The 144,179-nt window shown below is 37.6% G+C and overlaps 6 protein-coding genes across 15 annotated transcripts in view; 2 read left to right on the forward strand and 4 right to left on the reverse strand.

Moving 5' to 3' along the window:
• sm (heterogeneous nuclear ribonucleoprotein L) overlaps positions 1 to 5,212 on the reverse strand; it is a 99,585-nt gene extending 94,373 nt beyond the window's left edge. For all 4 annotated transcript variants that reach the window (XM_028311024.1, XM_028311027.1, XM_028311025.1 and 1 more), the window contains exon 1: positions 5,129 to 5,212. In XM_028311024.1, the coding sequence (XP_028166825.1) occupies positions 5,129 to 5,136 (8 nt within the window). In that variant the 5' untranslated portion in view covers positions 5,137 to 5,212. The remainder of the gene's footprint in view (positions 1 to 5,128) is intronic.
• A 34,927-nt stretch (positions 5,213 to 40,139) lies between these two features.
• On the reverse strand, positions 40,140 to 41,818 carry LOC114357421 (enkurin). Its single transcript, XM_028311023.1, has 4 exons — positions 41,397 to 41,818; positions 40,955 to 41,245; positions 40,558 to 40,774; positions 40,140 to 40,328 (listed from the first exon to the last, which is right to left on the reverse strand). Exons 1-4 carry the CDS (start codon positions 41,480 to 41,482, stop codon positions 40,158 to 40,160), a joined length of 765 nt encoding a protein of 254 aa, XP_028166824.1. The 5' UTR covers positions 41,483 to 41,818; the 3' UTR covers positions 40,140 to 40,157.
• Positions 41,819 to 41,951: 133 nt separating this feature from the next.
• On the forward strand, positions 41,952 to 78,581 carry LOC114357420 (pyruvate dehydrogenase phosphatase regulatory subunit, mitochondrial). Of its 7 annotated transcripts, XM_028311015.1 has the most exons (18): positions 41,953 to 42,328; positions 44,669 to 44,881; positions 47,490 to 47,653; positions 47,963 to 48,096; positions 49,061 to 49,163; positions 53,121 to 53,222; positions 56,634 to 56,806; positions 61,218 to 61,359; positions 61,724 to 61,774; positions 68,309 to 68,458; positions 70,476 to 70,636; positions 71,259 to 71,407; positions 72,618 to 72,915; positions 74,899 to 75,018; positions 75,203 to 75,262; positions 75,845 to 76,045; positions 77,699 to 77,805; positions 78,137 to 78,581. In XM_028311015.1, exons 1-18 carry the CDS (start codon positions 42,078 to 42,080, stop codon positions 78,267 to 78,269), a joined length of 2,712 nt encoding a protein of 903 aa, XP_028166816.1. In that variant the 5' UTR covers positions 41,953 to 42,077; the 3' UTR covers positions 78,270 to 78,581. The 7 variants fall into 7 exon arrangements, with proteins under 7 accessions (XP_028166821.1, XP_028166816.1, XP_028166818.1 ...); XM_028311017.1 differs by lacking the exon at positions 61,724 to 61,774 and having other exon boundaries at positions 61,218 to 61,410; XM_028311016.1 differs by lacking the exon at positions 75,203 to 75,262 and having other exon boundaries at positions 74,899 to 75,078.
• Positions 78,582 to 85,869: 7,288 nt separating this feature from the next.
• Positions 85,870 to 87,767, reverse strand: LOC114357438 (uncharacterized). Its single transcript, XM_028311049.1, has one exon. The coding sequence runs from the start codon at positions 87,509 to 87,511 to the stop codon at positions 86,678 to 86,680; it is 834 nt and encodes a 277-aa protein (XP_028166850.1). The 5' UTR covers positions 87,512 to 87,767; the 3' UTR covers positions 85,870 to 86,677.
• Positions 87,768 to 89,699: 1,932 nt separating this feature from the next.
• LOC114357423 (solute carrier family 35 member C2) lies at positions 89,700 to 112,295 on the forward strand. The gene is made up of 6 exons (XM_028311028.1): positions 89,700 to 90,126; positions 93,468 to 93,755; positions 106,508 to 106,760; positions 109,696 to 109,871; positions 110,608 to 110,721; positions 111,900 to 112,295. The coding sequence occupies exons 1-6, from the start codon at positions 89,941 to 89,943 to the stop codon at positions 112,107 to 112,109; spliced, it is 1,227 nt and encodes a 408-aa protein (XP_028166829.1). The 5' UTR covers positions 89,700 to 89,940; the 3' UTR covers positions 112,110 to 112,295.
• A 9,248-nt stretch (positions 112,296 to 121,543) lies between these two features.
• LOC114357434 (protein KBP homolog) lies at positions 121,544 to 123,365 on the reverse strand. The gene has a single exon (XM_028311044.1). The coding sequence runs from the start codon at positions 123,303 to 123,305 to the stop codon at positions 121,638 to 121,640; it is 1,668 nt and encodes a 555-aa protein (XP_028166845.1). The 5' UTR covers positions 123,306 to 123,365; the 3' UTR covers positions 121,544 to 121,637.
• Between the last annotated feature and the right edge of the window lie 20,814 nt (positions 123,366 to 144,179).

The raw sequence follows: 144,179 nt of genomic DNA on the forward strand, positions 1-144,179 counted from the left end.
ATGAGAAAGACCATAGTTCCATAGGGGCTGGATCCCGCACTCATTAGATTCACTTGATTTTGGAAATTGACAAACGCTTATGTGGTTGCCGAATTAAAGAACACACCGCTGTTGCGCACGGGCGTCCTTCCGAACTCAAAACTCTTGCGTCACTGGGGGGCGTCGCAATCGCAATCGCGAGCCTAGCTCCATAGGATTGGAAAGAATGTTGCCAGTTTGTGATTAAAAAATGCAATTAAGAAAAGGAGCAAATTCCTTCCAGTTTTTGTTGTTTTATCCTAAACTAAAATTAAGAAACTAATAAATATATTTCGGTACGAAACAATCTACAATAGTTTTTCGCAGGCAACCCTACCTTGCGCGAAACGCGTTTCAGCCGGTACGCTAACGGTCAATGATCTACTGACCTTGGGAGTTTCAGACGTTTCAATGGCACGCACTCACACCGTCGCGTAACCGACTAACAATAACCTCATTTGTTGTATTCAGAAGTCTGTATTTATGTTGAAACAAAGTAGTATGTAAAGAAACCATTTATAGAGTTCGTTATTTATTGATTTGTTAATATTTACTTTTTAATTGAATAGAGCGTTCACATGTAGCCTATTCTATCACACATTTCATTTGGAGTTAAGTATAAGGGCAACTGTATATCAAATTTTGGTATCAAGTAGTCGTATAAAGGTAACTTTTGACAACTTTATACATCAGTAAAAAAAATGTTTTGGACCACGTTTTAAAATTCTTAATATAAGTAGCCGTGTAATGCCGGTAGAGTATAATAATAAATAAATAAAAAATGTATTTATTGCCTTCGAACCATTAATAGTAATAGGACCACTCCCTTTCCCACTTTTCCCGTAGATGTCGTAAGAGGCAGTACGGGAAAATTTTTAAAAAAATTTAAATTTTTAAAATTTTTAATATGTAAACATATCCTTAAAAAAAAACCTCCCCAACCAGTCTAGCCAGCGTGGGGAGTGTAGGTCAAATCCTCTATTTTCCTCTGGTAAAGTAGAAAAGGCCTTTGTCCAACAGTGGACGTCTTTCGGCAGAAACGAACTAACTAACGAAAGTAAAAAAGGCCCTGCTCCCACAGTGGAGAATAAAAAAATCTCTTACATGCCGGTGAAAACATCTAACAAATAACCACGTGCCTACAATAGCCACATATTTTCTTTATCTAAAACAGACATAAATCTTCGCAGTTTTCTAATTGAAATATTATTTATTTGTACCACTCGCTTCGATAGTGTTGTAACAATTTAAAAAATATTTTCGGGACAGATTTAACAACTCGAACTGTCCCACTATTTGGCACATGCTTAAGTTAAGTATATAACGTATATTTCGATTATTGTTATGTGACTGTGCAAATAATTAGGTATAGATCAAGTAAGTGTGTCACTGACTTTTAAATTTTGCACATTTTACACCGAACTATCGAGCAGCTAAATCAATGTCAAATAATTAAATAAGCATTATTTCAAGTTGTAATTTGAGATTTTTGTATCGGAATCATATTTATATTGGGACACTTAAAAGACTGGATACTAGGATTACATTACATGACATTGACATGCCGTGGCATCCTATAATTTAGGCAGCACTTAAATTGCGTTCAAAAACATTGTGAATATTGTTTTAGTCTTGTTGGTTGTCCTATTAAATAATGCTTCAACCACACCAATGCGTGCAGATCGCCATCGGCGCCGGCGCGATCAAAGGCCAATGACAGGTCGCGCGACCCATGACAGTTCACGCGATTTGTCATTTCCCTATGATCGCGCCGCGATAGTATCTGCACGCGTTGGTGTGGTTGAATTGAAGCATAAGAGACTTGGTCAATGTCTTTTTCATCTTATCGGGACGTCCCAAGCATATCGGGACACCTCACACCCACATCACTACAGCCGATACGTTTCACATTCATCGCCTACATTCATCCCGATCGCGTTACGGGCTTGTGCAAACAAATGCGTTTTATTTTTAATGGCGGATCGAGAAATTGAGATAATTCGATTCGGTAAACGATTCTATTTCATTTTTGATGTTTTGATGTTGAAATCCGATTTTACGGTTTTGGATGGTAAATGTGTGCGATTTATTGTATTTGGATGTTTAAATATGAAAAAAGAGAGAGATTTAGGTTCTTTCACATCTTAAACCTTTCATCATCATCATCTCAGCCATATGACGTCCACTGCTGAACATAGGCCTCCCCCAATGCTTTCCATGTTGCCCGGTTGGTAGCGGCCTGCGTCCAGCGCCCTTCTGCTACCTTAAACTTTTCGCATTAGGTAATTCATGATTTTAGGTCTGCCCACGCTACGTCTTCCAGCTCGTGGTCGCCACTCAAGAACTTTCCTGCCCCAGCGGCCATCAGCTCAACGAGCTATGTGCCCCGCCCACTGCCACTTGATTTTAGCGATTCTGCGGGCTATGTCAGTCACATCTGGTTCTCCTACGGATCTCCTCATTTCTGATTCGATCACGCATGGAAACTCCGAGCATAGCACGCTCTTTGGGTGACCTTGAGGCAAACGGATGATTACTGATAATTAACTCCCTTATACTCTAGAAGGTTTTCAGTAAAAAAACATAACTCTCGCGCAGTCGGGTAAAAAATTTACTCGTTTCTCATAAAAGACGTCGTATTAAAATCGTAGTAGGTACGCGACTTTTTACGACCCCGTTTAAGCCGTGGGTGCGATCGTTAAATGTTTTATAGCTTGTTTTTTGTAATCAAAACTAATTACCGAAAACCAAAATAAATGAGGTTTTAATTAACAATCGTAAAAGTAAGTGCGGCGGTAAAAAACTTGCTGATGAAAGTTAGTACGTACCAAGTTCAATTTAGTGTTAGATAACTTTCTATAAATGATTGTCTTTTTGAAAATAATTGTTTAAAAAATTAGCTGAGTTTCATAGTAGTTAGAAGATTTTTAAACTCTACAATTTAAATAATATACTCGTAGTTTTATGTATACTGTAAAGTGCATTAGTGTTGTTTTCTCTACGTCAATTTTATCAGAAAATTTCTTAGGCTAACCTTATCTTTAACCGTAACTAATAAATAAATAATCTTTGGACAATTTCACACAGCGCCAGCTAGCCCCAAAGTAAGCAACTTAATGCTTGTGTTATGGGTGCTAGCTTAACGGATATACTACTTATATACTTTTTTTTTTAAATACATAAATATTATACATAGTCACACCCAGACCCGTCATAGAAATTAAAATTCATCATTTCAATTTCTGCCCGGCCGGGAATCGAACCCGGGACCTCTCGACATAGTAGTCTGTTCTGAACCACTACACCAAACGGCCGACTATAACCATAATCGGAGTTTTTGAATGGGGTTTGATTGACTTTTGACGTTTGTTATTAGTAAATGTACGAGGGAGCAACTCAGCCTTAATTTATTTATTTGTCAAATAGATATGAAAGTTTATGTGATTAGGCATTTACTTGATTGCTGCGACACCGGCCCCGCCCCCTTGTCACATCTCCCTTTAGTTTCTGCGATCTGTGTTATAGGTATAGTCTGGTCCGGGAGCACGTAGAATTTTGTCCAATGACCCCAAGCTACCCATCCTTATCGCTCGCGCGGAATTATATTGCTGTCGCGCTCGCACACTCATTGCGGGCGTCGCACAGTCTATAGGCTATAGGCACTTACTTATTTCTACCGCCACGCATATCTACTTAGAAACAAAAATAACTCTTTTACGCAACTCTGTCAACGGCAAATCATTAATAACTGTGAAATATAAAGTAATAAAACCCGACCATACCACCGTTGTCTAAGCCCGGGTGTGGCCCCAGAGTGCGTGTTTATTTACGGGCGTTTTTATTTAATGGCCAGTGAACTGGAGCGGGTGCGGCCACGAAATTAGCGGAGAAAAAAATAAAAAAATTGTCGAATATACTTCTAGAGTAAGAGCTAGTGAACGCCAGACCTACGTCATTTTATAAAAGCTGAAAGTTGGTCAGCGTATGCTCCCAATATAGGATATAATGTTGGTGAATTATGAAGTTTGGGTCATCGTGGCTTTGGGAGCTACCCTAAAAGAACTGTCTGGCAAGGAGTTGGAACTGTCAAAACTGTCTGGTTGTTGGGGAAAATACTTCTAATTATTGCCCAAATATTATACATAAATTATAAATTATCAGATTTAATGGTATAACGTTAGTCTATTGAATATACAGAAAAAGCCACCGTAAAAGTTAGACTTACGTTATACCATAAAATCTGGCAATTTTTTCAACTTCGGACGCGGTTTTAAACCGCTATTTGTGTGGCCCAACCTTCTGACGACGTGAAAAAACACACAACTTCATTTTTATGGCCCGCTCTATTTTCTTTAAGGGGTTTTCATAAATATTGCTCTATTTTTCATTGCTACTGAATTAGTATTAGCACTCTACTGGCAACGACATAAGGTTCATTTTAGATGTTTTTCTAAGCGTACGCTGGTGACAAGTAATTGGGCTACTTGTTCTTGAGTGCTACTTTATTTAGGAGAAACAAAATGTACTGTACAGTCATCACTTTTGTGGAAAAATAGCACATATTGCAAGTGAATAAGAAGTTTCAGTGATAGTTTCATGTACCGTCGTTTGTACATGATAAAGAAAAATGGAATAAAAAACAGTACTTTTCACTTTGTAAAGAACTTTGCGAAAATATTAATATTTACAGGCGTAATATCAGGCCAATTTGCTTTTATATTTTGTGCAAATCGTATTATGTAAACAAGTGTTTAAGGCAGGCGATTTATCAGCGTCACAAAAAGGTTTTGATGAATTTTAATAACGGTCCTATTTGAGTAATTTAAAACTATATTTTAGAAAATCATATTACTGCTAATGTACCAGACGGCGAACGAAATAAATAAAATATGTACGTTCTTATATTATTAAAATAAAACCTAATTCTTCTTACTACAAATACCCAGAACGAATTATATTATCTGAACAAATCATTAGCTTCACCTCTTACCATAGAAAAGAAACATTATTGAAAAAATTATAGCCCTAAAATTTAGTACCTAAATAGTACCCTCAAATAAAGTATTTAATTCTTAAATAACTGTTATTATAGCACCATTAAAAAGGATATTCAACCATCGCCTGGACGCCATTTTTCTTGAATACCACGATCCTCTGTACTTGCCCGTGGGGTGTGCTAATTGTGTGTATGACGTCCTGTAACAAGGAAAAACATTACCTATTAGTAAATAGTAAAAATAAAAAAGTTAGCCTGAAAACATAACATGGGACAATTCAGAGGTAGGTAACCCTTAAAACCTTTGGTTTTAAACCTTTGTTTGTCACCTGTCATCCGCTTTGCAATGGAGGGAAGTCGAACCTTAATTTCGAACTCCTCCTATGTTCTTCTGATTAATTTCGTTGCGGGTCCAATGACAGTTTAACTTTGACCAACTTGACCTTCATTGGTTGGGTTTTTGTGGCGGTCAAGCTGTAGATCCTGGCTACACAGGAGTTGCAGTGGTGGGAACGAGAGGTGGGAATAGTCTTTGTAGGTAACCCTTAAGTTTTGGCAAAAACAAATGTTTTAGAATGTAGTATAATTTAAAAAGTTTGCCTGAAGACCTATAGGGCAATTCTCAATTACCACTAAAGCTTTGGGATTATATAATGTTTTAATTTAATCTTAATCTTAATCTTACATAACATAATTATGTATGTGTATAAAGTTAATAAAATAATTCTTAAAGATAGTGAAAGACTTGTGCCTGAACTAGCGAAAAATAGCTTGTATTTCAGTGCACTTATTCTATGGGCAATATGGGCATTAAGCCATAAATTTATTTAAATTGACATAGACAATATCGTTCGTTTTCAGACAAATACTATAGACAATATACAATATACAGACATACATATAGACAATATATAGACAATATGTAGACAATATACAGGTACTTATACCTAAACATTAATAAGAGATATAGCTTTAAAAATAGCAGAACACAATAAGCTGTCCATTAAAAAGAAACTAATAACATTTTATTATAGAGCCATTCGGACCAATAAGGCTGTGCCGTTTGTTTAATACAATTCCAGCAAAAAATTCTTTGTCAAAGAAGGCAATAATTGTAATAAGCGACTCGTCTTCGAGATTGTAGTATAAAGGAGGTTGATTCAGAAAGTCCAATTATACAGGACGATGTCATTAAGACTGGTCTTCTACGCCGTAGGCCGCGTCACAATGCTTACTATAAAAATGTACTGATATGGTTTTCTTCAGGCGTTGTCGTCAATAGAATGCTTCTGATGCTGACGTCAGCATCTGACGATCCTATCGAGAGCGTATAGCGCTTAGGAGACTGTAGCCCAAGTTAGTAAAAAACTTAAAATTGAATACGTATAAAATTAGGTTCCGCAAATTTGACTGGTCCCGCCGGCAGAGTAAAAAGGGACCACTCCCTCATTCCGTGGAAGTCGTTAGAGACATACCCTCTATTTTGACCTTTGGTAGATCGAGGGCGCATCCTTCTGCAGTGGAGACTAGGTAAATGACCTGTTTAATGTGATCGTTAGTATTTACAGTTTTGTACCGGAAAGCTCAGCGTGTGACGTCCACCCACAAGGTGGACAGACTACCTCAATGAGGTAACCTCATAAAGTAGCAGGAAGGCGCTGGATGAAGGACGCTACCAACCGGTCAATAAGGAAATCACTGGACAGCATTGGGCGTTCTGTGGCTGAAATGATGATGATGTTTAACTCTCTACTTTCGAGCAAGCCTACTCTTCGCATTTTTATTGTGATTGTAATAAATGAAATGCGTCTGTTTGTATTCCAGCCCCGGTGCAGAATGACGACACTTTTGCTAAACAGAAAGTAGAGAAGTCATTTAGTGAGGGAAGAAATGAAATGACATTATTTATCATGGAAACTGGAGTATTGGCTAGATATAAGAATGCCTAAAATATTCAGTTAAATCAGTTATTAAATTTTCTAGCATTAAGAGTTGGATCTCAAACTAAATCTAAACTAATATTCTATTCTAATATTGTAAATGCGAAAGTAACTCTGTCTGTCTGTCTCACTTTCACGCCTAAACCACTGAACCGATTTTGATGAAATTTGGCATAGAGATAGTTGGAGTCCGGGGAAAGGACATAGGATAGTTTTTATCCCGGTTTTTGAAACAGGGACGCGCGCGATAAAGTTTTTCTGTGACAGACAAAATTCCACGCGGGCGAAGCCGCGGGCGGAAAGCTAGTTATAAATAACTTGAAAAATCGAACTGCCCAAGGCGGGAATCGAACCCACGACTGTCGTAGTCGTGTGAATCGAGAGGTCGTTGCGATGGTGCGTGCGTACATTTTGTATTGATGTGATCTGACAATCTGACAGTGACAGAACTCAAACTGACAGTTGCGGGCTGCGTTCACTTTGACCTGACTGTAGACCGCAGAACGCAAAGTGTGACAGTGTGACAAATGCTTTAAGCAGATAGAAGTATTTGGAAGTAACTTTGATTCCTCAAAACAGTTAAAATCTTATTAGTCCCTAAAGCTAAAAGTAGTCTCTTACAATTGTCCCATCTTACTTTTCTAAATGGAGACTCCTTCCAGCCTTACTTATTACGTGGAGAGCGCACTTTTCTTACTTAATACCGGTTTATGGCAGCACTAATTGCTATATAGTGCCGCCAGGCGGCGCCTGTGTGCCTGGATTGCCTTTTATATACTTTATGAAGTTAAGAAAAGGATATTTTAAGATAATTACCCGGTAAAGAAAGGAGCTTTGTGCATAGTTTATGCTTTTCAGTAAAAAGAGTTTCTCTTGGTTTATTAAAAGTGACTTTAGATGAAGTAACTGCTTGCTTCTGAAATATATTGTGGTGACGACGGACAACTACGAAACCACGACAAGCACTTGGTAAACTGGTTGTAAATTATAAGTAGGTAGTAATTTTTATACCAATCTATACTACCTATATATTATAAGGCTGAAGAGTTTCTTCGTTTGATTCAAAGCGCTTATTTCAGGAACTACTAATCCGAATTAATTTTGTGTTGGATATCGAGTAAGGCTATACTTATGCCTATGCATTGTGGTAAAAAAAAAAGAAAAGAACAGAAAAATTTTCGATTGGCGACCACGGGCTGGAAGACGTAGCGTGGGCAGGCCTCCTAATATGTGGACCGACGATTTGGTAAATGTCGCGGGAAGAGCCTGGATGCGTGCGGCGCAGGACCGTGCATTGTGGAAAATCTTGGTGGAGGCCTTTGTCCAGCAGTGGACGTCATTTGGCTGAAATGAACGAACGAACGAATACATATAGGTATAACAATTTCAAGAGCATATTCACTCTCGCCTTTAAAATACCCGGATTATAGTCTTCGGGAAAGACAGCAGCAGGTAGCGAATTTCAGCCCAAATACCTGTATTATAATATCCCTTATAAGGATGTTCACTCTTTGCAATTCACCCTGTATAGGTGATAGAGTGATAAAAGTAGTATCTACATCTCATTAAAGACTAAACAGATAAACTAAAACTTGCCTTTTAGCTAGTTTTGAGCCATCCAAAACAAACTTGCACCGCTTGAAACTGCATCTGTCTGGAGTTAGAGATTTAACTGCTGCAGTTAGTTCGAGCTTAAGATCGGCTTTTGGACAGGACAGTACAAACTGGGAACTACCAAACTAGTGGGTAGTAATCCAGGCCACAGTAGCGCAATGGTTTTGGTGCCATTCGAGAGTCGAAAGATCGCTGGTTCGATTCTTTTTGACCGCTGGAGTGTTGTGGTGTCCAAAAAATCTTCAGCAAAAAAAGAAAAAAAGCTTATAATAAAAATCCAATACCTACATACTCTACATAGGCTGTACCTAAGGGACTTCACACAAACGATGCTTGCTTAAGTGAAGCAGTAAATCGAACGCACAGCGTTGAATAGAGCTTTGTGATTGGTTCGTGTGCCACCCTGTGCGTCGACGCGCACTGTGAGACCTCATAGTAATGTTTGTGAACACGGGCGTTAAGGTTCAAAGTTAAATTGTTTGAGATTTTAGAGTCTAGCTAGAACTAGACACTATAAAATTCAGTTTTGCTAATTGTATTTAATTTCCATTGGAATAATATACTTCCACTTATAATATTAGTACGGATTAAACTATTAATCATTCCAATGATAAACAAATAACCAAGAAATTCTACATAGTACCAATGACATTTAATAAAATGGCACAAAAGAGAATGGCGACCAGGCGCTTACATGTGTAGGATGTGGATAATATGCATTTATATCGACAGTGGAATAAACCGTACACTTGCGGACAAATTTTTTGGACAGATATAGAAAAAAACATCAAATACATAGTATACCTAAAATAAAGTCGCTTGCCGCTGTCTGTCCCTATGTATGATTAGATCTTTAGAACTACACAACGGATTTTTATGCGGTTAATAGATAGAGTAATTCAAAAGGAAGGTTTTAAGTATACTTAGCTCCCGGGTGAAACCGGGGGAATTTTAAGGATACTATTGAAATTAAAATTAAATATTACGCAACGTTGTCTTATTAAAGAGACATTAAATTTGAGTACGTAATACGAACAAATAATCTTATTCCTAGTGAACAAATAAGGAAAGCTTTAGAACAATTTTATTAAAAGAGTTTAACCAATACCTAGAATTGTAATTACCTTAGTTTTATTGGATAAGTATACGAATACAAGCTTTATGATTAATTAAAAGCTATTCAAAACATTCCCAGAATACCTAACCCCTTCTTATCATAAGTAAATAATTAAACAATATCAAATAAAGGAGTTGTTTCCAAGATTCAAACTGTCACAAGCAAAATACACTTGAGCGAGCATTAAAATCAACATTTATTTACAAAGCAAACTTCGAAAACCCCCAACATTAGTCAATCAAGAATTTACATCAGAAAATTCCAAAAGCAATTTGACATTCGCAATTGAATCACCCCGGTCCAGTCGGGAACAACAATGTCGTTTAATTAAACAATTTTCAAGGGATCTCGTAAAAACATTTGAGAGCAAATTAAAATTTGCAAAACTTGAGCGCGCACTTGCCAGTGAACTACATTGTAAAGTTTTGAGATGTAGTAGCGGCGTAATTGCTATGGAACTATTATTTGAAAAAGTATTTGAGAGAGAAATATTGTTTTTAAATGTAGATGACTTTTCAGTCCATAAAGTAAATGAACAATAATTCCAAATCAATATACTTAACAATAAAACCCCATTAGTTATTTCTTTAGTTCTGAACTTAGTATTGACATCCTATAAAAAAATACGTCACTTTATTGGTCATGTCAACGCCACCCTTATAACCTCGTAAGTACATACTAAGCATAGTAGTTCAGACCTGACATTTAAACTACATAGCAGTTACTATAACTGCCTTTATATCTATTTTAGGTACACAAACAATTTTTTAAATCCTTTTTATTTATTATTTTACATAGGATATAATATAAAAAAAAAAATGTAAAACACTTTCCTTGCACGGCACTGTAAGTCAGTACACGTGCGTTCGCAATATCGGTACAAGCCACTTGTTGGAATTGGAATCGTTCGCAGCCGTAATATCTGAGCAGACTTTACATCCCAACTAATATTATAAATGCGAAAGTAACTCTGTCTGTCTGTCTGTCTGTCTGTCTGTCTGTCTGTCTGTCTGTCTGTCTGTTACGCTTTCCCGCTTAAACCTCGCAACCGATTTTGATAAAATTTGGCATAGAGATAGTTTGAGTCCCGGGAAAGAACATAGGATAGTTTTTATCCCGGTTTTTGAAACAGGGACGCGCGCGATAAAGTTTTTCTGTGACAGACAAAATTCCACGCGGGCGAAGCCGCGGGCGGAAAGCTAGTTTTATTAATAATTCGAGAACCTTCCAAGTGTTATGAAGGACAAGGAAAGAGCACCTTGATATATATGTACGTGATCAGGTGAAAAAACTTTAATGTAACTATGAAATTCTGAAATTCTAATATTGTAATGTTTGTTACCTTTTCACACTGAACCGATTTTGACGAATTTTGATACAGATATAGTTAAACGGGAAAAACATAGGATAGTTTTGTACTTTTTATCCCGGTTTTTGAAAAAAGGGACACGCGCGCTTGAGTCTTCGTCAGTCCCTAGGTGAAGCCAGGGGCAGAAGCTAGTACCTATGTATGATTGAAATGATTAAAATCCTTGCTGTGGCATCTCTTCACATATAAACGTTGTGGTTAATAAAAAATTCAATAAATATGTAGTAATAAATCAGTTTATTGAATTCATACATTACACTGTTCGGCCCCTACAAACCATAGGTACCTACGCGTTATTCTATTACCTTATCCTAGTTCCCACTAAACCATTTTCTGGTCGTAAACCTTAAACAGCGTCCCAAAACTTAAGTTATTAAGATTGGCACTCCAATTTAACCCTTATCGTACATACCCCTAGGCACGTGACCCCAAGGGTACGTACAGTCAGCGTCAAATAGTTCGTGACACCCAAAGTGGCCGAAAAGTTGAAAACACAACCATATTCCAATGAAGAATGTTCACTAATTTTGTTTTTTAGCTTTCTGTATTCTCTGTTAAAAATAAAAAATACACGTGAAAGAATTATTTCGATACGTCAATTAGTTTCCAAGATATTGAATTTTAAAAGTGCGGGCGGCGGCCAGCCCGCCATTTTATGCGCGTGACGTCATATTACAGTGACTGGCTCATATTTGTATGGGTGGAATCTTGCAAGCTAAATTAAGACCCACTTCCAGGCAACCGATTAAGCTGAAATTTCGCAAACACATGTGATTTGGATGACCATGCAATATTATGATGACATGGAGCTGATCTGATGATGGAGCTGGAAGGTGGCCATAGGAACTCTATAATAAAACGACTTAAATCCATCGAGTTTGGGCTCGTTCGTTTTGTATTGATGAGTACTTTAATTCTATATAGTAATCAGGGTCTAATGATGGAGCTGGAAGGTAATTCGCAATAAAACGACACAATCGCATCAAGTTTGGGTTTGGTTCAATTTTAATTTCTGTGATGGGTCTGGGTGGTAATATGTATAATAAGTTTGTATTTACAAAAAAAATGTATTTAAGTATGTTTATATCCGTTTTCTAGTGAGCGGACACTGTGAATGTACGTCACGCGGGGTCACGTGACCGTCGGCGGGAGTCAATATTTGAGCGAACTTTGAATGCCTATAAAATCATAACTACTGGGTATTTTTGAATGAAATAAAAACTAATGTATTTGTAAATGTAAAAGCCTAACTGTAACATAGGTTTCAAGTGATTTTGCATACCTAATAACATTCTCAATTGTGACAAAGACGTGTTGCGAACTTTTTGGCTACTTTGGGTGTCACGAACTATTTGACGCTGACTGTACGTACTAGGCACGTGACCCCAAGAGATATCAAGTTATTCATTTTTGTAGCAAGCTGAAGTGGCAATGGGCAGGGCACATAGTACGCAGAACTGACGGCCGATGGGGCAGCGAGGTTCTGGAGTGGAGGTCACGTACCGGAAAACGCAGCGTGAGACGTCCACCAACAAGGTGGACGACGACATCATAAAGGTAGCAGGAAAGCGCAGGACGCAGGCCGCTACCAACCGGGCAGCATGGAAAGCATTGGGGGAGGCCCATGTTCAGCAGTGGACGTCCTATGGCTGAAATGATGATGATGATCATGACATTTTTGTTGCAAAAACACTCTTATTCCAACTACATAAAGTGCTGTGTGCACTGTAATATGCAGTCGTGGAGTTCACTTAAAAACTTAAACGAAATCCAGATGAGATGGAAGCAAGATGAGTTCACACCAACTCGGTCATGGTATGACGAGAGCAGCCAGACCATTTCAAAGTGAAATTATTGATTTATTGACTACCAGCTTTCCGCCCGCGGCTTCGCCCGCGTGGAATTTTGTCTGTCACAGAAAAACTTTATCGCGCGCGTCCCTGTTTCAAAAACCGGGATAAAAACTATCCTATGTTCTTTCCCGGGACTCAAACTTCATCAAAATCGGTTGCGAGGTTTAAGCGGGAAAGCGTAACAGACAGACAGACAGACAGAGTTACTTTCGCATTTATAATATTAGTTGGGATTAAGACTAGGCGCAGACCACCGATTTTTAGTTGGCCGATAGTTGTGCCCGATTTTAATTTGTATGAACAATCGGCCAAATCAAATCGGTGTAATGTGCGCACTTCCATACATGTCCATACTGATCAACAGCCCGACTAAACGACACTGGTTATGAGTGACGTTACACAGAGACAGGCATATAGCGTTGTCTATATTACGCAATAATTAATAAAAATTGGCGAGTGTGCATCTCTGTTCAAAAATTACTTATGGACCCGCCCGCTACGAGTCATTGCGTCAAGTATAGTACCTCAACATCCAAGCAATTCTACCGTATAAATTTAAATGCAAATAGACCAATATGGATATATTCCCAAGCGTTCTGAACTAGAATCGAGTGTAATTTTCCATCGATATGCTAATCGAGAATCGAGCGGAGCACCCGCGGGACGAAGTTAGTTTAGCATAGTTAAGTTCGCGACGTTAACTGAATGGTTAGACGCAACTGCAGTTACGCTGGGGAGGTATTTGTCAATGGGTGTGATAGAGCTTTAAACTATCAAGTTGGTTAAAATTCTCACAAGTAATTTGGTTTGGTACTGAACACCAATAAACAATTTCAATTATGCGAGCCCTGAAAAACGATGTTCGTTCGTTCGTTCGTTTCAGCCGAAAGACGTCCACTGCTGGACAAAGGCCTCCCCCAAGGATTTCCACGAAGACCGATCCTGCGCCACTCGCATCCAGGCACCTCCCGCGACCTTCACCAGATCGTCGGTCCACCTAGTGGAAGGCCTGCCCACGCTACGCTGCTTACTATGGGCCTCATAAGAAGGCTCAATGTCACCCAAAGGGCGATGGAGCGTGCTATGCTCGGAGTTTCCCTACGTGATCGAATCAGAAATGAGGAGATCCACAGGAGAAAAACGATGTAGTTTTAATTTAATTACACTGGACATTGGACATTTTACACTGAGCTGCGCCATCTAGTCCCAAACTAAGCACAGTTTGTACTATGGGTACAATACAACGGATATGAACACACTTAAATACTTTTTTGTTAATACTTATGATAGAAAACACGTGATATTGTGTGTAATATCCAAAAATCGTACAAATTGGTCTCGAACACACACACTTCACACATTTGTAAGTAAAGTTTTTTCGCTGTGTAAGAATTGAAATAATAGTGTTTTTCGTTTAATCAGTTTTCGGGTACCCATTATAAGTTTTGATTTGATAAGGACTAGATGATAACAAGTAAAATATCAAATAAAATATATATACCCAAGGATATTTAATATTACATTTATTTAGGTATCATTTCTTCCTCTACAATGATAACATAAAAAGATAATAAACAAACGAACCACGGACATGGCCTTAACCATTTTTCAGCGAGACACAGTCGCCGGCTTCTTTTGAGTTCGCTCACAAAAAGGCTTAAAAAAACAAATAAAAAAATATTTCGCCAAAAACATGGCGCAGATCAAAGGGAAGCGACAGTCGGCTAATGTTGTACAGTACTGGCGACAAAAAAAGTGCTGCGAAAAAAAGAAACGACATTTTTGTGCGGAAAATTTTTTGGTATTGCACTTTGGTGTGCCCTCGATGTAACACAGCCTAACAAAGTTACCCTTTTTCTTTTAACAAAGGTATGAGACCTTTTGCCTATGGTACCGGTATTTTTGTTTATATTAAATAAATTGTAATAAATAAATTGTGAATGTTATACTCATAGTTGGTTTTCGGAAAAACATCTAAACTACAATGTGAAGGAGTTTCCTATTAGAATGTTAAACTCTAGCTTATTGCCCACGGCTTTACACGCGTGAATTTTGAACTGAATTAGCCTGTCAGGGATAAGTAACGTAGTATTTTACAGTGAAAGATTTTTTAAAAATCGGTAAAGTAAAGTTTGAGTTAATTCGATACAAACATTACAATTAATTTAATACAATACAATAAAATTTAATACAATTCTTTATTTATGTTAGTGTAAATTGTAATATTTTTAATCTATAACTGTTTTGTCAACCATACAAAACGAATCCACAGGTTACCGTTCACCGATGCCAAATTGAATCAATTGAGAAATGTTTTTACATTCCCAGCAAAAGCTATTTAAAACGACAACATTTGAATTTGTTAAGATAACAAGTGATTAGGCAAATTAAATAAAAATACATTAATTTTAATTGGGCTGATTTGTATCGTGCGGCTTTTTCTGTTCTGCCGGAAAAACACAGTAGAGCAGGGTTTCCCAAACCATGGGTCGCGACCCAGTGGTGGGTGGCGAGCGAACATTGAGTGGGCCCTGCCTGTAGAACGACACACCACCCTACCGATCCAACCGCTGGGCAGCGGGCGAAATTTCCTGTAGTGTCCGAGTTTGGGCACTTGTATTAGATGAGTCGTAGCCCAGACAACTTTGGAAACCACTGCAATAGACATGATCAGCCCCCCTAGACAAAACGCACTTTTTGATCGAATCGAAAATCGAATCCGTCAAATTCCATACAAAAAAGGGGCTTTTCGACCACTTTTCGACTGGTTTGCGATTATAATGGCACTTTGTCTAGACCCACAGGCCCCTCTTTCCCACTGGGCACTTTGGGCACGTGCCCAGGGCCCCCATCTGCTAATAAGACCTTTTTCCAGATGATAAGCCGGACATGTTTGGCTTTTTACGGTCGTGTCTAACCTAAAATTGTCTTGTCCGGCCTGTCCGGCTTTTGTTACGCTTTTTATGTGTACGCTTTTGTTGCCGCGTCAGGCAAAAGTCGAGCTACAGAATAATATCAAGCGCACGCATCAGTGCCTTTTCACACGTTCCGGTTGCCGGCTATCCGGCGCCGGGTACCCGGTGGTGAAGTGTATGGGCATGGTACGTAGCTTTCACATGTTCCGGCGTAATTAATCCGGCATGCCCATACATTTGACGCCGGGTAGCCGGCGCCGGTTAGCCGGCAACCGTGACGTGTGAAAAGGGCCTCAGGATGTTGGGCAACCGATGATGATAGAATTCACTCGTAAGCTATGACACTAATTTCCCCCCCCCCCCCCGTGACATAACACAGAGTCTGGCTTTTGTGTTTAAGGACCTGGCAACCCTATAAGGGCCCCCCTTAATCCTTAAATGCCCAGGGCCCCTAGTAGGTTAAAGACGGCCCTGGACAGGAGTCAGAATTCTCGGTTTGTGCCTCTTATAAATTAGAGAGACTCGCGCTCCTGCAGTGGAGACTAAATGACCTGACGATAGTATATCATACGGTGTATTTTGTTTCAATATCGAATACGTGAATGTCCCATGGTCAAAGGATAAAATTAAATGTAATGGATGTAATGTTCAATACATACATAATGCTAGATATTACAATTTATATCGTAGGTTCTATAATTACAACGTGTCCCAAAATTCAAGGATAAGCCGGCGCCGCAGGATGGACATAGTCATGACTACTTTAGAAAAAATAAGGAAAAAGATCTATCTCAATTATTTTTAAAGTTACACAATAAATTACGAAATTCTTCGAAAATTGACACCCCTTATGATATTTTACATTACCACGACCACCATTTTTCAAATATTTCTGTTTTTTTGTTTGTATCGGCAACTTAAGTAGTGCTGCTGTCCACCCCAACTCTTAAAACCCCCAGAATCCTAGCAGTTTTTACACAAAAATTATTCAAAATATGTTATTTCCTTAAAATTTTGAACGATTTTTACTTTCACTCGACTTTGACTCATCATTTTGTAAAAAAAAAGTAAGAACGCTACTGCGGCAAGTTTTTTATAAAGTTGACGCATCTATCCAAGATTCCAAAATGGTATAATACTCTAAGAAAGCTAGTCGCAAAAAAGATATGCGTACCATTTTTACAAGCACTTCGCTTGTTAGTTAGTATGGGATAAATCTTAATCTGAATTTAAAACCAGTTCTCCTCAACCGATTGGGCTGAAATTTGGTATACTTATGTAAGTACGATGAAAATGCAATATTATGGTACCATTGAGCTGAATGGAGACTGGAGGTGGCCATAGGAACTTCTAAACGAAACGGCGGAATTGCATCTAGTTTGGGTTCGTTGGATTTGTCTTTTCGAGCACTTTAGTGCTAGATGATGTCCAGGGTCCTGATTTATTGTGTAAGTTAAAAAATAATTGAGATAGATTTTTTTCCTTATTTTTCCTAAAGTAGTCATGACTATGTCCATCCTGTGGCGTCGGCTTATCCTTGAATTTTGGGACACGTTGTATATGGTGATCTTGTGGTTGAATTGAAATACCTCAAAATCCGGAGATAACTAGGTATGATTCTGGCATGAAACCTTGGATAGAAAAATCATTAAAAAGCTTTAAGCTCGCTCGATAGAAACGAAAGCTGTTCTAGCATAAAGCCTAGTGTGTTTTTTGCACTTCCAATTATTTTGCATGGAATCGAATCTAAAACCGGGTCGGACGAATGTCAAAATCATATTCAGGGGTACCTAGCTAGAAAGGTGATGATTATTATAATTTCAAATGCCAGCAATTTCTATTCCGACCCTCATATTCCGACCCGGGAATTGACCCCTCTATTACCGGGTCGCGAGCCAACATAATTAAAGTACAAATTTAATATAATAATAAACTCCCAAATATGTTCAAATCTTGAAGTTCAAAACTCCATTACACCTGCTGACGTTAACCCTCACTTGTTACAGGTAAATATCACCGGGGGTTTCCGGGTATTTGGGGCCCGGGCGTGTGTGGGATCTCGCGGATTATGCGCTAGTGCTGGGACATTTATCGATGTTTTTATGTCGATGAAATTTGGGCGTCTAATGGCCTGCTACTTCTGCTTAAATGATTTATACTTCAATGCCAAAATTTTAACATTAGGCGAACATAATGTCATAAGGCATTCTCATCCAGTTTACCTTCGGGTTATGCAGAAAAATTAGTTTGCTTAAATGATTAGCATGATGAAGATGATGAAGATTATATCTTAGCATTAAATAGAGATAAGACAAAAAATTTGCAAATAGCCTAGAAAAATCGAAATAATGCAGCATATTTTATCGAGACCGCCACAGGCATACTTGAAACTGATTAGGTAGATTTGATATTTTAATGGATTACAATTTACAATTAATTACATTGCATGGCTGATCCGTCTGCTCGTTTGCTTCTGTCACATAAAAAAAATGACATGTCATGTTATGAATTTTGCATTCCCCAAATGTTGAATCGTTTAACTGTTACTACAACGATCTCGACTAAGGAAAAAGTTTTTTTAAATTATCGATATACTAACCACAAAGGTTCAGGCACATCACTAACCAACATTACAACCGTTGTCGGGGTAAATGACGAGCGGATAATCTTGCTTCTAATGAGATATGTATTTGGGAGTTAGTTTACTAATACTATGTGTTACTCGAAATCATGTTAGAATATTAATGCTTGAGGGTTCAGACAAATTGACTCGTTTGGTTTAATTAAGAAGGTCACAGTTTTATTGATGACTTTAAATGAGACTTTAAATCGGATATCTACACTTGTACAGGGTGTTGATTTCAATAATCGCCATATTTATTTAGGTGATCTATTAATACGTTTAAATTATTATTATTTGTTAGAACAAAGTACTGCCAGCGGTAATTTTAATCAATACTTAATTATGCTTTTTAGAAACAATTACTAAAGGTATTACCATACAAATGTTCCCGAAAACGGAAGCACACGAGCCTGGGGTGGAACCTCTCACGCTTGACCTAATTTCGTGAAAATAATTATAAGTAGGTACAGTCAGATCAATACAGTGACTTAAAATAATTTAATTTAAAAGAGGCCAACGAAAAATAGTATAGTCCAACCAATAACATAAACTTTTAAGGATGATGTTTCTTACTCGTTAACGCAATAACTCCGTAGTTTTTGCGTTAACGAATATAAATACGAGTATATTAATACTAGTTAAAATATATTACTGTAATATGTTTTAGCGATATTTCCAAGACGTGGGAAAAAGCTACTCGAAATAATTTGCATGAAAGTTTCGAAGATTTGTTACTTGTTTGTAAATAAAACAAACAATGAATAAATTAATTATTCTATTTGTTACTGTTAATTTAAGTAAGTACACTTTCCGCACAAATTAAGAATTTAATTATACAACAAACAAAGAGAGAGAAAGAGACAAAGAATATTCACCTGTACAGTTGAATATTTACCTGTACGCATTTTTCAACACAACTGTACGTGTTATAGCATTCATTTTATTAACTTTTCAGCTGCCATCCCTACCGCTAGGGCTCGCACTCCGGGCGAATCAGCGTTAATAATTAAGAGGAGCGTGTCTTGGGCGGTGCCACCCCTCGAGATAGGGTTGCCTCGAGGGAAATAATGTCAGATGTTTTTATTATTGACATTAGTTATGCATAAGTAATGTGACAAGTTATTAAAATCTTGAGAAAGGGAACTCAGTTTGTTCGAAAAGTCTTGTATTATGATCATCTATTAAATTAAGAGGTAAGTGTAGTTATAAAATATTTATTGTTAATCTTTAAGTTTTTAAACATTACTCAACAGGTGATATAAATTGTGTCAGTATAAATTATAACTTTTGGTAAATTCCAATCTGCATTATCTCTAACGCCCAGGAAGTGCAATAAATATTTTTTAACTAACTTTAAAATAACTTTTTCTGGCGTTTAATCAAATACAAGACAAGATAATATTATCCTTAATACACCCCACATTTCAATTCAATCAAAATTCACCCCGAACAAGTTTGTACAACCCTAGCGACAATAAACGAGGGGTGAATGGACATTAAATTTCAAACACACCCCATCACCTTTGTATTGTATGGCGATTTGTATGGACCTTTACTGGTGCAGGAAAAGAACTTTGTATGGGATTGTTTACATAAAAAAACAGAGAACCTCCTCCTTTTGTGGAAGTCGGTTAAAAATTGTAGCTGAGAAAATAGGCATTTTTTTATGCAAGACAAGGCAGGTATTTGACCGCAATCGCACCTGGTGTTAAGAGCGTTGNTATTGTAGATACTTATACAAATGAACGTATGAAATGAGTTTATTTTTAAAAGTGAAACGATAAGTGATTTCACTTGATTTTTAATTATACAAGATATCGAGATACTGTTTACTGTTCCTGCTGCTTCATGAGCTCTTTAAAACAATAACAATAAATAGGTCAAAGAATAAACTGGATCTATGCGAAAATTAAATGTTTCCGAATTTCATACTAAATGTATGCCGCCAGCCATATTATAAGTGTTAATTTTTTAAATTTAAAATTTTAATTGAGTAATATATAATAATCAAACAACAAACTCGTAAATTGCATTCTTATTTAAATTATTTACGGAAAACATGATTTTAGGTTTAACTTGCTACAATATCATCAAGAGATACTAATTAATAAATACTAAATAAACAGATAAAGGGGACGGCAATAAGGCACTCAGAATTCTCAGAAACCATTGATTTCGTGTTTGCTTGTAACTGTATTAAATGTATGAAAGCTGGAAATATAGGTTTTTTGAATAGATTCAGTTCGTTCTTAAACATGTTATTGATGCCGTTTGCTAGGTCTCATGAAGCACTTTTTCAGTAAGTAACCATTTGTTCGACATCTTGTATACCTACTATAAGAAATATTCGAGTGAGATCGATCACTTATCGATTATTTTCGTCATCCTTATTTGTATTAAATTTAATTAAAATACACTAAGTTTGAGATGCACCACCTAACTTTGACCCTAACTGACAATATGTGCAGGGTTAAATCCCGGTGTTTTATGTTAGACAGATTTTTGACATCCAAAATTTTGATGTCAATGTTAAAGTAAGACGGTGCAACACGGCCTAACAAATGTATCGTAGACGTACTGTCTATCTTTTCATTTTCTTCATAAATCTTTCTTTTCTTTGTAAAGCTTTTATTTACAAGCTTTTATTTTCTTTGACATCTGAAGTTGTAAAATCTTGCAACTTAAAATTTACTTACTTCCCGTTTTCCCATTGAGCTGAAATTTTGCATGTCTACACAGGCATGCAAAATTTCGTTTCATTTCGCACTAAATAATTTAATTTACACGTGTTTTCATGCGATGGCCAAGTCAATATATTTATGTAAAACGTTAATGATTTCCTGGACTGGACTTGGTATTACATGGATCTCACAACTTTTTACCGTAGAACAACTGAGTAGTGAGACTTGGTTTTTTGACAAGTATTGTTTTTGATGGGTTTGTATTACAGAACGCATGTGTACCTAATGGGATAACTGTTTAAAAACACGATTAGATAAATTTTGCTCTATGGATAAAAATCTTAAAGTTACCTCTGATTTTTTAGCATTATACGACCGTGGTTTATAATAATAAATTCTATAAAATCACAATGATATCAGTATTTACCTCTTTGATTTCCTGACGGTTTACGGTTTAAGAACTTTATTTCTCATCGTTTCCTCCAAATGACGTCCACTGCTGGACAAAGGCCTCCCCCAAGGTTTTCCACAATGAACGGTCCTGCGCTGCCCGCATCCAGGCTCTTCCCGCGACCTTTACCAGATCGTCGGTCCACCTAGTAGGAGGCCTGCCCACGCTACGTCTTCCAGCCCGTGGTCGCCACTCGAGAACTTTCCTGCCCCAACGGCCATCGTCTCTACGAGCTATGTGCCCCGCCCACTGCCACTTGATTTTAGCAATTCTGCGAGCTATGTCGGTTACTTTGGTTCTCCTGCGGATCTCCTCATTTCTGATTCGATCACGCAGGGAGACTCCTTCTTATTTCTCATAAGAATTAACAATAATTCACTTCCTGAGAAACATTTCAATTTAAATTATTTAAACATAATGAGTGTTTAAACTTGTTCCTGACTTGTTTAGATTTACAAAAACTAAATATTTATTATTAACTTTTAGATAATAATGTGAATGGCGCTTACGATGTTTAGTTACGAGCTCTTTGATGGACACAGATATTATAGATAACGTTTAAAAAATGGCACGCTCGTTTTCTTACATTTCATTCTATTTATTTAACCTATCCATATTTATGTGCGGAAACGTCACAAAATCAGAATAAATTGCAATTTTTTTACAAAGTAAAATTTAAATAGTAAATATTTTTCATAAACAAGCTTTTGGTGCTGTAAAAAGAATAAAATAAAACATAAATTCTTTCAAACCCATCAACTTATTACTTTACTCAATTTAAAGATTAAAAACTTGTCGCGGGATTTACTTGTGTAAAGAATACATTAATTACGTAACTTGATTTTGCTAAGTCTGATCTGAGAAAAAATCAAATAGGTAAATTATACATTATTTCTTTATTATTATGTATGATGTACTGTCTTAGGTACGATACAACTACGGATTAAGATCGTTTAGTCGACGCAGCGTTGAAATTGTACAGATAAATGCAGTTTGCGCACTCACTACGCGACGTCAAGCAATAAAAACCTAAAATTCGAACGCCAACTTTTTGCTACAACGCTCTTAAGTGAAATACAGTCAAGGATGGTACATATCCGTCCTGTAAGTGCCTAGGTATTCACTCTCGCCTTGAAAAGGCCCGGATTATAGTGTTCAGGAAATACAGCAGCAGACAGATGTGTTGAAATGTTTAGAAAGTCGATCTGTCACGTAAAAATATATTCTGAAATAAATAAGGCATTCTACTGGTGAAAGAATTTTCAAAATGCTTCAGTGACATACAAACTCATTTTGCACTACGAGTACCTGAGTATATTATCATTATAAGTACTATTAATTACACAAAAAAATAAGTATTGAGCGGGAATTAAACCTGCGACCTAAGCACTATACTAAGCGTAAGGTAACCACAAATCCATCGCTATTTAAACAACATTACTCAAGACTATAAAAAAAAATTCAACAAATGACAAACTAAATCCCCCAAAATCCCAAACTACAAATTACTACCAATGTCGTTGGTAACCAGTTGATTGTGACGTCAAAACATACTAATATCCATCATGTTCCGCATTCGTAGAAGTGTGAAACCATAGACGGAGAATCCTATAGACTTGACATCAGTACCTGTTAGTAAAATGTTTGGCGGCTGTTGTTATGTGACAAAATTGGAGAAAAAAGGAATTAAAACACGACAATATACATAAACAGGTTTTCTTTACTTACACCCATGCTATCGCCGTATTTACTCATGCATAAGTTAATAATTCAAATTGCTCTTCTTATGTTGATTTTTTCGACTTCAAGGATTTTTATTTACGGATAAAAAAGTGATTATGTAAATAAGTTTATCTTAAATTCTACTTCGTAAGTAGTCTATTTTTTTTTCTTCAAAAAATCACGTACAACATCTTTTACTCATACGGAGACAGAGGGTTAAATCATTTATTTATTTTTTGCGCCACAACTCGCAAGCAGGCCGTGTCCAGATGGCGCGTTTTTACTCGTTGAGATTTGAGATTCTTAGACGAAACGCGCGATTGCATGTGGACAGAATGTATGAACGCGTCATCTGGACAGGCGCTGTGTAAGTCTATTAATTCTTCAGTCTACGTGTTTGACAAACACGTGCACACCGATGTCACAATATGTCAGACCCACGAAACATCTGGTTACACCGGGCTAATATGTTTAATGTTTATTGTAAAAGCATGTAGAAATTTGTAGGAATTCGTTTTTGTTATAAATCGGGCTTCTGCAAAGGTATACCTATTATTTTTTGTAATAATTAATTTACTACAAGACGCTCTTTCAGAGAGAAATATTGGCAAAACCACTCACAGCCACGAATGTCTTTCCAATTTGTTTTATTAAAAATTTATTGGAAAGATTCTACTAATATTATAAATGCGAAAGTTTGGATGTCTGGATGGATGTATGCTACTCTTTCACGCAAAACCTACTGAACGGATTTTGATGAAACTTTACAGTAGGTATTATTCTTTATAACCCAGAATAACATATAGGCTATAACTTATGACGATCTGTGACAAACTAAATTTTACGCGAGTGAAGCCGCGGGAAAAAGCTAGTAATGAATAAAAATAATATATTCTTTACAAAATAATGGCAGTGTAGAAATTACCAAGCCATGACATAACAATATTCTAGATTTATTTAAGTCTATGAATAACATAATTTATTGTTAACTTAAAATGACTAAAATTTAAAAATTAAGTCTATTGTGTTGTATTTTACTATTCCACCTAAGTACACTTTCAGCTCCTAAATGTTTATTTTTAGAAACTTAAAGTCCTCCGAAACTTAAACTGGGAAGGGATTTTTAAATGTTGCAACTTTGTAAGGATATTTCGAGAAGTACTTATTACACGAGTTGTTTTCTAAGAACTTAAGAAGTCTTTTAAGTTTAAATACACGGGACAGTATACTGAGAATTTTCATAAAACGAAAGTTTCATGGTTGGTTATGTGAGTAAGGCCCAGAACACACGTTGAAACGCAATTGCAACGAAACTGCAACTTCTAGTTACTTTTGAGTTGCATCTAAGTTTCTGCAATAGATTCCGTTGAGAGACCACACATGACGCGACCATTTCAAACCGGTTTCAAACTGGTGGTGGGCCTAAGGGAGCTTCGTACTTCTACGAGGTTTCCACCAAGATTATTAAATAACCAATAAGATTCCATTATTTGCACATCTGCACTCCGCTCCGCCTCGGTGGAAATGGATTGAGCGGAGAAGTGTCGGGGCACTTATTTTTCTATAGAATTAACAGAAGAGCGGAGCGTTGCGGAGATGTGCGGAGCGGTGCGGTGTTTCATAGACAGCAATAGGCGATTATCACACTGCACCGCGCTCCGCCGCGGTCCGCGTGGCGACATATAACGAATCCCGCGCGCAAACGCGTTGTCAGTGTGTTGTGCCGCGCGTGTTTTCTATACAAACTGAGGTACTTGCATATAATGATTAAATCTGACGTCCCGCGTACCTCATCGCCATAGACTGACACCCGTATTCACAAACGATGCTTGCTTAATTGAAGCAGCAAATCGAACGCACAGCGTTGAATACAGCTCTGTGATTGGTTCGGGTGTCACTCTGTGCGGCCACGCGCACTGTGAGACCTCATAGTAATGTTTGTAAATACGGACGTGACAGCTGACAGCTTCACACAGCTCACACATCTTTTCTCATCTCCACACCTCTCCGCTCTTCTCCGCTCCGCTTTGGAGAAAATAGCCAGACAGCTTCGCCGCACATGTCCTCTCGTGTCCGCACCGCTCCGCCTTGGTGGAAATTGGCCCTTAGTACAGATTCAAAGAAGCGGTACGAATTACATTGTTGTTCGCAGATTTTTCCCTTTAATAACATAATGTGACGTAATGAGAGTTCTAATTAGGGAATGTTTCAGAATATCCTTTTTTCTGCGCATTTTGATATACGATCTTACACGAGCTTACTTACACGCGCGTTACGGTTCGCGCTTGGATGAACAGATCGCGCGTACTCATTCCGGTGTGTTCTTGTGAAGCATAGCGTCTAAGACGTGTGTGTATGTGTTTATTAAAGACGCCTTTTTTATATCTTTTATATCTGTTTATCCACCAACCTCCTCAATCTGCCTGGCCACGTGAGTATAGGTAAATTATAGAGGGCCGTGACATACAGTGACCCAGCAGACGAGGCGAAGAAATCGGCAAGACTTGGAGCGAGGTCAAACGCGAAGCTCAAGACCGACCGCAATGGAGGACTCTTGTAGACGCCTGCCCCATCTAGGGGACATAGAACATTCATGCCCGTTTTCACCATCAATCCCTATTTTTTAAGTGACCCCTATGGTAACACATAACAGTAATAATTTTTATAAGGGTCACTTAAAATTAGGGATTGATGGTGAAAACGGGCATAAGTCAAATAAGTCAGTGACACCCAGTGACCAAAAAATTTTACAACACAACCGTAATCCAATAGTAACAAAGACGTGTTGCGAACTTTTTGGCTACTTTGGGTGACACGAACTAATATACATATTTGACGCTGACTGTACTACAAAAATACCTAGGCACAGAAAGTCTAGCCAGCTCGCATAACCCATTGAGAGCCGACCGGAAGTGAGCCCTGACCGGGGCGAACTTCCGGTGTTCACATTAGTTCTATAGATGGCGCTGTAGGCGGATGGAGAAAGTTTACAGGGCTACTGCATAGGTTAAAGGTTAAAAGTATAACCAATAAAATTGCCTTTTGACAACCAACTATGGTATTTCAGGACTTTTTTTATTTAAGAGTACAACAAGGAAGCTGAGGGTCGGAAGACATAGTGTGGGCAGGCCCCCCACTAGGTGAACCGACGGTCTGGTGAAGGCGCCTGCAAGAACCTGGATGCGGGCAGCGCACGACCGGTCGTTATGGAAGTCCTTGGGGGAGGCCTTTGTCCAGCAGTGGACGTCATTTGGCTGAAACGAACGAACGAATGAACATGATAGTCGATTAGCTAAGTATTATTATTACTGTGTCAGTTTAATTATGTTTTAAACCAACCAAGTTCTTTGTTTTGGCGTATGAGAGCTTAAGCACATTTCAGGAAGCTTCCTCAAAAGCTATTGGGAGCTTTTGTCCGTAACGGCGAAGTTCCGGCTGGCACTTAAGTTAGACAAAAGATGTTACGTACGGAAGGTTTTGAATTCGATTTGGTCGTTATTAGAACAATGGCATGTAAACTTTATAATAGGGTGTTTTGTACAAAGTTTTTGTAAAATTATTGTTGAAAATTATCTTATAGCATGGTAGCCTATGAACCTTTATTTGTCAGTTTCTATACGCATAAAATAGAAGAAAACTGGTGCTTTCGTAAGTTTATTTTCACTGGAGACGTTAAATTGAAGCAGCTAGAATGTTTAAACTATTTCAATTACATACTAATTAGTGAGACATCTGTCGTCTACAAAGTTTAGCTTTCAGAAGTGATGTTGCAAATATAGAATTACTAAAACAAGTTTAACTCTAATTGCTTCACGTACGTTTAGAAGTGTTTCAAACAAGTTTTTTTTTTATGTGATAGGCAAACGAGCAGACGGATCACCTGATGGTAAGTGATTACTGTCGCCCATAGACACCCGCAGACCCAGTGGCGTTACAGGTGCGTTGCCGGCCTTTAAGGTGAAGATAGATATACAGTGTGTCCGGGCATGTAGTGATCAAACTTTAAGGGCGTAATTTATGGACAATTTTATCGGTGAAAATACTTTAAATTTGGGGCTTGACCCATTTCTCGCATATTTACAAGAATTTAAGTTTTTAATTTTAAGTTTTCACCTCTTCCTTCAAAAACAAGTGATAGCGTGGGTAACTTAACATTAATAAGCAAATATTTTATATCATGCGATAGCCAATAAAATTATCTATTAGTAGAAGAAGAAAACAGACACAAGTTTCATACATTTTAAGGGAGTAAGAATGTATTTAATTAGAAAAAAACACGACTTTTTTCACTTCATTTTCAGTTATTTTCCAACACAAGAAAAACCAGGTCGTTAAGGTATGTTTTATTTGCATTGTATTATTAGTATTTGAGCCATTCTACAAAACGAATGTAAATTTATTAGTCTACGTCTATTAGTTTCGACGTAATTGTTGAACAGAGATACCTATTCCCAGCGGTTTCCATAGTAATCAGAATAGGTTGTGTGATTCTTTCAGGCAGTGCATTTTCGCATGTCGCGTGCGCTATGGAAACCGCTGGGAAGGGGTATCTTTGTTCAACAATTACGTCGAAACTAATAGACGTAGACTAATAAATTTACATTCGTTTTGTAGAATAGCTCAAATACTAATAATAAAATGCAAATAAAACATACCTTAACGACCTGGTTTTTCTTGTGTTGGGAAATAACTGAAAAAGATGTGAAAAAAATCATGTTTATTTCTAATTAAATCCATTCTTACACCCTTAAAATGTATGAAACTTGTATCTGTTTTCTACTTCTACTAATAGATAATTTTATTGGCTATCGCATGATATAAAATTTTTGCTTATTAATGTTAAACTACCCACGCTATCACTTGTTTTTGAAGGAAGAGGTGAAAACTTAAAATAAAAAACTTAAATTCTTGTAAATATGCGAGAAATGGGTCAAGCCCCAAATTTAAAGTATTTTCACCGATAAAATTGTCCATAAATTACGCCCTTAAAGTTTGATCACTACATGCCCGGACACACTGTAGAAGTATAATTTTGTTACCTATTTTGAGACAAGAAATACATTCAATTATATTTCCTATTTATTTACATGTTATTATAGCTGCCATTTAATAATACAACATCAGGATAGACCTTGGCTTGCATCTCACCTGATGGAAAGTGATGATCAGGCCGAAGGTGGAAGCGAGCTACACCCGGAATCCTCAACCATAGAGGAACGGGCTTACATCAAACTTCCGGAACACAACATTATTAAAGTCTAAATGTAATGGAATGTTAAAATTTAAAATCTTGCACATCACTGCCGTCGGTAAATCTTAAATTTCGACATCATCATTTCAGCCACAGGATGCAGGCCGCTGCCAATCTGGACATCATTGGGGGAGGCTAATGTTCAGCAGTGGACGTCCTGTGGTGAAGTCTTAAATTGTCTTAAATCCTTAGGTCGCCTTTTGCGACACCCACGAGAAGAATAGGAGTGGTTCTCTTGGTCCGTGGACCAAGCTAAAAGTGGGCCAAGTCACCGGAAAACTCGATTCTACTCTGCCGGATCGTGATCTCTGAGGATCCCTGCGTGATCGAATCAGAAATGAGGAGATCCGCAGGAGAACTAAAGTAACCGACATAGCTCGCAGAATTGCTAAAATCAAGTGGCAGTGGGCGGGGCACATAGCTCGTAGAGACGATGGCCGTTGGGGCAGGAAAGTTCTCGAGTGGCGACCACGGGCTGGAAGACGTAGCGTGGGCAGGCCTCCTACTAGGTGGACCGACGATCTGGTAAAGGTCGCGGGAAGAGCCTGGATGCGGGCAGCGCAGGACCGTTCATTGTGGAAAACCTTGGGGGAGGCCTTTGTCCAGCAGTGGACGTCATTTGGCTGAAACGAACGAACGAACTCTGCCGGAAAGAAATATACGGCTTATTTAAAACATTCAAAACAATCCAAAAGAAACCAAAATGAGTTTCTGTGCCCAACCGATCTGTCGCAACGAACAAAGAGTTTTTTGTACGGACACCAAGAAATGTAAATGCGTGCCAAGTTCTACAAAGTTTCGGAAAATATTAATATTGTTACTGCTCACTGAAAAATGAATTCACTTAGCCAAGTGTCGTCACTAAGTAAAGTTTAACTTGGCACGATCGGGGAGTATCCATTGTACTCGTAGATTTTTAAATGAACTGCCTTGCAAAGTTATTGAGGATCGAATTTAAATCTAGTAAGTACTATGTTTTTATAAAAGTTTTAAGGAAAATAATATTGTGAGAGACGAGTGTGTGAGATTTTACAGTCTGTATAAAAATATGAGTAATAGTGATGGCAACAGAATATCGATAATGTTTGGTGGGATGAAGTAGAATGATTGGTTAATAAATAGGTGTTTATTTAGAAAAATATCAAAATAATTGAAGCAAATCATTGGGGTTGGGGACACTAAACTCACGATTCAATGTCCAATATCCTATTGATATTTACATAATATAAACCCAAAATAATGGCATAACAAACTTGAAGGTTTGGTTTAAAAAATCAAGTTATGTGAGACCTAGCCTTTTTTTTAGCTTAAGCCCTATTCAAGCAAAGTAGCAAAAGCCCCATTGTTGTTTCGTTATCAAAAGTACATACCGCCGACTATCATACGGCGAGGACACGTGACTCAGCCCACCGCAAACTATTTGTGTCTTGTCGTCCATTTATAGCGATGGGACGCGTCATTTTGTATGGGAAAAACTTAATCAGTGAGAAGTTTTCGAATTTAATTGCACTGTTTTTTGTGCATAACTAATAATTTGTCAAGTAAGTCGATCAAAAACATTTAATTGGGGTAATTTATATGAATAATAGTATAAAATAATAAGTTGGTTTAAATCTACGGTTAGCGGTACTTAAGTATTGTTTACATTTTACGCATAGGTACTACAACTGTTTGGCAGATGTTTAATAAGATATTATTCCTATAGCTGAATAGCAATTTCCTAGACACCTAGGCTAGACAAATTTACAAAGGTAACTCAGAAATTGCTTCATTACGACCATTTTTATTCCGTAAAGCGACTCAGAAATTAAATCTGCCATAAATATTACCTTTGTCAAAGTGCAGCTTCAATCTTTTATCGACATCGACACGCCACAAAACATCGACGTGTCCCCTCACTACGACATTCCCGCGTGACTCAGTCAACCGCCGACTATTCCCGTCTCGTCGTCTATTTGCGGCGACAGACGGACACACGTATTTGTAGCCAATAATTTATCGCTGTAGATGCGGAGTATGGAGAACAATGTTTGGGTTGTATAGCCTGACCAGGAACATAAAAACCCTGGCATAGAGGCGCGTCAGTTGCATTTGATAGTGCAACACTGAGTACAGTCGTACCTGTGTTAAATTAATAGGCTAACTTTATGTATCAGGATTCAGGATTACGGGCTAATTTGATATTTGCATAAATTAACGAAAATATATTATTATAGGTAACCTGGTTTAAATGAAACCATCAATCGAGCTAGTAGGATTTATTTTATTATTCATCAATAATCAAATTCAGAACTTGAATATTCAACTGCAATGTCTGCTCATGAACGCTTCAAACTCGGTACTTCTTTCCCAATTCCATAAAATTCAACACTTAGAAAGTGACAAAAAACTTTAAAATAGGTAGTTGAAACAAACCACAGCTAATTTTCATAGTGGACTGTACTATACGATAAACATGTCAGTCAATTTGACAACCTTTGTCGGAAACATTATTCAATGAAAATATTGTCCGAACCCTTAGTATTTCTCTTCGACAAATACTTTAACACATTGTGAACCACTTTTCTTTCACCACTATAAAAAGATTTTAACAATTTAATTCACAAAATCAATTGCGCACATTTAAAATAAAGTTTGTTTACACTTTGACAGCAATAGACTGACATGCAAGGTGACATGTCAATGAAGTTTTCAGTTACTGTTGCCATTAAAAGAAATTAGTACCATTAGTTTTCCGCAACATGGCGAGGGTTTTTATGTTCCTGGTCGGGCTATAATAGGTTTGTAAAGTTACACAGGTGTTATTCTGTTTAACTATTTACTAAAAGAGGTTAAAATCTTGGTGTGTTGGGATCAGTACTATCATCCTCAGGTAAATTACGCCCGTATTCACAAATGATGCTTGCTAAAGAAGCAGCAAATCTAACGCTGTGCGTTCGATTGTTCGTTGAATAGAGCTCTGTGATTGGTTGGTATATGACCCTGTGCGTCCACGCGCAATGTTAGGCCTCATAGTAATGTTTATTAATACGGGCGTTAGTCTCACTGCACGATAATCTCTAATTTACCAGAGGCAAATGGAGGATTTGGCCAATACCAATTACCTGAGTCTTTCGCCATAACAACAATGTTAACAGTATTGTTGTGTCCCGGCAGTTGGAGGTAAGATAGCCAGTTCCTCCACTATATTGGAGGGTCTATTCTACTTTGATCACCTGGGTGATCAAAGTGGACTTCCAGCGACAATTTAGTGTCCTCTGATCACCCACGGATAATATGACCTGGGTGATCAAAGTGGACTCCAGTTTTGACAGACTAGACAGACACTATTGGAGGAGGCTCATAGTCCAGCAGTGAACTGTAAAGGGCTGTTGATGATGATGATGAAATTAGTAATCGTGCTCCTACAGTGGAGACTATGGACCTGATGATGATATACATTGAAAAATCAGCTATCACCAGAAGGAATCTCTCACGTCTGACGCCGGGAATGTGAAACATTTCAAACATTCACAGCTTCGGGAATCGCTTTAACCAGGCTTGTTAGGGTGCGGACAGTGTAACTTCGATTAAGCGATTTTAAACGTGCAAATCATTTAAGTTGATAGGATAGGGATTAGGGCTTATGTAACTCATCTTAAAGGTGCATTTACGTATTTAATTTTGCTATTGATATCACCTGTAACTACTTCTTTAATCTCTGCCTGACTGACTAGTGAAGGTCGCGGAAAGCACCTCTGTATTCAGCAAGGCAGGACCAGGCATTGTGGACATCCCTTAAGTGAGGCTTTTGTTCATCAGTGGACATAGGTACTTTGGTTGACACAAAGTAGAATACACGCTACAGCTTATAAACCCGCTATTTCACCCTCACTATGACCGCACCGTCAAAGCGGTGACATAATATCTTTTATCCAGCAGTGGACGCCCTCTAATTAAAATGCGAGTACCCCGCTGTTGCCTATGGGCTCGCTATATTACCAACACCATGTCCGCACCGTCACAGCGGTGACATTATACCTTTTGTCCAGCAGTGGACGTCCTTTATTAAAATAAGAGTATCCGCTACCGTCTATGGACCCGCTAAATCACCCACACTAAGACCGCACCATCACAGCGGTGACGTTCCATTTTAACCGCGTCACATCTGAGTGGTGTATTTTTAATGTACATTTTTGCTATTCGCGACGCGATGCACTCCTGGCGCTCGAGTGTATTCGGCGGGGTATTACGTGAGGTGAAGGCGACTGGTCGCTTTAAAATGGCCGCTTAATATTTAAGTCAATTGATACAGAGCGGGCACTTTTTTGGTAAGTCACTAGAGAAGAGCAAACACAGTAACCTGGCTCCCAAAACATTTCCTGGGATTGCGCAAAAGATTGATACACGCATTTAGGACCAAATGAAGAACTTTTTCCAGGATGGAATTATAATAAGCCGGACAATTTAATTCTTCGGAAATTTTTTAATTGCACCTACGAAAAAATTTCAGCAGTTCAAAAATCTTACTGTAATGTACCAAAAGATTTAAAGCAACCCTTGGAAAAATACCAAAAAACTTAATACTTGATAGCGACTACTCTCAGTTCCCATCACACAGTCCTGTATTCCCCAGTCCAGATTTTTCAGATTCCTTAATCGAATGGCAATACTGCGATCTCACGGTGAAGTGTCCAGATGAAATTGAATATATTGCTGCTGGGAATAAGGTTGAAAGGGGAATAAATAATATTAAGTACAAAATAGATATTTTAAGAGATGAAAGTGTTTTATAACAAAAGAAAGTTGAATTCTATTGGAAACTGATACTTCTGTCAAAATGTTTAATTTGGTAATGATTAGCGGGACTATTCCCACCTCTCGTTCCCACGGCTGCATCTCCTGTGTAGCCAGGATCTACAGCTTGACCGCCAATAGAAACCCAACCAGTGAAGGTCAAGTTTGTCCCGGGGCAAAGTTAAACTGTCATTCGACCCGCAACAAAATTAATCAGAAGAACATAGGAGGAGTTCGAAGTTAAGGTTCGACTTCCCTCCATTGCCAAGGGGATGACAGGTGACAATCAATGGTTTAGTAACCTTAAGAAAACATATCTTTTGGTAATGATTATTATGTCATGTACGCCATGCGGTCGCAGATTCAAAACTCACCAGGGCAAAATTAAATCAAAAGATACTTAACATCTCTTCCGGGTGACCTTTAATATAATAACTCTTATTCTGGCTCAGTCGTGTAAAATCACCCTCAAACATCAAATAAAATACCCATTTTCAATCGAGGCTTCCGGCGACTGGGACCGCAATTAACTGGGACCGCGGTCCCAGTCGCCGGATAGGTAAAAAATAAATAATTTTCTTCCGGCAACTGGGACCACTCATAGATAACTTAGAAAAATATATTATTCAGGCCAAAATTGGTACAGTCATACGAAAAAAAACTAAATTATTTATATGAATATCATTGACTCGTTCTAGACATGATTTTAAACTATGCGCTTAGTAATAAGTAGATTAAGCTAGGCCATTTTTACATAATTCACACGTGCAGGTAAACACAAAGGGAATTATTATGATTGTATAATACTATCGCTTTCTAACTCAAGTTCGCTTTGCCTGTCGATTTGAGGCTTTGGTCATCTCATACCCCTTGATCTTATACCGCGGTATCAGTTGACCTAATGCAATTTTTGAATTGGACATTTCATCCCGTTGATGTATTTTACGTCTTGTACAGACATGAAACAAATACTAATATTGGACTGAATACTTTAAAGCATTTTCTACCAGTAAATTATTATTTACTGAATTTCATAAAATATGTAGTACAACATATTTTAATGCTTATTATTTTTCCCCTTAGAAGCTACTATAAATTAACTAAAAATCTACTATAAATACTATAAATCAAACGACTGATTTTTTTATTAAATCAGTATAACCAAGCTATGGTGAATATTAATTATTGATGTTTCAAAATTAAAAAGGATTTTTCTTCAATTATTAAAATTAAAAATTTTCGTTTGACTGTACATTTTTTGACTTCAGTTATCATTTACGAGTGGTCCCAGTTGCCGGAAGAATATTATTTATATTTTACGGATCCGGCGACTGGGACCGCGGTCCCAGTTAATTGCGGTCCCAGTCGCCGGAAGCCTCTTTCAATCATTGAAGTCCGTCCAAGTAAACTAACATAGCAAAAACTATCAATCCACTGAAATGGAAATAATTTAACCCTTCACTCGCCAGTTCAAAGAGCGATATCCTATCGGTCGGGTATCACTGCGGAGATCTATCTCGTGGCCTTTTACAGGTTAATCCTGTGTGGGGTGCAGTCCACCCTTATGAGCCACTGGTTCTCAAACTGTCAGGCAGACTGAAAACCCCAGGTTTCCTGAAGAACTGAAGTTCTTTGCTAGATAATGTATGAGAGGCGGATACGACACAAATGGTTATATGAAAAAAAATTGAGAGCTGATATTTATAACAAGTCCCAATCGATAAACAAGTTCAATTTGTCAAAAAAGTCGGTTTTCATGTTAACATATTTTCTTGTTGTTTACATTAAAAAATATTGTTGAAAGTTACTAGCCGACCCAGCGAACTTGGTACCGCCTATGTTCATCGGAAAAATGTAGGATTCTAATCTGAAATATTTTTTCAAATCAAACAACATTTATTCAATACAAACAAAAAATCTAACATCTTTATAATATTAGTGTAGACTACAATACATGTTTTTTTATGCACATCAAGGCAGATATTTAACCACAATCGCACCTGATGTTAAGTGGGATGCAGTTTAGTCAGTCTGTGCTCAATGTTGTTTAAAAAACAGTGTAATGTTTTACAAAAGTTGTCTCAAATGTCTACAATAATAATGTGGGGATCACCAACTCTTTGAGAAGTTCTGGCCATATAAATCGCCAGCGATTATCGACTGTGAGGCGATCACCGCTTTTTTCGCGTTCCCCTGGATTTATCCCCGTTTAGCCGGGATAAATAAGTGGGACTGGACCGGGATTAAAAACTATGCAGCGAGCTAGGATTGAAATTTTTAACTACCCGGGACAAAGGGTTAGCTCGTTCTTTCTGGGTTAATCCCATTAACGTCGAGTCTTTTAAATCTAAAGGTCTTATATTGGCTACTAGCACAGTAGATAAATCAAACTAGCGTCCGCCCGCGACTTCGTACCCCGTTTTACCTCTTCTTAAATCTGCATCTTATAATTATTCAGTGAGTGGTAGTTGTTTAGCAAATTCCAATAAGTAGACGGCTTTTCATCATCATCATCATTTCAGCCACAGGACGTCCACTGCTGAACATAGGCCTCCCCCAATGATTTGACCGGTTGGTAGCGGCCTGCATCCAGCGCCTTCCTGCTACCTTTATGAGGTCGTCTGTCCTTTGTGGCTTGTGAATATTGCAAAATTATTAAGTTGTTGCATACTACGTCTTATAATTTGAAGTTATAAAAAGTCCTTTTTTCAAAAAAGGGCGGACAAGGACGAATGCCATGTTTGCTTGCCTAAAGAAGTTGCCCGATCGTCTTTGTCGACAATGTTGCCTGAAATTAAGCTTTTCATAGAAAAAGAAGGAGGGAGAAAAAGAGAGAAACCTACCTGACCTGTCATTCTAAGTACAGAATCTCAATAAAAAAACTGGGTAATATACACAAAATGATTTTACTTATCCGGAATCGAACACAATCACCAGGGATCAATTTCTGATCATGATTTGGAATTACCTTAATAGAAAGTTCTTTTCTCCTGTCCCAGTCAACTTTTCATGGCAGGAACACACTCAGTTCCCGAATCCAGGATAATCTTTGTTTGACGAACTGTGATTTCAATCAAGATGATATTACGAAAGTTGGGTATACTGACAAACTACTGACGCGGAATACTAATGTAGAGACTTCGTAAGTCAGTGGGTAGGGATAGGCTTTTGAGTGTCAGAGGTTTCGGGTTCGATTCCTAGATGGGGAAAACTTACGAGTAAAATGTCGTATGTTTTGTTTTCAGTTTGGAAGGACTTTGCAGACTTGAATAAAGCTGTATGTCTGAAAAGAAATATGATTCAGTGTCGGGTTTACATAGTACGACACCAAGGTTCTCAATTAGGTACTACATAATAAAAAAGTTCAGATTAACATAATTAACATAACTACGTAAGGTAGAAACATCATAGTGCAGTAGTGAAAATGTTTTGGCTTGTGATAGTGATAAAAACAATAGTAAGTAATATAGATGGAATAGATACGAGTTTAATCTTCAAAAGATGCAGTTTTCTCTCCTTTTGACTACGCTACAGTAAATTCAACAGACAGACAAAAGAAACTGTATCAAAGACCGGCCGAATCCCACTCTCCTAAGCTAGGGTTTTAAAATAAAAAACAAAAAATGACCACGTGACGTGAAACCAAGCGGAGCGAAAAAAGCGAGCGAGCTTAATGGTTTGAAGCTAGGGTTGCCATTGTGATATTTTAGAACGTTCCGTCCAAAATGCTTATAACAAAAACACCTGAAAAAAGTTACGCTTGTTTTTAAAAGGAGGCTCTACTCGGTCGTATGTGCCGGTAAATGTAGTGTATACTACCTAACCTTGGCACTTGGCACACTGTCATCAACTCTGAAAATATCAAACAATGTAAGTATTTCAAATAATTTATTGCATGTCACAATTTTTTGTTTGTTCAAATAAATATTTTTTCTACACTTTGGAGTAAGTAATTTTTAAATTGACTTATGTCCGTTTTTACCATCAATCCCTAATTTTTAAGTGACCCCTATGGTAACACATAACAGGAATTTTGTTTTCATAGGGGTCACCTAAAATTAGGGATTGATGGTGCAAACGGGAATGATTTATCTATTTAACGAAAGATCCGGTTAACAATTTAAGAGCCACATAACCGGATCGCCAAAACCGGAGTGGCGACCCGGACGAATGGTAACCCTACCAGACAGGGACCGCTTCAGACGTGTTCAGTGGTTTTTTATTGTCTTGGACTAAAACAGGAGTAAATGGCGCGTGTAAACGAGATAGTATTTATTGAACGTCGCTGTAAACTGAGCCACTGTAGCCTGTGGCGGTCAAAAGAAAGCCACTGTGCAGGGACTTCCGATGTAAAGTTGGTTATAAAATGTATCATCATCATCAGATCATTAAGTGTCTACACGAGTACGTCTAAACGCTTATTGACCTGCTGATGATTTGAGGTCAGGGCATGATGATGACTAAAGGAGGACCCGTGTATAACACGCGCACCGTTAGCGAAGAACAGGGAAGGTGGTACTACTCCCCTGAAGCCAGTCATCGCTTGCTCAAACAGAGCGAGCCACAGTCTGGGGCGGAGCCGCGAAAAAATGTCTAGGCCGTCCAGCTCGGATAATAACTCGCAGTTCCATCCCAGACTTTGGGAGGACACCGTCAGGTTTTAGTGAGTAGGCCCTTCCCATCCGGCAGGGAGAGCCTCACATAACCCACTGGTTCCCCCGGGCCAGTGGGTATGCAATTTCATGCATTTACTGACGAAAAAAAAGGGCAAGATGAACACTTAGTAAAACGTGTATTCATCATTATACGCCTGCTTGCAGCTTACATACAAAATAGTGTAGCTCTGTAGGTAGATGGAGCGGCAAAGTGAATGACATAGTCCGCAGAATCGCTAAAATCAAGTGGCAGTGCGCGGGACACATATCTCGCAGAGCCGATGGCTGCTGGGGCAGAAAAGTTCTCGAGTGGCGACCACGAGCCGGAAGACATAGTGTGGGAAGGCCTTCCACTAGGTGGACCGACGATCTGGTGAAGGTCGCTTGAGGTGTCTGGATGAGAACGGCGTAGGACCGGTCTTTGTGGAAATCCTTGGGGGAGGCCTTTGTCCAGCAGTGGACATCATTCGGCTGAAACGAACGAACGAACAAATGAATCAACAGAGACAAATAGTGGATTTAGTCTTACCAAGTGGAGTTGAGGAGGCCTGAAGATCACATATTTCTCCACAAATGTATTTAGGTAAAATGAAAAAGTAATTTCGATCCCAATCTAAAATAAACAAACGAATCTCAGGCAAAATGAAGCACAGCTTCATTCTAACGCACAGGAGCCGCTCCTCCGCAGGCCTGCATTATTAGCAGGCGGATCCAAATGAACGGCATATATTATTCACGGGCAATTCACGCGCACGGCTGGCGTTTACACGGCACGACTGACGAAGCTGTACTTTTTTAGTAAGCTTCGCGATATACTCACGTCCGAAATACCATAGCGTCTCAAGACAAAAGTCTTTGATCAGTGTGTGTTGCCAGTGATGGTAATATGGATCTGAAACGTGGTCGCTCACTAAGTATGGGCCTCTTAAGAAGGCTCGAGGTCTCCCAAAGGACGATGGAGCGGGCTATGCTCGGAGTTTCCCTGCGTGATTGTGAATCAGAAATGAGGACCGACATAGCTCGCAGAATTGCTAAAATCAAGTGGCAGTGGGCGGGACACATAGCTCGTAGAAAAGATGGCCGTTGGTGCAGAAAGGTTCTCGAGTGGCGACTACGGGCCGGAAGAAGTAGCATGGGCAGCCCCCTCACTAGATGTACCGACGATCTAGTGGGGGTCGCTGGAAGAACCTGGATGCGGGTAGCGCAGGCCCGGTCGTTTGGAAATCAGAGATTCGTTTCCCGGTCGTTATGAGATTGTCCAACAGAGGACGTAAGACGACGCTCTATCACGAAATCACGATATTACTTTCATTATTTTATGTGTACCATCTGACAACCGAGTTCATGATCTCCCCGGTGAGTCTTTACAACCACAAAAAAATAAATATTTAAGAGTAAATTTTGATAATCTGATCGTTAACAAGTCGTCCCGTGTAAACGCACCTCCCCTTTGTAAGAACAAATCGGCAATAAATAAATTAGGGTCATATTTCACTAGCGGACGCCTCCGCGGGTCTTCGTGAATAAGTAAGTCGGCGGTGCGCGGCCGGCCTATGTAGAGGTACCTATAAAATAAAAAATAAAAAATAAAAAAGCCTTTTATTTCCTACAAATTAACTTTACAATGACTTTAGGTTTCTTAACTAAGTAGGTATATTTAGATACTANACCTTGCGTAGCTACTAACGAAAGCTCTGGATATTAATAACTGTATTCTTCTTGTAGCCCAGATCAGATCGCATGAAAAGAGAGATATGCATGTGGATTGAGTGATCCTAGAACCTCGGGCAATGGAAAATCTCAAATTCACGTTTGAATTGGGATGGCTAAACGAATCAAGTGTATCCAACCCCGCGGACCCAAAATGCTTCCTTGCGGAGCCAATTTCAGTTTTGAAGACTACCATAATGGAAATGCTAAAGTCGACGAACAGAGGCGGATTTCATCACATTTTTTAAATAAATTAAATCCCAACTAGTTAATATTATAAATGCGAAAGTATTGAGTCCCGGGAAAGAACATAGGATAGTTTTTATCCCGGTTTTTGAAACAGGGACGCGCGCGATAAAGTTTTTCTGTGACAGACAAATTCCACGCGGGCGAAGCCGCTGGCGGAAAGCTAGTATTTTAAATAAATGAATAAAAAACAATGTTGGAGTATTTAACTGAGATTTATTTACTCATAAATATAAATGTAAGGGTTGCCTTCTACTAATGCTATGTCCTTTTCCAGTTGGCGCAGCTCTTGTTCCATCTTCGTCTTCTTGAGGATCTTTGGGATGGTGTCTGTCAGCATGGGCAGTTGAAGGAATGCTTTCTGCATCAACTGCCAATTGTATTTCAGATCCTGGAAATAATGTAAATAGCTAGTTTAGAGACAAAAATATAATTTAGATTTCTATGTGAACAAGTAGTAACATACAATAGGAATAGGATAGGAAACGTTGGTGCATGCATAACCACTAAATGGAGACTTTTTATGCACGATACCACCGTGTAACCGTGAGCGAGCACCATGTTTTATCATAGAGATTTATTAATATGACTGCCCCTATTTTTTATCGCGGATGACTTACTTCCAATAATTTCTGCCTCTCTTGCTCGGAAATCAATTTGCAAAGACTCTCTTTGTGATCTTCCGCGTATTTAATCTTATCGATCTCCCTTTGGATTCTCCTATTGCGTTTCACCAGGTACGATGGCATCTGGCCGAAGTCGGGTCGAAGGCAATATTCTGGCACTTCGCCTGAGCCTTTTATCTTCTTTGTATGACCATCTCTGGTATCTACTAGTCTGAAAGATTAAAATTTTCAATACAATGCGATGATTTGCTAATGAACAGAAAAAGAAGAAAGATATTCCCCTTTTTGTGCCGAAAAGACAAAAGACAGGAATTGAAGCTAAAGCTAATAATATTCTATTATAGAAAGCTTGAGATTATGTTGAGAAAAGACTTAAATGGGTAAGAAGTACCTTGGCTCGACAGGCTTTGGCTTTGTTTTTATCGCCTTCTTTATGTTCACCACGCGGAAGTTTACTTTCGGCTTTTCTGGTTTCTTCCCTGGAGGTGGGCGCTTCGGCACCGGGGGAAGGTTTCCTGTGACGTAGCACTTGTGATCGGACTCCTTGATCGGCTGGCCTATACCCTCACCTTTCTTCAGGAATTTATCGGGAGTTTTTAAAGGTGTTTCAGCATATCCAAACGTTCGCCGTAGTTGGGGTATCTTTCTCGCTTTAAGTTCCTTCTCCAACTGAGATTCATACCTAAAAGTTTCCGCAAGTTTATACAAGGATTTGGATTCCTTGTTGGGAGAGATTTTACAAAACTGTACCTACTGAAACGGGGAGCGGAAATACTAGGTTTAAGTAATCAAAAAAATAGGTAAGTAGTAGCAAATCAATAAACAGGCAATACCTTGGAGTTTTAGGTGGATCTGGAGGTGGTTTATCAAGGATCCTATAAATATCTTCATTATGATGGACTATTTCGACTACAGACATTTTCAAAAATAACGGGCCTCTGGTTAATTATGTGGATATTTGTATAAGATTATCCAATACAAATTACACCAGTGTCTATTTGAATTAAATATACAAAACAAGGGATGAAGCACGAGGACCAAAACGAGGACGCCATGGAAAAATCTAGGTTTTTGTAGCCATAGCAACGACGAATAAGTTTTTACTTCGTGCATGCTTCGTGCCAACTGCCAACAATGTGCCAACCTCAAATATTTCATCCAACAACAAAATCTCTTGCATATTATGTCATATCACGGTAATACTATCTATAGTATTACCGTGGTCATATGGTCCTATAGCTGCTATAGCCAATTAGCAAATAACATTATTTTCTTGTTAATAATTCTTCCATTTCGGTATTGTCGACTTTTTTATCTAACATACCATAGAGCTATAGATCATAGTTTAAACTCTATGGTACATAGTGACCATACTACATAATCTGTGGCGCGCCAAAAACTCAAAACAAAAAATGTCACTTTGTGCAAGTGCATTTTATTTTTAGATTTTTATTGTTTTAGTATTGTGTAAGCTATAAGTTTTTGAGTTTTTATGTGCGTAATAAAGTGAAACGATGTTGGTAAGGCGTCTCCGTGGTGGTTCTCGGGTGTTAAAAGTACAAAATGGCATCTGCGTAGCTGCGCGAAATTATTCAAATCGTCTCGATTCCTTGGACAACGAAGAAAGATTGGAAGGATGTCTCTCTGCTTTGCCATCGAAGGCGAAGGTGGTGATATGCGGCGGAGGAGTCATGGGAGCTGCAGTGGCGTATCATTTAGCGAAACGAGGGTGGGGTGACCAGACTCTTCTGATAGAAAAAGAGCTGTAAGTACTTTTGTGTATTGTATCGACCCAGGTGTGTTATACAATTTTGTTGGCGCATATACGCTGTGCGTCTAGGGTGTAGGTACTAGCTAGTGTATCTGTGTAGCCGGCGTCTGGCTGGTCTATTGAATTAGGTGTAGTTCAATACAAGTGCTGCTGTATGTGTGTAGTACAGATAAATCAATAGGGGTGCCGGGATAGCCGGCTTGGTAGCGAGAGGGAGAGAGTGCAATGTGCACTATGATGTGACTCTTCACTTCCATTGTGCACTTGCTTGCAGCCAGTTGTGTGTAAATAGCCTTAATAGTGCTACTAAAATGAGAAACACCTTTAGTTTGGAAGGTAGAACTATCACTGTATTCAAAAGTAAGTAGTTTTTGTATAAAAAATCAGTTGCTAGTTCCAAAGGTTTTAGTTTGTTGACTACAATTGCAATATTTTATTTATTATCTACTTTAAATTGTTGATAATTAAAGATAAATAAAAAAAAAAAAAAAAAATANGTCTTGTAAGCAACGTCTCGAAATTAAACGCGAATAATTTACTTGGATATTTTCTTATATTTTTCACTCCTTTACCTCTGATCCCTCACTGTCCTCAACAACGGGCTTAGGATAAAACTTTCAAAGAGCGAAATAGGTAAGTAAGTAATTATATAATAACCATCCTTCTGGCACACTCAGGAAAAATATAGTATTTTTTACTTTGTCTAGTGAATATTCCTTCTAACTTTTGGAATCAACCATTTCTCAGGGGTAATAAATTACTTCGTAATTGTACTAATTTTTAAAAGGGGATCTCAATTTATTTTAGTGTCCAAAGCCACGTGCAGATGCTAGTTCACTATAACTGATACAGTTCATCATCAACAGCCCTTTACAGTCCACTGCTGGACTATGAGCCTCCTCCACTATAGTGGAGGGTTTTGCCATAATCTCCACGCTAGGCAGGCGGGTTGGAGATTGCAGTTTAAAAGATTGATGTTTTTCAGAGAGCGCTGCTGCCCATTCTCTGTTTAATGTGTAGTCCCTAAGTCGCCTCTTACGACACCCGCGGGAAGAGTAGGGGTTGGTGACAAATGTATTCTGCTCTGCCGTCACCACACGGCTTGATACAGTTACTGTGAGATTAACTTAAACCATTGGACAATTCCAAAAAAGTTTTTAGTCCTTACTCAGAATTCACGTGTGAATTTTCAGTTGTATGCAAAATATCCTGAGGCGCTGAAAGTTGAAATATCTAGGGTTGCTCGCATGACTTCACTCGACATGCTTAGGATTTTTAGACGGATTTCTAAACAAATATGGAACATTATACTTTTGTACAGACAACGGCATATCAAGCAACATACTGTGGCGTCTTATCTTATCGTGGTCCTATAAAAAATAAACAGTGTGTCCGAGGAAGTAGTAATCAATCTTTAAGAGCTATAAAGTTTTATCGATGAAAATACTCTAAATAGCAAATACGAAAAATACTTTACAGTTGATTTTATGTATAAAGATAGGTAGTTACTTTATTGATAGGTATGGATGTTTTGTTTATATCAGAGGATGTAAATTCATCAGAAATTCCATTTATTTAAACGCAAATAATTTATAATTGAACAGAGCAGAAGCTCAGAAAATTTTAAGTGAGTCACGTTATAAATAAATAAATAAAATAAAATAAAAAGCCTTTTATTTCCTACAAATTAACTTTACAATGACTTAGGTTTCTTAACTAAGTATATTTAGATACTACTAATTTTATTTAATTTAATAAATAAGTATTAATTAACCGTTGGTTTAGCTAGCATTAATTGGTTATGAATAGCTATTCAAATACCTGTCACAGTTTGTAGGAACCCCATTATTGGGTGAAGGCCTCCTCCAAAGATGCCCAGTTATCTCTGTCTTGTGCTATCTGTTTCCAGTTTGGGCCGGCTGTCTTTTTGATCTCGTCGTCCCAGCGTGTCAGTGGTCTTCCCCTGTTCCTTTTACCTGGAGGTCCTTTCCAGAAGGTCGCTTTTATGGTCCATCTCTGGTCTTTAAGCCTTGCGACATGACCCGCCCATTTCCACTTANAAGAAACTTAAGTGGAAATGGGCGGGTCATGTCGCAAGGCTTAAAGATAATGATGATTAAACTTTTAAGTTTATTATTAGAATATCCCAATGTACCATAAAATGTATTTCATATAAATGGCATAATATTAAGTTTGCTGGTTCGGTAATTCCTTTTAAAAGTTCTGTAAAAGTATGTCTGTATGAAATTAATTGTAACCTAACAACTTTTAATCATCAACAACACGACTTACACAACGAACTGATAACAATTAATATTACGTTTTTCTCCTTAGCGCAGGAGGTGGCAGCCGATGGCACTCTTCGGGTCTGGTGGGCATGTTCAAGCCGTCACTCGCTCAAGTTCGTCTTGCCCAATCTTCTATACGGCTTCTCCAAGAACTGGAATCACGTGGGCGGTCTACTGGCTGGAAACAGTGCGGGTCGCTGCTGCTTGCTAGAACAAGAGATCGGATGACCGTGTATAGACGAATGAAGAGCCAGTCTGTGTATGTACAACCTTTACTATTTCTTATTAGACTTTTTATTATCAATATTTTCACCCGTATTAACAAACGATGCTCGCTTAAGTAAAGCAGAAAATCGAACGCAGAGCATTGAATAGAGCTCTGTGATTGGTTCATGTGTCACCCTGTGCAGTGTGCGTCCACGCGCGCTGTGAAACCTCATAGTAATGTTTGTGAATTACGGGCATTACTGTAGTGACATTCTGGGTAAATGGGTAGAAAAAGAATAGTCAACTCAAAAAGCATTTTTTGCTATGAATCCTAATAATGAGTAGGTCATAAAAAATATCTATTCATAAATTAGTTTAATATTGCGATTTGTAATGCCTAGCAGTAGATGTTGATTGGCTAAAACAAACAAATGAATGTTTGATTGCATTGCTGAAAATGAGGCACTAAGAGTAGGCGCACACCGTTGATTTTTTGTTGGCCGATAGTTGTGCCTGATTTCAAATTGTATGAAGAATCGGCCAAATCGAATTGGAGTAGTGTGCGCACTCCCATACATGCCCATACTGATCAACTGCCCGACTAAACTATCGGCCGACGAAAAATCAACGGTGTGCGCCTATTCTAATGAAGACAACCCATAGATGATTTGATTTTCCTTTTATTTTCGAACATGAACATTTCACATTATCTACATCTTTTTTTATGCACATTACCTACACCGGTTTGTATTCCTCATACAAATTGAGATTCTTATGCCCGCTTTCACCATCAATCCCTAATTTTTAAGTGACCCCTAATGGTAACAAATAACAGGAAACCTTTAAATCTTCCTGATCTACCACTTTCCGTCAATGCAACATTTTTGAGGATAATCAAAATATGATACTCTAAAATTCGCCTTAAATTCAGTTCATCATTTTTCTCTTTCACTCTCATTCTCAGCACTTTTCGCCATTTCTTTTTATTTACAGGGTGTGGTGTGAAATGTGAATACTTAGGCTTGGTTGCACCATCTTACTTTAACTTTGACAAACGTCAAAAATCTGTCAAACTCCATACAAAAAGCACCCGTTATTGTCACTGTCAAAGTAAGATGGTGCAACCCACCCTTAGTGGTCCAAAGATGAGTAAAAACACTGTATTCCACTATCACATAATTCACAATAAGTTTTTCTAGCCTTGGGCCTTTTATAGTTTATTTGGAGAATACCACTACTCAAATACAACTACTTTTCCAACATTATTAATATAAACTATCAAATTAAAAAACCATTATGTCTCCATACTAACTAAATTACTGATAGCTGATGATGATTTGTGTGGAAAGGCTTTTTTAATATTTGAAATAAGAATAAGAATACTTTATTCAGCATAAAAAAAATACAGTACATAACATTAACCTACAAGATGTGCTACAAGCTATGCTGAAGAGGCGTCCGCTCAGCAATATTCGCGACATAACAAGCGCCATGTCGAGAAGCTGGTTTTCAGCGCGAACCAACACGCGATGAGGATTGCGGATTGCGCGCCCTCTTGACCGATACCATATCGAGGCGGTTGGATGTTCATCTATGCAAGATAGACAAATTAAAATACTCAAGTAGGCGCGCAACAGGTGCAACTGAAATATGAAATATTTTTGTTTGATGAAGTATAAAATTATCACCCTGTATTTTACACCTTTGCGCGGGAATTATTCCCCGGGCAATTGGGATCCGATTCTCAGTACGCATGGAAATCGATCCATATGCCAATCCCAAGAATTTGTCTAGACAAATGACCTCAGACGAAAGCTAAGGGTATCTCACAAAGCCACCTTCGGGCGTCGAGCTTAGGTGAGCTTCAGTTTCGTATTAAACTAGGCAAACTAGCTCTGCCCGCGAGTTCGTACGCATGAAAATAATTTGAATAATATTTCCCGTATTGCAACATTTTTACTCCGCTACCTATTGGGTGTAGGCTGATAAAATAACCAAAAGCTTTCCTCGATAAATGAGCTATCCAACACAAAAACAATTTTTCAAATCGGACCACTAGTTCCTGAGATTAGCGCGTTCAAGCAAACCAACTCTTCAGTAAAGATTAGTATAGATGTTATTATGTATATACAAAGAAAGACCAAGACATAGTTCACAAGATTCATTATTTTAGCTTGGAACTGTTTTGTTCCAAAGAACGAAACATGCAACATCATCATCATTCATTTGCTACTTACAAGTCTAGCACTAGAACTCCCTAGCAGTCTACATCTAATGGCATTAGAAAGTTGAGTTTGCCCGCGCGCGGTTTTCGCGGTCTTTCTATTTGAGTTACGGAAGTGCTTATTTTTTAAACGTCTTGTTGTAAGCCGTGCGCATGCGCGACGCCCTCGAGAGGGAATCCAACGACCCCTGATTCCACACAGAATTCACGTAGTAGTTGCGTAGGTCGGCGGCTTCAGACAGACTTTTACGTGATGCGTGTCTTACATTGTAAAGTCATAGAAAGTCCATATCTGGACAAAAAACTCTCTCAATGCATTAAGCCCGATCTTTCGTTGTCTAACGGTCTCCAACTTCGCGTATTTCGATCAGCCATACCATTCGAAGAATCGTTCAAACCTATCAAAAATCAACCAATCGTAATTTCTCTCAGATAGCTCATGGGGCATTCCATGTGAGTTGGTCACGCCGAAACGCTGCCAGGAGATATGGCCCATGCTGAACGTAGACGACATCTTAGGCGGCCTATGGATACCAAACGATGGGGTGGGAGATCCTCACCTCTTCTGCATGTCTCTGCTGAAAGAAGCGGTGGAAAATGGTACGTAATACTTTTGAGATACAGGATATTTCGATTGGCCAGTCCGGCCTGCCAAATAGTTTAATTTCCAGACTAGATCTAACGAAGCATAAAATTTGGATGTGGTACAGTCAGCGAAAAATACTTTGTAACATTCAAAATATCCCAAAAGTTCGCAACACGTCTTTGTTACGGTTGTCTTATCAACTTTTTGGGCGCTTTGCATGTGACGAACTATTTGACGCTGACTACGTAGATACTATTTTTGTTGGTCGTTGAATATTGCAAGTATTGTTGAACAACGATTAACTCTTTTGTTTTTTGTAACAGGAGTGGGAGTGATGGAAAACTGCTCAATCACCAAAGTATTGTCAAAAGACGATCGCGTTTGCGGCGTGGAGACGACGGCAGGGGCCATCGAGTGCGAATACTTCGTTAACTGCGCAGGCTTTTGGGCCAGACAGGTAAGTCTATATTTAGAGGTGTAATTTAAGGTATCCGATTTAATTAGCGGCCTCCGCGCTCGATAGAAAATCTGTTACATCTATAGAAGCTATAAACATCGTCAGATCTATCTCGTGACTTGCAGGTAACAGAAGTTTGATTGTTTTGTTTATTCTGTAAGATAAGATTAGGTATTGTCACTTTACTACGCTCGACGGAGTTATAGAAATCTCGCCCTTATGAAGCTGCATCGTCGGATCTTGTCTAGGCGCCTTTTTCCGTTCGGAAAGACGATGTAGTGCGTTTCAAAAGGAAAATGGTCGCTGCAATTATGCATCTTATTCGCTTTCAAAAAGTTAACCGCCCATCACCGATGCTACATGTACGACCAATAATAATATTTTATATGTGGACTGCCATGGTATGGTGCTTAGTTAGCATATAGGTTCATAATTTTAACTCGGTAAATAGAATGTCTACGTACATTTATATTTATCTTCTTATAATAATTTTCACTTGGTGAGATAGCACCTGTATCACATCTCCAAAGCAATGACATTCAATCACAAATATTTCATTTTTATATTTCAAATTGGTATTACAAGGTTTTAAACTTTACTTCATTCACTCTATTTCCGATTGGATTTTTATATAGCCGCATATCGAAAGGTATGTTTTTCACTTTTTCATCTCCCCCGTTTATTACTGACTAGCAGCCCGCCCGGCTTCGCACGGTTGCAATGACATTTTTAGGCTTTTCTCCTCTATAATGTATGTTTTATAAACCTTCCTCTTGGGAAGAAAACTGCTTCAAAATTTGTTGCGTAGTTTTTTAAAGATCTAAGCATAAATAGGGACAGACAGACAGGAAAGCGGCTTTGTTTTATAATATGTAGTGATAGTGAGGTACGCTTAACATAATCGATCACTCAAATGCAAAGAGACATACAAAAACATTATTATTTATCACATTTCTTTTTGTAGGTGGGTCAACTCAGCAATCCACAAGTAAAAGTACCACTCTTGCCATGTGAACATTATTACCTGCACACAAAGCCGATAGAGAACTTAGATCCTATGACACCAGGTAAGTTGATCAAAATATCAAAACTTGAAGTGTTTTAAGCCGCGTTTTCACTAGGAGACATTTGTCCCGCGACTCTGTCGCCCGACACGAAATTCACGTGTCCCGCGCGATGTCGCCCGACGTCGCTTGCGACATCTACGGGTCGCGAGATTTGTCGCGGAGTGACATACTGTTCACTACTGGCTAGTGTAAACAAGTCATATGTCGAGGGACAAAGTTGCAGAGACAAACTACGTTAATGTCGGACGACTTATCTCCGCGACATGTCCCGTAGTGAAAACGTGGCTTTAAGGCTTGGTATTTCTGCTAAAGTAGGTATTTCGCGCTGTCAAAATCTGCGCGCGCAATTCTTCGCCGAAGACAGCGCGCCAAAGAGCTCCCGCCACAATTTCCAGCTACACAGTATAGAAAAATACGCAGTTGGTTAGGTTAGGTTGACTTCCTTCCCTTCAAGCGTCACACTCACAACACTTTGTAATACAAATCCCATCAAAAACAATACTTGTCAAAAAAAACCAAGTCTCGCAACTCAGTTGTTCTACGGTANTCCTTATTTTTGTGATTCACGTTAAACACGAATAAATAAAGCTTAATTAATTCTCATTTACTTCCGTAAACGATTTTGGGAATAACAAATATAATTTTAATTTTAAGATAATTATCATTTACTTATGCAGACTACTCATTACGACTCAGTAAAGTGAGCGTTCATATCATTTTCAGTAAAAACGAATCATGATTGTGAAAACTATAATTTCAGATTTCGTGTAAATACAATTAGGTACACCATTTTCTATATACAGTGTGAGTCACGTTAAAGTGTACATATGAAAATAGATGAAACTAGACCTATTTTTATCGACAAAAAAGAGGTAAAAAAAATTTTGAGATTTTTTTTTAATTTTTTATAGAATTTTTTTTCTTCAAATTACTTATTGTAAAGAAAACGTAATAACTTTTAAACTAAGCGGTATATCCTGATAAAATAAAAACAGTAATAATGCTAAATAACAGGCGATACTAAAAAAATACATAGAATACACAAAAAATGCCAACAAACAATAAAAAATGATACTTTTTGAAAAAAATCTGCTTAAAAATTCGTGTTTTTTTGGTTATTTTATAAATTTCTCCAAAAAATGCCGCTATAACCGGTGGTTTTTATTACTTTGTATCAATTTCTATCGTATTATNTCGAATAAAATATAAAATATAACTGCAGAACTAAACACGGTTCAAAGTGGCCGTGGCGTCGCCCGATCTTCTAAAAGTTCTGCGCTGGCTTAAAGAATTTTAAGATTACGTCATCCAACCTATCGGTAGGCCCTTGGGAGCTTGAGCGATTGGAAAAACATTTTATGATAATTTATTCTTAGTAGCGATTATTTAGAGCTTGGATAATAAATTATAGTTGTTGCAATTCACGAAGCTTTGCATGTGGTTAATAACATTAATCAGTAAACGCATTAATTTTGTTCAGTCTCTTTGTTTATTAATAAATAAAAATATCATACTAAAATTGCAGAAACATTTTGAAAATTATAAATAACTTGAAAAAATCGAACTGCCTAAGGCGGGAATTGAACCCACGACCTTCCGCTTGCCGGGCGACTGCTCTTCCAACTGAGCTACTTAGACACTGGATGAACCTGTCGAAATTTTCAAGTTTGAGATGCGACTCTTAACGCTAAAAATTAAATAACTTTGCAGAAACATATTTGTTTGTATTGGTCTGGGTGTTTTCTATCTATAATATGTATGACGTATGTACGAGGTTCTGTATCGAAAATTACTATGAGCATCACACTCGGTTACCTGCATACCTCTGTGCACTCATGGGAGTTCAAGCAGAGGTCCCTAGAGTTTGAATTTGAGCTTTGTTTATAGTCAATACGAAGCAGACTGATGGGAAACTGCACTGTCTTGAATTCGAAAGGGAAATTTGACGGTGTTAGGGGAATTCTAGGAATAAATACAGTCTCCTCATTGAGATTGAGACATTTCAATTTGAGATTTCACTTGACATTGAACACAATCTGACATGGAGTTTTCAAACACTTGTAAAAATAAAAAGTAATTAAATCAAAGGCACTAAGTAGTATTGATATCAACTTCGAAGAAAAATGACTGCCAAAATTACTTTCTACCCGTTCCACACGTCTTTCATGAATTATATTAAGGAATTGTTAAGCTAAATTTCAAGTAGATTGAACCAAGGAATCACTTTGCCCCCTTTTAAGCGGAGGAAAGCCCAGCTTTCGGCTTTTTGTTGGCAAAACTATAGAAGAACTTAGATGACACACGTAACTCCACTACTCACTAGGTTCTCTCTAGTGTTTTGGCCGCAAACAAGGAGCTTTATTTTTCTTCCTAAAGATATGATATCGTACTCTTAACGCTAAAAATTAAATAATGAAACAAAGTTAAAAGTCAAAGTATTCGTATGTTTTCATATTTTAGTTTTTCCTTGATTCATACACCAAACACTACTTATATTCCAAATTTGAAGCTTCTAGGTCTGCTAGAAGTACCTTAGAATTTTGATGATCGGTGAGTCAGTCAGTCAGTGAGTGACAAAATTAAGAAACTTTGACCCGTTATAATTCTTAAACTACTGTATGACGTGCGTAAATATTCATTCGGGGGAAGCCGTGAAACGCCATCTATCAACATGATATCTAACGGGGGTAAAACGAGGTCGCAGTCGAAGTCGCGGGCGGCCGCTACTTTATAATAGGTAGCTTTCCCTCCGCAACCTTATTGGTATTCCATGTATGTGTCTTTTAACTGATTTCTGTTAAACATTTCATGTAAAATTTGTCCAGTTATAACTCAATTTACATGTGCATCTGTAAACAAGGGTTCATGTTCTCCAGCCCAGATGCCGAGTAAACAGAATCGTCTTTCAGTGACGTACAGCTGCCCCTATATTAGACCCACTGATCTAATTTTTTATTGTTTATTTGTATCAGTGTGCTCTTCTAAAGAGTGTAAGACGATTGTATGTGGGTACTATTAAAATGTAATTTTAACTCATTGGTTTTGTCTCATATTTTGAGGAATGTACTATGTATCATGAGTAGAGTCTTCGTTTAAAAGGATGCAAACGATTTAAATTTCAATAGGTAGACAAAATTGATAATTCTTAATTATCAAAAATTTTAGCTTTCTCCAGTAACACTGATATTTTTATACTGTGACTCATCAAAGTCATCATTGTCAAAAATATTGACAAATCGCGAACTGTCACGGCCAAAAAACTGACACGCGTCCGTCCTCCGTAAGCGCCACCGCGCGACTGATTGAGATTGTCCAAGCCGTCATGGACGATTTTTTCCACATTTTTTAACATAGTAACTAAATAAGACGCAATATAAAAATTTCATCCGTTAAAAGCCCTCAAGTTATTTCTGAACTTTAGTTTAGTAAAAGATTTAGAATCTCAAATCGCTTATTTTAAAAATAAAACCATAAATAGAAAACGAATAGAGGTAACTTTGGGAATTTATTTTATCGAGTCAACTTCATCAAATCGTGTTTCCATCCGTTAATAGCCCTAGAAAATATCCTCAACTATGCCCAATAAAAATCTTAGCCTTTAATTTTAATGTTTAGTACCTCAAAAATGAAAAATGAAAACCTCATTTTCGCCATTTTCTCTGCTACCCGGCCTTAAGCTCGGTTACCACCAATGCGGAGCGGAGGAGAAGTGTCGGGCGGGGCCGTCAATTTTTTCTATAGAATTCGAGCTGTGCGGAGACAAGAAGTGGAAATAATGAAATCTGATTGGTTATTCCACACACTTCTCTGCTCATCTCCGCTTTGGTGGAAACCCAGCCTTAAGTCAGGGCTACATTTAAAGTTTCGGCCATACCAACGCGTTCAGCCTGTATTTTGAATTTACTGTTTAATGATGTCAAATACCCAATTTATAAGTAAAACTTTACTTTGTCGTAGTGGTCCGCGATCCAGACGGATACATTTACCTGCGGGAAAGAGATGGCTGTATATTGGCTGGAGGTTTCGAGCCGGTGGCCAAGCCGGTGTACGAAGAAGAAAGTAAGTATGCCAGATATAAATTGATTTATTTATTTTGTCCTTGTAATCGCCATAATCATTTCAGCCACAGGACGTCCACTGTCTGAACTTCGGCCTCCCCTAATGATTTGCCTTTTGGTAGCGGCCTGCGTCCAGCGCCTTGTCCTTGTAAAACAAATATAAACTACACAGATACAGATATTGACAGACAGGTTGAAAGAATATTAATTTTTAAGATATTTTATGAATGTTTAAGTTTCAAGCTAAAGCAGCTAGCGCGAACCGAGATAACCAATGTTGGCGTACTTACCTAAAGTGTATCTTTCATATTTTCAAATAACAAAATAGGTACATAATACTACTAGAAACTCTAAGAAGTATTCAAATGTATTTCACGGAATAGGAAATATGGTTGAGAGTAAAAACATAATATAACGCAAAATGCGAGTTACTAAAGTTATAATAATTGACCTGAGGAGTAATAAACTACGTCACTTTAGCCATGATGTAAGATTAATAAGATTATCAATTATTATTTCTCCCCTTACTACTTCCATAATTAAGCAAAATTATTGTTATTTTTATTTTGAGATTAAGCAAAAGCCTTGCTCTGCGATTTTGCTCTTTTATTTTACTTATTCTTTTGTTTTATTTGGCAAAGGCATTTGTTCTGTTTGTTCAATATTATTTGACTTTTGTTTTGTTATTTCCTTTGTTGTTTTTATTTATTCAATGTTTTTTTTATAATTTGCGTTGTTCCATTTGTTTTTATTTCTGATTGCGTTGTTGTTTTTACTGTGCATTGCAATATTGACTTTATTTTAATCCCTCCTTTGTTCTTCTTTTATTTGCGAATTTCGTGCTTATTATCTACCCAGTAAAATTACATGTCGTCTTTTGCGCCCACTTAGAAACGGTTTTTACAACCTTTTAACTTGTTATGAACGGTGACCATAGAAGCTGTGACGAAAATGTAACTTTCGAATTTGGGCTTTTTAGATTTGTCTCGAGATCCTATCCTACTAATATTATAAAGGCGAAAGTTTGGATGCTAGATGTTTGTTGCTCTCACGAAAAAATTTAAATGGATTTTGTTGAAACTTGACAGTATTATCTATCTACACTAATATTATAAAGAGGAAAACTTTGTTTGTTTGTTTGTTTGTTTGTTTGTTTGTTTGTTTGTTTGTTTAGTTGTAATGGATAGGCTCAAAAACTACTGGACCGATTTTAAAAATTCTTTCACCATTCGAAAGCTACATAACTCACGAGTAACATAGGCTAAATTTTATTTTGGAAAAAAGTAGGGTCCCGTAAAATATTTGGGATTTTCATAAGACGTGGAAAAGCGCCATCTATCGTCATTGGTTAAAATCTTCTTGCGCCTGACAAAAATTTTTGAGGTACCTAAATATTCATGAAGGCAAAGCTGTCAAACGCCATCTATCGACATCATTAGTAAATTAGTAACTAAATATTACATGTACTATGAATAACGCTGTTCGTAAATAATATTGAAAATTTAATAAATAAAAATATTTTATGTATTTGAACCATTCTCTGTATGTACCTATTTGAATCATTCACTGTGTTTGAACGAGCAAATCAAAGTGTTAATTAGTGACTTTTTACAAACTTCCTTGCAAATTCTTATTAAGTGCCGCCATCTACCGAGATGAATATTAGGGTACGGTTCAGCGGCGGACAAATGGGATGGGCGCGTGGGCGATTGTAGTTAAATAGGATAAGAATTACTTCGTTTTTGTTTTCTGTATGTAATTTGTTAATTTTTTGGTAGGGTCTTTATTTTAATTACTTAGGTTGGTAGGTACTTACTTATTTGATTTTAATGATAATTACTATAGGTACGTATAATTTTAGTAGAAAGAAAGGTCATTGAATGACTAAGTGACTCACTCACTCATCACGAAGTCTCAGAAACTACAAGTCTCAAAAGAGTTCTCATAGGGGTTAATGGTCTATTCCACCTGGCTTTGATCACCAAGATGATCAAAGTGGACTCCAGTTAAATAATTTTTTTTTAGTGTTCATTGATCACCTATAAATAAATCATGGTAGCAGGGAAGCGCTGGATGCAGGCCGCTTCCAATCGATCAACATGGAAAGCATTGGGGGAGGCCTATGTTCAGCAGTGGACGTCCTATGGCTGAAATGGTGGTGGTGGTGGTGGTATATATACTGAAAATGTATCATTAGAAATCAACTACGGGGGCTAAGGAGATAACAGGAGGGTAGGAAGTTTATATTATGAAAGTCCTATGTGTTTAAAGTAAGAGAGTTGAAATTTAAAATGTATGCGCTATAGATGCTAAGAGCGGATTTTACGAAACTCCACCCCTAATGGAGTAAAACGAGGTCCACGCGTACGAAGTCGCGGGCGGCCGCTAGTCTATATATATAAAAGAAAGTCGTGTTAGTTACTTCGCTTATAACTCAAGAACGGCTGAACCGATTTAGCTGAAAATTGTCAGGGAGGTAGTTTAGAGCCAGGAGAAGGACATAGGATACTTTTTATCCCGTTCGAAATTAAAAAAAAAGTCTGCTTATTTATTGCCATTAAGGCGGAACAAAGTTCGCCGGGTCAGCTAGTTGTTTATAACCCAGATTAACATAGGCTATAATTTATGACGATATGTGACAAATAAATTTAAATAAATAAATAAGACGTGTCTAAAAAGCGCCATCTATCGTCATTGGTTAAAGTCTACAGCGCTGGACAAACTACTGTTTTTGACGTTCGTAAATATTCATACGGGGGAAGCCGTGAAACGCCATCTATCAACATGAATCTAACGGGGGTATAATGAGGTCCACGCGTACGAAGTCGCGGGCGGCCGCTAGTCTGATGATAAAGCCGGATAGAAGCTTGCTTTTAAAAATACACGGGTCATCACAAAAATCGACCCTCCCGCGACAAGCACTTTCAAACGTATGCATCCCCACTTCCCACTAATATTCATTTGATTAAAGGAAAGGTTTTTACCCCAAAAATGTGTCTGTAGAAGAATCCAGAGTCACTTCTTTAAAAAATAGATAGTTACGCTTGAGCCAACTTTTATGGCTATAAAACTGTTAACTTAAGTTGGGATTAATCGCTATCAGTCTGTTAAAGAGGACACGTGAGATCATTATTTGGTTTTATAACCATAAAAATTGGTCTAATTGATCCCAGAGGTGAGCCCAAAGTGAGGTCTTTTTTCAAGTCACATTTATTGTATTATGTTAATCGTTTAAGCGTTTATTAAGCAATTAAATGTGTTTTTCTTTAAGGATATTTATTGGGCTTTCAAATAACACCAATATTGTTGGGGCACCATGGATTGTGTCAGTAGAAACGAGTTTTCCTGTAAAACGTAGGTGGGCCGAGTTTTGTGATGACCAGTATATTTTAATTTAATTTCTGTTTTGTAGTAACATCTGCGTCTCAGCGCTGCGTGCCGGAAGACTGGGATCACTTCCACGTGTTACTGCAGCAGCTGTTGAAGCGAGTGCCGGGGATGAGTCAGGCCGTGCTGCACCGCCTTTGCAACGGACTCGAGGCATTCTCTCCAGACTGCAAGTGGATCGTCGGGGAAGCGCCAGAGGTAATCATCTTGATAAGTCATAGAATAGGAGTTATACAGGGTGTGGTTTTGTAAAACAACTTTAGAAAGTAATTACAAGAAAAATGTATATAAATTTTTAATGATTACTTTATTAGTAAAAACCTTGTTCAAATGTCTCCTAAAATTTACGAGACGGCGCTTGTTACCACCCGCACCACCCCCGCGTACCCCGCTACACTACCGACTGTAGCTGGTGACCGATAGCTCGCCAAAATACCATTCTCCTGATTTCATGGAATTTTCAATGAAAATTCAAGATACTTTTTTTAATTCTTTTTGCCATCAGTGTCGTGTATACCACCCCTGAAACAAAACCACAACCTGTAGATAGATAAATAAATAAATATCCTTGGACATTTTACACTGCGCTTCTAGTCCCAAACTAAGCAAAGCTTGTACTATGGGCACTAGACAACGTTAGATATAGATGAGATAGATATTTCCACCCACGAAGACGCGCCCCACCATTCTTCCGCTCATGTTTGAGTGTTATCGGTACGCGCTAAATTATCAATGGGTGTACACGCACACTACAATAATGACGCTCGGATTGCTCGGATCAAACTCCCTGCTCCCCGCGCTTCCCTCGAAAAAAAATTGGTGGGGCGCGTCTTCCTGGATGAAACGATCTATACAGAGTAAGACCGTCATACATGAAGAAGCTAGTGTCGACAGCTTCAAGCTCTAACTGCATAACACACTTAGTCCAGTCATTTAAGCTTAAATTAGGTAAGAATCTCGGAATTAGAGATACCCAGCTGTAAGTCTGTAAATACTTGTATATTGACACCCTAAAAGTTGTCTCAAAACCTACATATGGTAGGGTGTAAGCAACTATTAAATTTTAAGGTCAAAGGTCACAAAAGTCGGTTTTTTGCGCTTTTTTTGGAAATATCTCATTTCCTATGGGTTTTTTGCTATTTGTATTTATTATCAATATTGTAGAATACTAAATTCTCTACAAATTTTGTTTAAAAACTTTTTTTATACGGTGAACCGTTTTCGAGATAGAGGGCGGAGAGCGCGCGGTCACTGCATCACTTCAGGTCTACTTAAGCGGTTTAGATTTTTCATACAAAAGGATTTTCCCGCTAATTCCTGTGGGAATTTCGGGAATTCCTTGTTGTAACTAAGCTTTGAGTTTACTAAGGTACCTACATGCCAAATTTCAAGCGTCTAACTTCCGTTAAGCGTTTAGATTTTTCATACAAAAGGATTTTCCCGCTAATTCCTGTTCCCGTGGGAATTCCTAAGTATACTATAACCTGCCCAGGTGTATGAAGAATAATTGTACCAAGTTTCGTTAAAATCCGTCGAGTAGTTTTTGTTTCTATAAGGAACATACAGACGGACAGAATTCTATACATGAAATATATTTTCAAAATAACTATCAGGGGGTGATTAGTGATCGATACTGATGCCAAAAATGCAATCAGTAAAATTTTTGTCTGTCTGTCTGTCCGTCTGTATGTTCCTTATAGAAACAAAAACTACTCGACGGATTTTAACGAAACTTGGTACAATTATTCTTCATACACCTGGGCAGGTTATAGTTTACTTAGGAATTCCCACGGGAACAGGAATTAGCGGGAAAATCCTTTTGTATGAAAAATCTAAACGCTTAACGGAAGTTAGACGCTTGAAATTTGGCATGTAGGTACCTTAGTAAACTCAAAGCTTAGTTACAACAAGGAATTCCCGAAATTCCCACAGGAATTAGCGGGAAAATCCTTTTGTATGAAAAATCTAAACCGCTTAAGTAGACCTGAAGTGATGCAGTGACCGCGCGCTCTCCGCCCTCTATCTCGAAAACGGTTCACCGTATAAAAAAAGTTTTTAAACAAAATTTGTAGAGAATTTAGTATTCTACAATATTGATAATAAATACAAATAGCAAAAAACCCACAGGAAATGAGATATTTCTAAAAAAAGCGCAAAAAACCGATTTTTGTGACCGTTGACCTTGAAATTTAATAGTTGCTTACACCCTACCATATGTAGGTTTTGAGACAACTTTTAGGGTGTCAATATACACGTATTTACAGACTTACAGCTGGGTATCTCGAATTCCGAGGTGAACTTACTATAATGACTGGACTAACTATAGAGTATAGACCTTCATTATGTACACACTTAATACTTTGATTACTCGAGCGAGAAAATATCAGAGGTTTGGTACTTTGATCTTTAAAAAAAACTGCCAATAAAATAGTCATAGATTAGGTAGTGACAGAGTAGTTAGCTAACTTTATTACTGGAGCCTTAGAATATTTTTTGACACAGGTAAACGCCACTTTGATCTTTATAAAAACTGCCAAAACATACCTCTCAAGCACCACCTAGTTAGAATAGCGAGCCTAAACTGCCAGTTTGATAACCAATAAAGTTATAATGAATGTGTAATAATAATTGAACTGTATTTTAAGATGTTCAATAAGTTATTTATTAGCCATAGAATAGATTATACAAACAGAATCTTGATGAACAGTTCTGTTAATTGCCTAAAATTTGTATGACGTGTTAAATTGCGGGTTATCACCACGCTTATTAGAATGCTTTTAGGTTTTAAGCATAGTAAAATAAAATTGCATTACTGGTTTCTGTGTTATTATTAATACGTATGGTACAATTTGATAATTTTCGTTGTTGTATGTTGAGGATTTAACCCTTGAGATGTCCTGCAGCTTTACTGATCGCCGTTTACCGGAGTCCCTGTGCTACTTGTCAGGCAGTTGCAAATAGACAATTACTGCCCTAGTTCTCATGTGAGCGAATCCGAGATTGAACATCCGACGGGATGAATCTATCTTACGTACTAGTCTTTAGGTCCATTCTCGTATAATGATTAGTCGTAGATTATGATTGACTTGGTCGTGGCTCAATTTGGTTCGGAAACACCTCGTTTGCTGGATCATTGATATTCCTACCAAGTTACTTTATTTGTTCTGGTGCATCCAAGACGCAGTTGCTTTTTGTGGAGCATCGTGTCCAGACGTTAGTGGACGTCATCCAGAAAAAGTTATTTGTAGTTTGTACAGTCAGCGTCAAACGGTTCGTGACACCCAAAGTAGCCAAAAAGATCGCAACACGTCTTTGTTACAATTGGAATAAGGTTGTGCTGTCACGAATTATTTGACGCTGACTGTATAATACTGCCATCTGGGTTTATTCTGTCGTGGTAGAGTCGAGAAGAAGTCGAAAATTAACGCAGCTACAAATCTTATAGTTATCATATTGCAAAATTTTGCTTCACAAAAAGTATCTGCGGTGTGGAAGACTTGACGAATTGAAACTGTGAGTTAAGTCTTTGGCACGGGTAGGCGAAATATGTATATTCACATTGCATGTGCTAGTTGTTAGCTGTGTGCCCCGTGATCCGCCTGCACACAGGGCCCACGGCTAACGGGTTGTCAAATCCACGAATTTGAAGGAAAATTATATCGAAGAAACCGACGAGCAGATATTAATTTCTGATGGAAGTCAAAAAGAAGATAATAGAAAAGAATACACAATACGCAATAGAACTCGACGGGCAGAAGGAAATTCATGGAAGAATATGTTCACTGTTGGAAGAAGAATTAAGAAGACTCAAGATCTTGGGCCACAATATCCTCGCAGCGTTTGATTTCACGGATTTGGCGTCAATATTGGCTAAATTCGTGTCATCGGACGTTGTGCGGATACTTGCCGCCGAAGAAAGAAGATTAATGAGGCCGCAGCATCACTATGTAATAAGGGTAAGGGCCGGTTTCACCATTTGCTGATAAAGACCCTGATATTACTGATTACCTATTACGAACTTATCTGTTAGATAAATTACAATTTTTCGTTTCATGAAGGCACTGATCAGCAAAACTTATTTGCTACACAGCAGCAAACTTTTACAATCTGTCATTTTATATAACTGGTAAAACTGGCCCGAGTAGCTTACAAAAAACTGTTAACGGTTTTGATGATGTTAATTGTAGATCAAGCTGGCAGTCATTGCTTGTACTTGCTAAGTAAATAAATCATCAATTCACTGTTTTGGATAAGATATATTTAATTAATAAGTGTGTTTATTAATGTACATAAATATTTTTAATATAAGTAAGGCGTACACTTAGCGCTTCATTTCTGGCAGTTTCTGTGTACATGGTTTATTTCTACTTAAAAATCTTTATGGTAGCGAAATCACAGCCGTGTATTTATTCAGTACTATGTCTATTACTCTCTCATTTTGAAATTATGTGACTGGTTGAACACATTAAAAACGTAATTTGTACTTTGTGTAGTACCTTTGCTGGCCGAAAATATTCCTGAAGGGGCATTCACTGATTCACATCTGTAGAATGTAATTTAGGTTTAGTTGCCCTAGTCGATATTACGAAGGTGTTTGTTCTTCACTCAGATGTTCAACTACCACATCGCCGCCGGAATGAAGACGGTCGGCATTTCAGCCGCCGGCGGCGTGGCGGAAGCGACCGTGGACGAGATAGTCGACGGCTACACGAAGTACGACATGTACGAGTTAGACATCAACCGGTTCCTGGGTCTCCACAACAACAAGCGATTCCTCAGAGACCGGGTTAAGGAGGTGCCAGGTAAGTTTTGCTTCTAGACTAAGTAACACTTTTGACAGACCGTGAAGTGCTTTATGAAGTACATGTCGCTTTTGATAGAACGGGCTACATGAAGTATGATATACACGAGCTGGACATCAACCGGTTCCTGGGTCTCCACAACAACAAGCGATTCCTCAGAGACCGGGTTAAGGAGGTGCCAGGTAAGTTTTGCTTCTGGACTAAGTAACACTTTTGACAGACCGTGAAGTGCTTTATGAAGTACATGTCGCTCTTGATAGAAAGGGCTACACGAAGTACGACATGTACGAGTTAGACGTCAACCGGTTCCTGGGCCTTCACAACAACAAGCGATTCCTCAGAGACCGGGTTAAGGAGGTGCCAGGTAATTTATAAAAGATTTTAAACTTTCGCGTTCCATTTCAATTGCATTTCCATTTTCGTTTAGCCGTGAGTACATAATGTAACTCAGTCTTAAATGTCGTTTTAAGACACGTATTTCTATTTTAGTCTCCCAGGTCTGTTTCAGGAGGAGGAAGTGAATGATTGTTAATTCTTTTGAGAAATAAAGTTCTTAAACCGTTAAGTGCTGTGCATATAGCGTCCTTAGTCTAAGTAACACTCCTAACAGAAAATAAAGGGTTACACGAATTACGACATGTGCGAGCCTGGTAATCAACAAGTTCTTGAGGCTACATAACAAGCGGTTCATCAGAGACCGAGTCAAGGAGGTGCCAGGTAAGTGCTGCGGATATAGCTGCCCCTATACCAACAATAAGTAACATTCCAGGAAAATCGTGAAGGGCTACACAGTTGGACCTAGTGCCTCTTCTCTTAGACTACAGCAGCAGTATTTTTATTGCAGGACCATGTTTTTGTGTACTTATTTCAGTGCTAGAATTCTCACGAGCATCCTGATTGCAGAAAGAGAAAATAATTTGTATAAGTTTTTCATTTCCGTGTTATATTCAAGCAGTTTCCTGATATCTAGGAAAAAGCAGAAAAAAACATGTTTCAAATTTAAATCGACCGTGGATACAAGGTGACAAGTTTTGTTACAACATCGCACTATTTTGAAGTTACTATCCACATTGAGGAAATAAGAACGCTTCCTTACAGCGGAAAATCTGGCCAAAAATTTACAACAGGTTAACCAACGTTTCCGCAGTTCAGTGCCTTAGAGCAGCAGCCCAGAAAGCGAAATATCGTAGGTTCAAAACCACCCAGGAAAGTAGATTTTTTAAAATTTATTATTATAAATGATAAAATCCTAAAAGCACACACATTCCTCTACATTTCATCAAAAATAAAAAATACTTCGGCTAAAACGAACGAACGAACGAACGAAAAAATACGGAGAGTTGTTATTACCCTTTTTATGAGTGTTGAACACCATGTTTATCTTGTAAAAGTGTTGTAATATTTGGAAAAAATAAAGTGACATGCTCAATTCAATCCCGCTTACATCTATTTCTAATGATCTAGATCGCTATCTTTTCACAATAAAGACAGTTCGTTACTCTCGGGACTAACAAAGCCAAGCGTTTTGTGTTCAGTGAAGTGGTAGAACCCACGAAACCTATATCTATAAAAGCGAAAGGTCACTGATAGTCTGACTCACACATCACGAAATCTCAGAAACTACAAGTGCTAGAAGTCTCAAATTTGGCATGGGGGTTCCTTTTAGATTTAGAACGTAGGCGCTCACTAAGACGGGATTATACAAAATTCAACCCTTAAGGGGGTAAAACGGAATCCACGCGTACGAAGTCGCGGGCGGCCGCTAGTGTGGTAATATGTGTAATATAAGAGGCATAGAAGCATTATAAAGATGTTTTACTAAGATCATGTCCGGTTTCAGCTTTTAAAAATAATGAAGTTTTTATCAAAATCTAACCAAGATGGCTGACGATGTTGTCGAGCAGTTTTCGCTACTCCTGTACCTAGTTATGGATTCGGCCAATGAGGATCAGTACTGTTGTAGAAAATTCAATAAAACTAGTATCTACGTTAATCTTTAAGACATAAGAAAGATATATCTTTTTGAATTATCCAAATCGGACTATTACTTACGAAGATATTAAGTAATAAACATAGGCCGTTTTTGCCGCTAAAAGTCAACGTACGCAAGGCCGCGTGACGTCATTATATCCGAATCGAGCGCAGCCGGCGTACTAATGGGATGGAAAATATTTTTTTCCGGCTAAACTATCAGTTTTAGAAAAAAACTTTTAATAACATTTATTCTTCAAAATAACTATTCTACATTCTACCTATCGGCCATTAATTTTTAAAAATAAAAATTGTGAAAAATAAGTATTGCTATGTCCAAAAACCACATTTTCATAGGATTCGATGCAATGCGGAGACGCGGTTGGGGTGAGTGTAACTTAATGATTGTTTGTATTGAACATAATAATACTTAATTAATCATAATTAAAAAATAAATAAATTAAAAAATAATAAATCATACCCAACTTCTGGCCGAGGGGGAAGTCATGCCCAGATAGCTTACTTTATTCTGATGAATAAATGTCATTACAAGTTTTTCTCTAAAACTGATAATTTGGCTAGAAAAAAATATTTTCTATCCACGCAGTACGCCGGCAGCGTTCGGATCGGATATAATGACGTCATCGTCCCCGCGCCGGGCGGTCAGTGAACTTTTTTAGTAATTTGGCCATAACTTCGTCAATTTTTGTCGTAGAACAAAAATTTTTGCACTGTGTATTAAGGATTTCTTAGCCCTATAAATCTGCATTCACAGCTAAAAATCGAAATGATCCTCATTGCGCACACTCGATAACCTAGATTTATGCATGTGTTTATTACAACGATCGGGACCTCAGATCATAGAAGGGAATAGATGTGAAACGGGGGCGTGGCGCGTGTCTCCGCGATATGCCCAGAAACGAACATCGCCCGCGACGCCAGGTTAGTCGCGATTCAGTCGTACTGAGGAAATGTTCTCCGATATTGTTGGATAATGCGTCGTAACGTGCAATAACATAATTTTTTTTTCTATGTTTGTTACGCGATAACTCCGCCAATTATGAACCGATTTGAACAAATCTTTTTTCGGCGTATAGGTAATATCTCAAGGGTGGTCCCATTTAAATTTTATAATAAAAAAAAACAACCCCCAAGGGTGGAAAATTGGGGATGAACTTTTTTATACGCAATATCTCCGCCGATTATAAACCAATTTGAACGATTATTTTTTTGTTGAATAGGTATTATCAAAAGGGTGGTTTCATGCGAATTTGAACAAAATATTTCACCCCCAAGGGTGGAAAATTGGGGATGAACTTTTTTATACGCAATATCTCCTTACACAGTTGAATGTGTGTGTGGGAGCTGTGGTGGGGGAAATGTGGGGACACTGGTTCTCGTTGTAGTTACGCGCGACTTCATATCTATTCTCTTTCTATGATCTGAGATCGGGACGTTGCGATTGCGTAAAGTGCATCCTGCAATAATTGGAAGTAGGGTTGCCAGGTCCAAAAACACAGAAGCCGGACTCGGTGCTTAATTTGGCCGGACATTATACCCTAAAAGCCGGACACGACTTTTTTTGCCATGTCACGTGCAATTAGTATCATGGCTCATGAGTACTAGCAACTATCAGTTTCGAATCGGTAGCCCAACATCATGATACGCGCATGTGTGGTTCGACTGGCGCGGCACCCACATAAAAAGCCTAACAAAATCCGGACAGGCCGGACAAGAGAATTGTTGGCCGGACAAGTCCCTAAAAAGCCAAACATGTCCGGGTAAGCCGGACACCTGGCAACCCTAATTGGAAGGGATGCGTATTGATTTTCCCCGCACCTGTCCTTTGTGTTGTGTCTGGGAGAGGATCTCGGCCATTTCGAGCTGCGGACCGGCGGCGATCGCTCGCAAGTAGTTTATTTTATAGAGCACAATATGTCTATACGGAGCAACAAGTTGAAGAAACGGCAGAGGTAAGTTCCTATAGCTACGTCTACTTTTCTAAAGTATACATTTTGAGCCGTATTCATATGTACAGATACGTTCAGTATGGCCCCTTTGTTCAACCAGATCCAGGGGTGACCTTAGTACTTTTTTGTAACGCGCTAAATTATCCTTTTTAAATATCACACTAATTAAAGATAGGGTGATTGATTTTGTACGTAACGGACTGATCGCTGTATTTATAGAATGCTACTAAGACCTTTTGTCTTTAAAATGTTAAAACGAGTTCTTTCTCATCGTGGCGCATCCTTTTGAAAATTTAGTTATTTAGTACCTAGTTTAGGTTAGTTACTTTGTGTAATATCAAACCAAATAAGTGTATAAATACGAAGCTTTATGAAACTTGTGAACCCATCAACAAGATGTCGGCGGTTTTCAGTATCGATAGTCAGTTAGTGTTGCCATGTTGTAAGCGGCAGGGTGTCAAAACATAACCCTCCTTCTCGCGCAGTCGGGTAAAAAATGATGCGCAGTCATGTTGGGAATTCAGAGAGTGATTTTAAAGAGTGACGCAATTCAAGATGGAACCTGAGCCATATCGACCAATTTGTTGCGAGTATGAAATTCTTGAAAGTTTAGTTGTTTCTTTCTAGTAATGTGGCAACATTGAACCGGGTTACAACAATGTACCAGGCTCGTGCATGTGAAGTGAAGTGAAGTAGTGTGAAGTTGGACATAACAGCGATATGTGATGTCTGTCATCGATCGCATCCATAGGGGGTGGGATAAGCGACTGCCTTCGCACTGGATTTCGTTCGTTTTGCGTCGTCACTCACTTTGTGCTACAATTACTTACGTTAAAAGATGGGAGCTTTACGAAACTTTTTGGACCATCCATAAACAAGATGGCGGCGGTTTTCGGCGGACTTTGGTATAATCGGTTAGTGTTGCCAGATTTTAAACGGCGTATAAAATGGAAAGCGTAATTGCTGCGCAGTCATGTTGGGATTTCAGGAGTGATTTTAAAGTGTGACAGTTCGGTATCCAAGATGGCTTCTGAGCCATGTCGGTCAATTTATTGCGAGTATGAAATTCCCAAAAGTTTGGTAGTTTCTTTCTGGTAGTATGGCAACATTTGAGCGGGTTACTATGTACGAGGCTGTTCTAGGCCATTATCTTGTGTTAGCGCCATCTGTCGTGCGTTGGGCGAAATATAAGCAACTAGTGTGAAGTTGCAGATAACTGCGAAATGTGCGTCATCGCTGGCATCCATGGAGGGTGGGGTTAAGCGACTGCCTTCGCACTGGACTTCGTTCGTTTTTGCGTCGTCACTCATTATTTAACCATTAGTACTAACCAAACTTAAGTACTAGTTTAGTGTTAATGTTTTCGAATAGGAATAGAAAAATTCATTGTTCTTATTACAGGGTCAACTTAACTTTAACTATAGTCTATCCAATATAGCTTGATTAGAATGACAGCTATCAAACGAATGTGACTAGTGCTGGGTATGTTTCGTACGGTTCACATAGATGTATCGATAAGTTTTCGAAAAAATGATATAAAAAATGCACCCAATTTTTCTTCATATCTTTATTCATAAAAATGACAATTATAATTTAAATTTAAAGTCAGTAAAATTTAAAATTCATGTCAAGGGTGTACAACCTAAGTCGTAGTCGTTATCATCAGTGTTCTTCAGTGGTTTTTTCCTCTCGCTAGAGGGCGGTGGGCATCTCTTCTAGAGCAACGGTGCTATGAATACCCAAAAAAATACCGGTGATTGATTTCCAATGTTTGATTATTTAAGAATGAAATGTTGTTTGGTTTTTAATAGTGAACATTTTGAAAAACGTATAACTTGACTTAAATATGTTAAAAAATTAGTTAGAAAAAAATTTAGTTAAATATGTTAAAAAATTAGTTTTAATTTAATATGACATTTGTCGATATGTCCCATCACTAACATTTTTGTAACTCGAGATAACCTTGTAGAGACGTCGTTAATACTCTAGCTTGATTTTTATAATTTCGAATTACTACTTATTGGTGTAATTTAACGCTGCATTTACACGAAATTAACATTTTTATTGGAAGCACTGTCGTCGAAAATATTGTTTGTAGGTCAGACGTGAATTATTTCTTGTCCGCCAATATTTAGCTCTCATTGATCGCTACTACAAAGTTATGTCGTTATTTTTGATGGCAGCTGTCATTCTAATCAAGCTATATTGGATAGACTATAGTATTGTTTACTATTTTTCCATAATTAACAAAGTGTGGCAAGAGAACATTGTTTATTAAGAGGTGCTTCACATCTCAAGTTCGTTTAGTCAAGTTGTTCTTCTCGTTTGCTTTTCCATTATGTACCGGTCAAGAAAACGCCCCTTTGTTATTTTATCAAAGGAACTTTGAGTGATGTTAATTAATTGTATACACACATTAAGCTCGTTTTGAGTTTCCTTTGAGAGGCATCAGACTTGTTACTTTATGTTCTCAAAGAGCACCCCTTTCCTGATTTATATTTGCCCTTTGGTGCTTTTGACTAGTTGAGTACTACGTAGCTTCTGTAAGGTGTACTCACCATGTTGTTTACAGAGTTTAAAATTGAAAGTAAATGTGAGCTTATTTAAGGCTAGGCGCAGACCACCGATTTTTTGATAGTTTAGTCGGGCAGTTAATCAGTATGGGCAATGGGCATGTATGGGATTGATTCTTCATACAAATTAGAATCAGGTCCAATTTTCGGCCGACTAAAAATCGGTGGTTTGCGCCTAGGCTCATAGAGATTTCATAGATCAATACATTCACTTAACATGTTTCACAGTTTGTGTTTATGACGACGGCTGTTATTTAAATGATGTCCATGCTATATTATTATGACCTTAATGATCAAAAAAGAAATACTGATAAACTTTTTGAATATAAACCTCAACACTGCCAAGATAGATCTTATAGTCCAGTGTACTGTATTGTTATGCAGGTGTCCACTATGGCCTGCCGTACCCTTTCCCCGAGTTCGAGACCGGTCGCAACCTACGTTTGTCCCCGATCTACCCGACGCTCAGGGACAATGGCGCTGTCTTCGGCCAAGTGATGGGGTATGAAAGACCCACTTGGTTCGAAACTGTAGGTGAGTAGACCAGGGTTTCCCAATTTTTTTTTGCCAAGAAACCCTAATTGATTATTCTTTTCCTATCGGAACCCCCGTACTACTCCGCCCGCACGTCCTGCCCCTCCCTTGTGCGTAAACAAGTCGGTGCGAGCGAACAACGTCGGTCACGAAACGTGGGATAAATTTTTTTACGGAACCCTTGCGGCCTTTCCACGGAACCCCAGGGTTCCACGGACCACCATTCGGGAACCGCTGGAGTAGACAGACGTATAAAACTTTGGTATGTTTCAACCTATAGCTCCTGGGTCGACCCTGCGCTGCCTGCATCCATTTTAATTAAGTAAGTCAAAAATATGGTGGAGACCATCAGGTAAAAGACTTCCGCTACTGGAAAAGGCCTCACCTAAGGATTTCCACACGGATCCGGATTGGCGCATCCATCCTAATGAATTTCAAATAATGGCGGATAATATCAGGTAAAAAACTTCCACTGTTGGACAAAAGTCTCCCTTGCATTTCCACAATGGCCCTTCTCGCATTTGTGTTTAGTTCAAAATATGGTAGCGACCATCAGGTAAAAGACGTCCACTACTGGAAAAGGCCTCACCTAAGGATTTCCACATTGATCCGGCATGGCGGATCCATCCTAATTAATTTAAAAAAATGGTGGAAAATATCAGTTAAAAGATGTCTACTGTTGGACAAAGGTCTCCCATGCATTTCCGCAATGGCCCGGCCTTCTCGCATTTGTGTTAAGTTCAAAATATGGTGGCGACCATCAGGTAAAAAGGCCTCACCTAAGGATTTCCATATGGATCCAGATTGGCGCATCCATCCTAATTAATTTCAAAATAATGGCAGAGAATGTCAGGTAAAAGACGTCCACTGCTGGACAAAGGTAGACCTTCCCGCATTCGTTTTAATTGAGTTAAACACATTGTTTACACGACGGTCTAAGCTTCTATTGCTGAACAAAATCCTTCGCTAAGGATTTCCACAAAAAGCAATACTGCAGGCATTAATATTATTTCAGTTAAAATGTGGTGGAGACTATAAGGTAAAAGACGCCCATTGCCAGACAAAGGCCTCCATTAAGGATTTCTACAATAAGCAATCCAAATATGGTGGACACCATCAGGTAAAAGACGTCTACTGCTGGACAAAGGTAATTTGCTAAGGATTTCCACAAAGACCAATCCAAATATGGTGGACACCATCAGGTAAAAGATGCTTACTGCTGGATCAAAACCTTTTCTTAGGATTTCCACAATGAGCAATCATTAATTAGCTTTCTGTATTCGTCTTAATTAAAAATATGGTGGAGACCATCAGGTTAAAGCCCTCCACTAAGGATTTTCACAATAAGCAATCCTGCGCTGCCCTCATCCAAACCATCAGGCAAAAAATTTCCATTGCTGGACAAAAGCCTTCGCTAAGGATTTCGACAATGCTGCGCTTCCCGCATTCGTTTTATTTCATTTAAAAATATAGCGGAGACCAGATAAAAGACGTCAGCAAAGGCAAAGGCCTCCACTATGGATTCCTGCAATGCCAATGACCAATCCTGAGCTCTGAGCACTCGTCTTATTTAAGTGGTATGCTAAAAACACGTTGGTCAAATCTTGTACCCCACATGTTAACGCTTTCATTTCCGAAACATGACAGTCCTCTGTTGAAAAAGATACTTATACCTGTCCTCTTTTTTTTACGTGGAAAAAATGCATTAAACTGCATACCGCCGCTGTGGTCATGGCGACGAGTTGTGTGGGGCTCTCCCCGCCAGAAGGGCGGGGCCTACCCACTAAAATAACCACGAATGTCCATCTCTTTGAGCATAGAGGAAGTACCGGTGTAGCGAGGCCTTGACCCGATTTCCGCCTATGCCCAGTTTGTTCACGATTGCAGACCCATCTTTTGACCACGAGGACATCTTTTATGTGGAGCTATTGTGTTCTCCACCATCTTGTATATACATACATCCAAGTGAAGTGTATCAAGCGGTAATTAGAAACTAAAAGCAATTATCTTATACCAGACACGACGAGCGAGCCCCAATCCCCGCGCCCGTTCAAGATAGCGTACACCAAGACGTTCGGCAAGCCGCACTGGTTCGACACTGTTCAGAGGGAGTACTGGGCGTGTAGGGAGGCTGTGGGACTGGCGGACTACTCGTCCTTCACCAAGATCGACTTACAGGTTAGTCAGTATCATAGAGATCTAGACTTAGAGAGATGCCAACCAATGCGCCGAGTTTGAAACCCAGTGTCGCGTTAGAAATTCACACACACAAAGTTATCAAAATAAAAACAATAAGCGACGAGTGTGATGCACGCACACATTCCACTCAGTACGATTATTTGTTCCCATATTAATTAATGTACGTACAGCACCACTACATACGCAGGCCAGTCACGTGCGATTGATTGTATTTTGTTAGTTTGAAATGTGCTCATTATCCACTACGGTATCAGTACTCAACGTGCGAATAATCTTTAGTACTACGCAAGCATGTAAACTATTTATACTTATAACGTCAACTGCATGGCACTTTTCTGTCGCGAGTAATGTAATTCAAAACAAAACTCTTTCTTTCTCTTAACTCCTGGGATAGATTTCAGTGCGCTTCGGTTGACACGTTAGTATGGGCCTGAGGAACAAAATACACTATGGGTTGATTCTCGCCGGACCTATGTCCGATGCATGTAAACACCGTTCATTATAAACCATATTACCACTGCTAAATCAGGTGAAAAAATCGGGCCGTTGTTCGGTCAAAAAATGGATGTTTACAAGCGGCCTTACACACCTAACCTTTCAGTCCAAAGGGCGCGAAGTGGTGGACCTTCTCCAATACCTGTGCTCCAACGACGTGGATGTAGCTCCAGGCAGCATCATCCACACCGGGATGCAGAACGAACGCGGCGGGTACGAGAACGACTGCAGTCTGGCCAGGATATCGGAGAACCAGTAAGTACCACCAGGCCTGTTCATCTCCGCGAGTTTACATCGAAAACAAAACAAGCACGATGGCACCCTACAGGATTACTATTCGACAAGGCCTCACATACGATCGAGCATTGACTTACGCAAGCGTATTCTTGTGTATGACGGAAAAAAATAAAGAAAACTCACCTCACTCATCATTTTACCGAAGTCAGCCCTATGACTTTGGTGTAGTACCGATCACTGACGTTTGTCAACAAAATGGAGCTTGACTCTTGAGACAAGCTAAATTACACCATATTGTTAGTGACATTGAGCATACATTTTTTTAAATACCTTCGCGAAGTAAAGCTTCTGTACGTAGTACTTATTATTATTCTGTGGTACCACTATGAAGTTTACAACACCGGAACTATTCTCATCTCTCGTTCCCACCGCCGCAACTCCTTTGTAGCCAGGATCTACAGCTTGACCGCCAGTAAAAACCCAACCAGTGAAGGTCAAGTTTGCCCCGGGGAAAAGTTAAACTGTCATTGGACCCGCAACGAAATTAATCAGAAGAACATAGGAGGAGTTCGAAGTTAAGGTTCGACATTCCTCCAATGCAAAGCATCATTATTGGGTCATTTCGTTTTCGATGCAGGAGGACGACCTTTTCTAATTTACAAATTGCAAACGGAGAATTTATTCTGCCTGCACTTCTCACATTGGACAGACGAGTTAGGGAAGCCTCATGTTTGCATACCTATCTATCATATATCTCTTACGCTGGTTTTCACCATCGATCCCTAATTTTTAAGTGACCCCTATGGTAACACATAACTGAAATTTTGTTTTCATAGGGGTCACTTAAAAATTAGGGATTGATGGTGAAAACGGGCATTAGTCGCCTCTTACGTGGGGGTGGTCCTATTCCACACTGCCAGAACTAAACGGCTAAAACAATGGCAACGAATGCGTGTTAACACGTGTACTAGCCAAGCAATCCTTCGATTGTAGACATAAAAGAACAATATATCTCAGTAATGATGCAGCGAGTAGTTCCGACTCCTTTAGCTCAATTACCCTGAGATCCTGCCGTGAGAAGCATGCCCGTTTTCACCATCAATCCCTAATTTTAAGTGACACCTAGTTAAACAAAATTTCTGATATACCTAGTCACTTTAGAATTTGGGATTGATGGTGAAAACGGGCATCAGACACCCTAACTCTCTACATTCTCTCTCCATTCCAGCTACATGATGATCGCGCCGACCATCCAGCAGACACGCTGCAAAGTGTGGCTGAAACGTCACCTGCCACGCGACGGCTCGGTGACGCTCTCTGACGTCACATCCATGTACACAGCCATCTGCGTCATGGGTCCGTTCACCAGGACACTGCTCTCGGAGTTGACTGACGTTGACTTGTCCCCGTCGAACTTCCCATTCTTCACGTTCAAGGAACTAGACGTCGGGCTCGCTAACGGAATACGTGCGATGAATCTGACGCACACTGGCGAACTTGGATACGTGCTGTATATTCCAAATGAGGTAAGTTAATTTGCAGTGTCGGTATCACCGATAGAATAGGGATGTTTCCTGGGTAAAAAAGCAAGAGTTTTAATTAGTCCGTCAGTTAGCTTATCATAAAATACTCAACACGTATTTTTAACTTTTTCAAACTAATGAAAATGTAAAGAGATAAAGCGTGCCAAAGTTCTAAAGAAAAGGCCCGTGATGTCAATGAGTGCTTAAAAGCGCAGCACTTTGTGACGTCGCGCGGAACTTCAACACACTATTACTTTGTAATTATTTGTTTGATTGACAATTAAAAATGTATGTGCCCAATATTTATTGTAATTAAAATTGAAGGACTAAAAAATTTTTTTAGGAAACTAGCCTATTACTTGTATGTTTGCAAATGCTCAGATTTTTTCTCTCAACTCAACCAACGAAGGACAGGATTGCATCCTATAATTGATATTTACATTTTTAAGCTGTCATCTTGCCAATATCCAATTCCAGAAATGGAATGGAACGAACGAGCACTGTGTTGTTCAAAAGGTTATTAAGTTACTAGCTTTCCACCCGCGGCTTCGCCCGCGTGGAATTTTGTCTGTCACAGAAAAACTTTATCGCGCGCGTCCCTGTTTCAAAAACCGGGATAAAAACTATACTGTGTCCTTTCAAGGGACTCAAACTATCTCTATGCCAAATTTCATCAAAATCAGTTCAGTGGTTTAGGTGTGAAAGAGACAGACAGAGTTACTTTCGCATTTATAATATTAGTATAGATTTCCGTAATTAGTACGATTCTAAAATGCTCGAGATTTCAGTTGAACGAGAATATTCAGCCGTTTGCAATTAAAACTTAAAATATATCTGTCTGGTAAATTTTGCTAATTGTATTAAAATAACCTGATTTCTTTGTATCCGACGACCCCGGTTTTAGTATCAATGTTGCCAGTTCTGCAGTGGCAGGGGTACTTTTGAACAAATAAAATGTTTGCTCCCAGCACGGTAAATCTTTATCCAAAGCGATTCAATATTCATAAACCATGTTCTTTTCACTTCCCATGGTGTTTCCATACAATCTCAATATGACACAAGTAAGTTTATTTTATACTTTTCTTGTATTTAGTGAACATTATTAGTAATGGATTAATATTATTTAATTTCGAGTTTTTAAAAATGTTTTTTCAGAATTAAATGGCGGAGAAGGGAAACTAAACTGATATGAATTTTGCGAGGAAGAAGTCATCGATGATTGAGTCAGAACCAGAGCTAAAATAGTAAGACACGGGTCTTAACGCGACGTTTGTTAATGAGTTACATTATGTACTCACGGCTTGACGTTTCGGCTGCGATGCTGCAGCCGTGGTCACAAGCAGACTGACTAGTTGAAATGGAACGCGAAAGTTTAAAATCTTATAGAACCAGAGCTGTTATGAGGACAACGAGTGAGACGAGTTAGAAATAAACTGAGAAGAGGTATTTATTATTGGTTTTGGGCCTTCATTTGCGCCAGCTCGACCAGGTTTGATCTATTGAGAAGAGGTAGACGGGGCGGCGTTTCTTTTGTTTATGAATGAGACATAGACTTAAAATGACACGAGAATACAGTAAAAACTTAAATATTTTTTATGTTTTACGTTAAAACACGTTGTTGTGTATTATTATGATTAGCCCTGGAGGTTGCTGGTGTTTTATAATACTGTATACTGTTAAATAAATGGCCAAAAACGATAAGTAAATGGTTTTATTTCAATTAAAATTATATTTTGATTATGTTTCGTTTCCCTTTCCCATAATGTATAAGGACTCTTACATACAAACACGATACGACATCGCGTTGTGCGTCGTGGCACGTTGCGATGTCGTGTCGCATCGTGAAACAATGCCGCGTTCCTTGTTTTAGTATTTGAATTTAAAGTAAAGTAATTCATTGTTTTTTTATTTATTTATTTATCATAGGTAGGTTAGTATTTCAATTATGTGGTTTATGGGTATTGAAATAGAGCTTCTATTGCACAGTTCGCCCTTCACGTATACAACCGCCTGATGACGGTAGGCGAGAAATACGGCATCAGTCACGTGGGATACTATGCGTCGCGCGCGCTGCGGGTGGAGAAGTTCTTCGCGTTCTGGGGCCAGGACCTGGACACCATGACCACACCGCTGGAGTGCGGGCGCACCTGGCGCGTCAAGTTCAACGTGAGCACTATGACACATACCAACAGCAGGCGGCAGTCACGTGGGTACTAAACGTAAGCGCTGCTGGTGGAGTACACGTGGGCACTAAACGTAAGCGCTGCTGGTGGAGTAGTTCTGGGGCCAGGACCTGGACACCATGACCACGCCGCTGGAGTGCGGGCGCACCTGGCGCGTCAAGTTCAACGTGAGCACTATGACACATACCAACATGGTGAAGTTTTGTCTAGAACTAGTCTAACGTGAGTACTATTGGGTATTTGACACCATTAACCAATAATATTTCAAGACTAAAAATACTTTGTTTCGAGCTCAGGCTTTCGAATATATGAAGGAATAAGGGTCTCTTCAATGACTAATTATTATTGAAATTACGGTTTTAACGTTTATTTAAAGTGACAGGTTTACAGACTGTATGCAACGAGATCAAATTATCGAGTGTTTGAAACGTTCGATTTTAAGTTGACAGGAGGGCGGCGCGACGCGAAGTTAGCTGCGATCTTCACTCTGGTTCCGCGCCTTTGACGTCATGAGTTGTTTTCTTGCGCCCATAGATGGCGCTAACAACTTCAATTTAGCTCTAAAAATTGAGTTTGTTTTTAATGTACTTTTATTATGATAAATTAATAGTAAGTTGAGTTGAAATGTGATGTCAGAACTGTGTGTCAACTACCCAATACATTTCAATTTTTTTTTCCTCAAACTCAAAACAAATAGTGCCTAGCTAGTATGAGCTGATCTTCACCTTTATTTAAACACGGCTCCACAGAAAGACATCCCGTTCATCGGGCGAGAGGCCCTGCTGAAGCAGCGTTCGGAAGGCGTCCGCCGGCAGTACGTCCAGCTGTTGCTGACCGACCACGACCACGAGCTGGACCTGTGGTCCTGGGGCGGCGAGCCCATCTACCGCGACGGGAACTACTGCGGACAAACCACCACCACCAGCTACGGATTCACGTTCAAAAAACAGGTGAGCCACACAACTCGGGTGGGGAGCCGCTACACGACCACGACCACCGTGCGAACGTTTCGGTCGCTGATATCCCCCCACTAACTTTTTCTTTCAGCTTTATCATAAACTAATCCACTTTTCAGATTTGTTTTTAAATTAATTTTATATAGCAGCACAGTCTTTAACGTAATGCATGTTATATTTTGGAAAATATATTAATATGAAAAGTAAATTGCTATTCCATTTTTAACGTAATGCATGCCTATTTTCAAGTAAGTTGAACTTAGTTGTTAGTAACTTTAGTGAATCGTTTGACATGTTAAAGATGTCTAGGGCGACTCAATTCTAAAATCTAAAATAATGCATGCCATGAAAGATGAATAAAGTAATTTTAACAAATATTTGTCTCACTTGTAATTTGCTGAAATACCTATATGAATTAAAGTAAAATAAAGTAAAATTAATGCATGCTAAGATCGAATTTATTGAGACACTTTAATAAATAAAGTAAATTAATTGAGCCATCTTAGACGTCTAATAAATTGAATAAAAAAAGACGCATCTAAGAGCGGCTTACAGATTTGTATGGAATACATTGAATTAATTGATTGAGTCTTTAATATGAGTATTAACTTATATTAAATATTTTATCTTGAATAAATTAAACAATTAATGAGTAAAATTCTTAATGTGCTGGCTATAATCTAGGTTTCATAGGTTGATTCTGGGTTCAATTCCCAGGTCGGCCCTGCGGACATGTGAAGCCATCGCGGAAATCGGAAGACACAGCTGTGACCTCATTGTTGCAGCAGTTTCAACCAAATGATTTCCACAACAAAAAAGATTCCCACAACAAAAAAGATTTCCACAAAACAAAAGATTTCCACAAAAGAAAAGATTTCCACAAAAGAAAAGATTTCCACAAAAGAAAAGATTTCCACAGCAAAAAAGATTTCCTTAACGCCAGAATCGCCGAAATGCGCCACCCGCATACAGCATAAATACACATAATTTTGAAAAAAATATGTGGAATTACAATATTGATGTCTCTCTGCCCATCTCGACCGAGGTGGGTCGTACGGTCAGCGAAGCCGTGTAGTTACTCCCCGCCCATCACTAGCTTGTTGATTAGGAAAATTGTTATTAGCACCACTTGGTGCTTTGTTTAATTAATATTGAATCGCACGCCATCGTTATTGGAGGGTGAGTATCACTGCAAAGCGAATTACTTAACTTATCGCAGTGAACTGAAAAAAATAGGCCACGCGGCGCGTAGTCGCACAGTTCACATGGAAATAGCGATTTTTTTTATTGTGGAGCGGCGATTTCATTCTATTGCGGCAAGCAGCGGAGTGGCGCTGTAATATTATTAATTTGTTATGCTATGCGTAGTCAAAGGTGCACTAGATGGTTTATTCCCGTTGTCCCCACTAGGCTTGTCCCCACCAATGATTAATTAAATAATATATAAATTTTATTTTTTGTTTCCCGCTGACCGCACTCGTCCGGCCGGCGAGGCGGATTCACCGGAAAAAACTAATAAATTTTAATTATTTAATAAAAATAAACTGGGGAATAGCATAGTGGGGAATTCGGGAATGAACCCGCTAGATCACCTCCAGGCCGACAGCACTTAGACAAGGATACTTGCCATATCTTCCTGTTCCCTAGGTTTGCCTCGGGTTCGTTCAAAACATCGACAAAGACGGCGTCGCTCAGAAGGTGACGAATGACTACGTGCTTGGTGGACATTACGAGATCGATATAGCTGGTATAAGGTGAGTTCCAACTTCAAATTAAATCATTTATTCAGTACTTAGGCCCTTTGAGTAATATTTGATAGTTGCAATAGGCTAGATGACAAAATTTCAATTATTTGTCCGTCAATATAACAGTGCTACATCGAGTTGAAATGGCGCGTTACGTCACGCTTGAGTAGACTTTTTACTCAAAAGTGACTTCACGCGTCATTTCAACTCAATATAATACTGTAATTATTCGATTATGAAAAAAATAAAAAATATGTGTCCAATTTTTTTTTATTCTATCTGACGGCCTAAATAGAATTTCGATTTCATTACCCAGTCATCATCCCTGTTGTCCCCACAGATACGCCGCCAAGGTGAACCTGCACTCGCCGAACTTGCCGACAAAGTACCCCGATAAGGAGCGCGACGTGTACCAAGCCACGAGGAAGCTTCACGAGCCGCACCAGTTTCTCGGCCGCCATTACCAGCCCTAGAACTACGATACGAAAATACGCTCGATTTCTTGGATTAACTCAGCTTCAGCAAGACAGCTTATATTCACTTCAAAACTTCAATATTGCATCAGTTTCCAAATGAATCGCCACCACGACCCGGCCGTAGCATCGCTTCGAAGCAGCAGAAGATTCTTGAACGCTGTTTTCGTATTTTCAATTCTGTCTGTCCTCGCTCATGCGAATTGTTCGTTATGAACGTGAGTGAGATTGAAAATACTGAAACTACGTTAACTAAACTATTGTTAAATCTTTTTAATAAGTCAATTAGAAAAATATCGGTAACAAACTTGACTTGGTCATGAAGTGTTTTCTATTGATTTGTTAACCAATGGGGTAGTATTGTTAATGTTAATCTTAAGCAATATTTAGCAGCTAAGACCATATTTTATATTTAGAATACTTACAGATGAAAGTTCACTTCCCAAAGTACTTCCTAACGCAACTTCAAGCAACTCGTGTAGCAGAACACCAGAGTTGTAGCGTCAGTCTCTCACTTTGTCACTCCTCGCTTGATAGGTTTATTACCATAACTAGCGGCCGCCCGCGACTTCGCACGCGTGGTTCCCGTTTTACCCCCTTAGGGGTGGAGTTTCGTAAAATCCTTTCTTACTGGATGCCTACGTCATAACATCTACCTGCATGCCAAATTTCAGCCCGATCCGTCCAGTGGTTTGGGCTGTGCGTTGATAGATCATTATGTCAGTCAGTCTCCTTTGAGTTATATCTATGGTATGGTATGGTTTAGATATAGCTATGGTATGGTGTAACACTCGTAGGTACTAGTAAAGAGTCGCCACATATCTATACTAATATTATAAAGCTGAAGAGTTTGTTTGTTTGTTTACTTGAACGCGCTAATCTCCGGAACTACTGGTCCGATTTGAAAAATTATTTCAGTGTTAGATAGCCCATTTAACGAGGAAGGCTATAGGCTATACAACATCACGCTACGATTAATAGGAGCAGAGTAACAATGAAAAATGTTGCGAAAACGGGTTTTCACGCGTACGAAGTCGCGGGCACAGCTAGTTTATCTATAAACGTTGTGACATTTGTAACCTATTTCCATCAGTGTGATCATCATAGTCAGGATCAACAGGTAATCAGGTCAACAAATGGAGGATTTAGCCTACAAAGTGAGGTCATGTTTTTATTCTTGCCTATTGTTATTTTATTGTTATAAATGCCTGCTTTTGCCAACATTAGGGCTTCTCAAAATTTAAGACTGAGAATAATAGAAAGTCTAAAAGTTTGATGGACTTAACAGCCTGAAATGATATTGTTATAATATTAATGTTAAAGTTACTATTGTAAGTAGATTTGAACTTAGTACTCATTTGACCCAGTAGCAATATTATATGATATTGATATTGAAATGACAATAATAAACTCTTCCAACTATGACACAATACACCCGGCCTCAAATAATTAAGTATACCTAATTTACTGAAGATCCTTTCAGTAATATGAAATTATACTTAACATAAAATGAAGATATATTATATTATACCATAATATATTATAATATACCTACATAAAACTACATGACTCCAAGCATACATTTTTGTTCTTATTACACTAATTGTCCTGTAGATTTGAAACCCAAAATCGCTGGCATTAAAATTTGTCACGCGACCCCTAAAGCTAAAGCGTTCAAATGTATTTTTGAGTAAAATTATGGCCCAAAGGCGAGCGGAGAGCGGATTGTGTTATGAGATTTGGTTGTATTTAATTCGAAATTGTAACTTTAGCTAGATTATAGTATAATATTTATTTGATACAGCACAAAATGTAAAAAAAATGTTAAGCTTTTGCAAGCAATATTAATCGATTATCATGAATGATATTATTACGTTAGAATTGAAAACTGGTATACTATACGTTGTTGTATTTATTTCATGTGGTATATTTATATAATATGTTGCTTCTTTATTACTGTTCTAACATGGACTGTTGAAAATGTAGGTATAGCCTGACCAGGAACATAAAAACCCTGGCATAGAGGCGCGTCAATTGCATTTGATAGTGCAACACTGAGTACAGTCGTACATGTGTTAAATTAATAGGCTAAATGTATGTATCAGGATTCAGGATTACGGGCTAATTTGATATTTTCATAAATTAACGAAAAAATATGATTAAAGGTAACCTGGTTTAAATAAATTAAATGAAACCATCAATCGAGCTAGTAGGATTTATTTTATTATTCATCAATAATCAAATTCAGAACTTGAATATTCAACTGCAATGTCTGCTCATGAACGCTTCAAACTCGGTACTTCTTTCCCAATTCCATAAAATTCAAAACTTAGAAAGTGACAAAAAACTTTAAAATAGGTAGTTGAAACAGACTACAGCTAATTTTCATAGTGGACTGTACTATACGATAAACATGTCAGTCAATTTGACAACCTTTGTCGGAAACATTATTCAATGAAAATATTGTCCGAACCCTTCATAATTTAAGAAATATCAGGCTTAGATGATTCCTAAAGGAAAATGTTGATTAGGGTACATATGATTTTTTATTTTGTGAGACTTAACAATTTTTCAATACTATAAAAAGAAGTAGAAAGGCTTTATTTTCTGAAATAAACATGTTGACGTTTTCTTAAAGCGTGCGGTATGAGTGCTCCTATTTATTGGCCATAACATTTTTATCTTAGGTTTAACAAATTTTTAAACTTCATCGCAATGTTTTAACATATTTTAAGTAAAACTTCCTCGATTTTTGTTAAGATTGAAGCAAGGATCACTCAATCCACATGCACATCGTTCAACAGCGTACGTCAGCTGTTTTGACCAATCGTATCGCAGAATCAGAAACGCGTCTGGATTGTAGACGTTAAAAGTTACCGTAATCGGGGCTCTGATCTATGACGAATGGAGGATTTGGCATATTCGATGATTTCTGAACACGAAATTCACGCGAGCAAATGCAAGTTTAACCTACTCAGCGCCACGGTCGTATAAAAAATAATGTCAACCAAATTAAAAACACATTACACAAAACTGTCTTTATTATATTGTGCGTATTTTTACGATTGCCTGCAACCCTAAACTTACATTTATATTATAAGGGCTCTTGTTTATTCTCAAAACAGAAAATAACTTTTCCTACCGTTTCAGATGAGACCATTACCATAGAATGGAGCCTGGGAGACAGCTCTGGTTGTTATTTTGGATATTCTTGGCCGTCATATTTATGTAATTAGAAACTACTGTCGTGATTTTGATGTTTTATGAATTATAGACAAAATATAAAATACATTGTAAAACTATGTAACGATTTCGATGTGTCATTTATCCTTATTGTCATGGATTAAAATACATTTATGTAAGTCAATTATTGCAGGATTTCTATACAATTCCAATCCGTCCGTCAACTGTTAAATTTGAATATGTTTTTGGTCAAAATATCTGCGGTTTTCGATGTTTTTATTGTCACATTGTTTTGTTTATTGTCACATTGTTTTTATAAGTCTAAATTGACTATATTAAAGTGTAAACGCATCGAACATCGACAGTTGAAATTCGGATTTGGACAAGGTTTGTCATAGGATGTTTTTTTTTTCTAGACGAAGTTGAAATAATTATACCATTTTGACCCTTAACTTCTATAGCATTAGTCATTAGGTACTAGTATTATAATATTGTCTGTGGTAGGTACTTATCATCTAAAACGTTTATTCGAATACATCTTGTATGACTATTCAATCGTTTCATTGATCTTTATTGATATTGTCATTGTTTTTTATTATCTAATGACAGATTGAATATATTGAAAAATTGTGTGACAATTCCATTGTTTTGTTTCTTTTGTACAATATCTCCAATTAAACCTTTAAATAAATATTGTAATTACCAGTATTGTCATTGTTTTTTTATTGTCTAATGACAAAGTTTGAATATATTGGAAAATTGTGTGATGATTCCATTGTTTTGTGTTTCTTTTCTACATCTACTAAACCCACAGACTAAACCTTTAAATAAATATTGTTATTATTACCCTTACTAGTATTGTCATTGTTTTTTTTATTGTTTAACTAGCTTTTGCCCGCGGCTGAACTCGCGTGAAATTTATTTTGTCACAGATCGTCATAAATTATACATATCATGGCATGTTAATCTGGGTTATAAACAATAATACTGTAAAGTTTCATCAAAATCCGTTCAGTAGTTTTTGCGTGAAAGAGTAACAAACAACCAGACATCCATACAAACTTTCGCATTTATAATATTAGTGGGAAGTAGGATGACAGTTTGAATATATTGAAAAATTGTGTAAAGATTCCATTGTTTCTTTTGTGAAACATCATCTACTAAACCCATTAATAAATATTGTCATATCCAGTATTGTCATCGTTTTTTATTGTTGTCTAATGACAAAGTTTGAATATATTGAAAAATTGTGTAACGATTCCATTGTTTCTTTTGTGCAACATCATCTCCTACTAAACTTTTGAATAAATATTGTTATTACAAGTATTGTCATTGTTTTTTATTGTCTAATGACAAAGTTTGAATATATTGAAAAATTGTGTAACGATTTCATTGTTTGTTTCTTCTGAACCTTTCAATAAATATTGTTATTACCAGTATCCAATTGTTTTATTATAACTCTATTACCAGTATCCAATTGTTTTATTATAACTCCTTATAGTCTTTTTCACGTAAGATGATCCGTATGACACTTCAAGGTTATCCATATTACGCATACTACATATGCAGAATATTTTTGAAAAAATATTTGTATTTTATTAGCAATATAATAAAAAAAAAACTGCCTTGTCTTGAAATATATAGTAAAATCTGAGTCTATTGATTATATTATAATTAAATACGATGTAAAAATATCATTTATTTCATGTACGCAATGTGTGAAACGGAATAGATTTAGTGCTGGGGTATTTCTTGTATAATAAAATCGATTATTTCCGCGGTTCATTAATCGATTGCAGTGAATACTTAGTTATTAAAAACATCACAAAAATCAACTATATTTTTCGATTATTGACTTTTAATAAACGCATTAAAAATAAATTAATGGTTTTTAATTTAAAGAAACAGAACCAGTACTTTTTAATAATCGTTTTTTGAACATGAACCATGAAATTTGAATATTATCAATAAAAAATTGTTACAATAATAATATTAAAAAACATGTTTTTTACAATTACAAATATTATTTGTAATTGTAAAAAACATGTTTTTTGTTAAATAACACCTATACAAAATATTTCTCTAAAAGTAGGTTTTTATTAACTCTTGGAAAAAAATCGATAGATTAATCGCTATGGTTTAGTTATGTGACATCTCTAAATCTTTCAAACTCGAAACGTCATACGGATCATCTTAGGTGAAAAAGACTATAGTCTAAGTTAACTCCTGAAACTAAGGCTTTTGGCCACGGTTTCGCACGCATGAATCAGTGTTTGTCACAGATCATTATGAATAATAGCCCTATATGTTATTTTAATTTATAAACAAATCTGTAGTTTAATCAAAAAATACCGAATTAATCTATTATAAATTAATTATTTAAAGTATTACTCTCGATTTCACCTTTTCATTATAATTTCCCCTTCTCATGTCCTATTGGAAAAAAATAAGTTTGAGCCGATTTTTATTAAACTTTTTTACTTTGCTCTGACAAACTGAATTTCATGCAGGGGAAGCCGTGTGCAAGTGTTAGTAAAGTATAATATTTCTGGGAAACATTCCACGCGACTGATCTCTTCAACAGCTCTCTATCGAATGAAGACAATAAATCGGCCCAACTTTATAAATCGGCGGTCTGCGCACCCACGCCCGATCTGGGGGCACGGCAGTGCCCCCACCAAGTCGAGCAAAAAAGCGGCACGGCCGGCCGTACCATCCTTTTCTCGAAGCAATTCAGGCCATTTTCGACCGCCTGTAACTTCGTTGTGGATAAAACTAGAAGGCTGAATTTTCATTAGCTATGCAGGCATTGTAAAAACACGGTATATTTAAAATTTCATTCAATTTGAACCAGTAGTTTAAGAATTATAACGGGTCAAAGTTACTTAATTTTGTCACTCACTGACTGACTTACATATTAAAGCGCAAAATTATAAAATCAGTGCGTGGCGAGGGAATGACGCTAAAAACTGTAGACTCTTTTTCAACTAAAGAAAATCAAATTATTGTTTATTGAAACCGCAAAATATTAATAGAATTTGGTGTAATATACATTTAAATAGATTATTCGTTAATTAAAACAAAGGATAAAGTTGATGTTTTTATAAATGTGGGTCCCAAAACACAAACTTTTGGAGTACGGACATGCCTAGGGAATGACGTTTTGGGTCATTCAAAAGGAATTTAAGATGTTTTAAAAATAGTTTCAAAAAATATAAATGGGTGATGAATAAAGCACATTGTGAGCTGTTATTTAACAATTTTGGAATAAAATATTAACAAATATTTCATGTGAAATGTGGCGCGGACTAAGAGTTGACATATTTTTGTGGAATGACCCATATATTGACTTGGCCATCGCATGAAAACACGTGTAAATTAAATTATTTAGTGCGATGGCCAAGTCAATAATTTACGTAAAACGTTAAAGATTTCCTGGCCTGGACTTGGTATTACATGGATCTCACAACTTTTTACCGTAGAACAACTGAGTTGCGAGACTTGGTTTTTTTGACAAGTATTGTTTTTGATGGGATACAACTGTTTAGTTGGATCAGTGTGCGCACTGAGAACTCAACCCGACTAAACTATCGGCCGACGAAAAATCGATGGTCTGCGCCTAGGCTAAAAACGATTTTTTTTTTCAATTCCAAACACGCACATGTTTGTTTTGCTTAGGCCTTGTCCAGGAGGGCGAATTGGCCGCGAATGTCTTCGCGCGTACCAACACATAGCGTCCACAAAACACGCGCGAGTTGAAAATTCGTACTTGTACGCGCGAAGACATTCGCGGCGAATTCGCCCTCCTGGACAAGGCCTTAACCGATTGAGTCCCAGACGGCATTAATTAATGTCATAACAATTGATTATCTAATGTGTCTAGCTAGATTCGCGGAGCTTGAAGGATTAATCGTGAACGTAAACTAGGATAAAGAAATCAAATCAAAATATTATTATTGAGCCATTAGTCCAGTCAATAAAGCATTATAGAGGGAAATGAATGAATAAAAATTCGCATTGCAAAACATACAGAGCAAGCTACATAGTATGAATTATCGGGGTTGTTATCGCAGTTATTAAATTAATTTATAAACAATAAAGAGCACAGCAATGTTAATAGTAGTACGGCGGCTGACACGATGCGACTCCCACAGTAGTTATTGGTGTCACATACGCCTGTATTCAGAAACGAAAGCGGCAAATCGAACGCACAGCGTTGAATACAGCTCTGTGATTGGTTCGTGTCACCCTGTGTGTCCACGCGCACTATGAGACATCATAGTAAAATGTTTGTGAATATGAAGTATCGTGATTTCAGTCTTTACTGGGCTGGGCTGGGAGAGAATGCCTCCATGTATTAAATCCGCCAATGGCAACTTGATGCCTTAAAAATAAGTATTAAATAATATTACAAACATGATTTTGAATCCCATTTAATAATAATATATTAATTATCAAATAATATAATTTTATTATTGTACATCATATGTCTTTAAGTCCTTGAATAAGGCTGAATTGCACCAACATACTTTGACGGTAACTATGATAATAACCGGTGTTTTTTTTATGAGGTTTGACAGATTTTTTACGTTTGTTAAAGTAAGATGGTGCAACTCAGCCTAACTGTAACTGTGCAGTGCGGTTAGTCACCATGGTTGATATGTTTACAAGAAAATAAAATAAAAATGAGATCAATATTATTAGGGAGTCACAACGCTAACAAAAATTTTGTCTATTCACAAGACTTTACTGAAAACTGAATTTAAATAAAAACTGAAAGTAAGTCAGAAATAAGTACAACCACTACAGTTGTATGTGAAGCAGTGACCAATAGATTAATTACAATATTAATATTAGTATAACATACTAACACCACGGTAATACTAATAATATTACCGTGCTAACACCCTAGTCTATAAACTTACAAATTTTATTTACCTAACTAATTACTAAATATAGTAAAGACAATTTATTTTTGTGCAACATCATTCCTGATTCTATAGCTAGTTATATTTCATTGTGAGTATTGTATACTACAATAATAATCATTATTATTATCCTAATTTACAGCCAATTAAACTAATGAGTTAAACTAAATACATCCAAGAACTGACTGTCTAAAATCTTAAGTTTAAATTCATTGTATACTGATAGTTTTTTTGGATATACATCAGTGCAACTGATCTTAAATGTCCAGCCTTCATTCATCATAAATATTTACAATTTTACTTCGAAAATTCTTCCTCCAAGTCTGGGAATATGCTCAATAAGTCAAATGTACGCGATGGATACGGCCGGGGTTGTCGTAGTTTCTCTTTTATCAGATCACATGGAGATTTTGTTGAGAAATCAAACCTTACAACCTTTGAATGTATTGTCTCTCTTAAGTACGGTGCAGCTACAGGTTTCAGTCTTGACGTGAGCACTTTTCCAAATGCTGAGCATTTGCCTCGTCTTATTTTCTGCGTCAAGATGTATGACATATCGGTCTTGCATGGTAATAAAGGTTCCGGAGTTTTCACCTTTACCGGATTAATTTCACTGTCAATAAATCTTGGTTCAAACAATGTTTCGATAGAGCTATTGCCGCTAAGTGATACTTTTCTCTTCCGAGGGGCTGGTTGGTCTGGTTTCTTAAATGTCATCGATTCCTTTACAGCTTTGACTAAATCAATGATATGTTCATCATTTTTATCATCTTCCATCTTCAGTTTCCTCATTTCTTCGGCTAATTTTTCGCGCTCGCGTGCAAGTCGTGCTGCCTCTTCTTCTTGTTGCTTTTTCTTTTCTTTAGCTTTGAGCATGTTGCTGACTTGCATGGCCAGGACTTCTTGAATCGGGCTATCAGTCAAGCTTAACGTGGGCAGTGGCAGACGCTGCGTTGAAGGAAGCGTCAGGCGAGTTTCCGACAAGGTCGCATTTGGGCCTTTCAATCTTGGCAGTTGCAATCTAGGAAACGGACTATCATTGCCCTCTGATCCACTTGCCTGCACACTGGTCTTGGACAGGTGGCTGTCCACAAGCGCCATCAAAGATGAGTACGAACTTGAATCAGTCATCTTTTGGGAGTTCCTTGGACGTGTCGATAACAAAGAACAGACTCACTTCATATTAGATAACAAATCACAATTTTTGAAATTAGAAATGTACTTTCATTTCTACGATTAATTTATCACGAGATTTTCTGTTAAATGTCCCCAGTGCCAAATTGAAATCGTGATGTAAAGGATAGACAAGGTGTATTGATAATAAATATTGATTTTATTTCTCCTCACCCACACAAACTCACGCACACACTTTTTCTCATGTCACGTTTGACAAATAAAATGACAACAATGACAAGTGACTGAAGTGAAGTGACACAAGATGTCTGTAGGGAGATAGGGACGTGAACGAAAAAAAAACATCTTTGTCTATTAACCAATTGATTCTTTAGTCGTCTAGTCGATTTGCAACGCTGAGCTCTGATTACGCTAATTTGTAATGTCGCACGCTCCATTTTCATATCAGCTGATGTGCAATTCAGTATCACGGTAAAGTTCATGCTGTAACAAGCACGAAACAATCGATTTATTCACTTCCATTAAAAGTCCGAATAAATTAGTTATTGTATTGTTTGATTCTGGCAATAAATACTTTTCATTTTCATTTTCATTTTCATTTTTCAAATTATTTTTGAAAATAAAATTACTAAAACACAGCAATTATAATACATTTAGATAGCTTTAAAAACCACCAGGGTTTGATGTAAAGCCAACGAGTTTGGAGTGGGTACAGTCGCGGAATGAAAAGGTTCGTCACCTTAGTGTCGGTTTTCGCTTGCACTAGGTACTGTAAGTAAGAGTCAAACCTGCCAACATAACCGTGCAAGAAACAATGCTGCTAACATTTAAATAAATATGACGTTTGCTAACGAATGAGGTTTTGCTTGTTTATTTTTCTATCCCATCAGTGCAATATTGTTACAAAATGTAGTTTTTTTTTCAATAGATAATGGCAGGTTGAACCAACAAGAAGGTTTTAGTTTATCAATCATAATGATCTTCTTAACAAGTTAAATCGTCAAACAACTTGGATCTGAATAATTTTGAACTTTATTGACGAACAGTTACATAGTTTCAAAAGGTAATATGTGCTCGCGATTCGTTGAAGGAATCAATTTGAAAACTGACGAACCTTTTCATTCCGTGACTGTACATTCACAATTTCACATGCAATTATACAGCATAAAATTATTTTGATATTTTTACATTAGCTTTAGGAAATAGTCCTTCAGCTTAAAGGCACTGGGTCTCTATCAGAAGGAACTCTAGGGGTGGAATCTCCATAGGCGTGGGTTAACGGGCAAGGAGATAATATCTTGGATGGTTGACAATCACTTTTCCTACAATTTAACGTTCCACCAAACTCAACACGCTTTCAAAGATATGGATGACCCACGCTGAACTGTCCCGCCAAACTCAATGACAGGGGGGCGCTACCATCGTTCAACTATATGGTTTCCAACATGGCAAAAATCTGAACCAGCGATCCGGTATTGACGGTGGCGCCCCACTGTCAATGTCATCGACAGGACAGTCCAGTATTTTGGAACCATAACCTCGTAGCCGCTTGCTCACACTTGACATGACACAACTGATTGACAGTTATCTTTTTCTGCGCATCAATGACCCACGCTGAACTGTCCCGCCAAACTCAATGACAGGGGGGCGCTACCATCGTTCAACTATATGGTTTCCAACATGGCAAAAATCTGAACCAGCGATCCGGTATTGACGGTGGCGCCCCACTGTCAATGTCATCGACAGGACAGTCCAGTATTTTGGAACTATACGTTTAGGAATCACAAACCTTCCGCTCTACAGATTTATACAGATAACATAATATTAAGATTGGTACTATTAATCATCAATAATAATTGCAGCATCTGTGTCCGGCGCCGACAAGCTTATATTCAATATTTTTAACAGTGATTTCTTTCACAAATTCGGGTGGCATGCTATTTATAATCCGAGGCAGTAGGTAGTTGAAAATTTTTATCGGAGCCTGATTATGACATTGAACAGAGGGCCTTACTATTAATTCCAATTTTTCCCTATAGATAATTCAGAATCATTTGAAATTAGTCGATGTTAGTTTAGTTGATTTAAATCTATTTGAATAGTCAATGTGATTGTGTAATTATCAGCCCTAGCAAAAAATAAAACCCTTTACTATGGTATTATTTATTCACCGTTCGGTTATCGTCCGACTCGGACGCCAACCAGCGAATCGGAACGTAAATTGCACTTGACACTGACATTAAGTGACTGACGTTGTTGACAGTTCTTGTTCGGACCTTTACTGAATTGCACGTCTGGCAACAAAATAATTCAGTAAAATTTATTGAATTAACAATCGAGCATATATTTGGGGGTTTAGTGCTTTAATTTATTTCTGCTATGCAGCTGAGTGTCGCCATTCGTGGTTTTGACGGCCTGCCCTCGCTATGCCCAGTACTAAGTACCAACAGCTGTCGCTAAAAGCTGACACGGAAGACGACGTATTTACTACTAAACCGAAAGGAAAATGGTCGGATATCTGTGTCCAAAAGAGCCTCCTATCGCTGGGGCTCATCCTAATATACTTCTCACTGTCCATCGGCTTGACTTTCTATCAGAGATGGCTGTTAAAGGTAAGGCTGCTGATAACAATGTTCTTAGTTTTTTTATTTTAAAAACTTAAATTGAGTGTTGATACCGTATCTACGTGTGGTACAAACTTGTAGCCTTGATAAATGCTGGTTTAACTTATTCACAAGTTTAAATGTTAAGAGAGTTAATTAATTTGTTTTGGATCTGAATACCTATTGTCCTTGCTAGTGACTCAGTCATTTGTTCCATGGTGATTATCCCCATGGCCGAATCGCTTCGCATGCATAAATCCCCAGACCAGAGAAGACTGAGGGGATTGTAATATTAATTTCCACATCAGTTGATGATGCTTAAAAATTTCAAATTGTTACATTTAGTCATTGATAAATTAATTTAAATACTGATTGGGCCCTAACCTAGTTACTTCATGTCAGTCTACACCCTTTATAACACACCTCTGAGAGCAGAATATGCATATTTTTTTTACTTTTACTTGTAGATAGCATTAGTTAAATTTGAACAGTAAAAAATACCATTTTTTTAATGTTCAGGTTAATAATTGAATTCAACACTGAGTTTTGAGATTAGTGTGTGATTAGTGATAGCATTATCTCTGTTGTAAATGTATTAGTATTGATATTGAAGTTACTTTAAATTTGTTTGTAGCCCTTAGTGAAAATATCTTAAGTGGAAGTGGACCTTTCTTATTAAAAACCAATCTTTATGAATTTGAAGAACATTGTTAGCATAGGTGTTAAGACATTTCGTACATAGTAAAAAAGATGGATTATATTAAATTGTCTGTTGTTAGTTAGACATTTAGCAGATAGTACCTACTTGGTGACTGATTTTTTTATTAAATTCAATTCATTCATATTATTTATCAAATTTTTCATTAATGTTACCAATATGACAGGATGGAAATGACAAGTGATCTCACTCGATTATTTCTAAAATATACAAGATTTTGAAAAACTGTGGGTCTAGACAAAGTGCAAATTATAATCGCAAACCAGTCGAAAAGTGGTCGAAAAGCCCCTTTTTTGTATGGAGTTTTGACGGATTCGATTTTCGATTCGATCAAAAAGTGCGTTTTGTCTAAGGGGGCTGGTTACTGATCCTGAAAGTGCTTCACTAGCTCTTTCAAACGGTACCAATAAAAGGTTACAGAATAAACTGAATCTATCAGAAAATTCATAAAAAAAAAGAAATGAATTTAAAAAAAATAATTTACTTTTAATAAAAGATTGATTTAAATTTTTTGCCAGATGTTGGTAAAGTTATTAAGCTGTTGATAAAAAATACTAGTTACCTATGTATTGTCTATTTGTCTAGGTACTATTAGATTCCAAAATGACCTAGGATAGTATATTTACAAATAAAGGGCCTAGGTACAGTTTTAGTAGATCTATACAGTTAGTGCAACTTAACTGTTAGTCAATCAACTTTGAACTATATTTTTATTTGACATAGGGTTAAGGTACAGTTTATATTTGTGTAGATGCTCTTTAATAAAAAAAAAACTTTAAGTCCGTCAATTACACTATATCAAAAAATATTTTACACATATATTTTTATTTGTCAATCAAACAAGTAATTACGAAGTTATACGTTGAAATTGCCACATTTTTAAAAGCACGCCTTGACGTCACGGGCCTCTTCGTCGGAACCTTGGCGTGCTTTCTCTTTTAATTTTAATTAGTTTGAAAAGTGAAAAATACGTGTTGAGTATTTTTTGCTAAGTTAACCGACGGATTAATTCAGGGTTCGAGGATATACAGGATGTTACTTTGCATTCTTGCCATATTTACAGAGGTTATTATATTACTGATACTGAACACAAATCCCTAAAAAAATAATACCCGAAAATTTTTTTTTTTAATCTTGAGTATTTTATTTTATCGATAATCTGTTAAACACATCACTAATTATCGTAACGCATGCACATCACTTGTTGGCGATGGCGATGAAGACTTTTTTACTTTTTATTGTATTTTTAAATATCTATTGCAATCTATTGTCTTTAAAATGTCTTTTTGACACTTGGAAAAAACTGAGAAATCCATCAATCACAAATCACGTTATAAATAATACAAAAATGTCTGAAGTGTATTCAAACAACGAATAATTTAATCAAAATGGTGCTTGGAGTGTCTGCAAGACGTCTTAGACGAAATGCTTGATGACGTACCCTTAGCGTTACACCAAATGCTCTACTACCAGCAGGATGGTGCTCCCCCACAATAAGGACGTCAAGTGCGCGAATAATACGTTTGGTGAACAGTGGATTGGACAAGTGGTCCAGTAGCTTGGCCACCACGATCCTCGGACCTGACACCAATGGATTTTTGGAGTGACTTGAAACGACTGGTATGCGCAGAAGAGATAAACAGTGTAAACGCGTTACATGAAAGGATTGTTTTAGTGAAACTGTGAGACAAAACGTTTATGTGTTGCGNCACAACTCATTGACAGTTATCTTTTTCTGCGCATCAGTCGGGTGTTATAGATGACCCACGCTGAACTGTCCCGCTAAACTCAATGACAGGGGGGCGCTACCATCGTTCAACTATATGGTTTCCAACATGGCAAAAATCTGAACCAGCGATCCGGTATTGACGGTGGCGCCCCACTGTCAATGTCATCGACAGGACAGTCCAGTATTTTGGAACTATACGTTTAGGAATCACAAACCTTCTGCTCTACNCTAGGCCACGCCCACTAGGTTTATTTCACTTGCACCTGTAGAACGTATGAGACAAAATGGGTTTATTCCAATTTGTACTGAAAAACCAAATTTACTAAAATCTTAGTGTACTTTCTTTATGGGGGTCTCTTGTTTATCTTAAATAATAGGTATTGTTCCCTACTTTTATCTCTGTGAATATGGCAAGAATGCAAAGTAACACGGTGTATATCAAGCCGGTTTTAATGATGTATATCAACTTTTAAAATTTGTTACTGTATTTGTACTTTTTGACATAAGATTTTTATTTTTTTAGTTGATTTTGCCGTATTTAAAAGAAATTTTATGTTTTTGCTTTATTTGTCTGATTTTAAGTTTTAAAAACATTAAAAACATGTTTATGTAACACATATGCAATAGTATTAATGAATAATACAATAAAATAATAGTATAGCTTTCATACAAAATTGATATACATATATCAAAGTTGATATATATCTGATATATATCATAAATATCCGATATTTTGATATTTATAATAAATATCGGATATTTTCGAACCCTGGATTAATTCAAACTCTTGTTTTTTATCCAGGAAACATCCCTATTGTTACGATTAATTTCATCGAAGACTGCCATCCTGACGTTCATAAATCGTAGCGTGCCAAAACTGCAACATTGCATAATTTGTTCCAGGGATTCAATTTCCCGCTCACCGTGGTTATGTACCACCTAATCGTCAAATGGATCCTATCCGTGGTCGTCCGTCTGATCCGGTACCTCATCACCAGAACGCCGCAGTTGCTGCTCCCTTTCATGACCTGTCTGCGTTCCGTCGGGCCAACTGGCCTCGCTAGTGGCATCGATGTCGGCTTCTCCAACTGGGGACTGGAGCTGGTCACCATATCCCTGTACACGATGACCAAGTCCACCACCATCATATTCATCCTTGGCTTCGCTATCATGCTGGGCCTGGAGAAGAAGGTAAGCACTTTTTTTAGTTCATAGGTACATCGAATGGTAATAGTGGGCAGCTGTCATCATGGAAATTGTACTACCTAAATTCCTACCTTGTAACTTTATATTTTCATTTTTATTTGTAAAACAGGCTGAAATGAAGAATGATATAGAATTGGTTTTCCACATGACGTCACTTGATACATTATTGTATTTTAATTGTTACGTTTTATACTTAAGTGATGTTTAGTCCTTAAATAGTAGTCTACTTCTGATTAAATAGTGCCCAAGGAACGCCATAAAGCAAAAAGAAAACTCCCGGTTATTTTTTACCTCTACTCTACTCTGAAAGGGACGCTTACGAAATGTTACAAAGTAATGAAAAGGCACGGAAGACGAGTAAACGCAAGCAAGAACTCGGCCGTGCCATAACTTTGACGGAACGGTCCAGGGAAACCCTTGTAACTTTTCTTGAGTTATGAATAACTCTTGAATTTTATTTCTCTTTAAAACTAAACTGCAGAAACTATTTTTTTTATGTTACTGACGACGAAGAAAAATATTTTAAAGTGTACTTAAATACTTACATGCCAATCACTGTGTTTATGTCGCAGTCGGATTGTATGATCCGCCGTTTTACATTACAGCCAACCATTTTCGAAAACAGCGCTATTTTGTAATATGCTGCTGTTTTGGAATATGGCTAGCCGTAATGTAAAACGGCGGATTATACAATTTGACTGCGATACATATTTACATTAGTTCTTCAGAAAGGATTCCTTCTCAAACTTCTCATTACATATTAGTCATCATGTTTATTGTATGTAGGTACAGCGCTCGGTTGTGCCAGGGTACTGGCGTATTAAATTTTTTTTTGGATGTTGCTCTCAATAATTTATTTTTATAAGACTAGTTTTGTTCGTTACTTTTGCGCAATGTTTTTTGCACGTTATTCCAAGCGAGCAAGAAAATATTTCAGTTTTTTATTAATTGGATTGTTCTGGACGCGAATCATAGAGTCTGCGCAAGAAATAATCGATATAATCCTCGCTTTTAGTGTTTCCCCCTCTCAACATTTAAAATTAAATATAATTATTGGCATCGTAGTTAAAGGCCCGGTTTCCATCAGGGCGGAGCGGTGCGGAGACGAGAGATGTGTGAGCTGTGCGTAGCTGTCAGCTGGCAGTCTATTGCTATCTATGAAACACCGCACCACTCCGCACATCTCCGCACTGCTCCGCTCTTTTCCGCACTTCTTTGCTCTTCTCCGCACCGCCACAGAATAAGATAGCGGCACCACGCCGCCACCGCTGTCAAATTCAATATAAAAACAATTGCGTCCAACACTTCTCCGCTCTTCTCCACACGATCCATTTCCACCGGAGATGTGCAAATAAGGGAATCTAATTGGTTTCCGGGTTTATGACTGCAAAGAATGTTCGCTGTTTCTTTAAAGTCTAATCAATCTATCATTGCCTCGTCAGTCGTCACGAGCCACAAAATCTACAAAAACATCAACATCGGTTCAGTGGCTCTGTTCACGGTTAATTGCAAAAAAATATCGTGACCGCAATCGTTGCTTTCGCCCGCTTCGATTGATGCCACGTGAAATTAAATGATTTAGTTGTAGGTTGTAGCTGAACTGGGATTAATATATAACAATTATTTTATCTGCTTTAAACTAGTTTCATCGGTTCTTCCACACTTTCTAGTTACATCTTGCGTTACCTACTTTTTTATATTTTTAAACCGGCGGACAGTGGTGACTGAGTTTGTTGCGGCGCTTCTTCTCAGCACTTGCCAAATGTTTGTCTCGAAGCGCTGGTAGGGCAAAAAAACAATGAGACATTTACATTTGTAAGTAGGTACTAATTTAATTAGTCTACACAAATAAAGATAATTTTGTTTCGATTATACCAGTGAGTTCATCTTTCCGATATTTGTATCTAAGATTATCTTCACCTGTTAGATATTCCTATTTCAGAAATGAGCAACCAAAAGTTGACATTTATTACTACTACTGCTACTAATGGTTATCACGGGCTTGATAAGCAAGTGTTGATAAAACACGCCCTTAGATTTTTGTCTGTTCACTCATAAAACAGGGAAAATGTTATAATCAATATGATATTCCGTTTCGTTTCATTACGTAGGAAACTTTGCTTGAAAAGATGATTGCGACACAAAAGAAGTAGTCAAATAAAAAGCCATATTTTGACCAAATTACTTACTGCCGATAAATAACAGCTGTTCGGGCATTGTAAACTGATTTACATTAGAAAAACTTAGCTCATTGTTGAAGTTAGTACGGGGACAATGAAATTAATTTCTGCGCTGTTTTCCTTAAAGCGAACAAACTTAGAGAATTAGATGACTGGTATTTTAGTAAGCCGTATTTATATTCAGTCTACTATTGATTTCATGTATTTAATTCTTCGCGTTGGCTCAGACGATATTGCAGCCATGATATTGTCGCTTAGAAACTCGTAGCGTCAAAGGCAGACTGTTCCATATTCTTTTGGGACTTTGCATATTTATAGTGAAAAGTAATCATGATTCAGGATAGTGCAGCTTTATTGGCGAAAGAATTTCCTTTGTAGAAATCTCTCTTTGTGCAAGAGTAGATTGAAATTGAAGTTTGACGCACGGCAGCCAAGCTGAACAAAGAAAATGATTACGTGCTTTCATAAGATGTCTCTAGGATGTAATAGTAACGTACTTTTCAATAACATTATGTTAGCTATCATTAATACAGCTAGCTACACGGAAAATTAAATAATCTTACGTCGAGTACAGTACGAGGATATCGCTTGTGCATCAACGCCATCTACACGGGCCTTCTAGAACCACCATGCTCGATCGATCAACGCATAATAAAAGTGTGTTTTATTTATCGATCTAAGCCGAGATGGCGCTGTGGCACAGATAGAAGCCGGAGGCGCGAGCGCAGGCTTTTGATGCTTGATTATAACTTTTTTTTCAATAATCAGTCTTCTAAGTGGCCCATACTTAATATGATTTTCTTAGTTTTAACAAAAATTTTTGAGATCTCTTATGATAAAACGTCGATATCTGACGAAAAACATGTCTCATCGACTCGAGAACTAAAATATTTTACGCCTTTTTTCATGAGTACAAAAGGTACATTTGGTTAGCATGTGTTTTACAATAAATAAATTCTATCTAGCGATGTTTGCGAATATGACGCACGTAGACGTCCCGATCAGATAATAGTGTCCTCCTACAGATTATGCCCAGTGAAACGATTAACCGAAGCAGCGGTTTGGAATTAAAGCAAAATCCGAAAATAGCGGCCAATATACCTACCTACGTCAGATTCTTAGACGTTAGTCGACTGAAAATGAAGGCATATCAACAACAACTATTCCGCCCACGGTTTTAGCTCTTTAGGTTTGATACTGAAAGTATTGTCTAAAACAGGTATTTCAGAATTATATTCTACGAGAATCAAATCTATTCTGAAACATAACATGTATAACTTATTGCATAATGAAAATGAATTTAAAGCCTACTTTAGTTTACAGATTGGTTCTTTGGTACAAACCATAGAGATATAGACACTTAGACAGATGCCAACTAAATCAACTAATGCGTTGAGTTCGAAACTCAGTGTCGCATTAGAAATTCACACACACAAAGTGATCACAATATGTGCTCAATATCCACTGCGGTATCAGTACTCAATGTTCGAATAATCTTCAGTATGTGGTACTACGCAAGCAATGTAAACTGTTTACATTAAGACATCGCTGCTGTCAGTCATCATTGCTGTTACGAGCAATGTGTTCGGTTTTGGGCAACGGCACCGGCACCGCTCCCATGTCACATCTCCCTTTAGTTTCTGTGGTCTATGGTACAAACATTCCATACCTACTTTCTAAATATTAAGATGTTTTTGTAATTCCAAATTCGCGTAAACCCAATGGCATAGGGTGAAAATGCAACGAATGTACAGACAGTTGCTGTGGTATTTATTAGTTTGGGTTATATTGTTATAACTTGAACGAAGTAGACGACTCAAGATGGGCTTAAATGTTGTACAAACTTTGAAGGAATACTTGAGTACTCCCTACTTAACAAGTACTACTCAAGTATTTAGTAATAATTTATTATTAATAAAACATAGTTTGGTTGCACGCGGTAATCTCAGGAACTACGTAAGTACCTACTTGGTGTTGTGAACGAGAAATGTGGATTGTATTTGTGCGTTATAAAAGATAGAGAGATGCGAGATCGAACAGAAAAATATTAAACGAGCTTAAAAACAACCAGTCAAAAGTACAAACATTACAATGACACAGAGAATTTGGTTTTTACAAATCAGGCCGAAAGAGTATTTAAAAAGGTGGAAGGAGGACAGTGGCCGTGACAGTGGTATAGACTAAGAGCTAGTGAGCGCAAGACCTACGTCATTTTATAAAAGCTGAAAGTTTGTTAGCGTATGCTTCCAATACTTATAGGTTAGAAAGATGGTGCATCACAAGTTTGGGTCATCGTGGCTTTGGCAGCTAGGTGTCCTAAAAAAACTATCTGGCAAGGAGTTGGAACCGTCAAAACTATCTGGCTGATGAGGAAACTACATCTAATTATTGCCCAAATAATGATTTATAAAAATCAGCTTTTATAGTATAAAAGCTGATTTGGGAGCATACGCGGACAAACTTTCAGCTTTTATAAAATGACGTAGGTCTGGCGTTCACTAGCTCTTAGCCTAGTACCTATTTTTACCATCTTATCTTGTTACAGAGTCAGTGGAAAATTAAATCTTTGTTGAATTTGACACTTCATTATTGAATTTCTTACATTCGATTAAGCTGAAATTTATATTTAGATAAGATGGGGAACAATGGCGTAGATATTATTGTGATATCAGGTCTAAGGTAGGCTAGGCTTGTGTAACATCATAGACGATTGTTTTGTACAAAGTACTTAGGCACGGCATACGTATCAGAACATACTAACAAAAATAACTGACAGATTAAACAGTGGTTAAAAAGTTATTAAGTGTAGTAACTTGTTGTTCGCAATACGTCTTTGTTACAATTGGAATAAGGGTGTGTTGTTGTGACTTTTTGGCCAATTTGGATGTCATAAACTATTCGATGCTGATGGTCGATGGCCCATTTGCGCCGAGCCTTGTAAGTACTAGTTGTGAATATTGATGTTTTAATTAGCCCTACACTGCTACTAAATGTTTAAAGTATTGATAATATTAAAACAGGTAGGCACGTCAAGTTATACACAATACAGTGCTTATGTAGTGGTAATAGAGGCGATTTGTAATTAACAGTATTTTTTATATCGATTTAGTGCATTAAGGAAAAACAATGTTTTTATAAAAACGGTATTTTGTAAAGCGAACAATAGATAACGTTCTGGCGATACCATGTATACTCCGCGGCATTTGTTTATGGCGATTTTGCAAACAATTTATCCCAACTTCACTTGTGTAGACGAACGACGCCGGTACCTATATGAAGTTTATACTGGCATTTTACATACTTGCAATAATAGTATTTTGCAATAAAAGTGTACCTACCTATAAATGTGTATTGTCGAGTACTACTAATAAGAACAAACTGAGCTGAACGTGGCTGAACCGAGATATTGTACGCAAAGCTCGCTTTAACTTCATGGCTTCTTTACTACTTGTTTAGTTTCAAACGTACAGAAGTCTTTGAAACCATCGTCTACTTTTAGGGTTCCGTAGCCAAATGGCAAAAAACGGAACCCTTATTACTACATTCACAGTCTGACCTAAGCCTAAGTATCGATTCACAATTTTTCTATAGTTAGATTAAATGCAATTCGCTCGATCGAGACCGTCATTAGTTCATCTGATATGTACGGATAAAGCGGCCATCATCATTTAAGTACCCCATTACAGATTCAAAGTGTCCACAAATAAATGCATTGTGTTCTTACACGTGTTTTCTATTACTGGAGGTGCGGATAATATGTAAAGCAGTGTCCACTGTCCAGCCACGCACGTTTATAGCTCGCAGGCAGGACATACTGAGTGGGTGTCGTTCGTTTCAGCCGAATGACGTCCACTGCTGGACAAAGGCCTCCTCCAAGGTTTTCCACAATGAACGGTCCTGCGCTGCCCGCACAGATATGGATTAGAGTAGATACAGCAAGTTGATCGTCAAAGCGTGCCATTCCGATATGTCCAAATGGACATACATGGTCGAGTGATGTTCATGTAATCCGATTACAACAATCGGTTACGATAATTTTACGAGGACAGTAGTACGAACACGGTAGAAAGAAGAAATTATTTACGGATTGAGAAATTGTAATTAACAGCACAAGTAACAAATAATTAATTAGAATAAAGGTTTTGGTTTTGTATTTAACAAATTATCAGTTTTATCAGAATTAATTAATTGTCGAATCGAGTCACACGATATCTTTCGATGACTTTGCAAATGCAGTACGATGATACGATTATTTTTACGTTGCGGCAATCACTAAAATTCGCTAAAATGACACTAATGACGTTTAAAAAGTGACACGCTCGGCTTCATACAATTTTTTTCACATGCTGCATCTATCCATATCTGTGGCTGCCCGCATGCCCGCCTCTCCTATAGGGCTTCCATTTCCATCCTGGGAGACGAGACATTGGATTTTCGAGACCGAAAAAAAATGTTTCTATTTTAAAATAATGTAAACTGTGTTTATGATGATGGTGTGTGATGGATGAGATTCTTGAGAAAAACACTGATAGTAGCAGTAGTAGTTGCTTAAACTAAATAAATTTTAAAGTGCACTCTCTACTGGACGGAGGTCGGAGAAGTAGAAAGCCTCGGTGGTGACCTCTATAATGTTATGAAGAATTTAGTTACAATTACTCAATGCATGTTTCTGCAACTGACTGTACCTATCATTTAAACTTGAAACCTTACAAACATAACCTAAAATTGGAAAATGCTATTAATTAATAACTGAAAGTATAAGCTCATGAATCTGTATGATTTAGGCAATTTGTATAATCTTGCCTTTGAAGTGGAGTAAATAAATGAATTATAAGGAAAAAACCCACGATTCTTTTATAAGTCAATTGCGTAGTACTAATTTAATGATCTCAAGTAAAAATAGGGATGGCGAATTATTTACTAAAATGTTTTATCGATGAAGGAAAAAATCGATGTCTAAAAGTTTATAAACATGAGTGGTCAGCTCGATCTATTCTCATTGATAAGTATAAAAATATTACTTCAATCCATTGTCTAATTTTAAATCCATATTTATTTTAAACAAATTAGTATTCTTGCTGACTGAAATCGATTTTCTTGTTAATCGATATCAGATGGCCATCCCTAATGTAAAATATTTAGGTAAATGTTCTTATTCACACTGTTTGTTGACTGATAAGATGCATTCCACATGTTATCTTAAACAATACTCAGTCTGTTTTCTGTTCATCTTTGCGGTTTTTAAATAAGAATAATGTATAATCAAGTCATTCTTATTCGCATTTGTGTATGTCAACGTGAAATTGTGAACTCTGTCAGTTTATAATATAACGCGTTAGATTGTAAACTAATTTTGGCTCACTAATTTGTCTTTAAATATTTTTTTCTTTCTTTTCTTATCCTTATTGTTAAGTATTTACTTTACCGATTTCTGTGTGCCAAATAAAAAAATCTACATATTTTACAAGTTTACATGGACTAAAGCAGAGCTACCTACGCGAATTCATATATCGCCCCAGGCAGATCGATTGGCCCTATGCAAACTGAATATTAATGTAATCTAGGGTGCATTCATAGCCCACATGTGTATACGTGAGTCAGTGGAGTCTTCCAGTTACTTGGCCCACTTTTAGCTCGGTCCACGGGCCAAGTCGCAGGTTTGAATTTTTAAATATACTCAACATCAAATAAACCGCACCTTCCGCGACGCGAACTTTAACGATTTTCTTCTGACACAATCATGGTACCCCAACAATATTGGTGTTATTTGAAAGCCCAATAAATATCCTTAAAGAAAAACACATTTATTTCTTAATAAATGATTAACATATACCATAAATGTGACTTGAAAAAATACCTCACTTTGGGCCCACCTATGGGATCAATTAGACCAATTTTTATGGTTATAAAACCAAATGATGATTTCACGTGTCCTCTTTAACAGATGGATAGCAATTAAACCCAACTTAACAGTTTTATAGCCATAAAAGTTGGCTCTAGCGTAACTACCTATTTTTTGAAGAAGTGACTCTGGATCCTTCTAAAGACACATTTTTGGGGTAAAAACCTTTCCTTTAATGAAATGAAGGTTAGAACTAGGCTTTTAAATGGTACCAATATTGGTGGGAAGTGGGGATGCATACGTTTGAAAATGCTTGTCGCGGGAGGTGCGATTTATTTGACGTCGAGTGTAGTTTTCCTTCCAGTGACTGGGTCCACATCTAAGATTCTAGAGTAGATTTTTGTTGATTTGGTGTTTAATTTATTAATAAAACATTGAAGGTGGGCCCAGTCATTGTCACCGGGCGACTTGGCCCGTGGACAAGCTAAAAGTGGGCCAGTCACTGAAAGACTCCGCCAGTGTGAATATGTAAGAGGTAACCTTTTTCCCCAAAAATAAACTAATACTTTCCCAAAAATAAAGACATTTTTTCCTATTCTTATTTCGCTTACCCCCGAACAACCTACAAACTACGTACACACTATGTTTTTTGTTTACAGTGCATGCAACGGTTACGGTTACAGCTCGCTAATGAGTAGACGGGTTAACACTGTTGCTGAAAAACATTGCTTTGTCCAATTTGCAATTTTTTTTTACAATGCTGTTTTTAGCATATTATGTTTCGTCTCGTTTCAATTGATAGAAGGATGACAATCAAATCTTGTATAAGACGAATTTGGCCCAGTTTGAGATACATCACCTGGTTTAAGATACATCGATATTTACACTTCACCTCTCCGCTAGTGTGTTTCATTTATTACCTATTCAAATACATGTCTGCTCTCCGCTTTGGTGGAATCCAGGTCTAAATTACCGAAGGCGTTCGCGCCTGGACAGCAATTTCCAAACTAATCATAATGCAAAATGTATTCAACTATACAGGGTGTCCCGTAAATTGGGGACAACCTTCCGTCACATATTCTTTACATCGTGGTGACCAACTTTTGTTCTATGGCTTTTAAAATTATTCATTTTTTTATTTTATTATTTTATGAATTCAATCGGTTGTTTGATAACTTTGAGAGTTATGCATACTCGTATTTCCAAAAGTTCGTTTTTCAACATCGTATGAAATACGTCACATGGACGCCGAAGGTAGATATCGAACTATTCTAATTATGTAAATAAAAAAAGACTAAAATTGGTTTATATCTCATTCATAAAACTTTTCTATGGACTTAATTTAGGCTTTTTCGATGCGTCTTAGGCCCAGCTACCTCCGGTGTCAGTGTGACGTGCTAATATCGGGACAACCTGTATAAAAATAAAGTAGAATTCAAAACAAAACAAAAAATAGAAGATACCTAGGTGATTTGATATATTGCCACAGGTCAGGGGTGAAGGTGAGGCCGTTACTAAGTAGCTAAAGACACTGCAAATACGCCTTTGTCTATTCTGATTAAGGCCTGGTTTCCACCCACGTGGAGGAGCAGAGAAGTTTTTTGAATAACCAATCAGATTCCATTATTTGCACATCTCCACTCCGCTCTGCTTCAGGGAGCGTAGTGTGACTTTACGTCAAACGCATTCGATGTCGACTGCGTAAAAAGTGACAATAAATCTATGACGGTTGAACAGCGCCCTAGCGGAAACTTTCAGGAACTAAAATATTCATATATTTTTTTTATTGCGCTCGCTAGTGACGACGTTCGATGTAAACTCACACTAAGCCTGAGAGATGAGCTCACACATCTCTCGTCACCGCACTGCTCCGCTCTTCTCCGCACTGCTCCGCTCTTCTCCGCACTGCTCCGCTCTTCTCCGCACTGCTCCGCTCTTCTCCGCACTGCTCCGCTTTTCTCCGCCCCGCTTTGGTGGAAAGGAAATCGGGCCTTACGGGTCGACTTTATAATAGCGTCTTGGTCTGTCATTATGTCCGCGTAGCTAAGTGCTTTGATGCATTTTAAATCAAAGGAGGTTTGAATGCGTTATTTCGTATCCGATCGACGCGTGAATATCTCATGATGTTATTGCAGACGAAGAAAATTTGCACCATAAAATATGATAATGTACTCATATTCAGGAATTTTGTAATGCCACTTGGAGAGAAAGTACTCTAAATACTTTAGATATAAAATTTTACTTAAAGGAAACATTCCTTCATTCTTGAAAAGAAAGAAAACTACATTCAAAGAGTTTCGAAAATTGGCTTCCCACACCCGAGAATCGAACCAACTAAAATCTAAAATTATTAAGACTATTTTCCCTCCAGCTGGCATTAAAAATTCCACCTGTAAAATATTACATTTGGTTCGCTGTTTGTCTGTCTGTCTATTCTAGGCAGCCTTACCTGATTAACATAGATTCAAATCTATTCATGTCAACTTTCTGTACTAAGATGAAGTTAGTGAATAAATTAAGGCGTGTAAATTGGATTTAAAACTCTTCACTTGTTTTATATTTAATTGAGATAAGGAATAGCTAGAAAATTAGTCTGATTAAATTAGACTTGTGCTATGTTCTTAAATGTTTATTTAATCTTGTTTTAAAAGTATAATAATTATAATGAGAAATATATTTCATATTTTTCCCGGGAGGCTTGCATTCAGATCGGTCGAGCTCCATTCCGGGCAGTTATTGCATGATTTTAGCGAGAACCGTATTGAAATATTAATAAATACTACACCCCCCCTCCCACCCCCCATCTCCCCCAGTAACTCAATAGTCTGGTGTCATGGTGACGACCGATGAACACCCCATCTGGCAATCGATAGTTGAATCCGTATTCGCGAATACGTCCAATTAGAGCTATGGCAGACAGGCTACTTAGAATCCCACCGCCGCTCGACTATTGTGGTGAGCCGAGTCGTAACACAAGCTTATTTAGCTTACCACGAGGGCTAATAGTGCAATACAAATTGATAATAATGTAAAAAAAAAAAACGCGGTGAGTCGGAATCGGAAGCTCGACGCAGAAATATCAGTAGCTAAAACGCACAATTTCAATATCGCATCCCAACGTATGAAGTCGCGCAATCGCGATGCTACATCGATGAAGTCGCAAAGTCGCCGATCACCGATGCTAAAAAGTAGCAAGTCTGCCGTGACCCTTTACCCTTGCAGGCTGGTTAGCCCAGTGCATCTAGATATAAGTGTATATCTACCTAACTAAGGGTATATCTACTTACCACAGGGGTGATAATATTTGCTTTGCGATTTTCGGCTCTATTCGCGCTGTTTCTATATTCGTTGCCCTTGATCTTGGACGGGGACAGACTACCCCTGGCATTTGAATGCTTGCAAACTTTATTTAGATTCGGCTAACCCGGTCAGATGTTTACATAATTAAATAGAGGTTAGTATTGACAATTTAAAGAAAATTCTGAAAGTTTTATAATATTTTGTACTAGCTGTGCTAGCTTGTAATTTTGAATTTCTTTCATTTGACAGTTAGGTGTGAAGTTACTTGAAGAGTCTCCTTTTCAGTCAGGATTTTAACATTCATGATTTTAGTGTCAAATATTTTCTTGTGTCAGTTCCCGAATTATCAAGTTAACTTTCTGTAAAATGAAAGAAGCATGTAAGTAACGCAGTTAGGGACCTACTAACCTTTCAGCCAAATGAGGTCCTCTGTTGGACAAAGGCATCCCCCAAGGTTTTCCACAATGAACGGTCCTGCGCTGCAATGGCAGATGGATGACGATCCAGGCTCTTCCCGCGACCTTTACCAGATCGTCGGTCCACCTAGTAGGAGGCCTTCCCACGCTACTTCCAGCCCGTGGTCGCCACTCGGGAACCTTTCTGCCCCAACGGCCATCTTCTCTACGAGCTATGTGCCTCTGTATCTAACTTACCTAAAAGTATATTTACTAAATTGCTATGCGAGAATGCGAATAATATGTATACTTCTCCTAAGCGAAATCACTTTTGTGAAGCAAAGTTAAATGCTACGCGTACTTTTCTTGGCGAATTTAATTGTAAAAAGTTTATCAAAATAAAGCTTTAAGTATGGAAAAATAATAGAAAACGTTAAAATACTAAGATCTTGTGGCGTTTATTAAATAGTAGGTGTTCTTAGCAAAATATTGATATTAATTGTTCCTGGTCGCTACATTTTGGCACCTATTTATTGTTGTATTTCTTGCTATAGCGAGGTTTTCCGTTATTGACTTTTTTATATTTATTGTATTATGTTTAAACATTATTATTTTATTGTGTGTATAATTTTTAGCTTGATGTCTTAAACAATAACTAAACAATGCTGTGCCTTCCGAAGTACATTAAATCTTTTCTGACTCAACAAGACCATCACGACAATCAGTTTTTAATTTTCAATTGTTTTGTCCCGTTCTGGATCCAATCCAAACCCGGACTATCTTGATAGTCAAAGTTTAACAAGGAACTCAGCGGTATCATTACTCAACGTTCGAATAATCTTTAGTATTACGCAAGCAATGTAAAACTGTTTACGAATATGACGTCGCTACTGTCATCATTGCTGTCACGAGCAATGTGTTCTGTTTTTGGGCATGCGACACTGGCCCCGCCGCCTTGTCACATCTCCCTTTAGTTTTTGCCAAGTGGCCAAGTTGCATACACCCTTCTTTTGTCCACAGTCCTGGTCGCTGGTCGGCATAGTGCTGCTGATTGCGGCTGGCCTGGTCATGTTCACGTACAAGGCCACCCAGTTCAACCTCCTCGGCTTCAACTTCCTCCTCCTGGCGTCGTTCATGGCGGGCATGCGTTGGACGCTCGCGCAGCTTCTCATGCAGAAGTCCAAGCTGGGGCTACACAACCCGGTGGACATGGTGTTCCACGTGCAGCCGTGGATGTTTGTCTCGTTGCTGCCCTTCATGATCATGTTCGAAGGTGAGTCCGCATTCGGTTACTATTGGGGACTGTTTAGATTGGGAGAGCTGGGAGCCTGGGAATCTGATTTTTATGTATAATATTTGGGCAATAATTAGAAGTTGTTTCCACATCAGCCAGACAGTTTTGACAGTTCCAACTCCTTGCCTCCTTGCCTTTGACAGTTTTTTAGGGCAGCTCCCTTCAACTAATTCAACTTCATAATTCACCACATTATATCCTATATTGGGAGCTGACAAACTTTCAGCTTTTATTAAATGACGTAGGTCTGGCGTTCACTAGCTCTTAGTCTAGAGTGTTTGTTTACCTGGCTACGTCAAATTAATTATGCATACATTTTCTTGTCGAAATGACGTATTCGATGAAATGCGTGCTTAAATATTCTGAATAAACATGTTCATTAATTATAGTCCCATTTTGCGCTTCAGTGCCCATTTCATTCAAGAGCTTTTGATGATTGCGATTGCAAATCTAGTTAGGGTATGGGGAAGAGTAAGGGATGAAACATGTACTAGGCAGGGGAAAATATTTAGGGTGCTTATGTACTGGACATCGATCTGGGGAGAGAACAAAGCGAACCCTTCACTGTTATTAGTATACATACTTTTGTCCTCCTTTTTAAGTTCAAACGCTGGTTGATACTTTTCATAGTATTTATTGAATAACTTGTACAACAATATTACTCATCAGTATTACACAATTACATTTCGGCAGAATAGTCCGTTCGACACGATAGTTCACCAACGACTGCCCGCCATTGGCCACAAAATGCTAACGTGGTTTTCGCTACAGTGTGATCGGAAGCGGAAACCCCGGCGCATTTTGATATAAATTATTTCTTATTATAACAATGTTCTAAAAATATTGTAATAAATCATTATTTTAAATAAAATTGATATTAACATTTTACTGTTTTGATTTTAATTTATACAAGACTACAAATCACAACATGAGATCACAAACCGGAAGTGCAGTGTAAAATTATCATAATGAGACAATTAAATGGACACTGAAAGTTATTGCTTAGAAAACATTAATAATATTATTAGACAGTCTAACTCAAGTATATTATAATTATGTATAACCTAACAGCTATGTATGTATGTATGTATGTATGTATGTTCATGTGTTCCCTCGTAACTTCTAAACTGCTTATCAGAATTCGACAAATGACATATCATTAGAAGCGTCTTAATTGTCCGCTGGTTATAGGCTATATGGGGTTTCACAAAATCGAATGTGGCGCCCTCTAGCGGACAAAACACACAGAGTAAAAAAATAAAGTTAAGATAAATATGCCGTGTTTGGTATCATTTGAAAGCGCTTTACTTGTACATTTCGAATATATATATTACTAGCATTTGCTTGTGACTTTACCTGTATTCATGGGCTGATTGCATATAATTCAGATCTTTTCGTTCATAGCTTCTTTACTACTTATTAGTTCATCAATTTAACTTTTGTTAATACATATTATGCGCCACAAATACACTTTAACACCAAAATAGTACAAATAATAAAAAGTAAAAAAACTAAAACCCAACTACGACAAAAAACGACGCTGAAAAAGTATAAAACAAGATTTTCAGAATACTGAACTGAACGAAGTTGCCAATGTAGTTGCATAGTAATTTTCATGTTTGGAAAGGCGTAGTCACACGTTACTTAAACCTACCTACCGTAGCACTTTGACAACGTGTGACTGCGGTTTTCCAAACATGAAAATTACTATGCAACTACATTGGCAACTTCGTTCAGTTCAGTATTATGAAAATCTTGTTTTATACTTTTTCAGCGTCGTTTTTTGTCGTAGTTGGGTTTTAGTTAGCATTATACGACCGTGGTTTATAATAATAAATTCTATAAAATCACAATGATATCAGTATTTACCTCTTTGATTTCCTGACGGTTTACGGTTTAAGAACTTTATTTCTCATCGTTTCCTCCAAATGACGTCCACTGCTGGACAAAGGCCTCCCCCAAGGTTTTCCACAATGAACGGTCCTGCGCTGCCCGCATCCAGGCTCTTCCCGCGACCTTTACCAGATCGTCGGTCCACCTAGTAGGAGGCCTGCCCACGCTACCACAAAATGCTAACGTGGTTTTCGCTACAGTGTGATCGGAAGCGGAAACCCCGGCGCATTGTGATATAAATTATTTCTTATTATAACAATGTTCTAAAAATATTGTAATAAATCATTATTTTAAATAAAATTGATATTAACATTTTACTGTTTTGATTTTAATTTATACAAGACTACAAATCACAACATGAGATCACAAACCGGAAGTGCAGTGTAAAATTATCATAATGAGACAATTAAATGGACACTGAAAGTTATTGCTTAGAAAACATTAATAATATTATTAGACAGTCTAACTCAAGTATATTATAATTATGTATAACCTAACAATACATGTACGCTACACGTTTTTGTGTGTGCCTTGTATTTGCTGTCTTTGTAGGTACCGATAACGGTTTTTAGTGAGACGCTTTCGTTTGTTAATCCCATGGATGACCGTTAAAAATCCTGAATAGGACGATGCTAAATGCTATTGAATGTGTCAGAAAGAACGCAGTAGATGAATCTATATCTTTAAAAGCGAAAGGTACTCAACACGAAATCTCAGAAACTAAGTGCTAGGAGTCTCAAAATTAGCATTTTCCTTTTACAACGTAGGTGCTTACTAAGATGGGATTTTCCAAAATTCAACCCCTAAGGGGGAAAACGGGGTCCACGCGTACGAAGTTGCGGGCGGTCGCTAGTTATCTATTCTATATGACACTCACTTTGTGTTCTTTATAAGTTAACCAGCTTTTATTTTGTTTGGAAGAACCAGATTCTTTTTTCTTTGGAAGCAGAAGTAGAAATAGAAGTTTGTAAGATCACATCTAAACCAGAGATGTTAAACGTTCTATTTATTTAAATTCCAGGGCTGGAATGCTTCAAGCACCTGCATGAGCAGTTCCTGAACTCCCCGGATGAGCTACTGCCGACTGTGCTCAAGGTGTCTGGCGGCGCCACCATCGCTTTCGCCATGGAGATCAGCGAGTTCGTGGTGGTCACCTATACTTCTAGTCTCACGCTGTCGATTGCTGGCATATTTAAGGTACACTTTGTTGTCTTGTTCTACATTTCACCAATTGATAAAATTGATATTAATTTATTATCCGTGGTGCATAATCTTTTCTTAAACGTTTTCAACATTTGTTTGTCACCTGTCATCCGTTTTGCAATGGAGGGAAGTCGAACCTTAATTTAGAACTCCTATTTTCTTCTGATTAATTTAGTTGCGGGTCCAATGATAGTTAAACTTTCCCCCGGGACAAACTTGACCTTCATCGGTTGGGTTTTTATGGCGGTCAAGCTGTAGATCCTGGCTACACAGGAGTTGCAGTGGTGGGAACGAGAGGTGGAAATTGTCCCGTTTGCTGTCTTGTTCTTCTTTTACTGTCTGGTATGTTACGTGTCATAGTAGAGGCGACATATCCATGTATTGGCTTGTCATGTAGGGGAAAGATAGAGATATAGAGAGATGCCAATGCTCTGAGTTCGAAACTCAGTGTCGCATTAAGGTGACCTTTAGAAATAAGCACCTTTAGAAATTGACACACACAAAGTAATCAAAATATGTTCTCATTATCCACTGCGGTATCAGTACTCAACGTTCAAATAATCTTTAATACTACGCAAGCAATGTAAACTGTTTACATTATGACGTATGCAGCAATGTGTTCTGTTTTTGGGCATATTGCTGCGACACCGGCCCCGCCCCTTTGTCACATCTCCCTTTAGTTTCTGTGATCTATGGTGGCAACACTGACTGTAACTGTTTTTGCAAACAGGAGATGTTCATCCTGATTCTCGCTGTAGAGGTGAGCGGAGACCAGCTCAGCACTATCAACGTAGCCGGCCTGGCGCTGTGTCTCTTGGGCATCATCTGCCACATAGTCCACAAGGTTGGTTTTGCAACAACAAATTCAAGTTTTTCACTATTTTGAACCTTAATCCAAGGCAACAGGGTTCATAAGAAAGTAGCTCTGACCAGCTCTCTAGTTCAGCACCATTAACGTGGCCGGCCTGGCTCTGCGTCTCCTGGGCATCATCTGCCACATAGTCCACAAGGTTGGTTTTGCAACAACAAAAACATCTTAACCATTAAGGTAGCCTTTCGAACTAAGCGTCACAGACGCAGCGTCTTTAGCTTTGGTCTTAAAGGTAGCCTTATGAAGCGAGTTAGTGACGAGGCGTTGGTGGCACAAGACCAAAACTGAAGGCGCTGCGTCTGTGACGCTTAGTTCGAAAGGCTACCTTAAATCAGGCAGTAATAGGGCAATCGGGTCCAGTAAAGGAAAGTCGATCCTTACGTTCGAACGCCTCTTATGTTCTTCTGATTAATTTCCTGGATCTACAGCTAGCTGATAAAAACTCATTAAAAGAAGGCTTAATTAAATTGTCTAACGGGAAAGTTAGACTGGCCTCAATAATCCATAAGAAAAGAGGAGTAAGAAAATAAGGATCGACTTCCAATGAAATCTGTTACTTTTCAAACTTGGTTTGAGCCACAATGAAAGTCGTTTTACTCGGTTTTTTAAAGTAAGAGGCACGCTTTAAAATCTTTCTTTGACTGACTGAAAACTCAGGTGAAGCCACAGGCAATGGCTAGTTAAAGATACAATAGACGTGTTGACACCACCAATCAATTGACGTACTTTTTAAAACTGTCAAAACGGAACTCTCCTATAGATTTTGTATGGCACTACAAGCATGTGACGTCACTATTTTGTCAACTCAATAAACTACATTTTTTAATGAGGGTTTTCGCGATTGAAAAATCCGCCAGATGACAATACGTAGACGCGAGGTCCAAATGCTGCATGATTGGTTATTTTTGACATGACATTGACAGATTTGTCAAAATCCACCAATCACGCAGCATTTGGACCTCGCGTCTACGTATTGCCATCTGGCGGATTTTTCAATCGTGAAAACCCTCATTACAATGCGACCAAAAATCGTAATTTGCAGATAATTTAAAATTAATTAAGTTTTTAAGACCAGAATGAAGTGTCTTTTTAGAAAAGTTGTGATTTAGAATTATTGGGGAATGGTGTCAAATTGTCTATTTCCATTGCAGGTACTAGTCATCAAATCGGTCGCCGGCTCCGTCCGCGCTCTTGACACGGACGACTTCGAAACCATCAAGCGGACCAGGTCGCCCGGACCGAAGCAAGGAGAGCTCGACGAGCCGCTGTTGGAGGATCAGAAGTGGCAGCCCAGCGACGAAAGTGACGTCGACACCAACGTGGTTCTCTTCCAAGTTCTGCAGAGGAGGGACGGGCGCTAGGCACAAACGAGGGCTATGGAGATGCGAACTGACTTTTGGGGCAAATACTGTATCAAATCTCTGTTCATGGGTGTTTTATGCAGTGTAATGTAACGCAAATACACTCGACAGCAAATAAATCGCACCTCGCGCGACAAGCACTTTCAAACGTATGCATCCCCACTTCCAACCAATATTGGCACCATTTAGAAGCTTAGTTCTAAATTTGATTTCATTAAAGGAAAGGTTTTTACCCCAAAAATGTGTCTGTAGAAGGATCCAGAGTCACTTCTTCAAAAAATAGGTAGTTACGCTTGAGCCAACTTTTATGGCTATAAAACTGTTAAGTTGGGATTAATCGCTATCGATCTGTTAAAGAGGACACGTGAGATCATTATTTGGTTTTATAACCATAAAAATTGGTCTAATTGATCCCAGAGGTGAGCCCCAAGTGAGGTCTTTTTTCAAGACCCATTTATGGTATATGTTAATCGTTTATTAAGAAATGAAATGTGTTTTCCTAAATATTGCATAGGTCGCGCAGCGCGAGTTGAGACGATCCACACAAGCAAAGATTTGTATACGCCCGCCGCGTCCACGTCTTGCGTAGTCTGACTGACAAGTGCTTTCTATCTCCTTTGTACTTGTTTAGCAAGAGCGAGGTAGCTTGTGTATTCGACATTTGAACTTGAAGTGTAATGTGTTGTGTGTGTAGTATAGTTCCAAAATACTGGACTGTCCTGTCGATGACATTGACAGTGGGGCGCCACCGTCAATACCGGATCGCTGGTTCAGATTTTTGCCATGTTGGAAACCATATAGTTGAACGATGGTAGCGCCCCCCTGTCATTGAGTTTGGCGGGACAGTTCAGCGTAGGTCATCTATACCGTGTTCGCCTCGACTTTCGCTGTGCGACATAACCAGTGCGGAACGTTTCGAACAGATAATAAATATCGTTTTGCATTACATTACACATGTGTTACACAAAACTTCACAATTTGATGCAGTGTTTGGCCCTGACCTATGGAACTGGCTATCAAAACGGTATTAATTTAGCATCAAAATCTTAGGCATTCACTTTTTGATTGGAGAAATTAATGCTTGAAATAGAAAGTTTTCTATTTTGTACGACTGATTTTGATTGATAAGACAACATCCGGTGTATTGGGCCTGAGTATTTTGAGAATACAACATAATTACTGTCATAAATGTTTGTTAGTCAATAAGTACATGTCGCTATATTACGCATTGCTGCACAACGAAAATCAATAGGATTTGTGTGTAGTGTACTTGCCAATAGTATTACTGGTATTTTTTCCCTTGTCCCCACGTCGATGTTAAAATGGTACATAGGTGTAGCTTATAGATATTTTTCTGTATACTTTATGCTGTAATTGATAGTAATTTATTGATGTAAACGCATTTTTAGTCATATTAAACTGGATGGTAATGAAAATGATGGTATTGAACATACAATGGTACATTTACTGAGTGTTAATTTTAGATTCGGCTGTAGGAAAGTGACGTCATAAATGAGACGGTGCATATTTTTATATTTCCTTTTTCAAAATCTCCATAGCCCGCGAAACAAAAGCAAGTCAATGCAAATTCGTATTGCTCTATACGATTGTCTATGCTCATGAAAGTAAATATTTAAAAATAACAGATATATTGTTATGTTCTCTTGGGACATTAAACAACTCTTAGTTTCTTTTAGTTTTAAGTGAGATTTTAAAAAGCGTTGTATTTTTTCCATCTAACATTCCATAAGAATTTCGTTCCTAATAAATGTGCGTTATTAATTTTCCATTTTCCTTTATTTCATTGAAAATATTTGAATTATTACTGACATTCCTTGTCGATTCGATTTCTGTTTTGTTGAATTGATTTATGTGACTACAAAAACAAAGTTTCTGTAAGTGTTTGTTGTTCTAAAGAATAGTTTGGTTTGTTTTTGTTGTATTATGATAATTTTATGTAAATATTCCTTTTGTTCTTTTAATTTTATTAAGTTATTGTTAAGATTACGTACAGTCTATGTTGTAACGCTCTAAAATTCAGATTTATAATTATGAAAGATAATATTTTTTAATTATAAACTAACCCTCAGAATATAGAATATTCGTAAGCAGATGGACTGTCTGTATTGGTTGGTGTTTTTGAATTTTGTAACAGCATTTGCGGTCTGTATTTTGTAACATCGGAAGCACAAATAAATATTGGACCAACAAGAATTTTGCATTTAGGGGAGGCACGATAGGAAGGGGTTTGATACGTTTTTATGATAAAATAAGAATTTTTAAACAAGTTTTTTTAATAATAGAACACACGATAAGCACACGTTGTGTGATTTTGAACACTTTTGTAGTAGTATACCATACAAACACTACAAGTCGTATGTGACGTTTATTACTACATTATTCATATCCAGTATGTGTGAGGTAACCCGCAGTGTGGCGACACTTCCGAGTGTAGGTACTGTACGATCAGACACAGTTGTCTATGATTTTGTGCAAACATTTATATTTGTCAAATACTGATACATATTAAAATTGCCTTGTGATTATATAAGTATTACATTGTAAAGCTATCGTGCATAGTCACGTGTAAAAGTTTGTAAAAATATTAAAATTAACCAAATTTCTGATCCAAGTGGCAAATTGACGTTCTCCGGTTCAGTACAGCTAGCACGAAAAACTTTTGAGTTCGAATCGTTTGCGTATTCGAATCGCCATCCAAAGATTTAGTACGAAAACTACAACAGCGCCCTTGTGAACGTGTCGTAAAGTGAACTTAGTATGAGAAATGGTTGCACGAAACTTATTTCGAGAATCAAAATTGTCACGTTATCGTTTAATTCGAAGGTTGAGTATCGAATTTTGTCGAATACTCAAACGATTCAAAGACGAAAGTTATTCATGCTAGAGGTAATGTAACTATTAAATAACAGCATTTCGAACATTTAAGTGACACATTAACACATACGTCATTAAGCTACGATTACAAGATATAGGGTATTGTATTAGAACCGGTAGTTATTGTCACCGGCTCAGAAACTTGGACTTAACATTGTCTTCGTAATATTTATAAAGTATTTGTAGAATACATTTACTATCTTTGAAAGTACTTACCAGAAGGCGTGAAATGAAGGTTCTGTTAACACATGGCACCATATTGGCCGATATATTGATTGAGAAGGTGAAATTCCTATCGCCTAGACTTTTGCCTGAGAAATTTCAGGGAGTTCAATGCCAATTTTTTGTAACATTTTAGTATCAACCTTAATCTATACCAATGTTTTCAACGCGTTCGCGATTATTTCTAAAAGTGTTAAGTGTGCTTTCATTCATATTCACATTCAAAATGCAGGAATGGCGAAGGGTATTGTTTGAGGCTATAAGAAATAGGTTAAAATATTTACTTAAATGCCACTGCAGAACCATTTTGGATCGATTACGCTAAATATATCCAGTTTTAAGAAGGCTACAACGATTTTGTCCCGTGCCATAAAAACAGTTGTACACTTTCGTACATTTCTACAAAACACTTGATGGTCAGAAGGGTTGCTTGTCTGTAAGTTAAATTAATCAAAATACATTAGGTATTGTATAAGAATGAACAATAAAACATAAAGGTAATATTCAAGATTTAATGTGTCGCACGTAGATTTAAAAAGAACATTTTTGGCAACGGTGTTGTTGTTTAAGCTGTAAATCCATTGAAAAATACTAGTCGTGTACCGTTGCACTTAAATACATAGTATGCAGAATGTCATATGATAATATAAATATTCTACAGTTGGTTTCAATTCCACTGTTACCTTCTTGACATGTTGCGATAAGTTCAACAAATGATAACCCTAGTATTTTCACGAAATAATTCCGGGAATCGTTCTTTGTAGTTTAATACAAAATACCATTAAAATGTCTGAACATAAACTTGAATGTATCCATTTCAAAATTATTATTTATTAGATTAAGCTGTCAATTTTAATTTATATTTCTCTTGACCGAATTTATATCCCACAGAAATTCTCCGACTGTATTGTGTAGATCTACAGTTTCTATCTAGATTTACATTATTAAACGTAAGAAGTGTTAGTATGTACTAAAGTATTGTATTAAACGTGTTATTTTGGCCTACGTCTTTGACGGACAAAAATCGATGTATTTTCTATAAAAATATGTATTATGTAATATTGTCTTATGTACATAATAAAGAATTTCATCAATGAATGTTGAGTATGTTTTTATTGAGTAAGGTCACCACTATTAAAGGTGAAACGATTGAAAAGGTTTTTAAAGGTTACTAAGTAGGAATGAAACCCAATCTGTGAAGGGAAAGTTATTGTTTTACACCATGACAAATATTCAATAACGACATGCGAATTGTCCACTTTCGTGCAAGTCTCGTCTCTCAAAACCATATTACCGAAGATGAAAAAGAAAGAGAGGCTGATATAGCCCCAATTTCATGTGCATGTGGATTGAGTGATCCTTGCTTCAATCTTAACAAAAATCGAGGAAGTTTTACTTAAAATATGTTAAAACATTGCGATGAAGTTTAAAAATTTGTTAAACCTAAGATAAAAATGTTATGGCCAATAAATAGGAGCACTCATACCGCACGCTTTAAGAAAACGTCAACATGTTTATTTCAGAAAATAAAGCCTTTCCACTTCTTTTTATAGTATTGAAAAATTGTTAAGAATATGTTAAAACTATTAACAAATTCAGAAATTCCTTGCACGTCCCGTTCCAAAGTTATGACGATTATTTAGGATCACTCACACCGCACACGGGCCGTATGAGTGCTCTTCAAAATAATGACTTTTTATTAATAAATACGTTTTATTTCTGTTGGGAAATGTGTGCAAACTGACGAGCGAATTTGTTAAAGAATAAGTGTGACAAAACTTAAAAGCTGAAGGAAGAAATTAACCTTTATTCTTTCCTCCAATATGCCGTGTGAGTGATCCTTACTTTTACCTCTGTACCCTAATCAACATTTTCCTTTAGGAATCATCTAAGCCTGATATTTCTTAAATTATGACCTTAATAAAAGCAAAATATATGCCAAATAATTGTTAAAAACAATTAACAATTTTAGATACTATCTCAGTCTGCCTACGAACTACATATGAGCAGATAGAGGTAAAAGTAAGGATCACTCACACGGCATATTGGAGGAAAGAATAAAGGTTAATTTCTTCCTTCAGCTTTTAAGTTTTGTCACACTTATTCTTTAACAAATTCGCTCGTCAGTTTGCACACATTTCCCAACAGAAATAAAACGTATTTATTAATAAAAAGTCATTATTTTGAAGAGCACTCATACGGCCCGTGTGCGGTGTGAGTGATCCTAAATAATCGTCATAACTTTGGAACGGGACGTGCAAGGAATTTCTGAATTTGTTAATAGTTTTAACATATTCTTAACAATTTTTCAATACTATAAAAAGAAGTGGAAAGGCTTTATTTTCTGAAATAAACATGTTGACGTTTTCTTAAAGCGTGCGGTATGAGTGCTCCTATTTATTGGCCATAACATTTTTATCTTAGGTTTAACAAATTTTTAAACTTCATCGCAATGTTTTAACATATTTTAAGTAAAACTTCCTCGATTTTTGTTAAGATTGAAGCAAGGATCACTCAATCCACATGCACATCCAATTTCCACTAAGGCGGAGCGGAGAAATGACGGGCCTTCAAATTTTTCTATAGAATTTGCGGAGCGGCGAGTAGAAGTGGAAATTAATTAAATCTGATTCCGGATTCTGAAACCCGGCCAAAGACAAACTGCTTTATAATATTGGCAATAGTGCAGATGTAGGATGTATGGAAAACGAGGCAGGATTGCGCCGCGCGGGTCGTCAAGTCCCGCTTTTCATTTCGTTTCCAACACCTAGATGGCAGCAGTAGTATGGAAAACCTGCTGAAACATTAAAATTGAAAAGTGTATTCTAATGAATTGATTAGAAATTATCCTGATTTCGCCTCCGAGATTTATTTTACCATGTAGTACCCCTGTACGACAAGCCAATCCGCACACAATATTCAGCGCAGTAGTAGTAAAAAACAAAAGATTGAATGATCAAACGAACTTACCAAGTGAAGTTCGATCTAAATTATCCTGTTTTCGCCGAAGAGATTTAAGGTCCCTCCCAACCCGAAGATTTCTATATCTTCTTCCCTGGAGGTAAACGTCAATGTCATCTCTTCTCTAAATATAATGAGACCGCTCGGACACCGAGCCCACAGCGTGGTAGGGGTGGGGTTGCCCGCTCTTTTGTTTTTTACTACTACTGCGCTGAATATTGTGTGCGGATTGGCTTGTCGTACAGGGGTACTACATGGTAAAATAAATCTCTTCGGCGAAAACAGGATAATTTAGATCGAACTTCACTTGGTAAGTTCGTTTGATCATTTAATTATTAAACAATAGCAGAGCAAGGCTTTTATATAATATGACCATTGCAGCATTGGTGTCCAAAAATATAGTTAAGTTTATTATAATCATGTAAAATGTGTGGAAAACGAGACAGGAAGTGCTTTTAAATTGCGCGCCTTTTAAAGTCCTGCTTTTTATTTCATTTCCAAAACCTAGATGGCAGTAGTAGTCTGGAAAACTCGCTGAAACACTAAAATTGAAGTGTTATTTTAAATGAATTTAAAGAAATTAAAGAGCAGAGATTTTTTTATTTTATTTTGGACAATTGGAGTTCAAAAAATAGTTTAGTTTATTATTTTCTATGTTTCAATCACTAGACTTGGCTTGGACAGTCTTGAAAACCAATTAACATTAATGGATTTCTTTGTTTTAGAAAACTTTTAAAATCATAATTCTGACAGTTTACTACAGAAATTAACTACTATTGAAGTGACTGAAGGGTATTTTAGACTTTTTACTTTAGGGTAAAAAAAATGCCAAGTGCGTGTCGTGGCACGCACAGTGTAGGGTTCCGTAGTTGACCGTCGTTACCACAATTATAATTCAGAAGCAAGCACAAGACTCATCTAAAGACTTCCGATTCGATTCTAAGGATTTTTTATTAGGCATGAAATATAAACGACTATTACTCTCAAATTAACTGATCTATCTTAACCGTTATAGTTTTCCTTGAAAGTTCATAAAAAGCACTAGGTACTATCTTGATTTTTTCCAGATTTTTAAAGCCAACAGTTTATTTTTTAGAGGGGGGGGGGGGATGCAATTCAGAACTAGGCTTTTAAATGGTTGACTTTCATACGTTTGAAAGTGCTTATCGCGGGAGGTGCGATTTATTTGACGCCGAGTGTTTAATGACTGAGAATTTTTGTCACTTGGATGCTAGAATAGCAGAAATAGTATTGTAAGGTGCGAAATGTAAAAAATGATACCAATTAAAGTTAATCATCTACAACACCAAAGTTTCATGTGCGTTNTTAAGTATCTGTGTGGTATGTAAATATTTCCTTTCTTGAAATAAAACTGACTCATTTATGTGTGAACAAAATATTCGTATTAGGGTAACCACACATCAGAAAATTAATGGATAGCTAGAAAAAGTGTCCCTACACAACCAATACCACGATTAAAAAAATTCAAGATAAAGTTGTACTGTTAAACATTTCTATAGATAGAGCATGTAGTGTATAGACATTTATAGTTGTGAATAAGTATGCTATGACCTTAACTCTGTCGTCTCGAGAAGCACGCGCGCGGGGTCGCGGGGCGGGAGGGAGCTGTCAGGCAGACCTACCGACCGCCGTAAGGGAAGACGCGTTGTTGCTTGCTGCGAGCCGATATCCGTGTTATCAGTGTTGCTTGGTGTTATTGGTTCGACTTACCAATTCAACATAACATACAATAGTGTACACTACAGAGCATAATAAAACAAAGTAGGTACACTGATAACAAAATTACCATGTATACAGTGCGATTTTCACTCAATCGTCCAATTCAACTCGGCTGGGCAGCGTCCGCCGGAAAGCTTCGCGATATTGTCACGTCCGAAATACCGCAATGTCTTAAGAACTGTGCCACAGCGTACTGAAGGAGATATCCGAAAGTGGGGATTGTCCACTGATCGGCCACATGCTCAGCAGGACGAGGTCGGTTGTAGAAATAAGATACTAACATTAGCCTAAGTTTTTACTAACATTTATGGATCTCTGTTATCTGAAATAAATACTTTTTATATTATTTTATTTATTTAAGACTGACCAGTGTGTGTTGCCAGTGATGGTATACGGATCTGAGACGTGGTTGTTTACTATGGGCCTCGTGAAGGCTCAAGGTCACCCAAAGGGCCATGGAGCGAGCTATGCTCGGAGTTTCCCTACGTGATCGAATCAGAAATGAGGAGATTCGTAGGAGAATCAAAGTGACTGACATAGTCCGCAGAATCGCTAAAATCAAGTGGCAGCTTGGGCGGGGCATACGTAGCTCGTAGAGCTGATGGCCGCTGGGTCAGGAAAGTACTTGAGTGGCGACGAGGAGCCGGAAGACGTAGCGTGGCAGGACATTTTTACGTCGTATTTAATTAAAATAAAATCAATAGACTCGGATTTATCTCAAAATACCTCTTAGGCAATCGTACAGAATACCTACTAATACTTTTGTTTTGAGTTTCCTAAAAAAATCGACAATGTGGTTAACATACACAAAATCATTACGGAGAATTTAAAAAGCAAGATATTTCTTTAAATACTTTATATAGCAATAATATTTGAATACAATTTTAAACTGCAAATTTTGTACATAAAATGCTGTAATCTATTTTTATCAAACAATGAGTTGGGTGAGATAATTATCATGGAATTGGTTTTTAGCGTGTGTTCCGAGGGCTCACTTTACTAGGGCTTTTATTCTGTACTAGTAGAATATATAAACCCTGTACTCTCAGGGTAGCATTGTGGCTACTTCTGCTAAAATTAAAACCTTACCAAAGAAACTTAGTCTCAAGTTCCAATTTGTAGCATTAAAGTAAATTTTGTGCACTGGAGAACTGAGGGCCCATCGTCTGATTCGATTTTCTTTATTTGCAGTAACTATGCAGAGCTCTTATTTTCGTATGTAGCCCTACGATTTACCTCCTAAATATTACCATTCATCAAAATCATCTTATTTGGTCAGATTCAGTAATTTGGTATTTGATATATATACATAGTTCATCTGAGGGACCACATTCGGCGAGTTGTAGCGTCCAACTTACAACACCTACAAATTTACAATTCTGGCTACATTTGTTTTAGAGGTTCTGCTAAATCTTTATGTATACGAAACCTTCGTTTTCCACAGTGGCCTCTCGAAGGGAACGCACATAAAGTTTCTATGGCCTTGGCAAGTAATTTGACGAAACCTGTCTTTGATTGCAAATATTTTATACCCACCCCGGTACCCCTTGAGCACTATCATATGGGGATATCTATTGGGATGAATGAAAGTTTCTTTGTTATGTTTGTATGTGTTTATTCAGTCATCGTTACTAGTATATTTTTAACAAGGAAGTAATATTACATTTATTTATTACCACAACTTTAACAAATATTTGTATTTCATCAATTTTAATTCTTGAGCAGGCTGGTTCCCAAACTGAGTTGCGATGGGGTTGCTGCCCCTAGCTGCCCGCTCAGTCTGAATAGCTTCCCATTGATAGACGTCGCAGCCTCCATCTTCCTCAAAAACATGTTCTTGCATGTGGTGTTCAAAGTTTTCTCGGTCAACGTCTTATTCGACTCCGAATCCAAAGAGTTGATGATCGAGTCAGCATCAGTGTCTAAATTGAAGATATTCGTCTGCGACTCCTCACGCCAAAGTTTCTGGAGGTTTAACGCCATCAACTCCAGCTGCACTTGAGACAGCTCCCTGATTACGTCGATTTGAACCGACATAACGTTGTCACACGTCTTCAGCAAAGAGTTCAGCGTCTCCAGAACGTCCGCTCTCCTCTTCTGAATGCTGTACTGGTTGTCGATGTTCCTCTCGAAAAATGCCAGGTGCTCATATAACTCGGCCAGCTGCAATGAACAAGAAATGTACTGCGCTGAGTGGTGCTCAAAATCGTAGTAATGCTTGGCCCTCATCAGCCACTTATGGGTAAACGAAAACAGCTTCCTGGCCTCTTCCACGTTGCAGACCATATCCAACGGCACTCTAGTCTCCATATCCTTCAAATTCAATGAAGGAAAAGTAAACAACTTCTCCGCTTGTTGGTTGCCATCGCCTTTCCCTGTCTTCTCCGCGCCCAGGTCCTTTATATTCTCCTCTTCGAATTTCTCAACATTCTCCACGTGCTCTTCAAGAAGGTCAACAGTCTTCCACAAGTCTGCTCTCGAGGTGGGCTGCGAGAAGTAACGGTTCAAAATCTTTTTCTTAGACAGTTTAAACAGGGTCAGTCCATACTTAACCCAGTGGTGGCTTAGTTCCAAGAAGTGCACTTCGAAGTCTGCTTTCTGCAGCACGAATTCCTCGGGCATCAGCTTGCAATTGTCGTGACATGTTCTCAGCACGTGGTAAGCAGCACAGAGGTGGTGACGAGCGTTGCCGAGCTGGTTCAGGTAGGTGAAGTAGTTGCCTAGCCTGGCGGTCCTCAGCGCCCAGTCCTGTGGCGTTCCTTCTTTCATTTCCAATTGCCTCCTCAATGCCGTGTGGTTGTATAGTGTATATTTCTGAGGTATGTTTAACTTGTTGTACAGAAAGGCTTGCATCTGCACGTTGTTAGTGATGACCTTGTCGATTTTCTCCGGGTTGACTCTCTTTATATTACTCAGGGGTTCTGACGTGAATAAGTCCTCAGCATCCAGGAATTTGTCGGGCTGTGACTGGCTTATCTTGTCGTACAATTCTTCCATGCCTTCGAGTATCTCACGAGCGAGGTTGATCTGGTCTAACTGGATGAGGTAATAGCACAGAAGGTTTTGTATTCTCAGCAGAATGAAGAGGCACTCGTCTCTGAGTGCATAGGGTTTTATTTTATCGTATGCTACTTGGAGGATGTTTCGTTTTTCAATTAGAGATATAGGCATAGCCTTGGCGGATAACAGGGAGAGGTAGCCCTCCATGGCGAGGGACCTGATGTACTGGTCATGGTTCTCTTTGCCGAGCACCACCAGCTCCGTTGACAAGGTTTGAATGTCTCTTTTGAGACTCTGCAGACGTTCCGACGAATTCTTGTTTTTGATTGCAGTTCTTACGTTTTCAAATGTGCTAGTAATGCGATTTAATGTTTCCATTATATTTATAACACTTTTAATTTTTTCATATAATTAGTTGACGCCGAACTACCAAATAGAATTTTGTTACAAATTTTGAGTTTTGACATTGAGTGAAAATTATTATTCTTGATTTATGTGACAGTGAAGCTGCCAGTGTTTTGAGGTTTGATATGATTATTTTCTTCTATTACGAATTATCTCAGGAGTTTGCGGGCGCTAGGGCTTCCACCTTGGTTTCAGAGTCAATGATGAATGCCTTACGATATTTACGTACCTAAATGTAAAGGATGTTTTTTAGAGGTATACAACTTTAGAATGAAATATAATACGTAAAAATATTTTATTGACATGGTAATGATTTTATTAAAAATATATTCTTATAATTTATGCTTCGAAATGATTGCCACGGTTGCCCAAATAATGGACGTTTGTGTGGCGAACTGAACCATGCTTTCCAAAATTAGGCCAGTAGAATTAAACACAAAAATGAATTAAATCGGAAATAATTCCCACTAAAGATTTTAGTGCTTTAATGGCTTCATTAGTTGCCCATCAAGACCCTCCTAGGTTTTCGACTTCGAAAGGGGCGCTTTTTCGGTTTTCCGGTTATACCGCGTAAAGGATCGAAAAGTGGTCTTCCTGACGGTTGAAGGGCATTTAATCCTGCATTAAATAAGATCAAATTCATATGTTTTGAACAAACCGTTCTCATGCAAATGTTCGGCAAAGTGAAAATATGTGTATAATTATTATAATGACCCTCTCCACGTCCAATGGCTCGTTACCCGCAGGTTTCCAAGTCTTGAAAAGGAGCACCTCAACCAGTGTAGTTTCATGTAGGAATTATTTCCGATTTAAAATCTAATTCTACTGGCCTAAATACATTTTGTCGTGCCTTTTGTAGGAATTATTTCCGATTTAAAATCTAATTCTACTGGCCTAAATACATTTTTGCACGATTTGCCAGAGTTGTTCAAATCTTGCAACTTAAAATTGACACACTTCCCGGTTTTGTATTGAGCTGAAATTTTGCATGCATGTGTAAATCGGTTGACAATGCAATATTATGATAATATGGATCTGATCTGATGATAGAGCTGGAAGGTAGCCATAGGAACTTCGCAATAAATCGACACAACCCCATCGAGTTTGGGCTCATTTAATTCATATTGACGAGAACCTCAATCTTATATGGTAACCGGGGTCTGATCATGGAGCCGGAAGGTGGCCATAGAAAGAACGCGATATAAAACACAATAAGTTTCAACTTAGAATTTTGTGGTATTGGTACTTCATCGTCGATATATCGTCTAATGTCTTGTCAAGTTTTCACTTTTCACTGTGTTTGACTTTTTCAACTGTCAGAATCTTTAAATTGCCTCGAAGCCATTAGACGGATTAATAATCTCGTCAGAGTAAATATATTCTTTGATAATAATTAAATTGCCTCTGATTGCCTCACTGTTAATGTAGCCGTTGTCGAACCAGAGTAAATACCTATATTCCTTGTGTCGAATTTTTAGGAATAAATGGACACAAATGTTCCAAATTACAGAACAAGATCAATTACCTAATTGATGGAACAAAAAAGATCAGATTGATAATAATAATGATGTGGGAGTCGCATCGTGTCAGCCGCCGTACTGCGAGATAGGCCGCGAAGAGGCCGTTTATATTTATAACCTCCGGCCGAGAGGGCCGAGAGGTCCGAGAGGCTGTCTCGCTCGCACACCCACCGCGGGAGCTCCGTGGACGGCGGCCGCTGCAGTCGTTCTGAAAAGAGGGCGACCAGAAACTGGACATAATAAATAACCTACGCTCGAGATAACCGATATTGCCGTCTCGCTTCCTCTATGGGAGCGCGGGGAAACGCGCTGAAAGTTTTGTTTTCTGGTTTATTTGTGTTAATTTTATTTCCATTTCTTGACGATGAGATTTCTTGCGTGTTTTTATTTTTCATCCTTGCTCTATTGAGTTTATCCTCTTCATTGGATGACGTGACATCAATTGCTTTCTTTCCATTGTTTTTAGTTTTCGACGTATCGTTTTTGTTTTCTGGCTTATTTGTGTTGTTAATTTTATTTCCGTTCCTGGTGACACGGGTTGCATCATCGTCCTCACTTGACTCCGAGTTTCCTTGTGTCGTTTTCTTACTTTTCGTCCGTGCTCTATTATTGTATCGTCTTCATCTGACGATGTGTCAATTGCTAACTTTGCGTCATTCTTAGTTTTCAATCTGTCGTTTCTAATTGTATCTTTTTCAGAAGATGGTTTTTGTTTAGTGTTATCGGTCTCAAATATTTTCTTTAATTTCTGAACTAATTCATGATGATTCAAGATGCCTTTCGTTTCCTTTCTTTATTTTTTTATTAATATCCTCATCATCATCAGAAGAGAACTCGAGCAGCTGCTGTAATGCAATGAGTTTCTTATCCCTACTCAAATTAGTCTCTTTGGAATCGTGGTCATTTAACGTCTTGATTTGGTCTCGGTTTCTTTTTTCTCTCTTTTTCACTTGCTTGTATTTATTTTGGCTTGTCTTATTTTTTCTCATTTCCTTATCCGTTTCGTCCGAGTCTTCAATGACTGTGACATTATTTTCGATTCGTTGCCTCATTCTGTACTGTGTACGTTGAGATTCGGGCTGCGATCGGTCGGCCACGGCCTTGAGCCCGAGCGTGGAAGCGAAGGCTTTGAGCGGCATGTCTTTACTGGTAGTGCGACCGCGGAGCATGCGTTCTAAACGCGCGCACCGCTCGACGCGGCGTGAGCATTTTTGGCACCCATCGCGCGCACCCCTATTTCATGTGCAAATGAGTATGAAAAATATCGCCGTTACGTTCTTTGTTAATGCCTATGGCTTCAGCTATCTGTCACAACTTAATTCGCTGATCTCTAAAGCAAGATTTTTTAAGTTTTCATTATTTTATTCGTTAATGGCGAAATCTGGCCGCCCTGACTTGCGGTCATCTTTTAGAGACTCCCTGCCATGCTTGAACTATCGGATCCAATATTTCATGATGGCAAATGAAGGCCCAGACTCCCCTTGTGTCTCGTTGGAACCAAATCCCATAAACTGTAGACATCTCTTCAAATGTTACCGTCAGCGTTTTGTTCCTCTTTTTGAGGAGTTTTATGACAACAGTGTACTTCGATTTCGTACATTGCGCGGATGACTGAGACTTGATGATGTTTACTGATTAATTACTAAAAGCGTGATGACGCTAATGAAATGAAACTTTGTACATATACTAAGGAGGTTATTGGCAAATTAAATAAATTTAAAGCGAGTCAATAATAGCACTTGAAGATACTAAGGCTCAAAACTTTTCAGCCGCCCCTCGTATTATGTTTATTTATTTAACTATACAAGTATGGTCCTCGTGAAGTTAAAAACTACTTATTAACTAATCTTCTCCAATTAGAATATTAATGTTTCAAAACAAAACTCCTCCGAAACGGTTTGACTGATTCTTATGAAATTTTGTAATCATATAAAAGAATGAAAGCTTTTAATCATATAAGTAAATTGAGTAATGGGTTGGAAAGAATTTATATTTTATTTTATTCTGTTTAGAGCATTAAAAGCTTGTTTTAAAATATTTGTATTCTAATTTTATTTCATATCGCATATTTAGTCGGCCGTTTGGTGTAGTGGTTCGAAACGGACTACTAATCGAGTGCATTACTGCAGCAAAATTTTTATAAATGTTGTGCTTTAGAGAGTCGAGAGTAAAGCAGATAATTAGTCCATCGTGAGCAGAAATTTGTCCACTAATAGCAAAATTCGTTCAAATTATAGTTTTAAAGTTATTAGGAAAAAACAGATTTTGCTGGGGTAATGTTTGAAACGTTACCCCAGCAAATTTTTTTTTGTCCCTAGGTATCCTAATTCCCTAGTTCCCTAACCTACAGCATAAATGTAAGATAAATAAATATATAAATAAGTGAGGGATGTCTGCACCGTGAGACCTAAGGTAACAGACGGAATGTGGTGAGGAATAAGGTGAGGAGTGGGTTTTCTCACTGCCAGTCAAGCAGACTCACAAGACTGATCAGGATCTGATGGCTAAGGGTGTCTTGGCCACAGTGAGAGGAATATAGTTACCAGGTGGAACGATACGTGGTTGAAATGATGTAGTCCAAGTCCAAACGGTCAAAGAGGATTTATTAACAATCTTACAATATTTATACTAACGCTATTTACACACACATACAAGTACATTACTTAAATCTATAATAGTGTACGCCCGTGTAATGTGCAACGATTGCACTATGATGTAGGCCAAATTTGTTGCTGATCAGAGATCAATGTTCGTCTGAACAAATTTGACAGAATTTTGCTATTAGTGGACAAATTTCTGCTCACGATGGACTAATTATCTGCTATACTCTCGACTCTCTAAAGCTCAACATTTATAAAAATTTTGCTGCGGTAATGCACTCCTACTAATCCGGAGGTAGCGGGTTCGATTCCCGCACAGTACAAACATTTGTGTGCATGAACATATTTGTTTGTATTGGACTGGGTGTTTCCTATGTATAATAAGTATTTATTTACAAAAAAAAAGTATTTAAGTATGTTTATATCCGTTGTCTAGTACCCATAGTACAAGCTTTGCTTAGTTTGGGGCTAGAAGCGCAGTGTAAAATGTCCGAGGATATTTATTTATTTATTTATATGCCAAAACATACTGACCACAATGCACCGCCAACCGCCACCTATCAAATTGCCTATCACTAGAAACAGTGAAAGTAATCTTAAAAATATCAAAACTTTAATATCTAATCTATAACTATAAACTAACAAACCTCTAAAAAACACCCGTTATCTGTAGGTATACTTCCTTCTTTTGGCTAACAATATCTTAACACCTAAGCTTAAAAAAATTGTTTAAAACCTAAAAACACACTTCTGATTACTCCACTAAAAGGCCATAAAGTGCTCGAGAAGACAAATCCAATGAACCCAAACTTGATGCGATTCCGCCGTTTCGTTTAGGGGTTCCTATGGCCACCTTCCAGTCCCATCATCAGATTAGTTCGAAGGTACCATAATGTTTTGTCATCTAATCTACATTTAATTTTATAATTGCCAAGTTTCATGATGATACAAGAATTAGAAGTGCGTGTAATTCAGATTCTTAGATTCTATTACATAGTTACATACACGACGACCTAATAAAAGCGTGGCAACCTGTATTTTTGCCATTTTGTAAATTAATTAAACAGGATTTATGAGGTGAGTGAGTAAAGACGCTTCCAATTTCGGCGAGGGATAACCTTAGGGCTAACAAACTGACAATGACGGACGCCTGACGTCCATTACACTTGGTGATTAGGTCACATTCTTTGGTTACATCATTATTAAGTGCGCTACCCAAAGAATATATTTACTCTGAGCTGCGCTACCTATTGGACCCCAGGCTTTCTGAGGCATACTAAAGCGATGATTTTTTTCTGTATATAGTTTAAACAGCGTTTTACATGATAGCAAAGTCTCAGGACAGGTAGTTATTTTATGTGCTGAAAAATTTTTCAAAGACCCGAAATCCTGACTCTATTTCTACTCATAAATTGTGTTATTCCTTCTTTCTCGAAGATTCTTGTAATTTATAATATACCTACTCGTAGTTATAAAATACTTACATTAAACAAGATTTCCAAATGATATGAAAGAAATGTGATATTTCATAATTTAAATGTTTTCCATCATTTAGGTTGCATAAGATAGGTAATTCATTCTTGGGGAAATGTGTTACCATATTTAACAAAATACCACACAACCTTGTTGAATTGCCAATAGACAAATTTAAGATACATATAAAAAATACCCTCATGTCCAAAGGGTACTACAAGGTTCGAGACTATATTGATGACAAGGATGCGTGGTCAGTTCAGTCTGCACATATTTGATGTACTTAAATTTGACTATTCTTACCGTTAGATAATTCCTGGCAATAAGTGGTGACTGAGTTTGTTCCGGCGTTTCTTCTCAGCACTTGCCATAATATGTTTGTCTCGAAGCGCTGGTAGGGCCCAAAAGATAAGGAGACATGTAAAGTGCCCCATAAGGGCTACCTTTTCTTTTTTTATTATTTTCTATTGACGTTCATAAGTGCCACTTGTGGTCTAAACTGAATAAATATTTTTGATTTTGATTTTGAGTCTTAACCAAAATCATAATTATCATGATTTCAGTCATAGAATGTCCACTACACAGATGTGCCTACATGTATGGGTAAGTGAAGTTTTATTGTGTCCCTGCAAGAATTATATTGGATTAGAACTTAGTTCTGTCAATTGGTGTCTACAAAACAGTAGCGCCCAGTAAAACTACATTTTTGGTATTAATGTGAAAACTGAAAATCACTAACTTAACTACGTGACCATTTATTTACGTTCTGTGGAGGAGCTAAAATCTCTCAGCCATGACCTCTTATATAATACAGATGAATGTGTATTAGGGATGTTAAGGATATTTTTTTATTTCGATATCCATAACATCCCTGGTTTGCAATGTCTGGCCGCGGACGGCGACGCGTCTGTTTTCAATAAAATGCTAAAATGCCCAAAATTTACTTTACAGTGAGTGCATCGCAGCAGTTAATTTAGTAGCATAGGTGGGCAGCACCAATGTTTGCAATGTCAGGTCGCGGAGGGCGCGGTGACGCGTCTGGTTTCAATAAAATGCTAAAATGCCCAAAATTGACTTTACAGTGAGTGCATCGCGTCAATTAATGTAGTAGTATGCTAATTCCTAGACAGGCTACACCACAAACCACCAAGGATTAATTAAATCGCAATGGCGCGCGGTGACCGACGCGACGACGCAATATGGTTTACTCTTTATCGAAATTAGCTGAGTGAGAAAATAAAGGACGAACCTAATCACATATTTTATCGCGAAATCTATGTTGGCAAAATAAACAAAAAGATGTAGGACCTACTTAATTTGGGTAAATTGACTCTACATTCAATTATAATATGGGCTGTCAAAATGCACCAATCCACTTTTTTGTACCTATAAGGAGGAGTAGTTAACCACAGGTTATGACGTAAGAAATATTGATTTGATGATAAAATAATGTGAATGATATCCCTTCCCTTGCCCTTAAGTACAGATGTAGTCAAGTACACTCTATTATAAACGCCCGTATTCAAACATTACTATGGGGTCTCACAGTGCGCGTGGATGCACAGTGACACACGACGCATCGATTTGAAGCTTATGTAAATCGGTACCTCTAGCATAAACAACTTTCGTCTTCGAATCGTTTGCGTATTCGACAAAATTCGATACTCAACCTTCGAATTAAACGATAACGTGACAATTTTGATTCTCAAAATAAGTTTCGTGCAACCACATCTCATACTAAGTTCACTTTCACAAGGGCGCTGTTGTAGTTTTCGTACTAAATCTTTTGATGGCGATTTGAGTACGCAAACGATTTGAACTCGAAAGTTTTTCGTGCTAGCCGTACGGATGTCAATAAAATATTTTGGTACAATCGAGAAGACGTGAAATTATTTAGAAAACTTAAAAAGACGTTTCTCTAAATTATTATTACTGACGGGATTGCTACCTACCATTTACCTTAATTTTGAGTTTCCGATATTTCGGCACTGTTGCAAGCGCCAGGTCACAAAGTAGCACGGAGTAACCATGATGTTGCACTGTTTTATTTAATTTGCCTACTCATGCACATTCACGAACACTAATTAATGGTTAATAATCGTCAATTTGTTAAATCAATTTGTTTTTAAATAAATTTAAACACAAATTTTTGAAAATAATATAACTTGTTATTACTGAATATCACGATTCGCTCTCCCGTCAAGAAGTCTTCCACAAGTACCTTATTATAAGTCGCATTATCATCTTAACCATAACTTTGCACGTCAATCAAGCAAGTAACAGTCAACCAAGTACGAAGAAACCAAACCACTCGAACCTCTAGATTAGTCGACCTATTCATAATACATTAATAATTAAATATTAAATTGTGCATCAAAACTTGTGACGGTAAAACTGCATCTTTACTTTTCCCAGGCACCAGAGCAAGAGGCGTTTCCATCCCCTCCTCACCTGAGCGGAAAAAGTTTAAAAAAGACCGTATTTCATTTTGCCAAGGCTGGAAATTTGATCGATTACTGCATTCAACGTGAACGCCTATAGGTCACTCATAAAGTCAGAATGACCAATGTCAGATAGGGTGGCCAGAAGTGCTGGGGGGCCCCCATCTCTGTGTCCCCCCCAAAACGCGCGTTTCACGGGGCCCACCCTGCATGGGAGGCGAAATCCTGTTTGTCTCTTCATAGAATTTGGTAGGGCAGCGGCTACACCGTGCTTTGTCGCGACGATGCAGTTTATTCTATTGACGAAATACACATGAGATCACTTGTTCATATCTGCAGTTCGCACAATACAAAGTGTGCCAGTAAGTACAAATCTGTTATCAAAATATTTATCACCATCACAACAAAAAAGTTACATAATGACTAAAAATTTATTAAAGCTTAGATCAGCCACGCTACTGCTCCTTCCTCGTATATTTATTATTTATTAATTACTGGAATTAAATAAATTTTCTAATAGAGTAGAATTTCAAATCTTCAAAAACAGTTCATAGTAAGTTGCGGCCGTTTCAATATCTCCTATGTCATATCCTATAGATAGCATAATGTTGTCTTAATCTTCTCACATAATATCATAAAGATAATTAGTGGTTCTTTTATAAAATTCAAAAATGTTTATGGAGACGCTGCGAACCTGAAAAAAAGCAATAATTGTTGTTAACAATTATTTTCTATTGCACAACATACAAAACATTATTAATTATCATTATTTCAGCCATAAACGTCCACTGCTGAACATAGACCTTCCCTGGATTATTAAATAAATTAACAGCTTGCACCTCGCTACTAGATGGCGCTGCCAGTTCGTAAATGTCTGTTTATTATAGTCGTCATGTATTTTTAAGACAAATTAATTACTAAGAACCTCCTCTTTTTAGGGTTCCGTAGTCCTGATAAGGAACCCTTATTTTAAGTCGATTCGAGATAAAATCTAAATTATTTGAGAATATGGTGACGTTCAAATCAATCTGTAACTTTTAGGCAAATTACATTTAATTCGGCATAATTGGTAACATTCAAGTTGAGGGGTGAAAAACGTTGGGCCAGAAAATGGAAAATGATTTTTTCAAGAGACACGGAAACTGAGCTTTTTATTCTTCAGGTATAAATATTTTGTCTCTCCTGAGTCCTGCTAATTTTCTTGGTGTTATAACATTATGGTTTAGCTCTCAGTTATTATTGATATTAAGAGCCCGACTAAAAGTAGGTGGTCCGCGCCTAGGGTGGCCTAGGCTCAAGAATGCAATAGGAAATATGCATCAGTTTTAAAAGTCAATAAATTGTCTTATACTCCATCTTACTTTAACAAAAAAGGTGCAACGCATCCTTAACTTACTTGGGCTGGGTTGCACCACCAACTATAAAAATATAATAAAAAAAACTTTTCCAAAAACAAGCTTTTATTCTGAAATGCAGTTGTACTAAAACGAAAAAATAATTACAAGGTTCGAATAATTTCGAAAGCCATTTCCATTCGCCCAAACTAGCTAGTAGTAACTAGATGGCGCTGCCAGTTCATAAACATGTGTTTTCTCACCAATAGTCATGATTTTTCGGGATACTATAAAATATTTTTGTTTGACAAATAAGTAGGTATATACTTTTACTGAAATACAGTCCACAATACTCGTATTGATCTATTTCGTATGAACAAAACCCACAATGAGTAATTCTTAAAGTAGAATGTAAATAAAAAATAGTTACATGATTAGAACAACTATGTTTTCTTATACTTTTCTGTTAATTTTCTTTAACCTCATAGATAGAAAGAGTCTTCTTAAACTTGAACCTAAAATGATTCAAAATTTACAAGAACAGTACCTCTAGTACGAAAAACTTTCGAGTTCGTTTCGTTTGCGTATTCAGTGTCATCGAAAAATTTTGTATGAAAAATTAAACAGCGCCCCCTATATTATAGCCGCCCTAGGGGGCGCTGTTTAATTTTTCATACAAAATTTTTCGATGACACTTTGAATACGCAAACGAAACGAACTCGAAAGTTTTTCGTACTAGAGGTACAGGTCGAGCAACTTGTAGGTAACTTATTTTCGCAGTCAAAACATTACTTTTTCAACTGAAACAAATTAGATGGAGAAACTTTCCCAATAATATTAAATGCCCTTTCCTTCCTTTGAAAGACAACCCACACAATCTTAATAATCATAAAATTGCTTCTAATAGGTTTATGTATCCAATCAGAGTAAAAGTACTAAGAATTTTCAAAGGCCATCTCTCAAACGATTCAATTACTTAGTCTTTCTGTGGAAGCCATATTGGTGCAATAATTTGATTGAAGGCAAAGGAAAATCTTAACATACAAATATTATAAAATTCGGGACTATTCCCACCTTTCGTTCCCACCACTGCAACTCCTGTGTAGCCAGGATCTACAGCTTGACCACCATACAAACCCAACCATTGAAGGTCAAGGTTGTCCCGGGGGAATGTTAAACTGTCATTGGACCCGCAACGAAATTAATCAGAAGAACATAGAGGAGTTCGAAATTAAGGTTCGACTTCCCTCCATTGCAAAGCGGATGACAGGTGACAAAGGTTTAAAAAGATTATGCACCATGGACAATAAATATATCAATTAAGGGGGCCTATCTTATGAGCAATTAGCAACTACCTGCCAATAATATTTTTCACAAAATCGCTTAAAAGCACAAGTTTCCTTGTCGCGACAAGATCGGAGTAATAAATTGCGGAAATAGATGTTCATGTTTCCAAAGATCACACTCCCACAAGATATGATGGGCAGATGGACAAAATATGTTATAAAGCTGAAGAATTTGCTTGTTTGTTTGATCTCGCTAATCTCAGGAACTACTGGTCCGATTTGAAAAGCTCTTTTTGTGTTAGATAGCCCATTCATTGAGAAAGGCTTTAGGCTAAACTTCATTCGACAGCCAACAGGCCAACAGGGGCGGAGCAGTAAAGAAAAATGTAGCAAAAACGGGAAATATTATTCATACTATTTTCACGCGTACGAAGTCGCGGGCACGGCTAGTTAAGAAATATACGGAAATATTTTTATATCAGTAAACAGCTGCCTAGATTCAATAAGATTGCTATCGTTTGACTAATTTGTGAGTAATAAGTTAACTGTTCTTATGTTCTTGTCAGGCATACTCGTACTTTACTATGCAAATTGTCTGAATATCACAGACATGTCTTAACAATTATGAAAAACTTGTTGTTGATGTTCTTACTCGTACATATACAGGGTAGAATTTTGTAATGCCGCCTGAAGAGAAAGTACTCTTAATACTGTAGATAGAAAATTTTACTGAAAGAAAACATTCCTTTATTTTTGAAAAGAAAAAGAACTGCATTCAAAGATTTCTGAAAAGGACATTGGGAACTTTAATATGAGAAAATGCCCCACGGCGGACAAAGATGAAACGTATTTTATTTCAAAGCTTTATACTTGTATGTATATTCATTCACTTAAAGCGCTATGTTGTGAGATAAGGGAATTCTGAGATATGACGAGTCTAAGTTGAAAATATATTTGTCTAAAATTATTATTTTTATATGAATATTTTTACATGTTATGTTGTTTGGCATTGCAGAGTAACCAATAAAAGTACCTAAATAAAATAATATAAATAAATAAAAAATATAAATAAAATAATATAAATAAATAAAATATTATAAATACTTAAATTAATATTAGACAACATCTCATATATTACTCCAACCCAAAATAAGTAGCTAAGGCATTTGTGTTATGGAAATCGGGAACGACGAACCACAACACACCCAAACCAGAGACAATGTGAAAAGATCGTTTTCTATATTGTCCCGGCCGGGAATCGAACCCGGGACCTCAGGATTGGCCCGGCACACCTTGAAAACCGGTGTGTGCGCCTCTCCGCCACGGAGGTCGTCAAAAATGTTAACTAAATGTAAAATAAAATAAAATATTAAAACTTCATTTTCTCAATATTCCCATATGGGAAGAAGAAGAAGAAAGAGAGAAAAAAAAATGCACGGAAATTCATTGGATATTAGTATGTATCATCTGTGATAGGTTTCGTTTGTGTCCGCTACTTTTCGAAAAGTGGGGCAAAAAGTTCCCAATGTCATTTGCTTGCCACACCAGGGGATCGACTCAACTAAAATTTGTTAAAAACTACACCCTGTATTTTTATAGCACAATCGTTAGGGTTAAGTATAAGGATGAAATCTTTCTAACAAACTTGATAAATCAAATGAAAGGAAAACCATGAAATCTTAAATCATTTTAATTATTTACAGAAAATTGTATGGTAAAGTGGTGAATTTTAGAAAAATTTTAGAAAATCTTTGAATTCTTTTAAAAAATAAAGGAATGTTTTCTTTGAGTAAAATTTTCTATCTACAGTATTAAGAGTACTTTCCCTCCAGATGGCATTACAAAATTCCACACTGTATACATATAGTCCGAGAGGGGACCGTAAGAAACCCTACGTCATTTGATACTAAGATAATAAATAAGCTCCATGGCACACGTTCAGAAAAGTTGGAAAAAATAATTATTAAATTATTTAACTAATTATTCGCTTCGCTTGTCCAACGAATGCTCTGACCAATGAGTTACAGTACAGAGACAAAGGAAAACCTCTTGAAATTTAGGCAATTTTACTTTTTTTAGGATAATTCTGGAGTAATAATGCTTGATGTATGTAAATCATAGTGAGACGTTAGCTCATATAATGGAAAAGGAATATTGATCGGTCTTTCTGTTAAAGATATAGTAGGTAATAGAGCTGTTACGGAAAAGCTTCAGCTGTATCCGGGGCACGAATAAATATTGTTGTTAATGGTATGGTATTTATGTATTTATGTCTTTGACTGTTTTTTACGAGATTGTAATAATATATAGAATCCATTATTGGCTGTAAGAACAAAAATACCTGTTTGTATTATTATTATAAAGAGCTGTGGTTTCTGAATAAAGAAAAATAAAATAAAATAAAATTTATTTATTTATCTTTATTTTGGTATGGTAAACGTTTATTTTTTATGAAAAACAAAACAGAGCCGCTAATGTACATATAAGCAGTATGACTATGATACGAGTACCCTGAGCACGAATGTTTTTCACACAAAATCAAAGATTACCGTATCTACCACAACGAGAGTGATATTTATTCGTGCTTAGGGTACAAGGTAGTGGTTGTCTCCTCGGTTGTCTCTACATCTTAGTGGTTAAAGATCAAATGCGGTCACTCGGGTTTAAGTTATGAGTCGATTTTAGAGTTTTACATACATTTGCATAAAAACAAACTTATAACATTGTGACACGTTCATCACAGCTATCAGATATCCCGGGCCGTGGCTGGGGCTGGGTAATCAATAATGCAATAGACCTGGGGAGCGCGGGGCAGGACGGCCCGGGCAAGCTCGCAATACCTAGCATAATGCACGCAGGTGCAGTAAGACCGGGATAGACAAGCGAGAGAAGCCTTCGGTGAGAACTGAGCATAAAGTTAATACACTCAACATCAAATAAATCGCACCTTCCGCGACGCGAACTTTAAAGATTTTTTTCTGACACAATCATGGTGCCCCAACAATATTGGTGTTATTTGGAAGCCCAAAAAGTATCCTTAAAGAAAAACACATTTAATTTCTTAATAAACGTTTGACATACCATAAATGTGACTTGAAAAGAGACCTCACTTTGGACTCACCTCTGGGATCAATTAGACCAATTTTTATGGTTATAAAACCTATAATGATCTCACGTGTCCTCTTTAACAGATGGATATGATGATGGATGGATAGCGATTAATCCCAACTAAACAATTTTATAGCCCTAAAAGTTGGCTTTTCAACGTAACAATCTATTTTTTGAAGAAGTGACTCTGGATCCTTTTAAAGACATATTTTTGGAGTAAAAAATTTTCCTTTAATGAAATTAAGTTTAGAACTAGGCTTTAAAATGGTGCCAATATTGGTGGATACATACGTTTGAAAGTGCTTGTCGCGGGAGGTGCGATTTATTTGACGTCGAGTGTATTAGAATAGAATAGAAAATTTTTATTTGAAAGAAAGGTATATAAGCAGGCAAGACATAGATAAATACAGAGAGAGATACACAAGTGGCAGATAACTGCTTGTGCTCCTCTGACAAAAAGGCAGCCGCTCAGCATACATCAAGACCGCCAGCGCTTGTCTTGAAACTGATTTTCAGCGGGGACCCTCTGTTGTCACGGTCACGGCGTACCCCTGCTGACGGAGATGCAAGAGGAGAAAGGAGACTACAAGTCCGGCAGCAGGGAGAATGCAGCAGGAGGGCGCAATGTATGGAAGATAAATTAAATTAAACCATAAAAATTAAATAACCGAATAATAAAAATACATAAATTTAATGTACTGTCAAATAGTCGCGGTTCTGTTTGACATGACGGCGACATCTCACTTGCTTAGTTCTTTGTTGCTCTATTCAGCTAGGTACATTAACTTCATGTGCGTGATAAGCTTGGCAGGCAGTGGGCCTACTACACGTGAGTGTCCATTGTAATTTGTACTGCGCAGGGCTCAAATCACAGCGAGCTGTGATGCATTTATACAGTGTCCCGAACTGCTTTAAACCTCGATCGATGCGTAGACTAGATGGCGCTACGATCGTTCAAATATGGAAAACCGCTTGAAAAAGAGACTTTTTAGAATCTAGAAAATTGGTATTTGATTATCCTTAATGGCGTGATCATTTTGACAGCAAGGTGCCGCACAGTGGTCACTTTGATTTTTCTAGCAATTAATAATTAGTGCTGGTGAAATATATATTTTTTAGGTAGATAACAGATAAATACAAGGTTCTAATAATTGATGGTTGTCATTAAAATGTCCAAGCATTACAATAAACTGCGAAACATGTGTTATATGAATAATACTTCATTAAAATAAACACATATTATATCATATATTTAAAAAAAAACGTTAACCGTAAAGAACGTTAATAAAAATATGAATAAACATTAATTTTGCGTACATTTTCTGATTAAATATAGTTAGTTAGTTAGTTTTGCAGGGCAATCGAATACCGCACTTAGCCTCATGATAGGGCCATTGTGCGCGATTTGTGGTTTATCTTCCTACTCCAACCACCCCAGATCCCCCCAGAAGGCGAGCAGCCCGTCCAGGCTGCTGCAGGCTTCCTGTAGCGACGACGGTGATCGAAGAAATTGAGCCCGTTGTTCTTCCACGCTACTGCACTCCATGAGCACATGCTGCGGTGTTTCCTCCGCCTCCATGCACCCCCTGCACAGTGGGCTGTCTGTGACACCTATGTTGTATAGGTGCTTGTTTAGCATACAGTGTCCGGTTATGACACTTAAGACCTTGCGGATGCTGTCCCTGTTTAGTCTGATGAGGCTGCGGGAGAACTTTTTCGATACGTCCGGAACCGCATCTTTTGTTTGCCTGCATCCTTCGCTATTTTTCCATTCTGTGTGGTGTTTTTCTTCTGTTTTGGATCGCAGCCTTCAGATTATATCATATATTTAAAAAAAAACGTTAACCGTAAAGAACGTTAATAAAAATATGAATAAACATTAATTTTGCGTACATTTTCTGATTAAATATGTGTGAAATCGAATGTGTGAAGATAAATTAATCATTTTGGTACAAAAATACACTAATTTGTCTTCTTCGTCATCACACAACAAATCTGGGTCTTGTAAAAGACTCAAAATATCTTTATTCCATGGCTCTGTGTGAGTTCTTATGCCAACACATTTTGAAAATTACGAAATTACCGGGTCAGACGATATTAGAAAGAATATTAGATATTATTTAAAAAAATCACAACTAACAAGGTTGCAAGTGGCTGCAAAAAATAACTATTGAATCTTCATCGCCATAATGTCTCGATATAGAAAAAAAATAAATTACTATAAATACACGCTAATATCGGACTATCGGGACTCGTTCTTAAACAATTAAATGAAATTTTGATAAGGTTGTCTTTGAGGCTTTAAATATTGTAAATAAATAACTTGTATGGCTTAGGAAGTATAATAAAATGTGAGTACACACCTTTAGCTTGAAATGTATCACGTTAATTTTTTCCAAAGCTAAGCAAAATGTACACAAAATTATTATAATTCATTTTGTAATAATTCACCAAACGCACAAGAAAATACGGCAATAGTACCTAACTTTTCCTTTGCCTAACTCATAAATGTCATAACAATGCAAAACCGAATAAGTTTTAAACTATCCACATATTGCTCTATTCATAAAAAAAGTTTCAAGTCAATTCTTAGATAATGAAAAAAATAATTATTAATTCCTAAAAACGTCAAAGTGACCTATGTGTGCCGGGTTCGACGTCCATTGAGGTCGGTCGTTTAAGGCTTTTGTTTTCATTTGTAGTAGGATACATTGAAAATCTGCATAATTATTTTAGAAAAGTAATTTTACCTGATTTTTAGTAAAATTAGCTAGAGTACTATTAAGTACAAAGTAAGCGATGGTTGGCTTGTACAGGCTGTTAGGTAAATGGGTAAATGAGCCGAAACTAGCCCATGTTAACATATGCATATAAATGGTATGGTGAAATCGGAAAATCGATATCATCATTCTAATTATTTTAATTAATTTTCATACAACTTTGATTTTTTAAATTTTATTTTGTATGTAACCGACGATCCGACGATCTGGTGAAGCTCGCGGGAGGTACCTGGATGCGAGCGGCGCAGGACCGGTCTTTGTGGAAATCCTTGGGGGAGACCTTTGTCCAGCAGTGGACGTCTTTCGGCTGAAACGAACAAAACTCGTAGTCGAGCAAATTAATACAATTATTTTAATCATACAAAAAATACTTCAACTTTAAACCCAATACCTATAATAACCCTATGCATATACCTAATTATAAATATGAAAAACATCTCTTAATTTAAAAAATATACAACAATATAAAAAAAATTAGAACCGAGAACTTACTTCTTTCAGTTTATTGAAAAATAACAAACAGTTAATTTCGCATCCAACAATTAGGCTGAGTTGCACCACCTTATTTTAACCGTGACAATAAGAATAACTGGTGCTTTTTGTATGGAGTTTGATAGATTTTTGACGTTAAAGTATGATGGTGCAACTCAGCCTTAGAAATGTATAAATTAGAAAGATCGACATATAATAAGACAGATCATGTTCCATCCATTAAGAACCCCCTTAATGGATGGGACAAAAGAAAAAGGAAAGAAAAGATAAATGAAAAATAATGTATAGCTAATGGTTAAGTAGAATCAAAGCTCCACAACAAAAGTATCAGGTGACTAACGCCCGTATTCACAAACGATGCTTGCTTAAGTGAAGCAGCAAATCGAACGCACAGCGTTAAATAGAGCTCTGTGATTGGTTCACGTGTAACCCTGTGTCTCCACGCACTGTGAGACCTCATAGTAATGTTTGTGAATACGGGCGATAGTTGTTTTGATCGTAACGTCCTTTGTAGTCCTCGTCCTCAAGGTAGCTTTCACCTTGTCAAGGTATTAGTGTCCTTTTAGTGCGAATCTTTTGATAGACTCGTGTGGAGTTGTTTATTAACGCTCAGACCACATTAACGAGCGTAGATCATCGCTCAGTGACATTATAATATTAGTTTTAAAAAAGAAATTACTTATAAAAAAATACAAAAAAAGCCTACATCATGATCGGCCGGGCTAGGATGCGCGCCGTGATATACTTTATCGATGTCAAAATGTATGGGCAAAATCGATAAAATGGCGTGATAACCGCTTATAGCGGCGCGTATCCTAGGCGTCGCGTTTCTAATCAGATTTCATTTTTTTAGGTACGGTTACTAGCTAATATCAAAATAAATTTTGAGTGCGATGACCTATAGATTATTAGTATACTTTTAAAGAGACATAGAGTTATTTGTTATTAAAAAAATAATAACAGATTTACGTACGTTGTTCCTTCAGTTCTGAGTGGAAAAACGCTTCTCCTAGTTAAATGGAATAGGCCCGATATAATCCGATACAATTCTTGATAAAGGTGGGCGACAGCCTCGGGCGGGGGTGTCCTCTAGCTTCGAGACGGTCCCCCTCCTCCCTATGTTTTGTCGCGGAGAGCCCAGGGTGACTCGGCGCCGCGCCGGCCTGGCGTTGTGCTCAAAATAGATCATGGCAACAGGTAGATTCGGGACTATTCCCACCTCTCGTTCCCACCACTGCAACTCCTGTGTAGCCAGGATCTACAGCTTGACCGCCACAAAAACCCAACCAATGAAGGTCAAGTTTGTCCCGGGGGAAAGTTAAACTGTCATTGGACCCGCAACGAAATTAATCAGAAGAAATGGCAACAGGTAGATATTTTCTTGAAGTACTTAGAGGCATAACAATGGATTGTTGGATGCTTGTCTTTCACGCGAAAACTACCGATCATTCCCAGTCTTGCCCAAAGATTTGTAGACTGAGTCAGGAAGAGGGTTTGCTGGAAAATTCAGCAATTGATTGGCTTTTGACGACAACATAAAACTGTGATAAAACTCAGGACATATTCGCTGGGTGCGAAGTACTAGGTGGGGGGGACATAATCTATCGCAGCGCTCATGGTGGTCAAAAGTAGAAATAATGTTAGCTCTGTCATCAGATGTATCTGTCAATGGCAAAGCGATTCTACATAATACATTTTAATATCATTAATTAATCGCATGAAAAGGGTCCTACTGGGAACTTAAATAAAAGAGTGGACTGTATTTCGATAGGGCTGTTTTAATAGCCGTTTACAATTTGGAAATAACTAAACTATACAACGTGGTAGTACAAAAATGAGTCACAGTAGTTGTTGTGCACAGATGTTTGCCTTAGATGAGAGCGTGAATTATTGAACTCTGCCCTTGTTTTGTTCTTAATTCTTCTACATCTCGGACTTGTCCAGCCAATACCAACAACTTTCCTTTAAATACGGTTTGTGGTTGGAATTTGATATTGTAACTCTCACAAACCCGGTCTTCAAAACGATACTCATTTCGATCTGAAAACGATATTTAATTTATTACTAGCGATACAGAAACATTTAAATATATTTACTGTTATATAATGAAACCGTTAAAGTAGCTTTTTCTTTTTGTTTTACTGTAAAACTACAACTATAAATGAAGTAAACAAACCCTGACACAATCAAAATTAAACACACTTTTTGGACTTACCTCATTTGATTTGAATGACCAAAATGATTTCAAAACCTTTTTTCCACCCAAATCGTGGTATCACAACAATTTATTAGTTGAAAATATTTGTTATTTTTTCATTTCGATATTTTTTCACAAATATACGACCTAAATGTCAATGTGACAGAGCCCACAAAGTTGTGGACGCTAGTTGGCGCTGTAATCGTGCACGGAGCCAATAGCTCCAGACAAACAAGTGGCTTATTGTTTTCGGACATATTGCCATAGGGCAGAAAATACATAAAAAAAATTGAATGTTAAATTCAAATTTTCAATAAAATTATTTATCGCCTGTCACATTACTATTTAGTATTAGTAGTGATTGATATAGAGAAGCAGGTATACTATGAAATAGGTATTTATTGTTTTAATTTTGAATAATATGTACTCGTCTGATTAGTCCTTATACTTTTTGTTTTATTTAATTTTCATTTGTATGCGTGTGTCTTGTTTGTTGTCAATAAATAAAAAAAAAATATTTCGAATGAAAAGAAAATGACATAAGTAAGTAGTGATAGGAACAGTGGGCTGAGTGTGAGTTTAAAAAAACCGTATGAAAATTTTAGTTTTTGACCGTTTCCCGCTAGGGGCGCTGTATAATCCGTCATGCATTTAATGTCACTATTTGACGCGCTCACTAGTGAGCGCGTTTGATGAAAACTCACACAAGGCCCTCTGGACAGAATCTTCCGGAAGGAAAAATGATTATAATAGGGTAACACGATAAGAAGATATCCCTGTATTTCGAAACGAAGGCCTTTACTCACATAGGGTTGCCTTTTAAATGTAAAACTCATATTAATTCTCTAGCTTGTGGCATTAACTTGATTTAGACTCGAGCAATAATGATTCGCTTACCTAATTAGGTTTAATTTTAGTATTTTTAACAATATACACTTTATAGCGTATGTATTATTGAGTGTAAATAATTTAGTGTTGATTTAATTAAGACAACGAAGACGTGGTCGTCACGCACGCCATGAAACTATGTAGATAAGTAGGTAAGTACATCTTTAGTAATCAAATTCAAAATTCAAGTTCAAATTCAAATTATCCACAAATTGTAGCTTGTCCTGCCATCATATTCGGACAGCATACTCGTAGGTATACAGGGTGGAATTTTGTAATGCCACCTGGAGGGAAAGTACTCTTAATACTGTACATAGAAAATTTTACTGAAAGAAAACATTCCTTTATTTTTTAAAAGAAAGTGCTGCGACTAGGGCATGTAATATCGGAAGGTTTTCAATTCCGATATTGGATTCCGATATTATATCTCAATATCGGAATTCCGATATTAATATCGGAATTGAGTTCATGTGCTATAAAGTTAATATTTGGTTATATTCGTAAGAATTCTGGATTGTTTGCAATAAAATAATTATTTTAATCAAAATCTTTAATTTGGTACAAAACAGCACTTCATAAAATTGAAGTATTTTAAAACCATTTTTACGTTATGGGTATCCATTGCATTTCGTTTTTTATGTGACAAGATGCAAACGAGCAGACGGATCACCTGATAATGAACAGTTACTATTAATAATGAGCCTATATGGACTAGCAAATAATTAGTG

This window comes from Ostrinia furnacalis, unplaced genomic scaffold, assembly GCF_004193835.3.
Source record: "Ostrinia furnacalis isolate ACB-3 unplaced genomic scaffold, ASM419383v2 OfSCF3149, whole genome shotgun sequence".
NCBI lineage: Eukaryota > Metazoa > Arthropoda > Insecta > Lepidoptera > Crambidae > Ostrinia > Ostrinia furnacalis.

What these genes read in the sequence shown, in the direction of transcription:
- LOC114357438 (XM_028311049.1), bottom strand. Translation starts at nt 87,511, where the DNA reads ATGACTGATTCAAGTTCGTACTCATCTTTGATGGCGCTTGTGGACAGC.
- LOC114357420 (XM_028311018.1), top strand. Translation starts at nt 42,078, where the DNA reads ATGTTGGTAAGGCGTCTCCGTGGTGGTTCTCGGGTGTTAAAAGTACAA. An exon ending in CGAATGAAGAGCCAGTCTGT is followed by an intron (nt 44,882 to 47,489) that starts GTATGTACAACC and finishes TCTCTCAGATAG; the next exon opens with CTCATGGGGCATTCCATGTG. An exon ending in ATCGATATAGCTGGTATAAG is followed by an intron (nt 77,806 to 78,136) that starts GTGAGTTCCAAC and finishes TTGTCCCCACAG; the next exon opens with ATACGCCGCCAAGGTGAACC.
- LOC114357423 (XM_028311028.1), top strand. Translation starts at nt 89,941, where the DNA reads ATGCCCAGTACTAAGTACCAACAGCTGTCGCTAAAAGCTGACACGGAA. An exon ending in TGCTGGGCCTGGAGAAGAAG is followed by an intron (nt 93,756 to 106,507) that starts GTAAGCACTTTT and finishes TTTTGTCCACAG; the next exon opens with TCCTGGTCGCTGGTCGGCAT. An exon ending in CGATTGCTGGCATATTTAAG is followed by an intron (nt 109,872 to 110,607) that starts GTACACTTTGTT and finishes TTTTGCAAACAG; the next exon opens with GAGATGTTCATCCTGATTCT.
- LOC114357421 (XM_028311023.1), bottom strand. Translation starts at nt 41,482, where the DNA reads ATGTCTGTAGTCGAAATAGTCCATCATAATGAAGATATTTATAGGATC. An exon ending in CCAAAGCCTGTCGAGCCAAG is followed by an intron (nt 40,775 to 40,954) that starts GTACTTCTTACC and finishes TTAATCTTTCAG; the next exon opens with ACTAGTAGATACCAGAGATG. An exon ending in AGAGGCAGAAATTATTGGAA is followed by an intron (nt 40,329 to 40,557) that starts GTAAGTCATCCG and finishes CATTATTTCCAG; the next exon opens with GATCTGAAATACAATTGGCA.
- LOC114357434 (XM_028311044.1), bottom strand. Translation starts at nt 123,305, where the DNA reads ATGGAAACATTAAATCGCATTACTAGCACATTTGAAAACGTAAGAACT.